This window comes from Haemaphysalis longicornis, unplaced genomic scaffold (assembly GCF_048455015.1).
Source record: "Haemaphysalis longicornis isolate Haplotype H1 unplaced genomic scaffold, Haemaphysalis longicornis Haplotype H1 scaffold_10, whole genome shotgun sequence".
Classification (NCBI taxonomy): Eukaryota; Metazoa; Arthropoda; class Arachnida; order Ixodida; family Ixodidae; genus Haemaphysalis; species Haemaphysalis longicornis.
Genome location: NW_027526204.1, coordinates 57,708,782 through 57,844,418, shown reverse-complemented (window position 1 = coordinate 57,844,418; position 135,637 = coordinate 57,708,782). Strand labels below are relative to the sequence as shown.

Below are 135,637 nucleotides of genomic sequence, written 5' to 3'. Positions count from 1 at the left end.
GGCTTGAGATGTGAGCCTCCATTAATTATTCTGCGGTGTTATGGACGCCAAGCTTGAGAAGTCGGTTTGTGGATGTGCTTGCTGGGAGTCCGATGGCTTGCTTGCAGGCTTTCCGGATTATCGTGTCTACTTTCTTGAGTTCTGCCACGGACACAAGAGCATACGGTATAGAGTAGGTGATCCGAGATATTATGAACGCTTGGACTAGTCGAAGCATGTCCGCCTCCCCCATACCTCGCATGTTGGAGGCAATGCGTCTGATCATGTGGGTTACTTGTTCTGTGATGTGTTTCAACTTGTTGATTAGAATGGAGGATGAGGGGTCTGCTTGAAATTTCATGCCAAGGATCTTGATGTGTTGAGAGGGGGTGATGGTATGGCCATGTGATGGTATTGCCCGCATCCCACCGTCCATACAAGACTGGGTCGAACAACTCCGCCAAGACGTCCAGGAACAGACCAAACAACTACAGACTACAACTACCACCCCCTGCATCGACGCTCGGCTTCTCAAGATGGATGTGAAATTCGAAAGACCCTGTGATAAGATATCAGCGCACGTTAAATATCACCATGTCCTCAAAATTACTCAAAGCCCTACAGTAAATCGCGGCTCAAGGCATAGATTGGCGGGCTAAACACCATGACCGATTCGTAAATAATAACTTCGCTCACGGCTTGAGAAGAGCTATTCCTGGTTATCTCTCAAGCCACCTAAGCACCTCCGCATCCGTGCGAGAAACGGAAACTGTGAAGTGGCGATTCTATGTGGAGTATCTACGTTCCTATTTTTTTGCAAAAACTCTTTCATTATCGTGCTGATAATAATGCAATGACCACTCATACACACGCAGAATCGATTAGACGTGAATTCGGCTTGAAAGCGTGTCGGAGAAGAGATAGAGTCGTTGCGACGGCTAAGGAATGGAACGCGCTAGCAGTTAACATTGTTAGCATTAATGATGCAGAAAGCTTTAAAAGCTCACAACCATTGTCGAACCGTAAGAAACGGCAACGAAGCTTCTGGGCGTACTGAATTTTTTTCTTGTGACAGACCCTACAATTTCTTTTATAACGGTTCCTACTGTTATCTTTCTAGTACGGCGTGTATATTTTTGGTTCTTTGGGCTTGACAGTGCTTTGTACCTCTAAAGTGGTATCTTTTACAACCGCGATATGATTGATTGATTGTAGGGTTTAACGCGCCGACGCAGCTGAGGCGATGAGGCGCGCCGTAGTGGAGGGCTCCGGATTAATTTTGACTACCTGGGGATCTTTAACGTGCGCCGAAATCTCGTACACACGGGCGTTTTTGCTTTTCGCCTCCATCAGAAAAGCGGCCGCCGCGGCCGGGAGTCGAACCCGCGACCTCGTGCTCAGCAGCGCAACGCCTTAGCCACTGAGCCACCGCGGCGGGTACAACCGCGATATGAATTCTTCCACCGTCCTGAAACAACCGTACCTGCTCAACTCCATTTCTTTCTTTTTTTCTCTCTTTTTGTTTAGTCCACGTCATCTATATCCTCCAATATCTCTAATTTTATTGGGTTGCACATCCTACTTTGCCTTTTCCAATCTTTCCTATACCCGCCCGTCACGTAATGTGCCTTTCGTTAAGGGCCGCGAGGAAACTAAAAGGAAATGAAGAAGTTTCAGTGTCATTACTGTGGCCATTTGGTTAAAAACAGAGTTAACGCAAATAAACAGAACAAAGAACGAATACAATGACAGGATATTGGGCTTATTATATTTTAAAGCGAATCTTCACATTGCTAGCGGTCCGTGCATTTTTCCTGTGCGCAAGCAAAAGCCTTGCGGCGAAGCAAACTTTCTATAATGATGAGCACGAAACCTTGTTCGAGCACGAAACCAAAAGTTTCCCAAAAATCAATTCCTGCGAATAGCCCGATAAGGTGACTCATTACTTCGCTTTTTATTTTCTAGCCAAAGTAATTATTTTACATTCAGAATTCTCGTCTTCTGTAAATACGAAGACATCCACGGAAAAAGTATGGCTGCAGCAAACGGCTGTAACCCTTGTTTTACCAAACGTTTCCCAAGAATACCATATGACAATTGATCGCTAAGGCAACCCTAATATTTCGCGTAGCTCTGTTTACGTGGCATCCTTAGTTCATATAAAGCTATAAGAGCTAGAGAAGTTCCGCCTACTGCCAACACAAGGACATTTAAGGCAGGTGCTGTGGATACAGAAAACGGCCGTTACCCTTGCTAAGCAACATAATCCCCCAGCATAGTCAGTAAAAATTTGTACTGAGAAAACTCTCCATTACGGCAAGTTTTATTCACTAGTTTAAATTGATTGTTGGCCGAGAAGTTGCAAACGTCAAACAATTTCAGTATCAATATGCTGTCATCTATGGAGGCGACACGGACCGCCCAATATTTGTTATATAATATGAATCCCAATTCATCATTCGTTTTTACACCGCACCATGACTAAATGGAATCGCCTTGCCGAATTAAGGGTGGCAAGTTAGTCAAAGCTGCCTTCCGTGAGCATTTTCTCATTATTCATAGGACTGGCGTTTCAGAAGGCCTGTTTAGGTGTAAAACGACGTATATTTTTTAGTCTTTTTGAGATAGTTTAATGCGTGCATTCAATGCTGTGTGATCGTTTGTTGTGAAATCCTTTCCCACTCCCTTTTGTAGCGTCCTCAGTGACCTTGAAGTTATTCGAAAATAAACAAATAATAAAGAAAATAAATTAATTTTCATTCGTACCAAAATGTTTCAGTACTGAGAAAGCTAGAACATATACCATAGCCAAATTAATAAAAAAAACATGTGTGTTTTCTACGGCGACTTGCGTGCTTAGTATTTTATCCAGCTTCGCTAGAAATATACCTTCCCAAAGCGAAATGGACCTTACTTTACAAGAATATACAATGTTGGCAGATATGTGCAAACTGGTCGGCTCATTTACAAAAACTGAGTGTTTTGCTCCAACTGAGCTCTTTTGTAGTGTCAGTATTGCTAAATATAAGTATAACGTTTTTCAGAGAATATTAAGAAAACTACTGAATGCATGGTATTTATGTCAGCGCCAATCAACACCCATTATAATATTCCTGAAATAAATCTGTGGATAAGCTCTAATGACAGGATAAGGGTTACGTTCAACGAAAGTAAAAAAATCTTAGCGGCAACAAATTTCATCCTAATGGTTCAGTAATACAAAAATAGCAGTGGATATGCTAGGCTGTGCCGGGATATACGTAGCGTGAGGTAAAGTTTACCTGGTCATTCTTAGTCTTCCTGGTTGTCTAGCATTAGCTTGATTATCTTGCGTACTGCTGCTTCAATTGTGATACACGCAAGGTATATGCATTATGTGACACATGCATATTCATCAAGCAGTTCCGGCGCAGCGTCACCAATCGCCCCACAGCTAAGCTTGTTTCAAAAGCGCACGCCGGTGCTGCTGCGACGCATGAGCCATCAGATCCACAAACGGACACCCCTCGCGTTGTCATCAAGTGGACCGGGGTGCAACGGGCGGAATGGAGGTCGGCGTAGACGCTGGGCACATGGGGTGTGTGAGAGAAGTCAGGCAGCTAGCAACGTTCTGTGCGCTGTGTGAGGTCACTGCTCCTCGCACATGCGCAGCATGGCTCTCCAGGAGCCATGCGAAACTGCTTAACCTCAGCAAGCGTAGCTCACGCTACAGAACTACTCGTCTTAGTAGAGAGGACATGAAAACAATTCACAGGTGCATTTCAATGCGATAATACCTACAGCCATCACGGTTAAATTCCCGCTTCGTGGTTACGACGGCTGTCAAAGGATGATATCGGGCACAGTACCCTCATATATTATAGTGGCCTCTTGAAGACGCTTGGTCTTGGCGTTACCATCTAGTTATTTTCGTTTGGTTTTAGTATGCCCAAAGTGAAGTGATCAAACAACGAGAAAAATTTTATTTTCTTATGACGCTTATTTTGACGCTCCTCTCCGTTTTCTTTCTACCGACGCCAGTGCGGGCTACTGCGGCGGTGTCCGCCACTCGAGCCCGGCCGTGGCCGATACTTCTGTATTCGGGACACCGCCATTGCGAAATACATAATGGCCAGCAAAATCTCTGGTTTCACTCTTTGTAGAGCCACGTGTGTGAATTCAAGTGACGTCGCATGGGCAATTGTTGTGGGTGTCGTTTACAGCTTTGATCTCCAACCACCTTCACAGCGTGGATTGGAGATACTTTTTCGTCTAGGTGCTAGCACAAGCCCATATTGTGATAACTGCGCGTCGCCCGAAACCGTCGAGGACCTGCTGTTAGAACGCTCCGCGTACACACAACCAGGGTGCCGTCTTCAGCTGAAAATACGGCGCCTAATGCCGGGACCAGTAAACTTGAACGTACTTCTTGTCCCATGGGCCTCTCCATCTGCTCAACGTAAAACCCTGGCGGCATCACTTTATTACCTGGACGACACTGGCGTCACTGAAATGACTGAAAATTTTGATTAGGGTCTTCAGACTGTTTCATTGCACTACTAAAAAAATTGAACATTCTAAATTGGTCTTGTTTTACTTCTGTACTTTCTTCCTCTTTTTTCTGCCTTGCTATCTTTATAGCGGTTTCTTTCCTCAAGTCCCTTTTCCCCAACAAATGGCATGTCGACGGCGAAATTCCGGAAAACATCTTTCTTTTCAAATAAGGAGCTTTCTCTATCTTCCCTCTCTTTTCTTTTTTGCTGGTTTCAACATATTTTGGGATAAAAACAGTAATCAATGGTCCTGAAGCAGTCGTTTTTGTATGGGAATCTCGTCTGTTTGATATTTTTACTGGAATTCACACCTTCAGAAGTACATAACCATGGGCGTCGGCAAAGGGTGCAAAAGGGGCACCCCTCGTCTTACCTTTTCCTTAGCCCCGCATCTGCATTCTTGCTTACATGTTTTAACGCTTAAACTGGTGATCAGAAACTTCCCGTAATGTACACAGCAACCCCAACATCAAGAAAAGTTTGGGGGAGGGAGCGCGTCTGCTGGGGTTTCTTCAACGGGAACGCAAAATGGCACTGTAAAACCAGCCACGCTTTGACGTATTTACCACGCAATTTCTGCCCGTGGCATTTTCACTGAAAAACCGAAGTTGTTTGTTTAGACAATTTCGGCACCTACCTTGTTCATCCCCGCATCAGCTATGCCTCGGTGATTTCTTAACAACCCCTCTTGCCTTACGGCAGGTGCTGAGCCACTCAAGGACCGTCTCAAATGTATTCAAAAGGCTGGCTTCGGTGCGTTTGATTCTGCGAAACATTCGGGACGGAAGCTGCTGCTTAGAGCCGGTACGGATATTGACTTTTCCGCACAGCTTTGCTAAACTGCAAGGCCATGACTGCAAGGAACCAGGGTTTTGTTAACATTATAATTCTTTCCGACTCCGCAGGCTGCCGAGATGCACGCTCTTCGTTTTGCAACTCTGGCGAGAGCCTTTCGGTGCGATGTGAAAAGCATTTGCTGATGATGATCATCATCATCATCATCATCATCTTGTCAACGCTCACTGCAGAGCGAATGCCCCTCCCATAGATCTCCAATTGTCCCTGTCCTGCGCTACCTCCGACCAATTGATCCAGCAAACTTCTTGATCTCATCTGCCCATCTAACTTTCTTCTGCTCCCAGCCACCCTTGCCTTCTCTATAGGGATCCACTCTGTTACCCTTAATGACCAACGGTTGCCTTGCCTTCGCATTACGTGCCCTTCCCACTCCCAATTCTTCTTAATTTCGACTAATAGGTTCTTAACACGCGCTTGTTCCCTTACCTCCACCGCTCTCTTCTTGTCCCGTAATGTTTCACCTTTTATCTTCCGTTGCGTTGCTCGCTGAGTCGTCCTCAACTTAATTTGAACGCTTTCAGTGAGCCTTCACGTTTTTGCCCCGCCTCCGCCCCCAGTTGAGTACCGGTAAGATACAGCTGTCATACACTTTCTACTAGACAATGATAGGCTGACATTCATTATCTGAGAATGTCTTCCGAATGCGCTCCACCCCACTCTTATCCTTCTGGTTATTTCTTCCTCCTGGTGACGTTTGCCGGTATTCAACCGTGAAATTTTCTGAAAGCCACGCTTGAGACTCCTTTGGCCCCACTTGTCAGCTCTCCCTACGACTTTTCCTTCGTTAGTGAACTGCCTAATTCGCTGCGTCGCCTAAAGTCTTGTTTGCAGCTCCTGTTCGAAAGGCGAAGAACTTATGTCCCCTATTTTTTCTCTGCTGCTGCGCTATAGCGACCGGTGATATCTTTCAGGGTTCCTGGATGCGCCACCCTCTTTGCAGCGGGCGCGCATTCATTTGTTTAGACTAACGCACCGAGGCGGTCATGTTATTTTCAGCTTCAGTGTGAACCTCGTCTTCAGCATTCCTTAATCAGCGGGATGCATCAGTTAGGACACGAATAAGCGCGTATTCACGTGACCTTAAGGAACCAGAAAAGTCGCCCTATGGGAAAAGGTTACGCGTGGCTCTTGTGTTGGCAACCCGCTCGAATAATAAAGACACCCTGCAACACATTTTTCAACATTTTCTAAATACTAAATGCCTGCAGATAGTAGTCAACCAACACATTGAGTACTTAGATTACGGGGTTGGAAAGTGCCAAGCCCGAAGGAACTGCTTTAGAAACTTGCTAAAAGAGATATTTGTCTCTTGCTCAGGCTGGAAAATTTAGAGCTCCGGAATTACATCATAACAATGGTGTAGCGGCTATTGGCAGGAATTCTTTCAGTTGCAGCAAAGGACGAATTCAATACCTAATTTCAAAAGAAAGCCACAAAACCAAAGAAGAAGGACAGGCGTATCGGCTGCGACGAGCAGACCACGCAGTGCGGCTCCGTACTAGCGGTAACTATAGCCAGAACAGAGTAGTAGTAGTAGTAGTAACTTTATTCGAGCTCGAGGCGTTTTCAGACGCCAGACGGAGCGGTTCCCAGGTCGCGGGAACCGTATTGGGCCAGCAGCTCCTGGCCCCTGGCCGTCAGCGCGAGCTGGGTCGGCAGGGCGGGGCTGGACCGCAAGGTCTCCTATAGCTCGTGGAGTGGGGTAGGGGGGGTGGAGGGAGGGTGGGGGGGTATAGGGGACTTGAGTTTAGTACACTCCGCCAGTATGTCTGCGAGCGTGCCGCTGTTTGTTTTACAGAATGGGCAGCGGTCCCCCTCGCGTTCAGGGTAAAATGTATGCAACAGGACGGGGTGGGCTAGTGACTCCGCCTGGATGCGCCTGAGTATTGTCTGTTGCTCCCTGGTCAGGCTGCGGTGTGGCTCGGGGAGGGTACGCCGCTCGTCTTTGTATTCGTTCGTAATTTCTTTATGTGTGAGTGCCGGAGCTGGGGCTTCCGTGTCCTGCCCTGCCCAGAGGGTCATTGCTCGGGCGTGGTAGTCAGCGATGACGTTGCCGGCTACCTTTGTATGGGTAGGCACCCATGTGAGCTCTATGGCTCGGCCCGGTGCCCTCTCTTTCGATAGTATTGTGGCTGCCTCTGAAGAGATTACCCCTTTCTGAAACCGCTGTAGGCTCTCTTTGAGTGAGTGACCACCACCCCGACGCCCGGTTTTACGAGCGCCAGGGCTGTGGCCACTTCCTCCGCTGTCGTGGGCTCCTTAGTCTTTACCGCCGCGCTGTTGATGAGTCGTTCTGCATGGGTGAACACCACCGCTGCGCGATTGCTTCCTTTCACAAGAGAGGCGTCTACGTAGAGCACTCCATTTTCTTGTTGTAGTTGCTGGGACACTGCTTTGGCTCGAGCCTGCCTCCTACCGTCGTCCTTGCCCGGGGCCATGTTCCGGGGTAGGGGCTTGGTCTTTAAGGTCCTCGTCCATTCTGTTGGTATGGTGGTCTTGATTGTTGCCTGTTCTTTGCGCCATCCTATCTTGTCCAGCACCGCGCAGCCGGGAATTGTCTGGCTCAGACGGAGACGCTGGGTGGATAGGTGGGCCTCGATGAGCTTGTCAACCGTGTTATGTACGCCAATGGCTTGTAAGCGCTGGGTGGACGAGTATACCGGTAAGCCGAGGGCCTGCTTAGTGGCCTTTCGGATGATGGTGTCGAGTGTAGTCTTCTACAACATGCTGCTACTGCGTTCCTGCCTGCCGGTCTGGCTACAGAGCAGCGGCGGCCGCGCCCGATACCCTCCGATCGGCCGTGGCGCCCCTCGCGGTAGCCTTTGTCCCCGTACGAAGCGTGGCCGGGAGTTTCATGACCAGAGAAGCATTGAAGGACTCTGCTATAGCTTCCGCAGTGCGTCCAGACGCGGAAACAGTGAAAGGGTTTATTTAAAGGGACAGACAACCGATTTTTGTCGCGTATATGTTCTCTAGCTCATATGAAAGCCAGCGTTTCGTATAGCCCGGTAACCACAAGCAATTTCTAAACAAATTGGCGAAAATAATTTTAATTTGGCAGCAAACTTTCTGAAATCGGAAGGGTGGCGGTTCGTAGTGGTGAAACTTGACACTACAATATGTGTCCCTGTCATGTGACCTGCAAACCTAGCAGCTACTGTAACTGCTGAAACGTTTATTTACGTATTGAAAACCTTTTAACACAAGTATTTGTACACGGTTAAATTGTATATGTATTTTCAAACATTATTTTGAAAATTTGAAAGACACACCGCCCACCATCGCTGGGTTGCTCTCAGTGTGGCTAACTGAGCCTCCTTGCCCAGAATCACGGCAGCGGTCAGTAAACAGACCCAGTGAAGGAGATTGAACGATTCTGCCTGAGTCAGGGGTGTTTGTTCTGGCAAAATATTTGATTGCAGTTTCCAAGACAGCTAAAAAAAAAAGCGCCGCGCCCGGGGAGAATCGAACTTCCCACCTCCACAACGTGAAGCCAGATTCTACCTATCGTCTATCCCAACAGATGGCGCGTTCACGCACAATAGACCCTTGCATTAAAAAACACAAAGGCACAGGAAAGTCTGCGATTCAAACGTTTTTAGCTGGAGACAAGTTTTTAAATATCGTTTTTCATTTCGCATACATACAAAAGTATGTTTCCGTGCTACTCTATGTCATGGTTGCCAACATTAGTTTTGGGAGGGACACATACGGCTCCTAGATCTAAAAATTTGTATTTAAAACGTTCTAGGCAGTTATCAGCAAAACCTTTTCTCATCAAGGGGCTTTAAGTGCTGTCCTTTCATTTGGGATAGAGAATATATACACGAAAGAAATCGGTTGTCCGTCCCTTTAAAGTGTTGCAGATTTTATTTGAGATAATAGAGAGTTTAATATTCCATATTTTCTGTCTGCTTTGTTCGTACCGTGTTCTTCCGGACCCGACTTGGAACTTGCGCTTTCGATCTGGCAGGGTTGAATTGTTCAACGGGCCGACCCTCGCCATCCCCCGCATTTGTTACGGAGGGTGGTGCCCTCGCCATGCTCGCGCGCGCAGGCGCAGTCGGGTCCCGGCAATCATGGTACAAACAAAACAGACGGAATGATAAAACGGTCTAATGAACTGCTACTCAATGTCCGCCTGGTTTTCTGCGCCACGATTACTGACCTCCAGGAAGGCGTTCTTTGGGCTACAAGCTTCGTGACCCGGTAAAAACTGAAGACGTGGAAATATCTCGAGGTCCATCACCGAACCAGCGGCTTGGTAGAGGAACAGATAAAAGAGGCATGAATCGAGGATTTGGAGAAACAAGCAGAAATTTCCAAATAGATTGGCGGAAGTTTTTTAATTTGGCATACAACTTTTTGAAATTAAGAGGTGGACAACACCGTATGTATACGAAAGCTCCATCGGTTTCAATGCGTTATATGAAAACTGCATAAAGCAATTGTGAAGGCTGTGTTTTATTATTGTTTTAGCTTCTTCAACGCATGACATCGTGCTGAAAAACAAACGGACAGGGACAGAGGGAAGCGACGGGCACAAGCGCTAACTTGCAACCGTGCTTTTTTGAAAAAATTCGCGAATATCAACACTGACGCGGGACATTATCGTAAACAAACAAAGATAGAAAAGAATGGAGCAGAAGTCATCATAAAATTTGCACACAAAATTAGTCGCCCAACCATGTGACGAAAACAAAAGGCAACCCGAGGCATTGACTAAGGTAGGACTCACCCCCTTTTTGATAGCGAATCTCCCTATCAGACAAGGCCACGGACGGTGCAGACACGCAACGATCTCCCAGCGCGCTGTTTCGGCCGCCTCAATCAGTTTCCTTGTCCTAGGGTTGGCATGTCCAGCAATGAGGGTGTACAACCGCAATCGCGGCATTGAATGGGGCATTCATTGGGGCATTCATGGGACAAGAAAAAAAGTGGCAGAGACATCTACGTTTGTTTCCTATGATATAGGTTGCGATAGCGATACTGCGACTTCCAAGGAGTGTTTTCGTACGCAGTTGCTGCATTTCCAATCTATGTTTAACTAGCAATAAAGGTCATCGAAGAGGGAAACAGTAGCAACGAGGGTTTTGAATCGCCGTGTGCCAGGAAAGACAGAGGCTCTCTGCACATCAGCGAATTAAAAGGTGAGCGGGAAAGGTTGCCGATGCGAGGTTTTGGTCGGTTTGAGTGACAGGGCGTCAGTGTCAGTGTTTCAAAATGTTTTTTTGTAATTTTTAGGCTGGGCTGAGCAATTTTGCTGTTTTTAGAATAGAGAGCAAAAGAGAAATGAAGACAGGGATGGAGAAAGAGAGCGACAGAGAGAGCGAAGGACTTTGTTCAGGAAGAAATAGATTTGGTTTACGGAAACGGGGTAAAGAGATCGCACAGAGCTGCAGGGTGTAACCTGAAGACTTGGGCACCAGATTCAGCAGCTGCTTCCCTCGCCCTCTCACATGGAATGCAGATGGTCAAAGCTGCTTATATCTCGAAGTAGCAGAATATGTTATATTTGAGTTGTTCTCCCGTTACAAATGAGGCCGATGCTCTGCTTCACGTTTTGTGCAGCACTCCCTGTCTCTGTGTAGAAGCCTCCACTATGTGCGCCTTTCGAGCAGGCCTCCCTGTCGGTGACTCACGCTTGCAGCCGACGTACGCAAACATGACGCTAAATGTCGGGAAGTTCGGATCGCTGGCGCCTCGCTACCCCCTTCATGCAAGCTTGGGTGGCGGCCGACGCAACACGCAGAGAGTTGTGTGAAAGACGCGGAAGCCGTTTAGGAGACCTTTCTCCCCTGCCTGGGACTCAGCTTGCGCCGCTACTACCGACCGCTCACGCACTCTGGAGAGAGTGTTGTGTATGCCTGTGCCGTTCGGGTCGTGTGCACAATCTAGACGGAAGGCTTGTTTGGCCGTTAGCCCTTTGGGTATAAATAAGACCCCCCCCCCCTCAAGCGCTGTAGTTCATTCCTTTTGGAGCAGTGAATCAATGCTATCACTCTGCTCGAGTCCTGTACTGTAACCTCGCCCGTCGGGGTATTGCTCTTGTCTGGCTTCGGCTCATCTCTCGCCATGAAGTAAACAAGTTAAGTTTACCTTCGGCTTCTGGTCTTCTTCGAGGCAGCACATTGTCTGGCGGCTCGCTTCACCACCCTATCACACGCATGACGGAGGCGACGGCGCTAGGCTTGGGTACGCCCCTGACACTACCCTTGGCCATGGCTAGGTTGCCTGCAATAGAGTGGATCTTTCCCCAATTTCAGCACAGCTTTATGTTAATGTATGAAGTTTCTACTAAACTCCTTAACGCATTAACAAAGTGACCTGGTTGCAGTCGAAGTCAGCACACGTCGCGACGTCTTTCTGTGTCCGTGTTTTATTTCATGCTGTAGCATCTTTTACCTTAACGCACACAGATTTGCACGCACTTGTGTTGGTTTTTCGTCGAAAGATTTTCTGATCCTTCGCCATTGCGACCTCGTCGTAGGAAGGGGGAGAGATAATTTTCTTAGGCATAGGGTGGGGACTCGTTCTCATAAATGTTTGAGGAGGGCAGTGTGGTAGTCGTGGTCACAAGGAGCGTGGCATGTAAGTTCGTGTGCCTCTTGGTCAGTGCGCCGTTCTCTTCCATACGATTGTGTCCGAGTTTCCAGGTTAGGTTGTTAACTTCTTGCATTGTGGATGGGAATATGTACCAAAGCGCTTAGGTATTCTGCCTGCAGAAAACAGTAAAGAAAACAGACCTTCGTGATTCTATTATGATGTGGCGCTTCCATTTGATACTTCCGCTTTTCGGATTGCCGAGAGGGTGGCTCCATCTTCCACTTCTTTATTCCTGTATGATGAAGGGTCATGCAGTCACAAGTATTTCCAGAGCAGCAAATAACGACAATTCAGCCTCGGGCTTTCGTGCATCCCGGAGTCGGTGTTTGCTAGGGCTTCATGAGTTTGGAACTTTCCCCGAATGAGCGTGATCCCCCCGTATCGCCTGTTCCTGTATACAATAAAATCCATAGTTTTCATACAGAAGAGTTTTTAACGCGTAGTTGCTGGATCGGTGTCCGGTCTATCATGGCGTGCGGTAGCTTATTTTTGAACGGGGGTGCGTCTCTTCTACACGATGCCCCCACCCCCAGATTTTGTTTTTCCATCCTCTGTCTTTGTGCTCGGAGAGAAGTTTCTCCGATTTCTCTAAATGCGCGAGGAAAACACAAGTTGAGGACATATTCATCATCCTTATCACTAACACCCTAATTAATAGGTTGTAGGCTTTCACGCACCGACACAACGCAGGCGATGAGGCGCGCAGTAGTGGAGTGATCCGGAATAAATTTGACCACCTGGGGATCTTTTACGTGCGCCTAAACATCGCACACACGAGCGTTTTTGCTTTTCGCCTCCATCAAAAAAGCGGCCGCCGGGGCCGGAAATCTAACCGTCGTCCTCGTGCTCAGCAGCACGATTCCTTGGTCACTGAGCCACCACTGCACGTATCACTAGTCATTCTATTTAGGACGACTACAGGTTGAGGCCAGCTCCCATTGACCTTCCCCTGCTCCTGTCCTGCGGTTCCCGAGTCCATTCTTTGGTTCGAATATTGTTATGTTATCCCTCCATCAAATAATGGCCCGCCCCTTCTTCGAGACCAGTCTATGCATGTCCATTCTGTTTCCCTGATGCTCCAGCCGTTGTTTGCTCGCCTTACGTTCAAAATTGCGAAGTTCAGGACTGCTTTACATCCTGTTCTGGTGATAGTGCTTCTATCACTCTCTTTTGTATGGGTAAATTTGTGGTACCATAGGGTCTACAATATACAGCTCATGATCACAGCTGCTTGAGTCTTATCGTTTCTTCTGTTTTATTATTTTGTCTTAGTTGGGCATTTTGTTTCTGGACTAAAGATTGGTTAAGGAGTGTTTATTGGTTAAAGACTTTTTGGCACCACGAATTGTATTTTTACGTCTTGCCAAACCGAGCTTGCAGCGGAGGCAGAACCGTCGGAATATTGCAAGGTATTTTGAAAACTTATGGGATTAGATTCTACATAGTGGGATTTATTTTAGTTCGTTTCTGCTGATAATATACGCCTCCCTCGATTTCTGAGGGACTGGCATTAATCCTTTTCCCCGTGTTTTAGTTAGGTCACTCTGTGTTGGTGCTGGCATAAGTTTCGATGGAAAACACACCGCAGTGGCTCCGTGGATGAGGGGTTGCGCTGCTGAGCCCTAGGTCGCGGGTTCGATTCTCGGCCGTGGCGCCAGTCTTTGCAGAAACACCATTGTGTCGAAACTTCAGCGCACGCTAAAGGCCCCTAGGAGTTCTAAATTATTCCGGTAACTTCCACTGTTGCGCGCGTCATATCCTATATGAGGCTTGGGTGGATGAATCACCCAGAAGACTCTATTTTTTATCTTTTGGTGGAAACAGGCTATGGTGTGATGACGTAAGTTGCCGGCACAGCTCGCGATCGTGTCTGTTGAGCATGCTACAATCGACTCGCCATAAAACAAACTTTACCGCGAAAGTTCGGCACCCGCTAAAAACCCGTGTCCTTTCTTTTGTATCCACCGTTGTATCATTGGCCTCCTTTCCAAACTTGGATTGCCGTTGCGCCACATTACAATTCGGCGGAGCCCTCGAATCTTGCTGCCTCAGTCGTAGCTTCCGGGTGGCAGCGGTGACGTATTTCCGTGGACGCCCAATGAGCACAGCTGATAGGGGACGGCTGAGAGCCCCGAGGGAATAAAAAAATAAGCCAAATAACGCTATCGCGCTAATAAGTTAGGCGGCCGATATAGCACGCCTGGGGGATCGTAAGTGTCCGCACGGTCTGTGGCCTTGTCCGATAAGCAGACTGGCTATCTAAAAAAAGGGGGAAGGGGGGGCGTCCCACCTTAGTCACTGCCTCGTGCTGCCTTTTGTTGACGTCACATCGCTTTTTGAATAATTTTGTGTGCAACTATAATGATGCCTTCTGCTCTGTCCTTTTCTATCGTTGTTTGTTTACGATACTGCCCCACGTCAGTGTTTAATTCGCGCATTTTTCTGTTTTCAATAAAGCTCAGTTGGAAGTTAGCGCTTGTGCCCGTCGCCTCCCTCTGTCCCTCTCAGTTGTTGGGCTGCCCGACGTCATGGATTACGCGACTAACTAGCCGAAACCAAACTCTGCTAAACCCTGTACGAAGCGTTTAATACCTCTTTTCATTTAACGTACTGTCCACAGTATCTTGTCGCGCGGCGCGCAGTGTCCTGGTTGCCAGAATTAGTTTTGGTAGCGTTGGTGAGGCTCGTACATCTACAAATCCGCTTTCAAACATTCCAGGACCCTAACAGAAAAGCTGTTTCGGGAGGGAGAAATTGATTCATGCCCTTTCATTTGGGACAAAAAGCAGATACTTTGCAAAAGTGGGTTACCTGTCATTTGGGACCAAGAAGCATATACAGTGGAACTTCGATTTAACGAAGTCCTCGGACCCGCGAACTGCTCCGTTAAATCGGGAACGTCATAAAATTCACAGAACGCAAATGTCGTTCGATAGAACGCGAAATTTATTGCCTCGAGAAAAAGCTTGTGATTTACGCCTGCGTGTGGTTCTTCAGCAGCCGGAACACACATTTCTCGTAGCTGGCCAGTGAAGCCAAACCAACCTCGGCATCCTCGCGTGATCCAGCAAGCCCCCTCAGGAGGTCGACGACGTCCATCACCTGGCTAGGTGCGGGTACGGGAGCTTCGACAGTATCGTGATTGTTCGCATGTTCAACCTCCTCTTGTGAGTCTGAAACAAGCTGCACTATCTCCTCGCCGTCGAGCACTTCTTTTGTGTGCGTGTCCGCATCTGCATCGGCGTTCACGAAATCGTCGACATTCTGATCAGGGGCCACCTCGTTGTGATGGAATACAGGCTCCTAACAATCACCAGCGTTACGAATGGGAGAAGAATTACACTCGACACCGGAACAGGAAAAAACTAAGACGGCACACTTTATCAGGTCGGGTAAAGGGGAAACACGCGGAGATGGAAGCCGAAGGGAAAAAAATGAACAAGGCCGCTAACTAATACGGAAAACAAAACTGCCCTAAAAACATGAGTTGGTTCTAACAAAGTCAGGTTGGAAAAACGTGAACAGTCTCACAGGTTGTCCGAGCTTCTCGTGAGGGTGCAGGGTGCCTGAAGTTTGGCTAAAGCTTCGTTGGTGCGCTGGCGGAACATTCTGGAACATTTTCGGGTGGAGGGGCGTTGGTCCGTGCTGTCGTTTCCTTGGCCTTTGTCTTCTAGGCCATCGCAGGGGAACCACGGTCGCGCACCCGGTGGTGGAACAGCGGCGTCTGGTGGGCAGGCTGCCTCCTTTCTTTTTCACGACCACCGCAGGGCAAGGTGGGAACCCCCGTCTTTCATCCAGCCGGAATCCTCTTTCCCTTTCTTCGTCTTTTCCCTGGCGCGTAGATCCACAATAGTGATTGGCCGTCTTCTTTAACGAAATTGCCTTCAAAAACAGAATTTTGCTGGCACTTTATCGCATGTCTCTCACTTTGGAAGGTTGTTGGCGAAGACACACACTTTCACTCATCGCCCCCTCACTACTCCACCAGCAAAAGCGCACATGTGGAGAGGGAAACGAGCGGATGTTCACACACTCCCTAAGAAATCACAACCTTATTGTCTTTGTGCCTAGTGCACTGCACTGTAAATTAGTGTTCTGACAATAGTAGTGGGAATTCGTGCAGAAGAGCGGCTCCTACATCGTTATCGAATGCGTCAGACCGCAAGACAACACTGTCACACAAATAGACGTGAAATTGACGAGCAAAAGGAAAACGGTTTGTCAAGGAAAGCGGTGTCGATTGTAATTTGAGGAACACTGAAGGGTATTGCAAAACGTATGACAAGGTTGTAAGAAGAACAAGTCCTGCAACACGGTGTTTGAGAAGAAGAAAGACAAGACTGTCTCACCCATTATATTTATTTTCCTCTCTCTCGCTCTCTCTCACAGACTCACGCAGGCACGCCCGCGCACACACCCACATGCACATACACAGACGGAGCCTGCGTTTGCGTTTGGCTTCCTGCAATGTCGTGAAATTATTTTATATCACTGATTTTGACGGAATAACATGCAGCGAACTTGCAGCAATCACCGTCTTCAACTATCAGTTTGAGACTCGCGGCTATGGTCACGTGTCGGCGTGGGAGCTTTCACTACAGCATTACAAATAGGAGAAAGGCCAATCGTCTGGGCGCAGAAACCGCCTCTCACCGTTTTCTTCAACGAACGGCACGTCCTCAGGATCTTGAGGCAAGCTCACTGGTTGCTCAGGCGGGTTCTCAGGCGAGCTGTCAGGCTGGTCAGGCCATACCATTCCGTTTGGCGCAACCGTTGACGAACGCAATCCAGCGTTAGTGCCTTTCACCGCGTCCGACGGTGAAGGAATTGTCGCGTCCGCGATCAGAGATGCAACAACCTGGAAATAACCGTAGGTGCAAACGGCTAACTTTTATAAAGACTGCACACGTGTGGATTTTTTCTATCATCGACCCAGCTTACCTCTTTCTGGCGGTAGAAGGATAGAAGGAGATAGAAGGCAAGACAGCCGGCTTCAGACGCGTCCTTAGTCGAGCACACTTCAGCTGCTCATGCTCCCCAACATTGAAGACATGGAGAAAATCTTCGTTCTTGAAATACGCGGAACAAGACATGCTGTCCTGAGTGTAGTCCAATTTGTGCTTTTCATCGCAGCAACCCACAGCTTCTTCGGCTTTTCACATGTTGGAAATGCGGGAAAGCTAATTACGTATTTCGCGTAGCTGCCCTTGCACAGGAAAGGCACGCACGTCGTTGGCATTGCGTGATGACTTGTCTGTTTGCGTAAGAAGCACCGTTCCACCGTTACGCTGATTACTCCGGCACGGCTACCATGACAGCTGCTGAGGAAACGACGAGCGAACAGCCAGTCTGCTGGTTCTGACATCCCACCGGTAATTCAATGCAGTACGGTGACTAGTTGGGGCGACACTCCGCTATTTGCTGTGGGAGGTGTTTGTGCGTGCTTTCAAGTGGTTTTATTAAAAATACTGCGCAATTATACAGTTCAAATAGGTCGAATCAGACTTTTGGGGTCTCTTCTACACATTGGAACAGAATTTAACGCAGCTGAATTTTTGTAGCAGTTGGCCTTCGACTGACCTAAAGAAATGGTGAACATGGCCAGGGCTCTCCATGCGGCACGTAGCTAGGTGACTGTGCATGCCGTTTTGAGGCGGAATTGTCACTTGCCTGTAGTAAATTACGCTTCATCACAGATATTGCTAAATTGGTTAGTCATGGTACCTATAGATTAGTTAGTCTTCGGTAATAATGAATAAGCATGCCAAAAACATTCTCTTCAGCTTAGTAGGCGGAACCATAGAAGTAAAAGAATAAACCTACTTTGGACAGATGGTTAGTGCTGACCCCGACCACGAGAGAGAAATCCGGCGCAGCATAGGTATGGGTTGGGGAACACTCGGCAAGCACTCCCAAATAATAACAATAGCTACCTCTGTTACTAAAAAAAATCTACAACCATTGCATAATTCAGCTTGTGATATACGGGGCTGAAACGGGAAAGCAAACTTAGGTTTGCTCAACGGGCCATGGAACGGATAATATTAGGAATAAGACTCAGGGACAAGAAACAGGCTACCAGGATCCGAGAAGAAGCTAGAGTAGAAGATATCATAATTCAACTAACGAAAAAGAAACGGGCTTGGGCTGGCCGCGTACTGAGACGAACCGACAACCGGTCGACAATTAGTGAGACAGAGCACATTCCAAGACATGGTTCAAAAGACGGGGAAGGCCATTAATCCGATGGAGGGATGAAATAAAGAAATTCGAGGGTAAACTGTGGACTCGAGCAGCGCAGGACTGGAGGGGTTGGAGGTCAGTGGGAGAGTCCTTCGTCCTGCAATGGGCCTGAGTAGGCTGATGATGATGATGATGACGGATATTGCTCTCGCACCATCCAGTCTATACGTTAGATGCTGGCTAGAGGCTGTAGAAGCATAACTACATGACCAGTTTAAGAAATGTTCCGGCGCTTTATTGCTTATCAGACAGGAGCAGGTTCAATAAGCAAGAACAGAGCCCAGCTTTTGCATGCTAAACGGTATCTGGCGTAGCAGCGCATCCTTTTCCCTCCTAGCGAGGTTTCACACAGAAGCTCGCTGTGGAACTGAATAGCTTGCAGGTAAATCCTGGGCAGCAGAATATTAGGCACTGTAAGGAACACAGAAAACCTGATTTCAAGACCGCCAACTAGCACCTGCATGATCAACCACCATTATAAACATAATCACTAGGGCAAACTGTGATCGAAGAAGTCCTATCTGCGCTAAGAACGCATAAAATACAGATTTTCGCGGGCAGCTAAAGCTTCAAAATGGGCTGTTTCAAACACACGCATTACCGTTCCAGCGAAAAAATTCCGCGTGCAAGGCGAGCAAAATTCAAGGAGTAGACTTGTAATAACTTGAAATGCACTAAGGTGGCTATCTGGGCGTGTTGGTTTAACATGATTAGGAGAAGACAGCGCGGTTTACACACGGACACAGGGATGAGTACTTGACACACACGATCCCTGTGCTTTATGCACCGCGGGTGTTCTTGCGTTATGGCGAGATTCCGCTCCTTGGTACGTACAAGGCGGAAATTTAGTCCGCGTCCCTGGCGCCATCTACTGCTTTGCTTGGAACAGTCTTTCTATTCTTATGTGCAATTTCTTACTGAAAATAATAACGCTTTTATGCAACTGCACAACTGCACCAGTAGCATGGGGCTTGGAATCGTGTTTGTATGAAATGAAGGCGGATAACGAATACATGAGAAGATTTTTATTATGTTCTTAATCAGTTTCCTCATGATCGGTGATCATAATCCTCAAGTGGGCAAAATTAATCCGCAGCCCTCCAATACGGCGCTTCCCGGAGGTGCCGGAGCGTGGTGAGCCACCACCCCAAAGTGCAGGGATGAATTACTTTAAATAAATACTCAATAAACTGGAGTGCGCAGAGCTGTCCCGGCATCCCAGTTAGTGTCGTCATCCTGAGGTCCTGCACTTTTTCCGGCCTATGGGAGCATGTCTTTTTACGGATCTCTTTCACTTCAAAAAAAAACTTAACGTACTTTGCAGAAATGTGTTTGAATTCGATACTATTTTTCTTCGTTGGCGTTCTTTACTACTGGCCTGCATTTCTGCGTTCATTCAAAGAACTGTATTTATTACAATTCGGATTCTCTCTACGCACATGCTAAAAAAAGGGATGGAAAGCACGCCATCTAGCGGTTGGTCACGGCTTAACGCAGCGCGTGTTTTTATTCTCACCGGTCGTCCTCTGCAGCCAGCAACTTCTGCAGCCATTTGAGCTAGAATGAGAATGGCAATGACCAATTGGAATCTGAAAACCTGTTTCAAAGTTCACATTAGTTATACGATTTAGACCGCAGATTTTATCAGTGATAAGGTTCTTCAAAACTTGCAATGAACGTGGAACCCAAATAATTTCGGCTGCATTGTGACAACAAAACCACGAGATTATGTCCCATGATATGCAATGGGTCTTTTCGTTTACTGGTCAGCCCGGTATAAGGCGTTCAAAATACGTTTTTACTTTGGCTATTTTAAACACGAAGTCCAGATTAATTAGCCTGATCTTGAGTAATACTCCCCTCCAGCGTAACCACTTTAGTTCAGGTTCACTCATTATTACTTTACTCCAGTCAACGAATATAATTTGTCGGTAATAAATCTGTCACTCATATTAACTGCATGCCCAATATTTTGATTTGCAAAAAACTTTTTTGGCACTGTTACAACGCGCGTCAGTCAAAGCTCGCCACTATAATAACAAAACTGCACCGGTCCGCTTTGATTTAAAAATGGGCGTTATGTTGAAATGTTTGAAGGAACTGATATGCTGGAGCATCCCAACATTTACTTTACGTTACTTTGCTGAACTTAAAAAAAACACGCTCCGGAGTTCTTTATGAGACGTTTTCTCCCAGTTACCAAATGTTACCTTCCAGCTATGTCCATTTCTTAATAAGTGTCTTTATTGTAGTCAATACATCCACACTCTTTCAAGACAGCCGACATAATTCGAGCCTTTTGGCAATGGGAAAGAATTGGCACGGCATTAGAATAGTTTTTTAGAACATTAACCTGCTGTCCATTCAATAACTTTATTCCAGGCAATCCTGCTACAAATAGAATTTATCACCTTGGGAGCGCTGTTATGTGAAACATTCCCGTCGTAATTTGGTGACATTTTTGTTATCCTGCAATTTTTGTCCCTGGCTGTCTGCCGAGCTAAAATAAACCAACTAGTATTAAAAGATAATGGGCTTACTGACAATACGATAATAAACAATAAATATGATACAATTGTTCACTAAGCTTTCGAAAGCTCTCGAACGAACTCTGGGGAGCGTTTTAATCCTTGGACCGCCACAAAATAAATTGCTGACTATATTGTACTCTCAAAATGCAAAATTTGTACACAGCGAGAGCTGCAGTCTTTTCGGTCCCGACTCATGTCTGCTGCGTCTTAGAAATTGATCGCGAGATCAGCGAACGCTCCTCAGTGCGCGCTACTGTGCCGCGCCGAGCATGTTGTTGCAAATCGTATATGAAACTTCCGCGAAAATGTCACGTGGTGCAGATCAGCCCCGCTTCGAAGAGGACACCGAAGGACGATGCACGTGCCTCACGCAGCGCGTGCAGGGCTTCTGTGGCGTGGCTTCGGCATACTGCCCTCCCCCTCACACTTTTGCCACACTTTCCTCCTCCGTTTTTCTTCTGTCTTCGGTGCCGCCTTCGTTCACTCGGTTACGAGGCCGGCAACGCCATCAAACCCCGGTAGCTGACGGTTAAGTGCTGCGCCCTAAAACACCAACGCAACGACCAGAATGTGGTGCTGTCACAGCTTTCTTGGATAATACACAACAGTCCTACGGCTGCAAGCTGAAGGTGCGTCTCACGTGTAACATCAAAACAGGGAATGTCTTCCTCCAAGTTTGCGGCGGTGGTGCCGAAACCTGGAGATTACTTGTGAATGCCAAGGCAACCCAAAGCCACACCGGACCTTTTTCAAATTCTCTGGGCTTGCTTTCGCATCGCATATCAATATGGCATCTCTTCCAAGGAAAACCTCTTAAAATGTAGCCGCAGCCTCCTTTCCACAGACATGCATCATAAAACTCACTCTCTTTCATCGGTATTGTAACCTAAGCAAGTCATCGATGTTGAATACAGAAAGAAAATTCAAAAATGTTTTGAAATAAAAGCATCCCAAGCAATGCAGTACCAAGCTGAAAATCCCCATGTTGGATTCCGGAATCTGTAAGCAGAAAAATATTTCGTTACAGTTCATCTGCAACTTTATTAATAAGTAAAAATAACTATTACATATGTGTTCACAATACATAATTTACTTTTTAGCAACCACATTTTGCGACAGAAAAATGCCTATTTTTTTTTAGATAAGCTTTGGCTATACCGTGCAGAAAAATTGGGGACAGATTCACAGCAAAACTTTCCATCAGAGAATTTTACGATGCATATCCGTTTAAAGCCGTAAAAGCTAAATGACAGCTCGTTGGGCGAAGTTTTCTTATAAAGTGTAAAACGCCACGTTTTTTTCTCTGTTTCGATATTTAACGATACTTGAAAGACTAAGAATACAGCATGTCTGGCTGGCGCCAAATCTTTGAACACAATTTTCTGCACCCTAAGTTTATTACTATGCCGCACAGCTATAGTAGTTTCAAATAATACACAGAGGTGGGCATTAAAACCTCTTTTGAGGAACTACAAATAAAATATACTGGGAGCTCACCGCAGGGCCGGATGCCTCGTACAAGATGTGTATGTTGAACGAAGGAGTGCCAACGAATTATACTCAGAGGTGTCCACGGGACAGATATAAAGGAGATGGAGCCAATCACAGGCGCAGATCGTCATCACGTGGCTTCAGGCAGTTAGCCTGATTTTTCTATCCAATCACAGATACCGTCGCAAGTATTTTGTTTACCATGAGTTGAACGCTCAAAAAGAAAGCGTACTATCTCGTCGCCGCAGGCTATAATTGCCTTCTGGGAGCCTGCAGAACAAAAGCAATATCTGTGTCACTTTAGTACGCGTTTTAGTGAGCGTAGCAGTGCAAGAAAAGCCTCCGTGACGGAACAAATCTTGTTTTCGTTTTATTCTGCGAAATTCCTCGTTTGACATAAAACACGTGCCAACTGCGACAAAAAGCTCAGCGAAAAAAAAATTAACACAAAATATCGAATAGGCTTCGTTATCACGGCTTCAAGGACAGACTACACTTGGGCAGCTAGGTTCAGCTGGACGAATGAGCCGTGTTCATAGGAAGTGCCCACCGGTCTTCCTAGTTGTGAACGCCAGTGCACCAATTCCACTTTCTTTACCGCAGTCTTCCCCCCTCACGAGCTCTTGCATACTCCTCATCTTTTCTGCTAATGCAACCATCATGCCCACTTATTTACCTTTACCTGGACACGCCCTATGACCTGTCGCTGGGCTCACATCTTTCGCACTACTGTGCGTTCGTTCGCGCTGGTCGGAACGCGAACGTAGATACTTTGTAAGCCCCATACGGGTGCTGGAAAGGGCGCTGCAGTTAGCTCTACATATTGTCTTATGTCCCTTCCAGACAGAACTCTAGAGCGCTTAGCCCGTGCTGTGAGTTCTTCGGGACGATATTTTAGTACAACTGAAAGAGTTATTTTGAAAAACGTGTTTTATTCTCACTATTCCCCATGCCGATTAGGTGAAGACACACTGTTGTATCAACAGGGCCATACTGCACGCGGTAATATAATGTTGGATCTGCTTAACAAGCCCGTAAGCTAATACAAAGTCAATACAAAGTGGGCGACAATCAACAGTTTCACCACTGGAAAGGAAACAACGCAGATTAAAAACCTGTGTGAAGTCATGAAGTCTTTCACGAATCGGCCACCATTGGAGGTGTGATACTTCCATGAAGTCATCAAATACTGGTTTGAAAGGGATAAAAAAGACTGCAGTGTATTGACTCGCAAGGCTACGCCCATAAAAGGCCAGGTGAGCACCTAACTAAATGAACAAACGTATTCTCGCTGGAAGACTTAATGCCGCTCGGTGGTAATTACTTTTTTTGTCGTTGTAAGTGCCAAGGACGCGGTTTCGATTTTCGGCTGCAGCGGCTACTCTTCTGGTGGAGGCGAGAAACGAAAAAGCCCGTTTGTTCGAAATTTCGGCGCACGTTATCGATCCCCAAGTGGCCAAAATAATCTTGAGCCCTCAACTAAAGCACGCCTCATTGCCTGTGTAGCGTCGGCACATTGAACCTACTGATAAATCAATGAAATCAATCATTGTAAGTGGGTGCACACACTACCTTTGCCACCTTTCCACTTGCGGTGTAGAAGCGTGTGATTCACTCACTAGACACTCGGGGTACGCGTGGACACCCCAGAAGTAGTGGGAATAATTTGGTGGGGCAGGGTATGGCTGCAAGTGATGTAACATTACCCCACCCCCGAATTGTGCTGCATCAAAGAACCTCAAAGCATCTGCTCTGTACTCCTTTCTGCGTGCTTTATTCCACGTATTCATCCAAAAGAGCCAATTTCAAAAGGTCAAATTTATTTTCGTACACATCTAGGATTTTCTCATTTCTTAGCCACTTACGACACGCAGTAATGGCTGTACTTTCGTAGATACATACTTCAAGTGGTATGCCACAGTTCTCTCACAGGGGTCACGAAGACGACATGCAAGTTTGATTAATTGAAAACAGTGCTTTATCCGCATATCGATGCACCAATTTTACTGCGGACTTCAGTAAATATTTCAGAAATCAGGGGAAACACCTTCAACATTCGCAACAGCGCAGCCTAAACTGTGATAATTTTTCTATAACATCTGAGAATGTTGTTGGTGAGGTTGGCGGCCACCGACCAGAGACACCTCCGAGGAACATGACTGGCCGAGTGTAGTGAGGAATCCAGTTAACTTTCATCGTATCACTTTAACACTAACGGGCAGTTAACTCGCTGATGACTATGTTTTTAGTTCTGGCCGATATGATGTCCCTGCTGCCAATATTACGTCAGTATGGCGCGAAATTGGAGTTTTTGGAAATGTTGAAGCTTTTGTATAATTGTTACCTTTTCGATTAAAAAACGTATTTCGTCGCTCGAATTTAGCGCCGTGGGTTACCAAAAGATATTTCTTTGCTTTGAAAGTTAACAATACGGTATTTTGTCTTCATGGCCCCTTCAAGTTATCGGCGTTTTCTGAAATAGCGGGGAACTTTTTATTGTTTGTTCCCTACTCTATTCGCCTTTTATAACCATGCAAATGGAATTCCGAGGCGGAACCGCCGGGATGACTTAGCCTAGAGCACCCAATATACAAATTCGTATGCTGAAATCTTCCTTGGAAAGTCATCATAATGGAAAAGGCATTGTTAAATAGCGGCTGCTGTAGGTCTTATCTCAATGAAAAACACGACATGCGGATTTTTTAAACAATTTGTTTTTAAATAACCTTTGTACCATAAACCAAAACCCGAAAACGCATCAAGGGCCACGAATCAACCACGTCACCATCAATGGAGCAACAGATATTTCATCCCACAACATCCATGGCAGAAAATCGAGTGTAAACGTTTTCTAATACCCTGTAAATTCCTATAACGCTCACTACCCCCAAACTAATGGAGCCAAAACGCACTACGACCATGTTTCTTTAGTATTTATTTGGCGCTTTTTGCCCGAGTTTACCTCGCGCCATCGACATTCAACCATCATCATCATCATATTTAGAAGTGGTCACAAAACCGTGCAATCGCTTTCTTGTGTTGGGGCAACGAGTTTCGTGTTTTAAGTAAAGTAACAAAGCGTGCAGCGGTGATCACTTTGAAGGAAAAACCTAAGCTTAAGAAATAAAACATCCATGTCCACTTTATTTGACAAATCGTTTATATTTCTTTTTAAAATTTTTGAAACACAAGAGCGAAGGCGTGAGTTTTAAAACAGTGCCTTCTTGAGCACACTAATTAAAAAACGTCAGTTATTTTTTCTTCGTCACGTACGGGAATGACTAGGCGTTATATTCTGGTATAAATGCAAATCGCGCAGCTTTTACACAAAATCTAGAACAACAACTGTGCACATGCCCTCTCCATAGCCTGTTTTGCGTGCCCAAAATGGAATCAGAAGATGTGAAAGCTGCGTCTAGGGCACTGACACGGCTCTGTTCTGGCCAATGCAGCAACGAAAGCAACCAACAGGTAGTGTGCTTGCCCCGCAACTTTGGTTTCGGAAGCAACCTGTTCGTAATACCAAACAAACCACCTAAAAAACTCCAAATTAGCTGCTTCGCTGGGTGTTACAGAGTACAATGCAAGAATATTGCTGCTGGCTTGTTCAAAATAAGCCAGCAACCGTGTAAGAATTGAACTGGGCAGGTTTGTCTGTCTCATAGATGGTGCAAGTTGATTACCTGTAAATACTCTTTAGTTTGGAGAAAGCACTAATATAAATAAAACACTTAAACTCGCCAAATACTCGTACTCAGTCTTTGAAAAGCGTAGTTGTTATTCGAATGGTTTATTTGAACTCCTTCATATAATTTTATTACAAATTTTGTTTCCACAATAAAAAGAGCTCAGAAGTTTCTTCGAAGCGTTGCTATGCGTCTCATCACATTGTTTCTTTACGCTAATCGAGCATGGAATGGGGATTTATTTTTGTCAATGTCAGGAGGTTAGAATTCATGCTTTCGCTGTCTGGAACCGGCGCACGTGCAAACGCAAGGTACGCGAATAATCTCTATTTGTCAGGAGTGTATCAGGAAGGCACTCCAGACTCGCAGAAAAAAAGGCAAGTTATCTTTACAACTACTTTACCTGTCACATAGCATTTCAAAAATGTGTCACTTGATGCACTGCGCATCTGGTGCCGGAACACAGAGTTGAGCCGCAATGACATTGAAGCGACAGTCACAGCTCAACCGTCATGTCCTATACCTTGAGGTAGATCGTTAAATAGTATGCACGCCAAAATACCACAGATCATTGGTTGTGTCCTCCGAGCTGCCATTAAGGGCGTTTGACGTAATCGAAGAATTCATCGGCTACTCATGCACGCTTAGCTGGTTTGCAATCGAAAGACAAGCTATTAAAAGACTTGTTTACAATTACAGTGCGAGGACGCCTCCTTCTCTCCCTTGGTTACCTCGTCTCTAGGCGCCAATTACCTCGACTGACCGCACTTCACACGACAGCTTTTGCAGCAACAGCTCTCTGTCTCTGGCTCGCCTCTTTCTACCCTTATCCTGTCGAATACATTTTTCTCGCAGGATGCTCAAGGCTTTGTTCGCCCTCTGGCACGGGACATACTTAGAGAAATGATAGGGCACTGGGGTCCCGATCTGGAGACCCCCCCGTACAAATTCGACACGAGCTCCAAATTCTTCTTGTCTCTTCATATTGGCCTCAATTTTAGTACCGTTTGGTTGACGACGACTGTCACTTCCCACCTTTTATGAGACGTGAGCGTTTTGGAAAATCTTTATTTCGCAATAAGGAAGATTTGTAACGTAGAAACAGGGTTTGTTTATTGTGTCCAGTATGCTAGCCAGTATTCTAGCGACGATATTCCACGGCTCATGTAAGGTTAACAGTTATACGTATCACAAGAAACCCCGAACTACAGCTATATGCAGTGCGAGCGGCCGAATAGAATTGAGCGAGTTTTCCAAATGGATCAGCAAAAGCACGACCACTAATATCCGGGAATTTGAGGCTGCAACAGGTCAAACAACATGGAAACGTGCAGGAAGTTTGACAACGACCAGGATGAAACTCGCTATTTGCCAAAACATTGCATGTATTCAGGGACGCGAATGGCCCCATAATAAGCAATATTGATGATATATTAAAAATACGAAAAGAATTCTATGCGAAATTGTGCGTTTGTAACCCTGACGAAGGAAAATATTTCTTAATTACTGAGATCGGGCATGTTCAGCCTGGCCGTCGTTTTTCTGAGGCGTAGGGGCACCTAGGGGGGCGCCTAGGGGGGGCGGGACAACGGCCTCAGCGCAGATTGAAAGATTTAATGGGCCATCAAGAAGAAATACAAGCTTATTTCATTAAAAAGACTCTTTTGTCCCGTTCACAACAATATCACTTGTTCTCCGAACTTTAGAAAATAAGATTTATTACAGAAAGTATGTGAAGCAGCCGCGCGCCTCTCAAGCCACTTCCCAAAAAGACTTCTATGACGTGACAGAATCTTGTTTGTGCGATTGGCAGCCATCGAGCTGAGTGAAGGAAACTGAGTGAAGAACTGAAGCCTAGGTCTGTTCAGTTAAAAAAGTAAGCATCTAAGGCGTGTGGAAGGGGTGCAGGAAGCGGTCACGCGCCCTACCGAGTTCGCCCGGTTGCACAGAGGTTTCCTGGGTTGGGTACTACTTTTTCTTTTTTTTCTAATTTATTTGTGATTATTACATTTATCTAACATGACTATTTTTAATAACCCTTCTTTTTTACTCGTTTTTTGTTTCTTGCATACTTAAGCGTCATAAGGGGCAGGAGGTGTGTACATAAATAACAAAAACGGTTTTTGTAAACCGAAAGTTTTCTTAGTGTCACCGAAGGCGTCCTCTAAAAAAATCTAATGCATTTCCCCATAGCCTGGTTGGTCGACCAAAAATCTGATCTCTCAACATGCGGCGCGTGCCCGAAACCGTGTTTCCATTGTGTCTCAACGGTTACTTCAACATCGCGAAAAGAAACGGTTCTAGATAGGGCAGTAAATGAAGAAGGAGTACCATAATACACATTTATCTTATAAAGCACGTTTTTTATACACTTATTGTTCGTAGATGCGTCTGGTTAGTGCGCCAAAATTCATCACATCCGTTCGTCCTTCGCTTGCGATTTGAGTCTTCGAAGGTTCGACAATCAATTTGACGCACTTTCAGCGAAGGTTGGGCGCACTTTCTTGCGATTGTTTTGATGCTCTTTTGACGCAATTTGGTGTCAGAAAGCTTCCGCGCTTCTCTCAACTTTTTCTGGAAGGAGTTGTAATGTCATACGTTATCAAGGGAGCCGAATGATCGGCTCCACATGGGTGAAACTTAACATAGCGACTGTAGACGGCGGGCGTGTAGTGACGTTCTCTTTGCACATTTAAAAGTGCCGAAGCAGGGAGGACAGACGCCACACGGGGCTTCGGCGAAGGGAAGACTATCTACATACTTAAGTGGCAATTACCCCAACCCAAAAATGAACACCAAGATACCCTCTCGTGGATAGCCTGGAATTTGGAGCAAGACCTTTGAAGAGATCGGATCTTTCAAACTTTACGGTCAGGAGATCGCCACACCAGAACTACCGCCGTGTGGTGTGTTTTTTAACCCGGCCAGGAAAGAGAGGCAAGGTTTTTGACCAGCCCCCACTGAAAGGCTTTTTTCCTGCATTCCTTCTCAAACATGCAACATTTTTAATCAATTGATTCCAACCTGCGCTCGCACAACTGTTACTGGTAATTTCGATAAAGTCCGCCTTTTGTCGAACCCCTCCCTGGGTCTGGAATTTCACGGTGGTAAATTTTTTTTCTCACTGACTCGTTCACCGCCAAACCATCTTCCATTTTCGTTCTTCTCCGCTTAAAATTGTTGTAGGCACTCCGTGGTGTTCTTAAGCAGTTTTTTCTTGATTTTTTGTTTCTTTCTCTGTTTATTTTTTTTACGGCGGCTATACGTAGGTGGTACCGGCCTGCCCGTATGCCTCTTTACTCACTGTCCTCATAGATGAGGCGGCAATGGCAGTCAGAGCAATCGATAAGGGCAAGGCTGAAAGAGACGACAAAACCAGGGTGTCGAACCGGAACCGGAACCGAACCGAAAACCGGAACCGAACCCGAATTTTTGCCCGGAACCGGAACTGAACCGGAACCGTATTTTTTCCGCCATTTTGGAACTGAACCCGAACCGGAACGAATCGAAGGAACCGTTCCGAACCGGTTCCGGAGCTTCAAAAATGTGATTTCTAGTTTTCCAGTTCGGTACCCTACCTTGCGTCTGAAGATATTTTGCCACTCCCCAGACAGAACCATGAAATATTTTGCGTAGTCTGCAGTTCCCAAGGCCCATCATGTTCTCTTCTAATTATTTCCCTCAATTTAATGTAAAGTTGTCCGTATATACTATCAGTTTGCGTTAGGCACTGCCCATCTCTCCCAATTATCTTTTACGTTTAGAATAACTTAAGTTATAACGCATATTACGAGGCAACATATCATGGAATATTCTTCATGGTTTCTCTACATGGTGTTTAAAATCGCGTAAAGTTTTTAATGTCTTGTTAATTCGCATGCATCCCTGTCCGCTTGTGAAGGCCTTCAGGGACACCATCAACAATACATCCATATCTTCCACTTATAGTTTGAATGGGCAGTTATATACAAACAGCACTGAGACACAGACACTCGCAGTTCTCAAAATTTACGTAACTTTTTCTTGTATACAGTGCCGTTGTGTCTTTCGGTTACTGCTCTAAGAGAACATCAGATTTAAAAAAATGGGGAATCCTAATTTCCACTTTTAAAATATATTTGATAGCATTTTTATGTTATCTAGAATCTGCTTAACCTTAAACTTAAGAGGTGAATGGATTGAAGTCGATTAGTGCGGGTTAGCGGGTAGACACGCCACACCCCCTCGCCACATCGCCTCTCCACACCCCCTGTTTCCTGGACCACGTGTGGCTTTCGTCACGAAGTGGATCCTTTAAAAGAACGCTCCGTCCACCTCAGCATCACTTGGCAGCGGAGGCAGCGAACAGAACGGTCGCCTGATAGTCGCCTTCCTATTTCACAGGTTTGAATATTCTGCAGTAATCTTTGTTCGCTTACTCAGTCACTTTTTCTGTTGCCTCTGGTGCCAACCACCCAGTGTCATTGCTATTGTGTGCCCTTGTATAATCCCGCATTGCTTTTATCATGAAAACTGACATTGCTGACCTAAGACACGAGATCGCTGATCTTAAGCGTGAATTTCGAAAAGAAGTAAGGGAAATGCAGAAAAGCTACGAGGAAATTAAAAAAGAATATGAAACCACTAGGAAAGAAAATGTGGAAATGCAAAAAAGCTGCGAAGTCTTCAACAAAAACTACGAGGAAATGAAAGAAGAATGTGAAACTACAAGACAAGAAAACGAAGCTTTGAAAGTTTCAAGTTTGACGTTGTCATGATAACGGAAACCTGGTATATGAGTGACACAGAAGTGTTGCGCCTTTCGGGATTCAACACGTTCTTTCTAAATAGGTCCCACCGCGAGGTGGGGGTGTGTTACAGCTCGTGTCTACACAGCTTTGTTGTAGTAAAATGAACAAATTTTCGACAGTTACGACAGATTATGAAGCTTTAACGGTGCAATGTAAAAATGCTATTTTTGTTGTTGTGTACCGCCCCCCTCATGGAAAACTCGAAAATTGTTTCGCATTTTTAGAAGACCTTCTCAATTTTGTTTCGTCTTATGGTTTACAAATAACTATTGGTGGGGACTTTAGCATTAACATATTACAGGAAAGCGCACATTCGCGTAATCTAGAGCTCCTTTTCGGTTATTTCGGCTGCATGAACGTGATCAAAGAACCGACTCGTATCGGCCGTCTTTCCCAAAGTCTTATTGATGTATTTATAACCAGTGATACAAGTAGCAGTACCATGTCCGGTGTGACTGGTGTACATATAGGTGACCATTTACCTATATATATGTTCTCAATGCACACAGAAATACTAAGATGTAAGCAATGCCGCGAATCTTTCGCTTTTCACGATATTAATCAGAATTCCTTGACTACTTTTCGTCAGAAAATTACCTCTATTTGGTGGAACCCTTTACTTCTGTGCAACAACTGCAGATGATGCCTACGATACTTTTCTAGAATCATATAAAGATGCATATAAAAAGTCTTTTCCTCTTAAGATGGTCAAGAAAAATAAGAATATAAGGAAACCATGGATTACAGACGAATGTCTGAATGTGATCCGTAAAAAAGATTTATTGTACCATAAGTTTGTAAAAACAAAGAACAGGGACAATTTTGTAGCCTTTAAAAAATACCGAAACTTTGTGACAAAGTTCTTACGCTATACTAAAAAAATGTACTTCGAACATGTGTTTTCTGAGGCTTCCTCCCGGCGGGATGTCATGTGGCGGGAATTGAATAAACTTTTGCACCCACTACCCCCCGTAACGACGACTTTGAATTGACAGTAGATAATAAACCACTCAAGGGTCAAGAACTGGGAACCAAGTTTAATCACTATTTAACGAATCTTATGCAATGCTCCCACAATGAAAGCGCTATGAGCTTCCTAAAGGATTCTAACCCCCACAGAGCCTTTTTTTCTCCGGTAACGCCTCAGAAAATATGGTCGATTTTCTTGTCACTAAAAAATAGCAAAGCCATAGACATCGATAGGCTTCAGATTCGGCCTATTAAGCTTGTACTGGACCTTCTTGCATCGCCGCTTAGCCATACAAATAACTTATGCCTTACTACTGGTGTTTTTCCAAAAAAGATGTATCAAGCTAAGGTCACGCTACTGTTTAAATCCGGGGACCAAATCAATTTTTTCCAATTATAGACCGGTTTCTGTGCTTCCAGTTATTTTAAAAGGCTAGAAAAAGTAATCGCGAAACACCTTGTGTCCTTCTGTGAGAAACACTCTATTATATCATCAAAACAGTTCGGTTTTCGTCAACATATGCCAACGAATTAGCTTTACTAACGCAAAAAGAATGAATAATACAGGGATTTGAAGAAAAGAAGGTAATATAGACTTTTTCGAAGGATTTGATAGAATTAGTCATTTAACATTGCTTTAAAAATTACAACATTATGGATTCCGGGGGCTTTACTCTTTTGCAAACTTATTTGAGTAACCGGCAACAGGTCGTAGCAATAAAGGAACGCAACTCTTCTTCACAAGAAGTAAGGGCTGGAGTTCCGCAAGGCAGTCTTCTAGGGCCAATCCTGGTCAATATTTATATGAATGATATCAAAGAAATTACTGACATTGCACATTTTATTATTTATGCAGATGATACCAACATTTTCTTTCAATCGTGTGATACTACTCAGCTTTTGCATTTAGCAAATATAACCCTCCAAAAGCTTCACAAATGGACTAAAGCATACTCGTTAAAAATAAATACTAAGAAAACTAAAGCGGTGTTATTTTTACCAGCTCAAAGATCTGTTGACAGAAACCTCAGCTTATACATCGGATGTGAAAAGATTTGTATACTCAGTGAAATAAAAACATTAGGCATTGTTTTTTAAGAACATTTAAAATGGAATGCCCATATCTATCACGTCTGCACTAATTTATCTCGAGCGTGTGGGGTGCTTTGTAGGTAACGGCCTGTGGTTACATGAAATATTAAACTTATTCTTTATCATGCTATATTCACAGCTCACATCAATTACTGCAGCCTCGCATGGTTAACCAGTTCCACAATAAATATAAAAAGGCTGCATTTATTTCAGAAAAAGGCCATTCGACATATCGCAACTGTACCATATGACTCTCACACCAACGAACTATTTCTGCAGTATAATTTGCTTCCTGTCCAATGTATCTACAACTTTAATCTTCTAACAAAGTATAAAAATAGCTTGCAACACAACGGTGCAGCATATCTAAGTCTATGTAGTTTAAGAAAACCGTTGGACGTACCGTACGAAATTAGGGGAAGGAGTACATGGTTCGTGCCGTTTTCAAGAATGAATTATGGCAATGAATGGTTGCAATCCCGAACTGCCCGCCTTTTAAATAACCTAGCCGAGAGTGGCATAGCTATAAATACAATTTCTAAGTGAGACTTAAGGAAACGTTTACTGCTGAACATAGAACATTTCTAACCGACAATCTATTAAGCGTTGTCTATCGTGGCAACCTTGGTTTAGCCAAAATTACTTGGAATATTTTTCAAGCGTTTTATTGGCATTGTCTTCATTCCCTGCAAACTTTAGCATCTAAAAAGTACCGCACATTGATTTTTTCCAAATATTGTGTGTATTTATTTATGTGGATACTTGTGTAGTGCAGATTTTGATGAGTGTATGCATACCTGTATATAACATGACTTTTTCTTCAAGTTTTGTCTTTTGCTTTTTTTGTGTCTACACAGGTTCCGTACATATCCAATATTTATCTTTTTATGTACCTGTGTACCCTGTTTTGTTTAGTGACCATTATATGTATGTATGTACCTACGGGTGCCTATATGCGTGTATGCATATCATTTAATAAGTATCTTTTACAAACTTTGAGCTATAGTGCGTTTTAATGCTTTCTTTTATGTTTGTATGTAATATCGACATGTTAAGGCGAGATTATTTTCTTAGGATTATTTCCTGTGCGTATGCTTTAAACTCCTGTTTCTGCTCTGCCACGCCAACCGTAAGGTGCAGACACCTCGTCAAGCTGCAGTTTTGCAGCTTTTTGTGTTTGTCCTCGCATTTCTATGTACGAAATGCTCAATAAAGTTGAAGTTGAAGTTGAAATTAGTTAGGTGAGTGAATGAGCTAATGTGAATTATTGGGACTGGTGTGTTGATTAATTTTGATTAAAAGAATTAGCGGGTCAGTTAAGGTGGATTCGACGGTCGGACCAAACATGATATCTTTGGGGTCCTTGGCATTTGGAAATTTTGCAGCGTTCTCCTTCTCGACCAATCAGGAAATTTTGTCACGCACAAAGTAGCCGCAAAGTTATGTGAAGACCGCCTGAATGCTATAAAAGGTCTTTCTTTATGCCCGTATTGCGCTATTATGTTGTTGCTATATTAAAATTGACATCTCGGACTAAAGTTAATAACTAATTGCCTAATGCATATTGTATATTCATCAAACAGTTTTCAAAACGTGTGTATATATGAGGGGAGACAGTTGGAAAGAAACTAAACTGCAAGAAAAAAAGGGAGGGACGATCAACTGGTTTGATGCAGGAGCCGCCCGATAGCATTCTTCAGTACCTTCTTTTTGTGTTACCGTTCTGCAGCCTCCCACAGGTGTAGCATCTCAGCCGCCGAACACAGCCCCATCGAAGCTGAGGAAGCGGCGATAGCACATGCGCTTAGCCAAAGCGGCGTCAAAACTCTCATAACAGACCCTTAGCAGGCGTGGCCCAACTTTGCCAACTGTCGATTGCATGTTACAACACTTCCGATGTTCAATCAGAGACCACCAACCAGACCAGTCATGATTGTATGGGTGCCAGCTCATACCGGCATCCACGGCCAACAAGATCACCAACCTCGTGGTTCGAGATTTGACTCGCTTAGCCGGCGCTGATGATGCCCGGCCCGAGTGCATGCATCCTGCAGTCACAGACCAAGAAGTTACTCAGCACTCTGGCCTCTTCCATAGAACGTACTCCTCCCCGCACAAATCGCTACCGATTAACCAGGAAACATTACTCCGCACCCTGTGGGCATACACCTTCCCACACAACGCCAGACTTCACCTCTTTGACGGGACACAACTCTCTCCATTGCGTTGCTTCTGTGGAGAGCCTGGGAACCTCATACACATAGTAGGCGGCTGCGACTAGTGTGCCGTAGATCCATCCAACCTTCACGTTTCCATAGAGAATTGGGAGACAGCCATGGCCAGCTGCGGCCTGGAAGATCAGTTGTTCTTGATGGAAACGGCTGTCGATTCGGCCCCCTCGAATGAGGACGCCTCTCTTAAACATTGCCTCGATTGAATTAAACTTCAATTTCTCTCTCTCTCTCTCTCTACAAGTGATCATTACTGCTGCTTGTGACTTCACTTGGCTATCATCCTTCCTAGAGCCCAATCGCTGTCACCAGTCGCTGAAGGGCCATTAGCAAGTTCTTATCTCCAGTGGTTCCCTATCCAATGTCGTCCTATACCCGCCGCCCAATGAGTCTTTAGAGCCATTCTTTCTTTCTAACAGCTCTGTTAGAATATAAAAGGTGAGCAGTAGAAAATTTTTCTAAATGCCACCTGCCACGCTTGGCAGTAGGCGCCACATACTCGTCACACTACCATAGAAAACATTTTGCGGGTACAGTTAAAGGAGCTCTTCAACACCTTAGATAAACTCGCCGCGGTGGCTCAGTGGCTAAGGCGTAGCGCTGATGAGCACACAGACGCGGTTTAGTTTCCCTGTCGCGGCGGCCGCTTTTCTGATGGAAGCGAAAAGCGAAAACGTCCGTGTGTCCGAAATTTCGTCGCACGTAAAGATCCCCAGGTGGTCAAAATTATTCCGGAGCCCTCCACTATGGCGCGCCTTGTCGTCGGCGTTGCGACGGCGCGTTAAACCCAACAGTAAATAAATAAATAAATATAACTAGGTAAATAAATAAATAAATAAATAAATAAATAAAAAGCAGTAAATAAATAAATAAACACTTTCGAAAACGCTTTCAATCTTCTTCGCATCTGAAAGCACTGCGAAAACTATAGTTATTGCCAGCACAAAGCAACAGTGCGTGATTTGCTCGTCGCTGCGGATACACCTTCCGTTTCTGCTTCGCTTTTGTGCCTTTTTTTAGATTGCCATCAAATGCGTTCTATTCTGCAACTTAAGGAAAGCCGGCAAACAGCCGCTACACCGCTGTAATGACGTCATTCAGCGGTCGAAGAACGCGAAGACCGGGAAGGAGAGAAAAATATTTTTGAGCAAGTTTCTATTTATCTGACGAGGAGAGAACAGTAATTTTTGGCTGAGGCACATTGCGACCCCATAGTGTAATGCGTTGGTTGACTACTTTCTGCAAGCACTCAAGATTTAGACAAAAGTTGAAAACGTGTTGCAGGGTCGCTTTAGTTTGGCGAAGACAAAAGATTTGGACAAAGAAACCTTCATTATGAATTTGTTGTTATGCCGATTTGATAAGGAAACGAAAAACGAGCACAAAAAATTAACAGAAAAAAACACGCCTGCTTTTTTTTTCTTCGAACCCATTTGAACCCGTTTGAACCGGTTCTAACGGGTTCGAACCGGTTCGAACCGGAACGGAATGGTGCTCTGGAACTGAACCCGAACCGAACCCGAAAGGCTTGAACCCGAACCCGAACCGAACCCGAAAAAATTCCGGTTCGACACCCTGGACAAAACTACCGCTTCTGGATTATTTCTTGTTGGAAATACTGTTTTAACAAAGCCATCTAAGCAAACCAAGACATGTGTATAGCTTCGCTGTAAAAATCACAAAATTGAGCCATCCGTGCACTGCGCCTTTCACCTCCCAAGAAGTACACAATTTGCGAAGTTTAGTCCCTTAATTGTATAATGTTGTAAAATTACACCCTTGCCGAAGAAAAGCAAAAGCTTTCAAACAAAAAATAACGAAAGACATCTGGCTACTCAAGGCCAAATCTGTCTATACGAAACTCAGAATAAATACAAGCGGAGTAAGAATGATACGTAATATTGTCAATTCTCTGAATTCCCGCACATTTTCGCATAAAGCATATCTCAGCCATGGGGTGGGGTGGAGTGCATTGGGTTGGCATTCTCAGATAATGAATGGCTACCCACCTTTGTACCTGACGAACAAAGTGTATGACAGCTGCGTCTTACCGGTACTCGCCTACGGGGCAGAAACTTGGAGGCTCACTAAGATGGTTAAACTTAAATTGTGGACGACTCAGCGAGCAATGGAACGGAAGATGATAGGTGTAACATTAGGGGCAATGAGAGGGCGGTATGGGTCAGGGAACAAACGCGTGTTCAGGAGATATTAGAAGAAATTAAGAAGAAACGGACATGGGCAGGGCATGTAATGTGAAGGCAAGATAACTGTTGGTCATTAAAGGCAACAGAGTTGATCCCTAGAGAAGGCAAGCGTGGCAGGGGGTCACAGAATGTTAGATGGGCAGATGAGATCAAGAAGTTTGCGGGGATCAAATGGTCGCAAATACCGCAGGACCGGGATAATTGAAGAATAATAGGAAAGGCCTTTGCCCAGCAGTGGGCGTAGATAGGCTGGTGATGATGATATCTCCCCCACTTTCCTCTGGTTGTTTAAAGACAAGAGGCCAACGTGAACTGAAACGAAGTTGCAGCCATAAAAACAGCGACGGCCGTTGTGTCCATCACATTCAATACGAATGAACTTGCGATGAACATTTTTGATTGAGGCACTGTGAGAAACAGGCAAACTTTTCCATATGGCTCAGCAAACCACAAAAGGGCTAATGCTATTGTGCAATAGACATAGTGGGCTCATTGGTGGTTACGAAATTTTAAGTGTTAGACGTGAAGATCTCTTCCTGTCTAACAAAAAATGGAAGTGCATGGTTAGCAACGTAGGACCCCTCTAAACGGAAGGCAATTTTTGGGTGCACTGTGACACCAAGGTCCTGTTCAAGGCATTCGAGTTATATCTTCGAACGCCTGAACGTCATACCCTGTGAGAACAGGTGCACAGCAGCCAAGTGAAAATATTGCTATAAGGAAGCTGTGGCGTGTGCTAGTCTGCTAGCTGTCGTAATTCGCCCCGTAGGAGCATAAACAAAAGTGAAGGAAGAGACGGATGCATGATGTAGCAGAGAAACAGAAGGTCTAACTAATTCCCACCAAAGAACAAAAAAAATGGATGAAGGAAGAGCGCCAAATACAATTCAGCAGCAAAACAGCTGTTAATAAGTGTCGCAAGCTGTCTGTCTTCAAAGCACGTAAGCAGACCTGAGTGCGCCCAGAAAATTTATTTAGCTTTTCTTTCAATTCAAACTGCCTCAATACTGTTTCGTGGTTACTGAAAGGAAATTAAAATGATAAACCCTCATCAGGATCTTGTCATTTTACAATGACCCTCTAGTGACAGCAAATAAAATGACGGTGTTTTCGATGCGAATGGCATTGCGTTTGACCTAGATACTTCCGGAATCTCACCCGCAGGGCAGAATTCCGCTCCCAAAAATGAGAGGACGTTTGGTTGTCAAAATAGCGTCAAGTTTTGAAACAATCCTGGCATACCTCTATGACACAGAGAACGCAGTGATGATTAGGTGGCCCTGAGCGCACTTGCTTTGGGCCCAGAAAGTGATAATAATGAGCCTGAACTGTGTGCACAAAGCAAATTTGCGACATTGTCATGAACGAAACCAACGACACTAGAAATAGTTTCATTTTAAGCAAAAACAATTGTTACAAAAAGCGGATTTTCGCGACAACTCTGTAACAGGATATCCATTGCTGAACTGTTCTGATATTACTTTGTGTACTTCTGCTCAAAGATGCCGTTGTCATTAGTTAGTACAGTTGTCCATATATTGCACATATAAAACGCAGTGTCTAGAGTGCCGTCCGACGGCACTCTAGCTGATCGCTGCAGGCATGGCTAGAGTGCCGTCCGATGACATTGGAATATTTAACCCTAGGATAGCACTGGACAAAGCGTCTGTCGTTGTAGAGTAGGGGATCCGTTTTAGCGTCTTGATCTGAAGGATGGTGGTTCGAGACTCGGTTTTTTTTTCATTTTTGATTGAACTGTATTTTTTATGCCTTAGGTTCGTTTTCGTGTTTGAAATGATTTCTTTGGGTCCGTTACATTATCTTATGGCATGTTTAGGTTACGTTACCCAGCTTTACGTTATCTTGAACGATGTAGTGCCAGACGGGGCAATTTTGTCATAAAAGGCCGGTGGACATCGATATAGTGGAGTGTTTATAATATTGTCGGAAGGCACTCTAGACACGGCCAATATAAAAATCTACCGTATAAGTTTCGCGACGTTCTTGTGAACAAGCCAGTGACAGTTTTTAAACACCGCACTCTCTTTCTCCAAGAGAACCACTATGAGGCGCCTAAACAATTTGTGCGTTAGCACACCAGGAGTGCTCTCATTCGAGCAACGCTTAGACAGTACGCTTTAACTTTACATAATCCCCGCTCTCTGATTTGTGGCTCAGTGGCTAAGGCGCTGTGCTGAGCCTGAGGGCAAGGGTTCGGTCCCGTTTGCGGTAGCACCTTTTCAGATGAACGTGAGAGAGCGAATACACTTTCTTTATTGAGAAAAAAAATTAAAATGGAGTCTTCAGGGTGGTTTACCTAGTCCAGATGCCTTGAGCTCGGGCCGCGTCCACAACCCTCTCGACCAGCTGACGCTGATCCTCGAGGGTAGAGCTGGCCAAGGCTGTCTCCCAAAGCTCATGGGTGGGATAGGGATTGGGGTGGGGAAGCAGGGCTTGGTCGCAGCCTGCTACAATATGATAGTGTCCCGGGGGCCTCGCAGGAGCGGCACTGCGGGAGAAAACAGGTAGGGGCCAAAATATGACTTCTGCTGGTGTGGGGGACAGTGTTTGTTGGAAGGCCACGTAGGAGTCGCTCCAGATCTCTGGGCAGTTGTTTGTGCGCTGGGGGTAATGCTGCCGCTCTAGTCGGTAGTGTTGCGTGATTTCTCGGCACGTGACCATCGGGGGCATGCGCTTAGGCTCATTTCCGGCAACGGCGGCTCGGCGGGATAGCTATCGAGCCAGGAGATGGGCGGTATCGTTGCCCGGAACGTTGAGATGAGCGGGGGCCCAGATGATCTTGATGGAACGGATTGGGGGGCGTTGTGGAAGAATCTTGAGGGTTGTGTGGTGAATTCTTCCGTTGGTGAAATTTCGGCACGCCTGCTGCGAGTCGGTGGTGATGACAGTAGCTGTGGTTTGACTCACGGCAATGGCAATGGCCGCTTCCTCGGCTTGCAATGGGTTGTGGTGTGGTATAGCGAGACTGGTGTGGTGTTGTTTCTTTATGACTACAACAGCGGTCGTGGCCTGAATCCCGGAGTGTGTGGCAGCATCCGTGTAGGCAGTGTCGGATTCGTTTTCGTATCGCCTCGAAATGGCTCTCGCTATGGCCTCTCGTTTCGCCGCGCGGTGCTCAGGGTGCATGTTGCGCGGTAGAGGGGGAACAATGAGGCATTGACGGATTGTGTGTGGGATGCTTCTTAGGTCAGGGGGTGAATGTTGAAGTGGGACTGAAAGTTCCAGGCGGGAGAGAATGGCTCATCCAGCTTCTGTGGCTCCAAGTCGCACTCTTTGGCTTGAGAGGTGGGCCTCGATTAATTCTGCGGTGTTATGGATGCCAAGCTTGAGAAGTCGGTCTGTGGAGGTGCTTGCTGAGAGTCCAATGGCTTGCTTGTAGGCTTTCCGAATTATTGTGTTTACTTTCTTGAGTTCTGCCACGGACAGAAGGGCATACGGTATAGAGTAGGTGATCCGGGATATTATGAACGCTTGGACTAGTCGAAGCGTGTCCGCCTCCCCCATACCTCGCGTTTTGGAGTCAATGCGTCTGATCATGTGGGTTACTTGTTCTGTGGTGTGTTTCAACTTGTTGATTAGAATGGAGGATGAGCGGCCTGTTTTAAATGCCATGCCAATGATCTTGATGTGTTGAGAGGGGGTGATGGTGTGGCCATCCGATGGCATGGCCCGCACCCCGCCGTCCATACAAGACTGGATCGCACAACGCCGCCAAGACGTGCAGGAACACACCAAACAAATACAGACCACAACTACCACCCCGTGCATCGACGCTCGGCTTCTCCAGATGGATGTTAAATTCGAAAGACCCTGTGATGAGATATCAGCGCACGTTAAACATCACCACCTTGTCAAAATTAGTCAAAGCCGTACAGTACATCGCGGCTCAAGTTATAGTTTGGCGGGCTAAACACCATGACTGATTCATAAATCATAACGGCGCTAACGGCTAGAGAAGAGCTATTCCTGGTTATCTCTCATGCCACCTAAGCACAATCTATATCCGTGTGAGAAACGGAAACTGTGAAGTGCAGATTTTATGTGGAGCATGTACGTTTGAAATTTTTGTAAAAACTCTTTCATTATCGTTCTGATAATAATAAAATGACTACTCATACACACGCAGAATCGATTAGACCTGAATTCCGCTTGAAAACGTGTCGGAGAAGAGAAAGAATCGTTGCGGCAGCTAAGAAATAGAATGCACTACCAATTACCATTGTTAGCATTTATGATGCCGAAAGCTTTAAAAGATCACAACCATCGTCGAACCGTAAGAAATGGCAAGGAAGCTTCTGGGCGTACTCAATTTTTTTCTTGTGACAGACCCTACAATTTTTCTATAACGGTTCCTACTGTTATCTTTCTTGTACGACGTGTATACTTTCGGTTCTTTGTGATTGAAAATGCGTTGTACCTCTAAAGTGGTATCTTTTACAACCGCAAAATGATTCTTCCACCGTCCTGAAACAACCGTACCTGCTAACTCCATTTCTTTCTTTTTTTTTCTCGTTTTGTTTAGTCCACTTCATATAAATCTTCCAATATATCTTGTTTTATTGGGTTGCACATCCTACTTTACCTTTTGCGATCTTTCCTATACCCGCCCCTCACGTAATGTGCCTTTCATTCGGGGCCTTGAAGAAAATAAAAGGAAATGAAGAAGTTTTGGGGTCATTTGGTTAAAACAGTGTTAACGCAAATAAACAGAACAAGGAAGGAACGCAATGACAGAAAATTCGGCTTTATATATTTTAGAGCGAATCTTCACATTGCTAGCGGTCCGTGCAATTTTTCTCTGCGCAAGCAAATGCCTTGCGGCGAAGCAAACTTTATATAATGATTAGCTGAGGTTTTTAGGTTTTTAGGTTACCTATACTTAAAAAGCGTGGACACGCAGTGGTAAAGGAAGACTAGAAGGCTAACGATTAAATACGGAAAGAACAGTGGAGAATCTAAAACAGCCAAGGTAGCGAAAAAAGAGGCAAGAAAGATTGATACAAATAAATGGAGGGAAAAAAATGGAAGCTAGAACGTCGTTAGAGATGTACAAGGCCGAGAAATTGAACATCAGGAAGGAAAATTTCTACGATAATTCCCAGGGCAGTGCTTTGCTTTTTGAGGCTAGAGCAGGTTGCCTGCGAAGTAAACGCTTTGTGGGGAAGTATTCACAAAATGATGGGGTATACGTGGTGTGCGGAAAAGAAAAAGAAACTATGCGGCACATTGTGTTAGGATGTGAGGGTATCCATCCAAAGCTACATGAAGGAAATATTCGGCTTCCTGAAGCGCTAGGATTTAAGGCTATCACAGAGGAAGTTAACTTCAAGGATGTCGAGGGGACGAAAATAAGACTAGAATGCTGGTGGACGAAAAGCAGAGAGGGGAATATTGCCTAAGACAGTTACCACCTGTAACGGAACAAAAAAGTATTTTGTACCTAATAAGCTTTTTGTGCCTGCCCTAAGCAGCGCTAGTCTTAAACCAAGAGTGTAAAACATAGGTATAGTAGTCCTTTTTGGTAAGATGACATGTCATCACCCTGATACAAAGGGCAAAACCAATAGAAATCATCATCAATCATCATCAGCACGAAACCTTGTCCGAGCACGAAACCAAAACTTTCGCAAAAATCAATTCCTGCGAATAGCCCGATAAGGTGACTTATTACTTCGCGTTTTATTTTCTAGCCAAAGTAATTATTTTACATTCAGAGCTTTCGTCTGCTGTAAATACAGGGACATCAACGGAAAAAGTGTGGCTACAGCAAATGGGTGTAACTCTTGTTTTACCAAACTTTTCCCAAGAATACCACAGGACAATTGATCGCTAAGGCAGCACTAATATTTCGCGTAGCTCTGTTTACGTGGCATCCTTAGTTCATATAAAGCTATAAGAGCTAGAGAAGTTCCGCCTACTGTCAACACAAGGACATTTAAGGCAGGTGCTGTGGATACAGAAAACGGCCGTTACCCTTGCTAAACAACATAATCCCCCAGCATAATCAGTAAAACTTTGTACTGAGAAAACTCTCCATTACGGCATGTTTTATTCACTAGTTTAAATTGATTGTTGGCCGAGAAGTTGCAAACGTCAAAAAATTTCAGTATCAATATGCTGTCATCTATGGAGGCGACACGGACCGCCCAATATTTGTTATATAATATGAATCCCAATTCATCATTCGTTTTTACATCGCACCATGACTAAACGGAATCGCCTTGCCGAATTAAGGATGGCAAGTTAGTCAAAGCTGCCTTCCGTGAGCATTTTCTCATTATTCATAGGACTGGCGTTTCAGAAGGCTTGCTTACTTGCTTGCTTGCTTGCTTAGTCTTTTTGAGATAGTTTTATGCCTGCATTCAATGCTGTGTGATGTTTTGTTGTGAATTATTTCCCACTACCCTCTGTAGCGTCCTCAGTGACCTTGAAGTTATTTGAAAATAAACAAAAAATAAACAAAATAAATAAATTTACATTCCTAGCAAAATGTTTCTGTACTGAGAAAGCTATAGCATATACCATAGCCAAATTAATAAAAACATGTTTACTTTCTACGGCAACTTGCGTGATAAGTATTTCATCCAGCTTCGCTAGAAATATACCTTCCCAAAGTGAAATGGACCTTACTTTACAAGAATATACAATGGTGGCAGATATGGGCAAACTGTCGACTCATTTAGAAAAACTGGGTGTTTTACTCCAACTGGGCTCTTATATAGTGTCAGTATTGCTAAATATAAGGAGAACGTTTTTCAGAGAATGTTAAAAAAAGACTGAATGCATGTTATTTATGTCAGCGCCAATCAACTACCATAATATTATTCCTGAAATAAATCAGTGTGGATAAGCTGTAATGACAGAATAAAGGTTACGTTCAACGAAAAGGAAAAAAATCTTAGCGGAAACAAATTTCATCCTAGTGGTTCAGTAATAAGAAAATAGCAGTGTCTTAGCTCGGCTGTGCCAGGATATACGTAGCGTGAGCTAAAGTTCACCTGGTAATTCTTAGCCTTCCTGGTTGTCTAGCATTAGCTTGCTTATCATGCTTACATCTGCTTCAATTGTGATACACGCACGGTATATACATTTTGTGACAAATGCATATTCATCAAGCGGCTCCGGCGCAGCGTCACCAATCGCCCCACGGCTAAGCTTGTTCTAAAAGCGCACGCCGGTGCTGCTGCGACGCATGAGCCATCAGATCCACAAACGGACACCCCTCGCGTTGTCATCAAGTGGACCGGGGTGCAACGTGCGGAACGGAGGTCGGCGTAGACGCTGGGCACATGGGGTGTGTGAGAGAAGTCAGGCAGCGAGCAACGTTCTCTGCGCCGTGTGAGGTCACTGCTCCTCGCACATGCGCAGCACGGCTCTCCAGGAGCCATGCGAAACTGCTTAACCTCGGCAAGCGTAGCTCACGCTACAGAACTACTCGTCTTAGTAGAGAGGACATGAAAACCATTCACAGGTGCATCTAAATGCGATAAGACCTACAGCCATCACGGTTAAATTGCCGCTTCGTGGTTACGACGGCTGTCAAAGGATGATATCGGGCACAGTACCCTCATATATTATAGTGGCCTCTTGAAGACGCTTGGTCTTGGCGTTACCATCTAGTTATTTTCGTTTGGTTTTAGTATGCCCAAAATGAAGTGATCAAACAACGAGAAAAATGCGCTCCAGATGATTTAAAACAATATGAAACGGATTCTGGCCACTCAAAAAAGTTCTTTTTCGACTTTTTTGCACAAAATATTTTCTGGCTTGATGAAATTAGTAAAGTTATTGCCGTCTTCAAAGAATAAAATTTATACAAAGGAGTTTGCCTAGAATGAATTTTGCCTAGTATTAAAGTCATCGAGATGGTATTTACATTGAAATCTTAGCTATTCACCAACTTTACATTCTTCAACATGGTCAAGTTGGGTTTCGGTGTGTGGTTTTCTCCTGTTAAAATTTGCGGTTCGCACATTTGTAAGGTGTTATTTCGTCCTGTATATTATTGCAAAATAGCTTTAAAATGTAATTCGCCTCTCATACAATTTAACAATGTTCTCTTCTATAAACTCCATTTTTATGGTTTCACTGAACTAGCTCAACTTTTCTGAATAAGTGTCGTACTAACAGTGTTTGGGATGGAGATATGTATTGTGAGACAAAAATATTTAATCGAATCTAGTTGAAAGCTCAATTGTCATTTTTTACTTTTGAATATTTAAAATAACAAATTTACTTACTTAATCAGTCCATCACATTGCATTCCACTTACTGAAAACACAACAGTTTCATCCGCTCATCAACATGCCTGTTCCTGCATTTATCAATGATAGTCTCATGCACTAACAAAAAGGTATTGCGCCGATCAACCAATACTTCAATCTCTGAATCTCATTCTGTGATTTTAGGTTGACTCAGAAGCGCATATTCACTGTTCCCGCCATTACGATTTATTCACACACCATCAACTCTTTTGTCAGAGTCCTTTTTACAAGAGTTCCCGTGCTATAATACGAAATATTAGGGCCACATTGATCAAATTACAAGGAACGACGGCTTTTGGCATTCGAACCCCTACAAAATCGCGCCCATTTTATCGCGTCAAGCACATCGCAGTGTTTTTTTTTTGTTTCGTGCAAAGTCCAATCGCTAATGTATATTTTGCAAGCGTAAACACTTAAGATTGCCGTATATAGCCATATAGGACATTTGTGTTTTGGTCGACTGGTTCAATATGAACAGTATTTTTGTTAACACATCAAAAACAAGGTATTATGTTTTCATAGCCCGGATAAAGTCCCAGCGCCGACTTACTCTGTTTTTCTCCATGGCACTCAATGATTCGGTAGTTCGTGCTCTGATCTTGATCTTGTACACAATGTTCTTTTGATCTTTGACGAGACATTATCTTGGAGTTTGAAAATTGAAGAGGTGGCTAAACGGTTGCGTTTGATTTGTATATATTTGTATTCTCTATGGTTGTGCTGTGACGTTTCCGTTAAAAAAATGGTGTACAAATATCTGGGTGAGTCTATTATCAAATATGGTGGGACTGTTTATGGTTTTGATTCCCCTTACAAATTAAACGTTATAAACCGAATATTGAATAAAATTGCCGTTAACCTTGCGTATGGTACGCGATACCATGATTACGATCTTCAATCAATTATACCTTCCTTTGACATGCTGTCTGTGTACCAGCAGTGTATTTTTGATGTAATATTGAAAAATTATTTTGATGATTCATTCAAAGTAGTAAACATTAAAGTAAAGCCGCTACGTTATACTGAACGATTCGTCCTACCTCGTGTGCTCACCAATTTCGGTACAAGCAGTCGCCGCTTCTATATTCCATTTTATTTTAATAAGCTTCACTTTAACCCCAATATCCCTAACTTCACCACAGTGAAACGCTTGCTTCGACTGTGGTTGAGCACAGACGCATAAAGTTTCCCATTCTTCCACATTGTGTGTTACTCAGTTTGTAATCCTTACTGTGTTTGAACACCAAGCTCGGCATTCTTTTTATGTAATGATTGTTGTATTTTTTTCTTTCTTGTGATCGAAGCTTCCTTAATCGAAGTGTTTTCTAGAATGTCTTGTATGTTCCCACACTTGTGTTCGTATTTATGGAGCTTGTTTTTATTTGTTGAAAATCTAGGACTTGGTTCTAAATTGCTATATGTATATTTATTATGTTCAATCACAAACTGTGATTCGCTGGGCTGCCCAGCCACGTACACAAGCGAAACCCACACGCTTATGCGGGCTGGATCATGTATTTGCATATGTAGAGTGAATAAATTATTGTTATTATATTATTAGTATCAACATGTTCAAAATCACCCGCTTTAAATTATTACTGGAGCTCGTTCTGTTCTAACGCTTTTGTTTTACTGTTGCACGATCGCGCATCTTCTCCAAACAATCTTTTTATTAAAATAAAGACAGTAATGCTAAGTGCAGGTAATATATTTATTTAGGCATTGTGGAAAGCACACTATACAATACAACATTGCGGCACGGTTACCAGACCACAAAAGTGATGTAACCCTTACGGGCCGCCGTCTTTGTGGACAGATGACATATTAGTTCTCACCAAGGCTCCAGAATCAAACGTTGCCCAAATGTTGGAGGAGAGTTTTCGATGCTGAGAGTCATCTGTCGAAAGAGGCGCGCTCCCATCAGCGACAGAAACCTCCCAAAATACCCTTGCGTCTGTTACAAGCTCTGAGGTTGCAATGCGCACCATGTTTTGCATACAAATATTTGTTTTTGTGTGTAAATGCGTTTCCGCATTGTCGATGGACAATGACAGCTCTTGAAGGAACACAGGATTTAAGAGCTGTCATTGTCCGTTCCGTCCCAGGTCTCGATTCCGATCAGGCCGGACTCGTCGCGCTACATTTGGTTTGATCAAAATTTCCCAGCATAACACACGGACACGCACCACATCGACCAGAGCAACACGCTATTTCTTCCGTGCAACGAGAAAACCTCCAGTGACCAGTGGACCACTGGAATTCACTATCACAGGTTGTTTGTTCTCTGATCCTCATTGACGTGAGTAATGGAGTGAGGATAGCGATCGTTATGCTGCTCCTCGCGCAAGATAATGCCGCTCCTCCTCATGACATAGCTTGGTGGGCTATCTCCCGTCACAATTATAGGAAGAGAATCCGGGATTATACTGACATCATAATTCGGCACCTCTCAACAGACAATGTCGCACACAGACGCCTCTACATTCAGTGTTCTTTAAAAAACATCCCCCTCGCGAGGGGCACGATCAAATGCAGAGCATTTCCGCGGGGGGGCGAGCCCGCAAGTCGTATGGATTACGTATTGGTTGTTGTTGTAATTGTTGTCTTCCAGCGTAGACATTGTCGATGAAGTCGCTGGTGAAACGTGAAACGTGCCGTGAACCCCCTGCCGCGGCTATGACGCAACGTGGAGCGGCTATGACGCAACGTGGCGCGGCTATGACGCAACACAATCCACTTTAATCCAATCCAATCCAAATCCAAACCAATTCAATCCAAGCCAAGCCAAGCCAATACAAGCCAATCCAATCGAATCCAATCCAATGCCCCTCGCGAGAGAGTGTTATAGCGCCAAAATCGCGCCACCACACGAACGCGTGATGTTGACGTCACGATCACGCCACAGATGTTAGCGACCGGAGCACGCGCGAACGACATATGTGGTTTAAGCGCGAACCGACCGCGGCGAGAGAGCGCGATGCGAGCGCCCCCACCTGTTCTTGCGCGCGAACCGACTGTTGATCAGCGCGAACCCAACGCAGCGAGAGAGGGTGTTGCGCACGTCCCCACCTGTTGTGCGCCCGAACCGAACGCGGCGAGAGAGGGCGTTGCGAGCGGAGAGAAGGCGAGGAGGACGCGGGGGAGAGGGCGCACCTGTGGCCGACGGTTGAATGAGTCACGGATATAAGGCGTGTTCGTAACCTTCCATTCTGTGTCGGCTTTGTGGTGCAGTGGGTAGAGTACCATGTGCCTTGCGTTCCGCCCGCAGAGTCGTTGGTTCGTAACCTGGCGCTGGTAAGCATTATTTTTTTATATAGTGTAGAGGGAGCGATGCCAACTACGGACGCCAACGCGGGTGACATCGTGAGTTACTGAAATGCTCTGCATTTAATAAAGACAGTAATGCTAAGTGCAGGTAATATATTTATTTAGGCATTGTGGAAAGCACACTATACAATACAACATTGCTGCACGGTTTTGTTTCTAAGAACAGGCTTAATGGTTGTGATTGCTAAGCTTACTACGCTACTATACATAGTATCGTAACCTTCCTGGGTTCAACCAGTTTTCATGAACCTCTGAGGCCCATTTTTGCCTTAAGCTGTTCTTTTTACCTTTCCTCCTCCTTTATGTCTTGCCCAACTGGTTTACAAAAACAGATCGCCTTTATAAACCAGTAAATTAAAGAAGATCATCATTTTTGCACAGTAAACTTTCCAGTGGGATAACGACATCTGCTACTAAAAACGTTGGCACAGGTTCTCCGCACTCTTTTTGGTAAGTTTTAGTTCTTTTGTTTAGGCTGCACGTGCTTCCCGTCCCGCGCTGTGTTTATTGTTTGGTACCATTTGAGCTATGCTGACAACTTAAATTCGGCAACTAATTATTTGGCTTTTCTTTTTGTCACGGTATCTCGCTGGTAGTCCATGGGGCAGTGAATGTGTCTTCATGGTACTGCTCGGCAAAGCCGATGTCACCAGCCTACTGCGCTACAGTCTCCCTCTCCTCCAGAAGCTTCCTCGCACAAACAGCAAGCAGCTGCATGCGGCAAGAAACTGCCTCCGCAGTGCCTCGAGCCCTTAGACGCAATTCGGCTCCAGGAAACTTCCCGAATACATGTGCGAAATCAGCTCCCCTCGAAAACCCATATTTTACCACGTATGGTAGAAAATTCCATCTCCAGTTTCGGGCATACACGAAAGACAACTACATATTTTTCCTTTGCTTTCGAGCCATTCAAAGCAATGTCATTTAATTTCCCGCTCTGGACCGATTTGACCCTACGCATGAAATTCAGCATACCCAGAATTCAAATGGAAAGGAGCATGGCTCAAAGCGGACTCCTTCAGTTAACTCTTGACGTTGACCATACTCGACCGCAAACCACATCTTTACAGGCGGCGTATGTTTAGGTGCCGTCATAAGTAATTAGAACGAGGATTTGTGAATATCCGGAAACATGTGTCTTACAGGCTTTATTATAGCTATTACCGGTTTACGGGAAGCTTTTTTCTATTATGTACCAGGAATCACACCTCGACGACAAGTGCAAAGCGTGCCGCCGGGAGACGGCCACATTCGAGTACATGCTATGGGACTACTCCGAACATCTAAGCGAAGCTAACTCAGGACGTATACCGCCGTAGCTTGAGGGAGCAACGGCGAGTGACCACCAAGAAACGCAACTCCAGGCCGTCCACAGGTAATCGAGGCGCTGGCTATGCAGGGACCTAGCGACCCAGTGACGACAAGCGAGGATCCTATCAGAGCACCTGCCAAGGCGACGACGTAGGCCACGTCTGAATCGCGTGAGCACTCTTTACCGCAGGCACAATAAATGTTTCTCCAATCCAATCCAATATTAGGGCGGACCCTTTCGAGCCATCAACGATGCAGCCATGCAGTTTCCGGAAGAAGAAATTCCTGTAAATATACGACACCGTGTTTTATTACTTTTGAAGGCACCTGTGCACCTGCGTTCTATTCTTCCGAAATTTTCTTACCCTCCACTGACCTAACGTTCACCCTTCGCCTCGAGCGGGCAACATCATCTATGGCAGCCAAGTTTCAAGCCGTGGAGGAAGCTATGCGCAACATTTTACGCCTGACGGTGAGGAAATCCACCATTTTCTCGAATTCAGAGGCAGCTCCGCAAAGCCCGCAACACAGCGATTGCTTCGCCTTTAACCAACATGCCTATCGAAAGATCACATACGTGCACCACCTTAAAGGACAGGGGATAACAAATAACGCTTCAGTGGCTTTCTGGCCACTCTGATGTTTTGGGGATGTAGAAGGCGGAAAAGTTTCCAAGAAGTTTCCTCAAAATGCGTAATGCGCAGAAGATTTTCTTGTGACCACAACCAGGATGACGGCATTTGTTCTAACGGAACCGAACCGACTCCGGTCTTTTCCAGAGTACCATCATGGCTTTCTACGCCACATAGACCCTTTGCTCAAGATCAAACTACCAGAGTTTCTTCGGGGCTGACTGAAGACGCTATACCGCAGAATACTTCTGAACGCAGCGCTCACGAAGTCATATGTTTCAAAGCAACGCTTTTTACTTCTACCGCCAAATGGTTCTTTTGTGGCATGCGGGACAAGAAACTACTCACGCGGCTGCCGAGGGAAGGGCGGTTTTAACTGACGGAGCACAGTGTAGATGCCGCGGCGAATATACCCAGCGTTCTCCGCGCGCGCACTCCGGCGGGCGCATCGGTGCCACCCGGCTTTCTCGTATGCTTTAGCCACGGTTGTTTTGGGCCTATTTAGGGGCAGCTTCGCGTCCAGTGCGCGCTTTCTTCGCACGGCTTGATTAAATTGTTCGACAGCGCCTCCTGGGTAACCCGGACACGAGGGAATAAAGTGGTCGTATGGCAAAGATACGTCTGCGGGAATCTAAGACCAAGGGACAATCACCTTCATGCAGACAAGGGCGACAGTGGATATTGCTAGTTTTAATGGCGATTATGAGAAGGATGAAGCAGCTGGAGCGAGCCACCGGCGTGATGACCGGCACCGATGATGATGATGATGTCATCATTGCAGCAGCGATGATGATACGAAAGTTTCTACATCTTCCCCCGGACACTAGGAAGATCGGTCAGTTCATCTCCAGTAGTCCGAGGCGCTGCACTTTTTGGCTTATGATCGGTCCATTCGGAAACCCACGGAGTGCTTAGGAACCAAATTTGTTTTCGCGGCCTATCCTTGCGAACCGGAGTCCAAAACACGCGTGGATCCATATCACCGTTGTCGACCACAATTGATCCTGTTTATACCTGTCGGATGCCTTTTGAAGGTTATTGTTTTGAAATAGAAGTTGTTGGGAGTGTACCCTTTTCTGCCTCGACCAAATTTCCTGACTCAATTCCGTTTCGCGTTTTCCACAATTTTGTCAGTCTCTTAGGTGCCGATCCGCCTGTAGGGTAACAGAGGTGGTCGAGCCTTTCCTCAAAAACTGGAACGTTGTCTGGAAGGTCTGGATTCCTCCTCCAGGGAACGGTAAACATGTGCCGGGCATCATGGTTCGAGATGGGTTCATCATGTGCAGACGTCACGGAGTCCTATAGACGAGTCGGAGCGTGGTCATTGGTTTCAATACACTCTGTCTTGAAAATTTGTTCAAGAAGTGGGATCATGTGACTGCTGGGTGCACGTATGAAATGCTACGATGCTTGAGAAACTAACTCTAGTTGAAGGTTCATGTCCTTGTCCCTGCACTGTTCATCCAAGTCGCGTCTCGACTGCTTTTAGTCAGGTCCTAAACTTTGAATATTGCCAGTCACAACCTCATAATAAAAGTCTGATCCAACTAGCACGGCGATGTCGTTTTGGTCGACGTGCTCGCGCTCGATACTTCTAGTGTCGATGCTCTTCTATCGCAAAGCTGCAACCACAGTTTCGTGTGGAAACGGAATCAACTGGTTTGAAATCCATTTCATTTGAAGCGCTTCCATTGTTATTACTGTAAAGCTGGTTTGAGGCTATGCAAGTGTAGTCGCACTCTATTGAAAATTTTCCTGACTTCTTTTCCAGCAGATACTCCTGCGGTGAGGGTTTCTTTTCCGGCGAATTGGCAACCCAGCTTCTTGGATAAGTCAGTCGTGATAAAGCTAAGTTGACGGCCTCCGTCGAGAAGAATTCTGCCATTTAACTTTCTCGCCACTCCTGACATGGTGGTTGTCAGCGTTGGGAGGAGCACAACAGACCTCTCGTGTCTGGTCATCAGCTGAGTTGGCGTCACGGTGACGCCTTCGCTAACTTCTTTTCTTTGGTGTTCGTTACCCATCGAAGAAGCATGCCACCGCAAACAGTGTTGGCAGCCGATCTTTCTCTTTCATTTCCTAGCAAGGTGTCCTTGCATCAAACAACGAAAGCAGCGTCCCTCTCTAGAAAGACGCGCCTTCTTCTCTTGTAAAGTTATCAATTCAGAGAAGCAAGACACTGCGCCGTGCGTGGAAGAACAAAACAGGCATTTTTCCGTTCCAGATGTTGTACTGTGCAGGGGTGCTACGCACGGAAGTTGGGGCCATGTATGTTGCTGCTGCGAATTGGTATCTCCTAACTTGAAGTTCAACGTAATCGGTGTCATTGCCTACCAGCATTCAAGTTGTTGCTCCAAGAAAGTCATGAGCTGCTGAAAGCTCTTCTCGTGTACGTCAATTTGTTTCGATGAATCATCATTCGTGGGGTCGCCATGGCCAAATTTGACCACTGATGATATCTAAGCACAAGATCTTTAGGTAGTGTCCAGATCAGAATCTCTCGAAGCATGGAGCAGTATGTACTAAGGCTCATCCCAAGGGCCTTTAGGCTTCTGCAATGAACTTGAACGCGGTCATACAGGTTTCGCTATCTCTCTGCGTCTAAATTCGATGAGGTTTAAATTCGATGAGGGCTTGCATGTGATCTTGCACAAGGAGCGCCTGATCTCCGAACCGTTGTTTCAATAGCGCTAGCGCGTCCTTGTAGCATTCCTCTGTCGGAGGCATTCCCGATATTGCGGAAGGAACTTTTTCAGTTAAAACGTTCATTTAGTACTGGAATTTCTCCGTACGTCGAAATTGGGGGTTCGTGTGAATCATACTCTCAAACTGGTTCCAGCATTGGAGCCATTTTCGTCTATCTCCATCGAATTTAGTTAGTTGAATGGTTGGTAGCTTCGCTCGCGTGGCTACAGTCCCGGAAAGCGGTGAGCTTGACTGAGGTGTAATACCAGCCTCACCGCTCGGATGGTCTAGGGACCCAAAGCGAAGCTCCGCCATAATTTGGACGATTCTGTCGTTGAAGGCTGCTTCTTCGGATGTCTCCGCTAGAACGAGGTCGTCGGTTTTGTCCGGATAAATAGCCTCGCCCAGATTTTGGATCTGTCGAAACAGAAATTCGATTCGCTCCAGAGAAATAGCCATATCAATCTGTGTGTTAAGGTTTCTAGTGCGGAGGCTTTCTTCGACGTTCCGAACCATACCATCCAGTTTCTCCCGCAATCTGTTTCATCGCCGTAGCTTCCTTTCAGTGGAGGTCATCGTGGGTCCCAAGAGTCTGGTCCGCCGGAGCAGGAGGTGTAGCGGTCCTGCTGCTCGTCGTCTCCTACGTCAATTACCAGGTTGCGGCACCAATTGTGGGAATCTAAGACCAAGGGACAATGACCTACATGCAAAGAGGGGCGACAGTGGAGATCGCTACCTATAATGGCGTTTATGAGAAGGATGAATCATCTCGAGCGATACACCCGCGTGATGATCGGCACCGATGATGATGGTTTCATCGCTGCAGCAGCTATGATGACACGAAAGTTTCTACAACGTCAAAGGTTGGTTTGCAAGGCACGAAAACAAAATGTAGAGACCACATACAGACATCTGGCCGCTAACCAAACACTACCTTTTGTGCAGCGCTTACAAAGAATGGGACTCCATTTTCTAAATCAGTGAAAACCAATTCGGTTGTCTTTTATCAGGTATTACGAAAGGCGAAAGGAGCAACTAGTTCTGATAAATATTGATTATGAGAGTTTTCTCAGCTTTCTCGCAATTCTCAAACATGCTAAACTAACTAGTTTAAATATGTATAAATGGGAATCACTAAGCTCCCAAGCCGAATTGTTTCAATGTCCACGCTTGTAACGCGCGGTGATTTAGCCCCGAGCTAGAACATCAGGATGGCTAGGTTTTTACATGTTTCATTTATAAATAGTTTCCTTTATAAAGAAAATGCAACTCAGTCATCAAACGCCAAAATGGGTACTTTCAGGAAATAAAAATTACCAGTAAACCCTAACTGAAGACAAAAAAAAAACACAGAAGCGCTGCTTTTTATACGCAATCAATTCAGCGATCTTTAGTCAGTGTCAATCATTTAGCGGCTAAGAAAAATTTAGTATTACAGCCACTGTTTTTCTGATAATGGACGTTACTAGCGAGGTAATACAGAAAGATTCCTGAACTTTCCTTTCGTTCGACAAGCTGTGAACATTCGTGATGCCAAGTCAGCCTGTTCAGCACTAGCCACCAGGTCATTTTTTAGCTCCACTTAATGGAGGGCAGAAATGTCTTCCATTTTGTGGGAGTATTCTTTCACTGCTGAAAACAAAAATTAATAACTCCCGACATTGAGATTGACAACTCCATGAAGCAATTTTCACTCCCCGAGACCGCTGTGCACAAGGTAACCATTATTAGAAGGCTATCAATGATGAGCATATGAAAGCAGAGTGGACAAAAATAAACAATTAAATATAAAATAAAATATAATTAAGGACAACTGCCTAAAAAAAAAGAACACAATCAATCGCAGTTCAAAAAATCTGGAAAAATTTATAATGAACCCTAGCAAGACTTTCTAAGGACATTGCGGCTGTTGCATATTGAATGTATCATATGACACAGCTGTGGCTATGGGGGCCCCATTAAAGGTTTCCTCAGGAATCGAATTGAGGGGGGGGGGTGTCTCAGTGGTTGGGTGGTTGGGGAGGGGGGAGTCTATTTTTAAATTTAATTTCGTTATAAAATTTGCTTTAGGTTGTATCACTTGTTTCCAATATTGAATAGCATGTTTTTGTATTCAAAAACATTCTCCATTTATAGTTTCGGGCCTGGAACCACATCCCTTCCTTTTTCTTTACACCTGACGTCCACTGCAGCTAAAGCTTTCTATGAGGCTTCTTCATAATTTGAGAGAAATTTGGTCCCTGGTCGGAAGTAAAGACCCTTAGAAAAAAGCAGACAGGTTCGTATTTTCTCTTTCTGTCTCACTTTAGATGGTGACAGGCCATTTTTCTCCTCCTTTTATTAGGGCGTTTAATACAAAATTGACATGAGTAAAATTTAGAGATTCAACAGGGGGGGGGGGGGGGGGCGGCCAAAAAAAGTAGGAGAGGTCTGCACTCGCCCTAGTGGGTGTGTAGGGAAATGACTTGGCCCAACTACTACTTTTTTTCTGGACTTCTGACAAATGGTTTAATATCGGACTAAAACAAATCTTTCGAGACCGCAGAAATTACAATAGAAGTAGAAAAAAAACCGAACTTTCCCTTGAATGAAATGAAAGGGATTACCATATAAACAGGAAAACGTGGGTGTTTTACTGAATGGTTGAACTCAAAACTGGTACAAAAAGTAGAAAGCAAGGACCCCTTGCACGCACGCACACACACACACACACACACACACACACACACACACACACACACACACACACACACACACACACACACAAACGCATTTATCCAACAAACAATTCTGCACAAAGACCAGGCATTCAAGAGCTCATCAGCACTTGGCCAAAGTAACACGAGGAAGAATTTTGCGTGTGCGCACATACCCACGTGCGAAGCTGACTATGTCACGTCTGAAACTGGCTGAAATCACATTACTTCACTGTGAAGTCACATTGCTACTGCACTATGAAAGGAAATTTTTTCAAGGGCACAATGATTGTAACTAAGAAATGAGAAGAATAGATTTGACGCACTGTTTGAGACGTGATTAACGTCAAGTGAACATACGTGACACTTGTATATGTATGCAAGCTGCAAGAAATAAAGTTGGCAAGCAATTTCGAATTTCAGCACTGCACAACTACATCATTTCCGTGATGAAATCAGCCCAGGCCACTTCTCAGCAGTGGAATTGGCTTTTGCAGCACCTACGTTCGAACAACAAAACAAGTGAACATGAAGCATCTCACTCCCACGTGCATGTCACAACAGCGAAAGGGGGCACATAGCTCCCAAATTGACTAAATACACCAATAATAAAGGTTCACCGTAGTGTGCTGTAAACACTGCACAGTAAATACCGCACACGGCCCACCATAACCAACTCAGAAACAACAAATAAATAACGGCTTATGTACTAAACATCGAATTACTCACGAGTGAAATTATCTACCGTCCTTCTTGAGTGTGCAGGCTGACCATATCCACCCTAAACAACCGCCTCAAGCGTGACATGATTACAGGCATCCCGCACACAGAACTTGGAAGGGGTGTTTGATGAAAGCTTTCTTTGGAAGGCTTGACATTTGGTTACATCTCATTTAGATAACAAACAAAGCCGAAAAAAACGAAAGAGAGGGGGTAAGGGAATGCAGGCGAAACGGCCACGTGACCTTTCCTATGTATACCGCAATATCCCATTATTTCTCAATTCGGCCTTTGTTAATTTGTACTTTCGGTTTATTCGGGCATGACGTTTGGTCCTGACGAAATTCGGCGTTGTTGTATGGCTGAAAACTATCTGTTCGTGCAGAATTGGGCGCAATTGGGTAAATTTGAACTGCCCGCCGAGATCAGGTAGGGAAACAGCAGCACATTCCACCGCGGCCACGGTTCAGCTAATTCGGATTCTCAGCAGAAAGCAACGGCACACCTAAAAAACGTTCAGATCGGAACGGGATACGAACGAGCTTGCGTGCATCTCAAAAGAACGAAAGAAATAAAAACCTCGTGGCCCTGGTATACAACCAAATGAAAGGCAGAATGCCGATTTGTGGCCATCAATCTAGCCAACAACGCTGGCGACAAAGGAGTCGTCTTTTTTTTCTTTTGTGTCGAACACTGTCCGGTCATTTTTCACATTGTGTGTGTGTGCGTAATATGCGCGCAATTGCTGACACTGAGATGGCTTCTCCCACACCAGTCAAGATGAAGTAGGAATGAGGACCTGGCATCGAAGGTGGAATAATTGAAGGTTCTGTAAGCAGAAGAATCGCGAAAAGAAGTCACGGAAAAGTTCAACATCAAGAGGCGCACTCTGAGCACATACGTAAAGAACCAAGACCAGACTGTGCAAGTATGACAGTGATTCGTATGGTAACAAGAGGGAAAGGACTCGAACAATTGGCGGTGAGCGCGAACACGGGCGGCGCTGCGGAGCACGCCTCCGTGACGTCAGCTTAGGGATTCTCGCATTTGTTGTCTGCTTCTCTCATGCTCGCTCTCCCTGCTGTTTCTTTGCGCTCCGTCATTGTCCGATGCTTGTCCGCACCAGAATTGGCGTGTGGGTAACTTTTTATCATAATCGTAGGCTTAAAGTGTGAGTTAGAGTATAGTTTTAGATACCGCTACGGAAGAAACATTGCCGGCGTCGCCCCCATCCTTGCGAAGCCAGTCCTGTGCGGAGCGCGACGAGTCGGAGCTAGGCGTCATCTTCTGTATTAAGCAATTTTTCAAAAAGGGAACAGTCAGCTGCAATAATAACCGACAACAGCGAAAATTAAAGATCAAAACAAATTCTAGGCCTTCAGGGCTATCGGCTTTGGCCGACGGCATTATGATTGCCGGTAATCATATGTAAGGTAAAACAGTTTTTGCGACCTTGCCGAACGCTCGAAAGTATCACATCACATTGTGTGACATCACTTTAATTTGTCATGGCATGAAAGTTTGCAGACATGCATTATAGCTGCAAAAAATATAGGTTGAGTTCCGAATAACACACTGTGTGTATAGACGCGAGCTGGTTTTGTACGAGGCTTCTAACCAGTAGGAGGTTTATTGCGCAAAACGAGTCACGTCTACGTTAAAGATACAATAACACTCTGTTTGTTCAGACCTGGATGGATATTTCGGTACATTTTCCACAGCCATATCCTCCCGATATTCGGATATGCGTTATAGGGAAACTGCACTCAAGAGGAGGAGTAAGGGCAGGAGGAGAAAACTTTATTTAACAATGAAATCGAGCTGGTTAGTGGACCGGGTCCGCAGTCCAGGACAAGAGAGTAAAAACAATTTTATTTAATTCATAGAATGTCATCCCGAGTAGAATAGGATTTGTTCTTTGCGCCTGGAATGGTTGGAAAACAATAAAGACCTGCCTAGAAATATTCATCGGTTTCGATTCTTGTGTTATTTGCAGGTATACTAATTATTGCGTTAGTTAGCGTGTATATAATGCCTTCAACACCGTAATCATGTCATCATTGTTCGGGTTGAGAGTCAGTTCATTATGATAACAATGGTTACGAAAGAAATTTGGGGCACAAAAGTCGCCTGCGAGTACTGTGGACAACGTTGGTTGGGGCGCGATCACGGTGGCGCAGCACAAACCTCCTCATTGTATTTCCATGTAAATAAACAAAGCACGCTGCGGATTTGCACATTCTTGCACGCAGCCGTAATGAAAGCCAATTTGTGAAGAAGGGAATGTATGCCATAAAACTTGAACAAAATATCCACAGTATCTTTGTGGGACTCCCAGACATCCCCAAATCTCCTAATAAGACGTTTGGGATGGTGCAGAAAAATTAATGCGTCGGGCACAAAAAAAGAACAAGAAACATTCATCTGATACAAGACAACAACAACAAAAGAAATAGAAGACAGGCATTTTATTTCTTGCTGTACGTGCGATGCGCGTGTAGGGGCCCGCGCTGCTTTGTACGTAGCATTAGACTGTTGAGTCTTCATAAGAGCATCTCAAAAATACTGCAGGGAAGCCTTCGCATTTTGAATACTTATCGAGGAGCTATGAGCACTGATCCTCGTGAATAAGCTAGAAAGGACGAGTTACAAACGATCTTCTGACCGATCCTTTGAAGAAAGTTGTTCTCTATCTCCTCGTGTGTTGCAAACTTGTAGGGGATAGAGCTTCAAATTATTCAGATGCGTCAGAAGCTGGCAAAATAACTGAGTCGCTAGAAATACGCTTTTTAATGCACTACAGCAACAAAGCGGGCGATTTCTAGCAGCACAGACACTGCTGCCCTCACAAGATGATAGTCGACTGGCGCCCCTGGCAAGTAAACACCTCCCTTCTCTTTCCCGCTCACCTCTCAGGCTGTTCCTCTTCGTCTTGTTCCTTCCAAGATAACGCGTTAGAGGTTCACTCAAGTCAATTTAAATTTACCTCGTTCCACTGCTCCAAGTCGGGTGCTTCGATACTAGCGCTGCCGTACGGCGGAGACGCGGGTGAGTCGAGGCACCCTACTGCAACGTTGCCCTACTCCCCGAACATTCCACGCGGAACGCGGAACATATCTAGTAGAATCTTTTGTTGATGTTGCCGTCAAATTTTTTCCCGAATTCTGCCAGATAGCAGGGGCAACAGCTGGCGACGGTTTCCTGCAGTTGATGTAGTATTTTGTTTGCTATCGCAGAAAGCAAGCATCTGTAAGTTTTTTTAAGAAAGGAACGCTGCAAATATTACTCATGTATTGATTTTCTGCCCTACATTTGCCTGTCGTTTCGTTCTTGTTCAACAATGTTGCCAATTATGAACATGAAAACCGGTTTTAGACGTTTAGATTTGGCTGTGAGTATATAAGACAATTGCGCAGCATCTGTTTCACTTTCGCTGGCTGGTTGAATCGAGTGACAGACAGACATACAGACAGACCAAAAATTTCCTGTTCAAGTAGCCCAAGAAAGGCTATCGTCTTTAATAACTTTATTGTTTCCCCAGGATGGGGCCAGGGGTGGGGTAGTATAAAAGTCCCTTCCGTCCCTTTTCGGCCACCAGTCAGGAGCCCCTGCTTCTTGGCGGCGGCCTTGGCCATCCGGACTGTCCAAGACTGAGGTTCGACGTCCGAGTTGAGCAGTATCGTCTCCCACTGCTCCCGTGTAGTTATCAATATCCTTGCTTTATCGGCAGTGATGATAGCAGGAGGTCAGCCCTTCCTGTGTAGTATTTACATCTGTCGCTGTGCAGTTCTGGATAATAGTGACTGTTCAGTACGGGGTTGGGGTGCATACCCGTCTGTAGTATTCTCCACGCAATTGATTGTTATTTATATGTTTTGTGCGCCTCTGGGTATTTTAGCCTCCCCAGTAGGTAATAATCTGTAATTTCTATGTAAGTGACCATGTGTCCGGCGCACGCGCGTTTTGTGTTTCTGACTCAAAACAATGTTTTCAACACCTATTATTGTATTTGCTATCGCAAAAATTAAGCAGCCTCGTATTTGTCAGAAAACAACACTCCAAATACCTCTTGTGTATTGATGTTTTCATTTAGATAAACCGAATGTTGTTTTTTTGCAGAATATTGGCAAGTATAAAGTGCGTTTCAAGATGTAGTGGTTTGAAGAAGTTGTGCCTATGCAGAGTTCTCGTACAAGTATTCGTTTTACTTTTTGGATGGTACGGCTATATCAAGAAATGAACGGGTAGAAAGACCGAACTTGTCGCGGTTAAGAACCCCGAGAAAGACTATCGTCTTTAAGAACAGCCGCAGTGGGCGCTCTCGCCGACGCATGTTTGAGCTAACATGCCTTGGTGCATTTGTTGTACAATATGCAGTACTGTCCTTGCTGTTGGGACTGTACGGACCAGTGAATATCAATCCGACAACGACGCCATCGTGACGGTCGTGACTAAGTGCCAATGACCATATAACTCACTTTGTCTTTCATATTCACAGGTCGGAGTGGCCTTCCATTTTCTCGCAATTTTGCTGCAATGAATGGGAGTGTGTGGATACATTCCCGTCCTGGCCGCAGCTTCGCATGTCATCGGCATCGGCGTCATCATCGAGGGGTCGTGACCCGCGTCGGGCAGCCCCAGCACCACCGCTACCAGCACTTGACGACGTCCCCCAGCCCCGTGTCCCCAGCCCGTGACTAGCCGGTCCAGAAGCGCCAAGACCTGATGACATGTGACCTGACCACGACGACGTGCCCCCAGCCCAGTAGTCCGACGTTGTTCCGGCTACCTTAGACGTTTCGTCGGTGCCTTGACAAGGTCGTGTTGCCGGAACAGACATCACCCCCGACATCATCATTCTATGTGGCGGCAAGGACTTCATTGTACATTGTCATCTCATCTTTCGTCCTCCCCACATCTACTACTACTACTCCGGCGTCGATCGGGATGGCCGCTTTCAACCGGGGGCCCATGTCACGAGAAGACCATGAAGTGGGTGACGCAGCGTAGCTCCCAGCCTCCGACGACGAAGAAGCTCTGTGGGTGCGCCCTGCCTGCGCCGGCTTTCTTGACCGCCATGTATATAAGTTGTAAATACATCGTTCGAATGTCTCATCGTTTATGTCGTCTTTCGTGTCACCACGTAACATCTTTGGTATGTGTGTGGCGCTTGCATCGGCAAGACCTGGCCCACCGCCATTATTAGCTGGAAACCCTCAGGGGAACAAGTATAATGTGTACAACCACCGCATCATTTTGGAACCATGTGGCAAGGCTAATTCTCTTCTCAGCGTCTGCGCACATTACCGTCGTTTCGGCGGAGGGCTGTCGCGGAACGGTACTTTTGAACACATTAGTCAGCTCTTGTGAAATTGTAGCATCAACGATTATGCACCGCATAGAAACAAACATTTTGCCAATATTTTTACTTACAATCACACTTTTCTTGAAAATATTGTACTTGGAAGCAGTGTGTATCTACCGCGTCCCCCCCCTCCCCCGACTTTAATCCGCTGAAGCCGGTTTACTTGGCGCCGCTGCGCCGCTCCTCCTAGCTGCCGCCGACTGTTCTTTCACAACTGTTTTTCCCCTCGCCTCCACACACGTTGCGCAATCGGCTTATAACGACGGTAGCGCCGTTATTAGCCGTTACAAGGTAACTCGCCCGCTTGCAACGCCTACGTAAGCACATAATTTATCTTCAGCGTACGATGCTTTCCGCGCGACATTTTCGCCCGTATATTCCACGCCTAAGCCTGTGCCCATCACCGGTTGCCGGCTTATGCGGGAAAGGGTTGAGTCTGGAAGAAGGGAGGCGTGCGCGCACAACTAGGCTTAATGCCGTTGCGAATGACACGCCGGTTGTGCTGCTGGGAGATTTAAACGTAGAAGTTGTCCTCCGTGGTCAAGCGGTTCCGGCCGGTGTGTTACAAAGACAGTGAGATGCATAGTACGCGGGAGGGAAACGGACAGTCACATGTTTGTCCGCTACAGCAAAGCTAAAGTCCTTCAGGATTTAAATTGCTATGGGACGGACGGATGTCGTTCGCTCGGAGGAAGAATAGCGAGAATAGAAAGAGCATATGGCGGAACAGAAGCAAGAACGGCAGCGAAAACAACGGAAAGCCGCTACCGCAGCTGTTTTTTTTATTTGCGATAGAATGCCCGTTGGCATAAAAGTAACTTATTTACAAATATACATGGGCACCCGTCTCTCGAAGGAAGCCGAGAAGGGAGCGGTGGTGGGATCTCCAGAGCCACCGCTGAAGGTCTGGGTGTCTTCCAGAATGGAGGCCTGTGTCTCGCCGGAAATTACAGCTCGTCGAGTAGCTGCGAATACCTTTTGGATGAACCGCAAGTTTCCGGCTTCCAACGCAGACGTGAGACAATATTTCTTGTTCAGATTGGAAAGCTTTCATAGCGACATTTTTGATGGTGCCTTTCACCTCTAAGCACGCGCAAAAAATCGATTGCCATTTTATGCAGGCACGGGTTGCGCGTGGAGGGAGCGGGTGCACGCTCAGCTATTGGTTTCATGTCCTGACTGATGATATGTTCGTTGTGCTGTCGGGGGGATTATTCGTGTAGGTCAACCGCCCAAACCTAACTTTCCGCTGTCCTCAGTGGTCGAGAGGATTGGGTTGGTGTGTTACACCGAATGTAAGATACATACAACGCGGGAGGAAAACAGGCCGCCGCATGTTTGTCCGCTAAAACAAAGCTCGCGTCCGTTCACGTTTCACGGGGGTAATTGGCGAAAGTATGCCGAATCGCAAATTACAAGCAAACGTGCGTTATTTTGTAACTCCGTGGATTGCGTCCAGATTTGCAGGTCATCTTTCAGAAAAACGAATGGCGCTTATGAGCATTACAATTTTAGAGAAAAATGTTGCGGAGTTTAGTTATCAGTAGCGTGCGACCGATTGAGATTTTATAAGTTTCTATGCACTCCCCGCAACTCCGTTGCTATGGCTGGAAGTCGCAACGCACGATGTCGTTGGCTTTCTATAGACACTCGCGGCAATTTTTGCCTGCGCTGCTGGTGTGTTTAATTTTCAATACAGAAATTCACTCAGTCTTGTGTTCTTTTCCATGGACATTTTTTAAAATCTGTTCTTACAAAGAGACAAATAAATTCATACGTAGTGTACCCCAGATGGGCTAAACTTAAAACTACCAGTGCAAGCACCGGCGGCGCCGTTCCTAAACCAGTCCTATCAGAACACCATGCTTTAGTGTTCGCGCTTTAACAAGGCACGCGGTTACACCCACGTTTGCACGTTGAAGCCTAATGCGTTGCCAGTAATTTTCTTTGCAGGTGTCGCATTCACACAATACCCTATAGATTTTATCTTCCCAATTCATGCAATCAGCGCGATAACCAAGAGCATGGCTATTATCTCCAGACATATTTTGGACCCGATCTTCATGTCGCTTGTTTATTTCAGCATAACGCAGTGAGAAACACGTGGCATAAACAATGTGCATGACACGGCTGGGGCGTCCACGTAACGGAATATAAAATGATATATGTTCTCTATCATCATGTTACGCGTTTCAATACGAATACAAGATTTGTGATTGCACTTCCCATGGACAAGTGCTGCGTGCCTGAGATTTTTATGATTTAGTAAAATTCATCTCCGATATAGGGAATCACCGAATTTTTTCGCAGCATATAAACCTTGGTGGCAATGTCATGAAATGCAGCCGTTGACTTTAGCACTACTCGGAGTGGTACAGAGCCCCATACCATAAGGTTCAGTTGTATTTATCTTGGGTTACTTTTTAGGGTTGATCAATCTGCGCGCGCCATTTACTCAAGTCGATGTCAGGAAGCTCCTCGCACGTCACGGTGTCGGCCCTGAAAAATATATTTAGGAAAGAGGATGATTACGGGAAATAAGGAAGGTCTTTCGCAGGTAATAAGCTGCAAAAAAGGCTGTCGATTTATTTTTGGCGCATTGAGAATCCTCTGACAAAAACGTTGGGATTTATTTCCCTGCCATTTACAGCACCAATGCGGTTATAGCACAGTATTTCAACATGCAGTCTCGCCTAAACGCATCGCATATTTAGTTTTGTTTTTCTATAATTCAGGTTTAAAGGGGTGTACAGATTGTGAGAAAGCAAAACAAACCGCACTTACTGATTGTTGCCCTAAAATATATTTTGATGGTATGACTTCACATGTACAAGCGGATTTTTGTTTTCAGCCGCCACGATTTCGGAACTGCCAAAATTTATGCTCGATCGTCGGACTGCTCAACGACCGCAAGCACTGCACTGTTACGCTTGACCCGCGAAACGTAGATGTGCCTTCTGTAAGCAATATTGGTCACGTAAACTACGTCCAGTGGACCGAGCAGGCAAAGTAAGTATTCGCTCACTCGTTCTCAGGTCGAAGGAAGGCGTTCCGGCTGATCGGTGCCGCGTCGACGCCATGAACGTTTTCGCACAGCATCTTCGTCAACGTCGTCTGCCTGATCGTAGCCAGTTGCTCTGCGCCACGTGAAAAAAATAATGCTCAAAAAGTGTAGTTACGTCAACGTTTTCGTTCGGCTTTTAGGTGGCGTGAAGAGCTAAAAACTTTGCATTCGTTATCGCGAGGATTGAGTCGGTTGCCAAATGAACTTGAGTTCTGCTTCGAAATTATTCGGGTCGGACCAATTTATTACGATCCGATCCCATCGCACGTGAAATTTGCAGCTCTGTTTTACTTGTTTTGGGAAGCTGAACACACTAACTCCCATGCAGACATTTCTGTCTGCTTTGGAATGACGAAAATGAAGCTATAAGCCGAACACACTGCAGTTCGATTTGTTTATTAGGCATGAACTTTATGTTACTTACGAGTAGGCTAAACAAACAATGTAACGCACAGCACTCCCCAAAACGTCTTTTAAAACACAGCCGGCAAGGTTTTACTCGACCCTGACTGTTTTCTGACGCAAACATATTCCCGGTAAAAATAACACAAACCTGCACAAAAAGTAGACAGCTCTATCGACTCAAAAAAGCCCCCGACATCAAGGGTAGTTCCAGGGTAGTAAAGTCGCATTCCTGAGTTTTTCGCGAAGAGCAGTTTCAAAACGAACCCTTTTCATGTACCATTCTAGTAAAGATAAATTTAGATCATCGTGGTCCCCACTCAATAAAGAATCTTTAACAGATTATAAGCGCGTTCAGACACCTTGTATGATCAAAAAGTACTTATTTTTTGGATTTCGCGCATTGTACTGCTTATTTCGGAAAGGCATGCGGGATTCAACAAAACCTCGTTTGAGAATTTTTATTCGAAAACTGCCCCCCCCCCCCCGCCTCATCAAACGTGTCGCTTGAAAGTAGCGATTCAAAACTCAACTGTGTGCGTTCTGGTCGACCCAAATTGGATGATGACAGACTAGTTTAAACGGGTATATAACACAGTTAAGCTCATGGTTTGTGTGTCATGAACATTACTCAGGCTGCAACTGAGAATGAGAAATATTCCGCGCTGGGTTTTTAAAGAAATTCTGCTATGTAACCATTTTGTCCATACTGGCAGAAATTACGTAAGTTATCCCTGCACGTGATTTCATTTATTCAGTTTTTGTGGGCTGCATGACTGAAGATTCTATGTTTTTTGCCTGTTTGGAATGGAAGCGTTTGCTGCCGTTTTCAATCGACAAGTAAAACCAATGTCATGTGCGAAGCTATCCGGAGGCTTCGGGAATCACTGACGAGAAATATGTTGACATTAAGATAGGGACGAAGTTTTCATGTTCAGAAGTACATTTTTCTGCCGGAGATGGGGCGTAAAAAATAGGACATGTACTTCTCTCCACTCACGTAAAAACAAACGAGGTCGCATATTTCTTGCACATAAAAATAACAGGTGTATTGTTGACATTCTGATGCAGCGGTAAGAAACGGTAACCTCCCGGCACACGTAATAACTACTTGTTTTCAGAAACTGTCACGAAAGTGCTTTATTCCGTCGTTTTTCAACTGTGTAATAAAAATCGGCTTATACGGTTGTCTTCGTGGTAGGCAGTAAAAAGCCACCAATCCTTTGTTACGACTTTGCTGTTTTGCAAGTGCTTTTCTGCCACCATTCTATTCGTCGTAATTGATGGTCACCCGTAAACATTACGGCACTGCGTTTGATTGTAAAAATGTGTGCGTCGGTATGTCTTGTTACGAATTACGAATTAGGGATTTTACTTTAGGGATGCCTTACTACGGGCTTTATATTATAACCACACTAACACGGACGAGTAAACGGGTGTGTCTGCGTTATAGTATTTCTGCTTTTACTGTTCGAAATTTTATTTTGGGTTCAGGTCTGACCTCCTTTTTTCCATCTAAGGTTTTCTTAACAATATAGTGGAGGCGACTGAACATTTTTGCATGAAGTATGTACCCGCATTAAATCGTAAGAGTCTTTAAAGTAGAAAACAGAAAAAAATCTATCTTTACAAACCAAATATTTACAATTTTTCATTACAAACTTTTCAATTTACATACGGTAGAAAAATTTTATTACTTTAGAAACAACAAGAAAAATTAATGAAATTCAATAAACTGTTCTCAGTCAACTATTGCAACACTCGTGTTGCTTACCTAGGTTGTATTATTCAGATTACTCTTCAACGCAATTAGGGCCAGGCCGCTTCCTGCTTGAGAAATGGCTGGGAGGCACCTGAATCCGATAAAAAAATGTGTCTGCGTTGCTCAGTTAAATGTTCACGCTGAACAGACCGTTAGCCAGGTGTCAAATGATGTATATTTGCTACACCGACCACTACAAAAGCCAACAGTCGAAAACCAGCGCTTATAAAAAAATTGTGAAAACACGGACGAAACGCCGTCCTGGGAACGGAAGTTGCGCGGCTATGGTTAAATGCACTTGAGCTAATTAGGAAAACAAGAAGATTATTGAAAAATGACTTGCCGTCAGTGAAAGACCCTGACTGGTTGGCATGCTCGTAGTAGAACCTGTCGGCCAACTTGAAATACCGGAACTGACGGGCGACGCCACAGGCAAAAGTCGCGCCCAGCTGCGCCCCTTCAATCTTCGGCTCAGAAAGGGCGCCAGAGAAGTAGTCGATGTCCCGAACATCCCTGTTGAAAAGATATCCGAGATTAGGAATAGTAGCATCTATAGCTTATTCTGGCCAACACGAGCGTTTTCAAGGGTTCCAGATAACCTGCGCAAGCCTTCTTCTGCAAGAACGTCAATATAACGCGAGCATTACATAAGATAACATAACCGCTGCTACACAAAGCCTTAGAGTCACAATACAGATGAAACTAGATTTTACGAAACCCGATTTTAAGAATTTCCCGACTTAACGAACTAATTCGGATTCCCCCGCAGTCGCCCATAGGCTTAATACTTTTATCACCTCGAAATAACGACACAAACTTCGCCGCCAAACTCTATTTAACGAAGTATTCCGGGAAAATCCTAGAGAGCAACCCGGCCCTTGATTGTTTGGAGCTGTTTCCGGTATGCTGGCTTCTCCACTTCTACTTCTGAGGCTGCGTCGGGCTTCACAAGACTGCAACACGAGCAGGAATAGGCATCGCCCCGTTGTTGGGAAGAGCTTCGTTGGCCGCAGATCAGAACTTCGACGACTTCGTGAACGCCGACACAGACACAGGCTTTGACACAACCGAAGTTCTCGACGACGAGGAGATAGGGCAGCTTGTTTCTTGTGCACGAGAGAAGTGTGAAGATGCGAACGATCCGGATACTATTGTCGAAGCTCCCGTGCCCACACCAAGCCAGGTGATGGACGCCGTCGGCCTTCTGAGGCGGTATGTTGGGGCACATGAGGGTTCCGCGGGCGCTTTGACTTCACTGGCCAGCAACGGGAAGTGTGTGCTCCCGCTGCTTACAAAGCGCGCGTAGGCGAAAATCACGACTTTTGTCAGTTGGCAATTAATTTTTGTTCTCTCGATTTTGCGAAGTTCCCGATTTAACTAAATATTTCGCTGGTCCCGGTGACTTCGTTATATCGAGGTTCAACTGTATTTACGATGTCTAGGCAAAGTGGTAAACTCAAAGATGAAGAAAACCTAGTGCTGTTTTAGAACGGCGAGCTAATCTTCTGCGAAGTTTCTTAGTGTATTCCATACCTTCGCTCCACAAAGCTTGCAGACGAAAACGTAAAATAAGTGCCTTTCATATCCACAAAGCTTGGTACTCTAACTAACAAACATTTTACACCTTCAATACGCTTTTTTAGAGCAGTCAAGTTTGATCGGCATCCCTCCCAACATTGAGCTGTCTCCTAACTTTATTATTAGTCGCATTATGTTATGAATATTATGTGATAAAATTGGCGACTAAGTATACAGATACGACTTACTAATGTTATTAAAGGTATTGAGATTCATTTGAGGTCATTAGGTGTACAATCACTGCGTCAATCATCACTATTTCATCACAAATAAAGTCGTTTTGGTTTGCCGTTTGTTTTCATTAGAAAGATCAACTGAAATAGGACTCATTGTCCTGAGCATTACAATACGGCGTAGACCCACTCATGCCGTAACAAAGCATCAATGCTTGACGAAATGTTCTCTTGTAAAACTAATTTTCTGTCTGGAGAAAAACCATTCACGAAACATCTGCTAGACATGTTGAACTATTTGTAATGTACCCAGTAAGAGAAGCAGTGGCGCAAAGCGAGGTCCTCTAAGAGCTGTTAAACAGTATTGAACAAATGAATTGCGAAAACGAAAATATGAACCATAGCGCACAAACAGCGCAATTTCTTCTGTGCAAGTGAAATTGAGAGCCTCTAAGAGCTGTTAAACAGCCATGACCAAATGAATTGCGAAAACGAAAATATGGACCATAGCGCACAAATAGCGCAATTTCTCTCCGTGCAAGTGAAATTGTTGCATGGCTTTATTACAGTAACAAAGGTCGAAAAATTGTTTCTCCAAATGTATTGATTGATCATGGAATTTAACGTGCCGACACTACACAGGCGATCAGGCGTGCCGTAGTGGAGAGCTCCAGATTAATTTTGACCACCTGGGGATCTTTAACGTTCCTCGAAATCTCCAACACATAGGCGTTTTCGCTTTTCGCCTCCATCCGAAATGTGGCCGCCGCAGCCGGGAATCGAACCCGCGTCCTAGGGCTTTGCCGCACAACGCCCATAGCCACTGATCCACCGCGGCGGGTTCTTTCCAAATGTACCGCTAGCGAGTCATTATTTTTTCGCTATCCATAGCCTTCGATTTTGCGTGTTTTGGTGCATATTTTTGTGTTCTCATTTTATTTGTCTATGACTTAAGAAGAGAGCTCGCACAAAACATTTGTTGCTGAGGACGGGAAAAGAAATTCTCTAAATAATTTTATACATACAGTTTTTAAAGCAAAGCTTTCTAACCTCGCTGGTGGCGTCGTCCGTCCGAGTCAAACGCACTGCTGGAAAACGAACATTAAACACATTGCCGGATACCGATGATGGTGATAAAATAGGAGGCAAGAAAGCCGATTTTAAACACACTGCGCGAAAGTGAAGAAGAAGAAGAAGATGATGATGTTGATTAAATACGTTATTTAGGCAGGGTTGGACTCTAGCTTTGGATTTTGCGAGAGTTTAAATTAAGCGGATGTTGATTTGGACTTTCGTTGTTAAAGTTATTATAATGTTTTGCAGAGTGGATTTTGTACTTCGGCTTTTACGCAGGCTCCGTGGTAGAAAGCTCGCGTTTAAACAATCTTGCTCTTAAGCAAGAGGCTTTGATTTTTTAATGCGTACAAACTCATGTTTGTAGGAGTTACTATGCTAATGAAATCTTCAATGGTTAAACTTTCAGAGGAGCTAACGGTAACTATTCGTAGTCTGCGTATTGAACCTTCATATTCAACGCCTAACTTCAGCGAAAAAACACCATTAGACAATTTCGCTTTAACTTAAAAAGCACTAGCGGAATGTTGCTGGGTGAATCGTCGACGTGAAAGAGCCGAGTGGTTGCTAGACAACTTTAGCGTCAGCGCTAAATGCTAAGCAATGCTATGCTAGGCGTCACTGAAGCCCTGCTCAGCATTGTTACCCCCAAAAAGTTTGCGTCATTGCATTATATAGTGCAAACAGGGACACTTTAAACATTTTGTGCTTCTTGTCTCCTTTCGACGTAAGCTTTCTGTGACGGACCCGTTTATGTGATTACTGAAATCATTACAACGAAGGTTTCCGTACTCGTAGAGTTCCTCGTACAGCGCTGCTACCTCTTCGGGCATAACCTGCTTGAGATCTGCGAAGTCGGATATTGTGATGTTCCTGCAGTGTCGAACCCAGTCTACGTAGGGTCTCACGCCGTGGTCACGCCCCCTTTGCATGTCAATGGCAAATAGGTCGGCCCCTTGCGGAGTGGGTGGAATCCGGAACAGGAATCGCGTCACCGCGTGGTCTCCAAACCTGCGGAAGGTACCAAATATGTTCTAAAAGGTAATTCGTCATGTATCGCATTCCTTAGGCGATGCCAGCTCATAGTGACAATTAAACAAAAGTCAATTAGCTGGTTTCGTAACACGCTTATGATTTTATCAGAAAATATGCTTTATTTTGTTCGCTATATACGAGAACAGAAATCGCCCCAAAACCGGGTTTTTAAAAATGTACAGCCTCCCAAATTTTTAATAGCATAGCGGGAGCGACGACAGATCGGCATTTCAGCGCCTTATCACGGTGTTCAGCAGCGAAATATGCGAGAGTACGCGCACGCTCATAGAACTATCTGCTGTATGAGTGTCGTTGGCCTAAAGAAGAACTTCAAAGCCTAGGTCGGCTCGGAAAGTTTTAGAAACAAGAAATGATGGGGCGGCCGAACTTCGTAAAGGAAGGAAGGGAACATTGTGAGCGTAGAATGAAGGAATAATTTTTATTATAGTAACATTATTAGTATAGGAATAATAATAGGAACTTTTATTATAGGAAGGAAGGGAACATTGTGAGCGTAGTATTTATCATATTGTCATAGGAAACATTGTAAAATATTCTCACTATCCATAACGGCCTCAAAACCCCGCAGTACTTGAAGACGCAAATTTATTTCTGATTTACTGGGATATCTCGATATATCGTTTTAGCGGATACTTTTTCTCACCGTGCATTTATCTTTCTTAGCTGGTATCCCCCCCCCCCCCTCCCCCCAGTTATCTAGAACTTCGGAGAACCTGGGGTATCTCGAAATGTTGACAGAGAGCTCACAAGAAAAAGTCCGTTGCAGGCAGTTGACAAGGTATCAGTTCCAATGCTTAGCTACAACTACACGTCGAACGTTGTCGTGAATCGCAGATTTACGCGGAGTACGCGCTATACGCCCCGAGATCGAACAGAATCGGCCCCTGGCGGCGGCGGGACGAACCGCTCCTAGTGTGGATGGTGATTTCGCGTCGTCTGCTCTTTCACGTTGCGCGCGGTGCAAGACTCGTGCTGCAAATGATAAAACAACCAATATGTGCACTTGTTTGGCAGTAAGCAATGACATTGTTGCCTCTGCTTGCGCATTTCCTCTAGATACGTTATAATCAGCGGCCGTTGCGGGTTAATGCGCTGGTTTAATTCCACAAAACATCTTCGCCGTGGTGATAAGTGTTATACGTGTGAAACGTGTTATAAACATTGCTTCGACACATTGCACTTTTCTTATTGATGCGTGCAGTCGTCTGGCGTTTCTGGAAAGGTCAAAGGGTGCTTTTTGAAGGTGACATGGTGGCTATTTAAAGGACAAAAGTTTAATACACGAAACGGGTAAGAAGCGACAAGACCTGTGCATACCCGTGCGTTTGCCACACCCTTGTACAATTGCGTTGTGTCCTTATAGAAAGAAGGAACAAAAAAAAACAGTTACACTGCACACGACCCGTCCGCTATCGCCCATATATTACCTGGGACGTATTTTACACCCGCAAGCTCCTGTGTGATCGAATTCTTCCCGTACCTTTTAGAAAATAAATACAATTTTTGGACAGTCGTTGCTTATACTATGTTGATAATTTTACGGTATATTTTAAATACGTTTCTGTGGATGCGCAAGAGTATTTCGGGGTGATTTCTCCGTAAAATTAGCAGTAGTGTGTTTGCGCCTGTCCTGTTGGATTTGTTGTGTCATTTTCATGTATCCCATTTTTAAATCCCGACATGAACCACCTTGTCCAGAAATATGTTTCACTCAGCATAACCAAATGCCTAATATGGTCACATCTTAACCTTTTAAGGTGGTCTTAAGTTTAAAGAACGAGAAAAAAATCGCGTAATATAATGCACGTTGTTGGCGACATGTGTGGAGGGTGTTTGCCGTGACTCCCTGGATTTTTCTTTATTTTTCCCACACTGCTCGCTTTCAATACAATTTTGAAAAAGGCGACCCACAATTTCTGGACAATCTCGGGCCAAAAGGGAGCTTAATCAGTTTTCTATATACTGGCGTCTACTCGTTGAAGTACTGCTTCTTCATCGCTATGGAACGCGACGCCTAACGTATTTTTAATTGAAAAGTAATACTGATAACCAACGTTTGACTTTTCGCGTTACATGCGTTCTCTTCTCGCTGTGCTTGGAACGTTAGCAGAATACCCCTTGGCAGCCCCCCTCCCCCCCCACCCCCAAAAAAAAAAGAAATGCACAAAAAACTTTTATCCGTGCGTTTTTTAGCGAATCCTCACGAATTAAATGCCAAGACAGAAGCGAGCTTCAGTTTACAACACAAAGTAGTTACCGGGAACTCGTTGCGCTGTTTCGTATCTGCAACAAGGCAACTTCATTTGCCATCTTTATGGTTCGCATGCAAGACAGTATGCAAGAATGCAAGCACATCTCGCTGGTATAAGCACCTGTTAGATTTTAAACGGGATGCAAAGGGTCAACGGTGCACCCGTAACAGCAAATCTGTGCTCACATTGAGGTCTCAGACGCTTGGTTTACACACGGTAAACCTGCTTGTCACTTTGCAAGTATAGCTAAACATGAGGTGTTGATTCTACTGCGTGCGTTAGCAATTTAATTCGCAAGTTCACTTGCGACGAAAGCCTTAAATAAGTGATCCGACACCGTTATTCATCAAACCTGCCTTCAGAGCAGCTAAAATTTCATTTAACTGAAGCGGCGCGCAAAGAACCTGTTAGAACGGTTGCATTTATATCTCTGCGCTGATTAAAATTCAGTAATTTTATGGTTACTTTCGAACGCACAAAAAATATCGTAAGCTCCGAGAAAAATCTGTTGGGGCAGCGTTACCATTTCAGGGCATCCCACAAATGCAAGAATGCGTCATGCTACCAGTGAAAGCGATTGAAACTGCTGTCGTTAACTGAATTCCGGAGATCGAGGCTTCCTGATTTGTTTTAAATGCATAGCATTTTAGTAACTCACAATGTCACGCGGCGTTGGCGTGCGCTGTCGTAGTCCGCATGCGCGCCTTGTCGTAGTCCGCGTCCGCAGCCAGGAAGAAATAACAGTTTCCGGCGCCCGGTTTCGAACCCATGACGCCGCGGGCGGAACGCAAGGTGCCCGGCGCACAACCGACCGAGCCACGAAACCGACACAGATTTCGATGCACCGAACGCGCCTTATATCCTTCACTCATTTCTCGTTTGTTTCGAAAGCGCCACAAGTTGTCCCGCGCTTCCAAAAGATGGCGACACGGGTCCCGCGATCAAGAGATACGACTTGCCGGCGCACCCCCTCGGAAATGCTGTGCATTTGATCGTGCCCCTCGCGAGGGGGATGTCTTTTTGATTTGCGCGCGCCCTAATTATCGCCCTGCTTTTGTCGGGGAACGCACACTGCAAACACTGCAAAGGCGACGACCAATCACAAGCTGTGCTTATGTATTTATGGGAGTGTTTGCTTTCCGGAACTTGTATAATTGCCACATGTACGTGAAAGCGTCCTTCCGCGAGCGCGCACTTCGAGCACCGAGCCGAGCGCTTATCTAGAAACACGATCGGAGGTCAGAGTCAACTTGCAGACGCGCAAGAAGAACGCGGAGAGATTTTTGATTTGCGCGCGCCCTAATTATCGCCCTGCTTTTGTCGGGGAACGCATTTATTTATGATTTTATTAAAGGCTCAAAGCCATAGTCTGGAAAGATCGAGCTCGCTACGAGCCACGGCATACAAGTGAATTGTCATTATTGCGGCCGTTCTGAGAATCCCTGATGGGTCGCCGCTTTTTTTACCGCTAATTACCGCTTCTATGCTATACATTGCGCGTTGAGGAACCGAACTACAGCATACCACTCTTGTCTGCTCCTTTCGTGCGCTCATACGGCGCGAGAAAGGCACGAAGCACGCCCGCGCTGTGCGTTCTCCTGGGCCGCTCAGCGGAGCATCCACACTAGCAGCGCGGCGCTATCGCCACCTACATGTCGATCTCGCGGCGAATTCAAGGCCGATGTGTTTGTTGCCGGAAGGATGTCCGACGCCTACATGGTTGAGGCGGCTGTGGATGACGCAGCCGATCATGCGGACAACGGAGACTAACGTGGCTATCTGGGCGTGTTGTTTTAACATGATTAGGAGAAGACAGCGCGGTTTACACACGGACACAGGGAAGAGTACTTGACACACACGAGCGCTGAAACACACGAGCGCTGACACACACGAGCGCTCGTGTGTGTCAAGTACTGCTCGTGTGTGTCAAGTACTCTTCCCTGTGTCCGTGTGTAAACCGCGCTGTCTTCTCCTAATCAGACAACGGGGAGCCACGATAAGTGCGTACAGCGGCAGAACCAGGGAATACGCCGCGCCTGTTTCGCTAAAAGGTGTATTATAGCGGTGGGAGCCTATGATGAATGCGATGCATTCAGCAGCTCGAGAACGCCCTTTTGGGAGAAAATGCAAAGGCGAAACAGGCGAGCATCACGCAGTTCTTTCTCTCTCAATAACAAAAAAAATGTTTTTCATGCGAATTACTTTGCCTATATAGCAAAATTGTCCCCTGTGCAATGGAGCTTTTTTTTCAGCACTGCCTCTTATATCAATGACCTGGCCACAAATTTTCGGCTTTTCGCTTAATTCAAAATCCCGCTTATCTAGAAATTTGCAGTGGATTTTAGGACTTCGAGTTAACGAGGGATTGCTATTAAGCAAAGTAGGATAATAGACCGCTCTACTTGTTATTTAAAGCTAAACACATTCCACTCAATAGGCCGCCCGCGATAACTCAACCATTGGAAGACCAGGGAGGCGAGGAGACTGAGGCAAGGCTCTTTAGGCACGTGCACGAACATGTAAGATCGCCGTAAGTATTCACAGAAATACTCAAATGTTCCCTATCTCAATGGGCCCCGTAGAATACGACGCGAACTATCTTAATAAAATGACAACTTGTCCGGAGAGTTTATTAGAGGAAGCAGGATTTGTAGAAGTGGGTGGTACGCGTTAGAGGAGGGTACCTTAACCACTTCAGATTAGCTGAAGTAAGTTAGCTTCCTGAGTCCTGACAAGGCAAGCATACACTAATTCAAGAACCTCACTTACAAAGCTCGGTATCAAGGTTAGGTGTTTTGAGCGTGCAACTGCTCATGGGCCACGAAACCCACGAAACGAAGGGGTACAGAATTTCTTCATCACATGGTATCTTTATCAGAACTGTAGGAATCATTGCATCAATTCATAACGCAAAATGTATATCAATGCAGAAAAGGTTTTTCTTCATTTACCAGAAAATTCCTGCAATTGTTGCGACATAATCAAGAAATTTACTAAAGAGAACTCCAGGAAATGCAGCTTGACCCTTTTAAAACGAATACTGTGTAAAAGCTCTTGCATATGTTATTTTAAACGTGGTGCTTCCGGCTCCATTTCTACCTGTTGAAAGGTTTCATTGGCTGTTGAATAGATCCTCGAAGCACGCTGTCGAGAGGCCTGTAGCTGTCGTTTAATGGCCGAAAGTAGTCGTCCTTCAGTTCGATGGAGGTTAAGTTGGTGCCGTCTTCGTCCACCCTGATAGGAGAGAAAAAGCTTTGAAGGACATGGCCAAAAAGGGGTCAGATTTTAAACTCAATGCAGTGCATGTGAAGGCACGCTCGACTGTACTAAAATGTATTCAAGCCGTCACTGATTACCGGTAACCACAATTAAGCGCATTCATTAAATACTTGCGTAAATCAAATCGTTTCTTTTCCAGAACCAGTTAACAGGCTATAAGAACTTTTTAAAGCGTTGAAGCGGCTCTTAGTTATGAAAGAAAGCTTCAAGTTCGCCTCGCTAACCTTTACAGCTACCGTCTTTCACGGTATTTACGTTGGGTTTATCACAGTGACATTTGTTCCTAGCCAAGTAACGCAGATAGAAGTGGTGGCGCAGAATAAAGGCAACCAAGGCAACAAAACTGTGTCATCTCTCACCGAGGCTAAACCCAGAATCAGCAAAACTATGCTTTATGTGAGTGGTTAATAACAAGCCCTATTTGGAGCTGTCAAGGGCGACTTTTGAACTGTGTTGAGCTTTGTTTGCTATTTATCTGTAGCAAACCGTTTAATGAATTCGCGTCAAACAGTGTACTCTATTTACACGTTCGCCGGAGACTCATCTATGTAGCGGTTTTGCATCTGGCCCAAAATAATACCAGAAAAAAACGGAATAGCGCTGAGAAACGTAACGAATAGCGTAATTTCCTTCCTTGAAGCCGTGCATGTCGTGATTAAGCACTTGGCGGTACAATGCTCTGGTTAGCCTGGAAAAGCTCTCTACAGTGTAGCTCTTACCAGAGGAAGCCACGGATTCGGAATGGCAAAAGTTTTAGCGAGGGTCTTGGGACTCACCTTACAAAATTTTCATGACACCTTTCAGCACGGAAACGTTTGTCACGCCATGGCTAAGTATAATTTCACGCTCGTGTAATGGCAGTTACCGCTTCGAACTGTATGTGTGGGCTTGGCAAGACAACTTCTTATCTCTTGAAACTGATTTATACATCTCCGACAAGAACCGTTGCCGCGAACACGGCTTCACACTCATCAACGCTTTCCTCCAAGCTTTCTGGATAGTTGAAACTTAAAGGAGTACTGACACCAAATTTTGACGCCTAAAAAAATTATATAATTGGCTTAAGTAGTTTGTACAGATGCCTCACAGAAATTTTTGTAGCGATCCAAGGCCGGAATCACATCTAAAATCGATTTTGATTGTCCCGGCCGCGAGCTTCCACAAATCGGCAGCACTAGCGAAATCGCTTTCGGCGTGACGAAACATTTATATAGTCGTTTTCGGAACCGGAAACGATATCCTGCGCTGCTGTTGTCGGTGGTATTCGTTTGGGCAGGGGACGTGGGTGTACCTTTGTGAGCAATGCTTGTAAACTTTGCGCACTTTGCGTGTTCGACGTCTTTGATCTTCAGTTCGTGGCCGGTGCACGGTGTTCCCTTGCACTGGTGCCGAAAACTGCACGGTGCCGGCACCGCGGCGACGCGGCGGTGCGCGTCGCCGAGCTCGCCGAAGTTGTGCTATGGCAAGCTTGCGGAATGCGAAGTACTGCTCGCGGAAGCCTGTCCGAGCAAATCGACGACGACGCCAAGATGCATTATTTTCGCGCGAAGACATGCAGCGCTAAACGTGGACGGAGTTCGTGCGCGGCGGCGGCCGCAATGACTGTCGCCCAAGCCAGCGGGCTCGACGTTGCTCGGGTCAGCTTGGGTGTTGGGAACTTTAGGGTTAGTATCGTGGCGAATATTTTATCGCCGCTATCTGTACAACTGCGAATGACCATCCCTTACACAACTTTTCACCACACTATTATCCCCTTTTTCGCATGTGAAGCTTTATTTTGGCTATAATTTCCGTTTCAGCGATCGGTGACCAAAACATCTGCCGTGGCCTGTTTTGATTCTAGCGCGCAGGTGGCGCCATCTTTCGGCCGCTCGCCGCACCGCGGTGCCGGCAGTGCTGGGTCAGAGCCCGAACCTCCGCTGCCGGTCAGCGTAGGATTACCGTCGAGGCAAATATCTGAACGCCGGTTTTAAATTCAGCGCTGATAACAACCCCTAGCACAATTTTTCACCTCACTAACATCTACTTTGTCGCATGTGGAACTTCTTTTTCGCGATCAGATTGATTAGAAGAGTGGCGACAAGCTGTTGCTATCACGGTCTGCGCCGGTTCGCGCCGCAGTGATATTACAAAGCGGACGACGGCGAAGACGTCGCCGGCCTAATCGCTTGGCCAAATAAAGTTGTTCTGTCTGTGTGTCTGTCTGTCGGGTGGCAGCGACTCATCCGAGTCTGACGATTCAGACGACATGTCGACTGCGCGGGCGAGTGCGGACCATGTGCAATCGTAGCAGGCAATGCAGCAAACGTCAGTGTTGTAAGGGAAACCGTGACGTAAGATTCGCCGTCCTGCATTTGAACGGCCGTTTGGTGCGCGACGACCGAATTTGAAACTGATTGGAACAAGTGCGTAAAAATTCATTCTACGCTGGCCGCTGACTGCTTTTGGTTCGATTTTTGTAATCACTGGACCACTAGGTATTCCTTACAGCATAAAAACCGAGAGCGAGAAATTTAGTGTCATTACTCCTTTAAAACATACGCCTGTCGTTCTCTTTATTGTAGACTCTGGCGTTTTATTAAGGGGAATGCTCCCCATGCCTTCAGGGAAGCTTATTGTTCCACATTCTCATTGTTTATTGTACTGCGGTAAGTAGTACTTTCGGCGAGCACATTGCAATTGTGTTAGGTAGAAAGCCTGCGAAAATGGGTAAAGAAACAATGATAAAATACTGCGAATTTTTTTCCCGGAAAATTTTTTTCTTATTTTTTCTCAGAAATTCAAGTGGAAACAATGTTGCAAAGCGAGACATAATAAAGTTTTGAAGCTAAATGATTTGCTCACTTGGGATATCCACTTACTTGGGGGGCCTATTTCCAGCCTCCTGATTCTTTTTATTGCCCTGAAAGACCTGTGTTTGGCCTTTGCAACAAATTTTCTGCAGGGGCACCGTGATTAAAGCTAATTGATACGGTTAGAGATGGGCCCCCCAAAAAATATAAGCGCGAGGTTGTAATCAACAGCATTCCCCGAAAAAGTGCTCTTAACAATACCCTCCCATCTCCCACAAGAAGGCGAAAGTGTGCTCTTCTGTTCCAGGAGCAAGAACACACGCGGAAGCGCATTGTTATCCACGTTACCTGCAGAAAGCTGCGTAGGTTAGGCACTGCCGACGATGCTCCACACACGTGACGCACAAAAACTAGACAATTACGTTGTGCCCATTACGCTCGAAACGATCGCTGATGAGTTCTGGCAAAGGCGGTCGTTTGAAGCTCAATGGGCAAAATATAATTTTCTAGTTTTGGTGCGTCGCGTGTGTGGAGCATCGAAGGCAGTGCATAAGCTACGCAGCTTTCTGGAGATAACGTGAGTAACAATCCTCCCCCCCCCTCCCCCTGAAGAAATGGGAGGCGGCCCTGTTCAGCTTGGACGCTGAAGACCAGGTGCAGTTGGTGGACCGGACACCCAGAACAGCAGCCGCCGCAGAATCTCTTGACTGAGGGCTTCTCCCGCTTTCAAGCGTGCGCCTCCTCTCACTAGAAATAAATGTTTTACCACCGCCACAACCACCACCATTTGCAAACGACCGTTTACTCTACAAGATGTCATCTACGTTTGTACTTGCAATAAGGCAATCTTGAAAAATATAAAGGGAAAAACTTGTTGAACACGAAATGCAAAAGTCCGTCCTATCGGTATCACGATTTCAAACCGAAAATTGCGTTCGGCCAACAGACAACTAAAATTTCCATTGCACCTCCGGTTGGCACAGTTAGCCTGTAGCACAGACAGAACGCTGACCTCCAAAAATCGTGGTCCACGTTCGCGTGCGCGTATCGAAAGTGGGCGGCCGTGAACTCGTTGTGCAGTGTGCCGTCGAGATTCTCATCGTAGGTAGTGCGGCCCGTCGCCTTCACCCAGAGGTCATAGTCGTCCATGGCCTTCGGACCCAGCTGCCAAGGAAGCCACTCGGCGAAGGCGATGTGCTGGTAGCGGCCCTCCTGAATGCGCCTGCGTCCCAATACGCCGGTAGAGAAAGAGTGTTAAGTAACTAAGCCCCTTGACGGGAGCGCCGAAAAGGCAGACTTCAACGAACACAGTAAAACTGGTCGCCTCGTGCCCCACCTAAGCAGTGCTGCAGCCTTTCTGTCTAGCTATATTGCCAACTCTCACGCCGAGGTGTTGACTTCAGTACAAGGATTCGCACAGAATTCAACGTTGTGTTTATTGCAGTTTGCAAGTTTTACAATTGCAGAGTTTTGCCTCAGGCCAGTTCTCAGCACTGAAATAGTTGTTGGGGCGAAACCATTCATATGATGATAGTTTACCCATCAGAGCTTTTTCATTGCAAAGCACAAAGCGCTGTCGCATTGGACAGCGTGCAATCTCAGAAAAGTATGATTGGCCGGAGCCTATTTCTAAAGACTTCAGAAAACCGTTGCGTGTGGCCTGTATTCAATGTCCGCACGATAGGCGGCCGAATCAGCTGTATCCTGCCGACGCCGCACACTCCCCTTTCCCCCGCGCTTCTGACACCCCTGCTTCGCCGTGCCCTTTTCCACTGTAAAGCTGAACCGAGCGCAAATGCCGAACTCCAACTGCTCCAACACCTTTCGCGCCTATCGGCTGCTTCCGCGCCGTGTCCTCTTTGCAACCAAAACTTTGTTTGCGAACATTTCTGTGCTCACACGTCTCCGGGAACGCATGCGGGGCCGCAAACACCGGCTTGAGGTAACCAGCGTCGTAAGAACGCGCATCTATGCAACTAGGTGCCATCCAGTGAAGACGGATACATACAGTAGAACGGCTGCTCTTACGTTCCTCAGTGCTGCGTTTTCGAGGCTGCTACGTTGTTTTTGTCTAGTCCCGGCGCAGCTCACAAAATAGTCCCATGTATTAAAATCCTCACTGTTACGTCGTGGCTCACAGTACGTCCCCGGATCATTCGTTGCAATCTAATACTCCGAAGCCGCCCCCTCCATGCCCCGCCACATGCGCGGACCGTCATCTTGACGTTTGACAAGCCTTGGTCAGGCTTGGCTACGGAAGTGACTGCATGAAGCCGCGCGAGTGTGCGATTCGTCACCACTTGATGGACGTATGTTAGTCTATGCTATCACCATCATCACTGCGCTTACAACGGAAGTGCCTGTTTGCCATGAAGCACCACCGCAAGAATAGCACGCTCTCTCATCGTCACCGTGCGCTTCAAGCTTTGAGAACACCGTTGAACCTGCAACCGCGAACTTTGTCGCGCCTTGATGGCGTTGGGAAAACGGGAGGCGCTTTCCCTTCAGGAAAAGCTTGACGTACTAAACTCAGTAGACAAGCAGCCAACGCGGAAGAGTGCCGACATCGCTACGGACCCTGCATTGCCACCCGTGGTGTTTTCCAGCAATCGCGAAAAGCGGAAACCCTAGATTCTCGAATTTTCTTATGGTTCGAAAGCCAAAGTATCAGAAATACATGGTTGCGAGTCAAAGCTACACACTTTTCATTCATTTTCGAAGGTTTCCTCACTGCTGCGTTTTCCTGGTTGTTACGTTTTGTATGCCCGGTCCGGTAAAAAAATGTATGAACGGGATACCACTGTAGTTACGGTCTTGATGACCCAACCATCTCAGGGTATGCATGCGTATTTAGAGTCACTCGATCTTCAAATTGTGCACCCCTCAACGCAACTAGCTCTTCATGAGCGCGATTCTGGCGATGAATTAACTCGGTCGACATCGGCTATAGAAGAATTCGTTCGGCGTTTATTTGGCGTACCTCAATAAGGCATTGATTGATTGATTGATTGATTGATTGATTGATTGATTGATTGATTGATTGATTGATTGATTGATTGATTGATTGATTGATTGATTGATTGATTGATTGATTGATTGATTGATTGATTGATTGATTGATTGCGGGGTTTACTTAACGCAGCTACGCTACACAGGTGATGATACTCGGGGTAGTGGAGGGCTCCGGATTCATTTTGACCACCGAGGTTTCTTCAACGTGCGCCAAAATTTCGCACACGCAGGCGTCTTCGCTTTTCGCCTCCATCAGAAGCCTACATAAAATGAGGTGGCTCTGATATGTCATTTCTTGAGTTTCAGCTGCACTTTTTATGGCGTTCTGTCGTTAGGACCCCAGGTGATGTATTCTGGATTTTACTTTCTTCATTTTCTATCATTAGAGATGTTTTGAATCACAGAGAGGCCCTTTGCATAGCCCTACTAGTTCATTATGTTAAGGACCACAGCAGCTGAAAGTATCACTCGATAGAAGCTAATACATTTTTTGCAGCTGTAACATAACTGAAAGAAATTATTTGACTGTTCTAGCACCCTCTGCTGCGTCACAGGTCTAACCACCTCCATGGTCAATTGCTTTGCAACCACTGGATACTGAGGGCCGTGGGTTAATTGGAGTATTCATGGGAGGTTGTGGCCATTACTACACCAGGGTGGCCAATTCTGCCCTGGTGAGGGATTGCGTTGCCGGCAATGGTCCACCGGGATCAGGCCGCGCCCAAGAAAAAAGCAAAATGAATGAGACTCAATTGGAAATACTGGTTGGTTGAAACACGCATGCTAATAAATAACCACCAAAAATCACGTGACCGGTCTTTATCACCCATTTATAAAGGTCTTTCTGGGTTTATGGCATGTCAAGGTGAATATACGCAGACAGAGCAACAAGTGGCAAACTTAGAAGATGCTTGTTTAAGTTTAAATAGGCAAGAAAAATAATAAATTAGTTCCTCTCAGCATAAACGTTGTCCAGTGCAGATCCCTGATCCGCCAAGGAGGCTGTGGCACCCTCCTTTGACTAGTTTGAGTGCCAACCTGGCGTTGCTACCGAAAGAAGTCAAAAGGGAGCGCGGAAGCTCCTGAAAACGCGTACAAAAACACTTGATTGAATTTTCATGAATTTGGCGTAATTGATGCGGAAAATACGGTTTTTTAACTTGATATTATGGTTTACTTGGTTGCGGCCTAGCAACGCCACTCTCTGAGGCAACGGCGCAGTGCAAAGGTGACCATGAAAAATTTTGCACGTCAATAATGAATGTCTGTCTAGCGCAATTCGATTGACGTCGGCTTCGTAACGCAAGGCATCCAGGTTTGATCCTGACGAGGGGCAGCGGTGATCTTTTCAGAGACTCTGCTTGGGTGCGTGAGGCTGCGTGATTGCGGTGGCTAGAAACTGAGACCCCGGACGAGATACGACAACAAGCCTGACCCTTCAAATGTTCCGCACTCAGAAATATAGGAAGTCAAAACCCACTCTGTGCCGCACTCTGCACAAGTAGTGAAGTGGTTTTTAAGGTCTTGTTTTTTCCTCGCCTTTTAATGCAAGTTTCCTTTGGTTGTTGCGTCTACCTCTGACAATGTACACTGACTCCAAAAGACATTTCATGGTTCTATAAAGGAACCTATCTCGTGAGTTCTCCTCATTGGATATGTACATGTTTTTTTTCTGAATTAGTCGGGGTGAGTTGGCATCATTTCGTCTCTTTCTTCTTTCCTCACTATTGAGTGAGCGTTATAACCACAAAGGTCACTGGCTATGGCTTTTTCTCTGCTATTCTAGAGTACGAGCCCAGTAAAAGGACAGAAAGCTACCAATGCTCTTGCACCAGTACTGTTCCCGTGCATCCAGAAGCCAATTTGTCAAGCTGCCACAAAATATTTTATATTCGAAACCTACCACTCACAGAGACACCTGCTTTTATAGTATTTAACATAAACACGGTTTTTGCTGCTGGAAGTCGAATGCGTTAATTGTGTGGGGCAGCCAATTCTCTATCCAAAACACTACCATGAAGAGTGCACTGCTGCCAACAAAAAAAATCTTTTACGTTTACGTCTTTCAGAGAGAGGCTCTGCGTCAGACCATAAGTAATATTAAAAAAAAATTATATAACGGGAGCACAGAAGTAGCACGTGGAATGTTCACTTGTTAAATGGTCAACACAGAAGGCGCAAAGGAATATTTTCTTCCGCGGGAAGTAAGGAGTACAGCTGCCTTCTGAAATACAGGCATTAGTGCACCTAACGGTGACGCGCGTCAAAAAGCTGCGGCAGAAAGGAGCGTTTCAGAAAAACAACAAAGTACCACCAATTTAAATCAAAACGTAAACATGTGCCCAGGGTTACAGTGTTATTCACTTCACGACTTCACCGCCCACAAAATTTTAATTCTGTTATATTTCTGTTGACAGTTTTAGATGCGACTGCATCTCATTCACTCGCCTTGTCCCTCCATACGGCGTTGTCCGTCCACAGCCCTCCCCCTACACTACAAAACAAATAATAGTTAGCGGCGCCCGGTTTCGATCCCACGATTCTGTGGGCGGAACACGAGGTACATGGTGCTCTTCCCACTGCGCCACAAAACCGAGACAGAATAGAATGCTACCAACGCGCCTTATATCCTTGACTAATTCAAACTACGTCGTCAAGATGCTACTGATACAACGCATGATGGGGCAATGATTAACACTTGCAATAAAAGAAAAGAAGCTCCCACTTACGGCGACAATGATGGAGTAAAGGTCGTTGCGACAGCGAGGCCCCAAGCATATCACTTATTGAGATTGACCAAGATTGGCCAATAAAACATAATAATCATACGCGTTCCCGACACGTTTCACGCGATTTCAGAATCAATCCAACGGAAACACCAAGTGAACCCCACGATGCGTCGCATCTACACAGGGTACCCCTCGCGGGGAGGTGGGCGCAATTTTTCCTTCCTTATTTGCCTACGAAAGCGAAATGAGGTTGTGTTCGACGACACAAATTTTCCGCCAACTTTTCGAGACCAAAATTTACTGCGGCGTAATCTTCAGAAACCAAGGTTCTTACTTGGTGACTTGGAAGAGCATCTCGTCGTTCCAGTGAGGGTTGATGCAAGCCAGCTTTTTCGCTATGCGGTTGTGCTCTCTTACCCAAAGCGTTGTCAGGGCAAGCATGCCTTTCTGCTGATTGACGCGGATGTCACCTTGAGAAAGAAACACATAAAAATATGTATATGGTGTGAGTCTTGTTTTTTTCGGTCACCACACTGCTTATACAAAAGGCGTGCGTTCCGCTTCGTGGATCGTTCTCAGACTTATCTCGCGCTTGTTCAACCAACAGATAGCGTAAAGTTTATAAAAGTGCGAATGCTACTTTTACTGCTTACTGTACAATCGCTTCCGCTGTTTTATTTGTTTCAAACGAAAAACAATTTCCAATATCATTTTTGTCTAACGTATACAAACCTGCCATAACGTCTAGCAGCAAAAAAACGCTACACCTGGAAGTATATTTCGTACAGAATGTGTGTGTACAAGCATTTCTCAATAGAAAATTTCGAAATCTAATTGCAGTCAGAACGGTCTAAGAATATTAGTAACACCGTAGCGCAAACACCTATTGAAGTGCTTAGTGACAATAAAGCAAGGCACGGACTTTATTATGCAGTAAAAATTCTGGGTACTTTAACCCCTTGGAAATACCTGTCGCAGGCCATCGTTGTAAATAAAACATCGCTTCGTCAAGCGCCGGCTGCAAGGTTTGGTTATTTCATTTTCACTAGTTCACAGGCTTTCCAGCCTTCTTCGGGCAAGGGCTCTTCTAATGGGCGTCGCCGAAATATTGTTTGAAAATTGAAAAGCAAAAATAGCCACGCACGACTCCCACGCGTTTACACATTTACACCCTTAAAGGTCAGAATACTGGTATTATCTGGGGTTTTAAATCTAAGCCCCTGCTTCTTCTAAAATACAGCTAATAACTAGAACTGATCTACATTGCGTACGGTTCTATTGTTTCCCATTACGCAGGTAGTAAAATGATTATTACATTACAGTTGCTTTCGTTTCGGTGAGTTGATTTACGTTTTTTATGGTCGCCTGAGCCTTGTGGAAAACAAAGTAAATAAGAGCACAGGCGATACTTTACACGTCAATGAAGGAGTCAGCACTGAATCCCGTCTTCTTGCAAAGTGCGCTAGAAATTTTTATAATCGTACCTGCATACTGTTTCTTCGGTTACATCTACACCTCAAGCACAGCACATATGTACTTGAACTTTTAATTTGAATTATTCTTGCACGTACGTGTTCTCTGCCGTGACTCGATGTACTCAAGCGCAGCTCTACTCTTGTTGAAAAGACCCATTTTTACACATCTTTGATTTGAGTGATTGTGGAGTTTAGCCCGCCGACGCTACAAACGCGATGAGGCGCGCCATAGTGGAGTGCTCCGGAATAAATTTGACCGCCTGGGGATCTTTAACGTGCGTCGAAATATCGAACACAAGAGCGTGTTAGCTTTTCCCCATTAGAAAAGCGGATGCCGCGGCAGGGTATGGAACCCGCGCCCTTGGGCTCCGCAGCACAGCGCCATAACCACTGAGCCACCGCGGTGGTTTCTGCGATGCCTTTGACGTTAGGCATACCAAGTATTAGAGAAAATATTTGAACGCAAAAATCCTTGTTTTCAGATTAAATCTTGACAGTAGTAGTTATGCGACTTTCCTTGAATCCAGCTTATTGGGTGCCCGAATATCCTTAAATGTGTTAAACAGAACCTGCTTGGTTCCTACACAAAACCTTTTTGTTTGGCTTATTTACAAGAATGATTGCTGTATTCTCCTAAAAGCGTTTCAAAAGTCAGATCGGGATGATATTTATTCTTAGAACGTCGCTTTCCTTTGTCTCGTAGGCGGTAATTCCTGTATTCGGATTTGGCACAACATATTAATTCTCTAAATACATCTATTTAACGGTATTCCGTGGATTTATCACCGTGAAAATAAAAGAAGACCGTTTGGCAGTATCTCTGCAACCAGCATCAAAGGAACATCGCCCCGCTTGTGACCGCGTAGCATCGTAAGTACGCCGCAGGCTGTCAGAATACGTTTAATACTTGACTGGACGACCAATTGCGAAGGCAGGCAACTTCACCTGGTGCAACGCATACGTAATCTTTAAGGAAAAGGAAAGAGTGGAGTTACCTGCCCGTGCACAAAGTGCATCCTCTTCGGGGAGGCTGCAGCTGTCTGCATAAGGCAGCAGGCTGTTCGGCAGGTACTCGAGGCCCCCAATTTCTTGGCTCAGCAACAAACCTGTGTTCAAGAAAGAAACTCTTTTTTGAAGCCCTTAGTTATTTCCGCAGCTAATTTCTCATGAAGTTTTCTTAACGTCTTCCCGCGGATTTTTATTAAAATGCGGACAAGTTGGTGCAAACAGCTTCTCTAGGAGTCTATAAGCCACCGGGTAGTGTCGACCATGAATATTGCTTTGGCAAGCACCCGACTTGTCGTGCGACTAAATATAGGTCGCCCCGTGTAAACTTAGTCAAGCAAAGCTGTATTGAAATGCCTCATAACTGGTGCGTGGACTTATTTCCACCTTTCCCGTGTCCTGCAGTGATAGAAGCAATGAAATCAGCATTATACTAGCGTAACTTAACATTTCGACTGCACAATCTCGGAGCTAGGCATGCGTACTATGGCAAAACTATGACAGCCATGCGGGATATGAAGTTTTAACATGGTCACATTTGAAATCTAACGCACGTGGTTGAGAATAAAAGATTGAAATTGGGAACGGAAGGAAGTGCCATATCCTTAATTGAAGTTATTGTTATTAAATTGAGAAACGCAGCGCATTTTTGTGAACATGTCAGCAGTGCACTTCTGAAACATACGTTATAAGATTGCCGGCAGGTATGGCTAAGGTAAGAAACAAAATTTCAAATAAACGACTTTATTTGCTATTGTATGCCACATTGCGGTAGCTGCGGCGCTTTTAATAAGATCCTATTCTGTTATTATAAGCGCCTTGATTACTTGTGAAAAATAAGCTGTACTAAGTTTAACAATGCCTTCTTGGCGGACGGAAATAAAAAGGTACTTTACTGTGAAGTTTGGTATCTAAGCCCGGGAACGTTCATATTAGGAAATAAAATAGCACAGACACCGGCTGAAAGTAACGAATTAGACATGGCAGTTTCGAGGTTAAACACCCGCTGACTCCGTTCGGAGGCTGCCATCCTTGTGGCTACAAAATGTGTCGGGGTGTCACTACTGTACGTATTTAGTTCTTAAATATGAAGAGAAAAATTCCGCGTCGGAATTTAACATCCCATGCGTGTTAGTCTGCCCCGACAATCCACCGAAATAACAAATTATGCATCCTTGTGGTCTTCTTAGGGAAACCAAACTTCACTATGCTAGTGCGATTGGGGCCAATCTGGATAACGAAACCTTACGATATTAGGATTCGTATCAGAAAAATATTCCAATATTACAAACGATAAATTAAGTGCTCTTCCTTCTCTCGGATAGCGCGGTTTGCGAGTGCATGTCTAATTTTTTTTTATTTCTCCCCCCCGGGCGGGGGAAACACCATGAGCGCCTGAAGCTCCCTAGAATAAGTTTATTTATTCGCTCACCTCCAAACTATGCCTCACAACGTTTACGTGGAGGCAATGTACCACAGAGTGCTCCGAAAGCACACGCCACGAGTATCGAAAATAATGGGTTAACAACAATTCAACGACAAGTAATTAATTATATGTTCTCCCGAAACCGAAGACAATATAGACTCAAAAGCCATGTGTTAACAGCACTTCAACAACAAGCACACATTCATTCGAATTCCCACAAATAAATCATGCATTGTTGCATCTAATAATTACCATCTTTGAATTTCCGCATTGCTCTAGAAACGTCATCGTTAGGTCCGTACACCAAAGAAAGGTCGGCGTAAGAAGTTTGTTGGTTCATCTGGTCGACTGCACCTGCGCCCAAAAAATTGACACGTATCACTGAAGAAAGGCAATGCTAACATGTGAGTGTTGGCGAGTTCAAAGCACGTTTAAATCTACATTGAACATTGTGCTGTTGCAAGCCACAGACGGAAATACGCTCTTCGAAGTGAGTTAACTTCTAATACACGCACTTTTCATGCGCGGTATCTCGCTAACACTGTCTGGACACTATAACTGTGCGTGCAGTTTCGGTTTAACATTATCAATATTTTTGTGCTTAGCCCCCGCTAGAGCTGCACCACTGCTATTAGGCGTGCCGTGGCGAATACCTGTAGATTAATCACATCCCCTGGTGATCTCGAATGTGCACCGAAATCTCTGAGCACTATTGTTTATATTTCTCCCCTCCATCACAAAACCAGTCGCCACGGCTCAGTTTGCACCCCCGTTCTTGGGATAAGTAGCACAATGCTTTCCAAGAGGGCCAGTGCTGCGCGCGTCAGCAAATGCTGTGAGTGCGAACCACATGATACTGAACGATGAAAAAGTAAATTTACGTAGCGCATCCTTATAATCACCATTTCGCCGCATTGCCTGAGGGATGCAGCAATAACCACTTAGCAACGATAAGTAATCACTATAAACTTTCCCACAAACGAAGTTGGTAAAAGATGTGCAAGGGAATTTGAAAGAAGCGAATTATTTCGCTATTGGCCGATGATGTGACTCTGAGAACCGAGGGTTGAAGGGTTTTTTAATTGATTGATTGTAGGGTTTAACGCGCCGACGCAACGCAGGCGATGAGGCGCGCCGTAGTGGAGGGCTCCGGATGAATTGTGACCACCTGGGGATCTTTAACGTGCGCCGAAATCTCGTACACAACGGGCGTTTTTGCTTTTCGCCTCCATCAGAAAAGCGGCCGCCGCGGTCGGGAATCGAACCCGCGACCGAAGGGTTTTTTAATACATCCCAAAAAGTAGTTGTTCTTAGGGGCACCCTGCGCATACTTTGTCTAAACGCGGCCATGGAACAACGTGGTAGCAACACCAGAAACGTTTTTTTCCAATTTTGTTGGTGGGACAGCGCCGGCAGGCAACGGTTACACCCCTCGTTACTTTTCCATCTGTCGCGTTAAGCTACCCGACGGGGTCAGAGCTTTCCGTATAAGCACCGTCACTAGACGCAGCAGAGCGGAAAAATCAAACATTGTCAATTTCTCTGCTTGACCTTACTGATAAAAACGACTTTGGCGCTGCCGTTGTAAAGTTTCATGAGGGCGCAGAATAAGTGCGAAGAAAGGCATCAGCGCATGATCGCAACAGTCTAGAGAGGGTGCAAATGACCTTTTCCGATGTCAGATTCAACGATGTATACCGATTGAAAAAAGCTTCCTTTTTAGAACACACAACGCTCTATAAGCACACCACAATGACCTTGAAGAGATAATACTATCTTGGTTCATTTGAAGGTTAACATTGTCCACCAAAAATTTCAATTTTAGGAAAAACATAGAATTATTAATTATTTCAAAACACATGAAGCTGGGGTCATGCTCGCCTCTTGTTTTTTCCGGTCATTTCGACTTTGCAGGGACATTTTTGTGCAAATATTGGACGCAGACTGGAGGCGCCAACAAGAAACAGGACTAGAGAATTTTAAAGGTTCTTTTTTTGCGTTTTATTGCACCACTTAGACGATAACATAGTTTACACACAGATTTATTGTTAGGTGTATTTTTCTACTGCTGACTGTGTAGCGCGAACGTTGGAAGATGAGTAATACAATAGAAGCCCGATGATACGATTCTGGGTGATACGAATTTCGGGATGATACGAATTTCTGAAAAGTCCCGACAAAATTGCATTGCTTGCAATGGGAAAAATTTCGGCTGTTACGAACGGACCTGCGCGGCCCGGCGGATGATACGAACGAGCCGGCGAGGCGCCCGACTGCCGAACCAGCAAGTGACGGCTCTCTCTCCCCATTTGTCACTCTTCTTTCTCCTGAAACGGCCGGGCTGTTGTTTTCTGCTCGCGAAAATGCGCCCCGCACGCCCCATTCGCACCGCGAAACCTCTCGCACGCTGCGCGCGCCGCGGCCGGCGGCGGCAACATGGCGGTGGCTTCGGCCGCTTGAGCGACTGCTTCTAGCCGCTCTTTAAAATGCCGCTCAAGGCAGACACGAAGTTTCTTGTGCAGTAAAGGATCTGATAACGTTGGCGAAAACGGTACTATAAAACACCATCCGCGCCGCTAGTGAAAGCGCCCATAAAATATCTGCCGGAGTGCTAAGCCTAAACATCTCGGGCGGAGCCAGTGGGCTTGTCTCGAGCGTTTCGCAAGTCGTCAGCGTCTTTTTCTGACCGAGGTAGGAGATACTGCGGGCGCAAAATCGTCAATGCGGCCTTGAAAATACAGCGCGCGCAAAGCCCAGGCGTGCGAATCGCGTGCAAAAACGCACCATGCGGTTCACGCTTGACTGTTGCGGCGTGTATCGAGCTTGGACACCGGGAGTGAGGAGACAAGCGCGAAGCTAGGCGAAGCGTTACGCGCTCCAGAAAGGACTGATTCGTGACGTGGGGGTTTAAAAAAAGCAGAAAAAATCATGGATTTGTTCACGCGAAAGTAAAAAAAGAAATAAACGAAAACTTTTTTCAGCGCTCAAGTTTTTGGTCTGTGTTGGTTCATACGAATTTCGCAAATGATACGAATATTTTTCGCGGTCCCGCTAGATTCGTATCATTGAGATTCTACTGTATTTGTTATACGTTTCGTCAATAGGGATGCAACAGCTCCGCCTATTACGCCATTTTCATACATTTCATATTGTTTAGTTCAGCTGCGCCAAAACCATAAAATTCGTTTAAATCGCGCCACGCTGCAAAAATTCCTTAATAGGTGCAAAATTTGTTCATTTTGCGAACTTTGGCGGGAAGTAAAGGACGCGTTGGCAACATGTTTGAGGTTCAACATCTTCCAATCCACTAGCGCCGACAGCGCTTTATATACGCAGTCCATAGCCTATGTCACCTACGCCATCTATTCCTCCTCTAGTTCACTGGCAAAGAGACGATGAAGGGACTTTAGTTCACTGTACCTATGCCGAAACTAAAGTCGCTTTAAGGCATATAAAGGGACTCCAGCGCCGAGAAGTGCTTGGCCTGCCACAGGTATATCCGAGGAAAACCATTCGCCATTGGATGTCGTTATTGTACTGTGTGGTGGAGCGCGATTGCATGAAATGTCGCTAATACGTGCCATTTTGAATATACTAACTCCTGAAATGCAGACTGGTCGACTAATTATTTTGATATCGGAGTGGGTGAGGTGACCCCAGATTAAACATGCGAAAAGGGCAAAGGCGTATTAGCGGCCAACTACGAGCGCACCTCCGACAACCCAATCTCGATAAACATCTTTAGCTATCTGCTCGGAAGAGCGTGTGACATAGCGCTGTTGACACCGATGCAATAAACTGCTGCACGCGTTTAATAGGCCACAACCCAAAGCGGTGTTCGCTGCTGCCTCCTCGGGCGTGACTGCCGGAGTGCACCGCGGAGGCACGGAGTGCGTGTCACTTGCAGTAACGAAAGTAGCTCGACGTATCCGTGCACACGGTCGCGAGCAGAGCGGTTGCAGATTATTCCACGGCAAATGCACTGGTCCGGCACATACAGCAAGAGCCCGTGCGCTGACCATGTGAGCTTGGTGGGCGATGTGCTGCACAAAACTAACGAACGGTTGGAAGCCTTGAGCACACACTTCAGTAGCTTGGCGAACTATAAAAACTTCGAAGGCAAAGTATTGATGTAATACCAATGACCTCTGCATAAGTAATTTATCTGCTGCTACTTACTTCTGGTGGCATTGAAGAACAGTTTGTCGTATTTGCTTTGACTGATTGTAAAGTTTAACGCGCCGACGCAACGCAGGCGATGAGGCGCCCCGTAGTGGAGGGCTCCGGATTAATTTTGACCGCCTGGGGATCTTTAACGTGCGCCAAAATCTCGTACACACGGACGTTTTTGCTTTTTGCCTCCATCAGAAAAACGGCCGCCGCGGCCGGGAATCAAACCCACGACCTCGTGCTCAGTAGCGCAAGCAGCCATGAGCCACCGCGGCGGGTTTGTCGCATTTGCTTTTAGTGTAGCCAGATGCTGCTTACGTGCAAGTTATTTGCAATACAGATAGGTCAGGACTGGCCATTTATGAGGGAACTTGGGAGTACAAATAACATATCCTTTGCATGTTTTAAACCATTCTCTGTCTTTTTTTCCTTTGCTTGATCCTTGATCCTGCAGACACTAAGTATTTAGATGAACATCACTCGTAGGTTGGCACAAATACACCATGCCTTGCAGCTTACTGCAGGATTCGTGGGCAACTTTTGCAGGACCTTGTCCACTGAACCTAAGGCATGTGTGCACTGGCGTTAAATTGTTTGCACTTCTCTAATAAACTGCTCCAAATTTAGAATTTGGTGCTCCCAAACGAGGGTATCATCTACCGTACTCTGCTCCAAATTTAGAATTTCCTCCTCCAGAACCAAGATTTTGCTGCTTTGAAAATTGCTCCCAATCCTGTTCGGGCTGTTGCACCCCTCTAGGTTGCCCTAACAGGGCTCAGTAAGTTGGAAATTTTTTTATTTTGGCAAGTAAACAAGGTTGCATAGTGCATCTACGGTCTCCTTAGGTTGTTAATGTGGGCGCAAGGGTAATGCGACTTTTTGCAGGAATTCCGCTAAACCTGCCGTTAGCCAACTGGCGAGAGCTTAATCTAATGCGTTAGTATATATTGAGTTTCCATGAAATTATTATTCCTCGATTATGTTACTTACTCATGACGTGGTTGGTTTTAGTCGAGGCTGTCTCTGAGATACGAAGCGAAGAATACTGTACGGGTGGTTTGAGATAACCAGCCGGGAGATAAATCTTTTTGAGTCTAAATCTTTTTGAATGGTTCCGTTTTTTTCACCATGTCTTCAGTTACTCCTGGAGCTTCGCAAACTAAGCCGGTCAATTCAGCGCTCTTTCTTCTCCTCACCCTGCCAAGGTACAAATATGAATAGAACTTTACACCGCTTTCGTTATCTTATTAATGTTTGTCCCAGTGTGTCGAACCGAAAAAATACCGGTTCGGTTACGGTTCGGGTTCAGGGAGAATTCATTTCTTTCTGGCTTAGTCCCGGTAAGTCTAAATCACGTACCGAACTGGTTCATAGTGTTAAGTTATCACCTCCGAGTAAAAAACAATTTCGTAGTTTGAAACGAAACTAAAAAGAAAATACAACCAAACGTTCAAAGTTTTGCTGTTTCTCAATAACCGTGGCGACATTTACAAGCAATCGTTGAAAAATTGGACGATATATAAGGCATATAAATGAATTACTGACAATCTATGAGCTACTTTCTTGCCCAAACGTCATGTTGTCCTGGGGACTACATAAAGGCAACGCCAAGATATATGACGATGGGATATATTTTCTGCACTTTCCTATTTTGCGGACATCAAACTGCTCGCTATGAGATCGCCCCTCACGATAACCGTCGAACCATAAAGATATGCCTTCGTACTGGCGACTTTAAATACCAGCCTCTAGTACCAGCTTTTAATACCATCGGTGTAGCATAGAAGCCACATAAATGTTAGCAATGAATTCGATTATTTGGTCACCTAGAACAATTTGTTGACTGACATTTTCGCTAGGGTGTAAGTAACATTTAAGTTAAAAATAAGCTTTGGTTAACGCACAATAATTTCATTATGGCTCTTTTTACTGGAATACGGTTTGCGATAGCTACTACGGAACTCTGCGTCGCAAAGAACACGACATTGCTCCACCTGACCGACTGCTATCGTTGTTGTCCGCTACATTGCGAAATATTATAACATATTACGCCATCGCAAATTGAAAGGGTAATTGATGAGTGTAGTATCAGATAGAACGTTTTTGGGGAAGACGCTCCTAAATTCGTCGGCAGCCATGCACCCCCTCCGGAACGAGTAGCAGTAACAGCAGAGTAGCGAGTCGGGCAGTCAGTAAAAGTGCGCCCCTGAAAACAAGTCAGAGCTGAAAACTGCAGAACAAGTTGAAAAGTCGAGTGCTGGGCGAATGGGCGATTGTGGGTACGGCCTGCCTTTCATGCATGAGTTGTCTGTTTTAGAGCTTTTTTTTTCTTCCATGACGAAATGCATAGTGCCTGCAAGGTCGAGGGAGGCAGTTTTTTTTTTTTAAACGGAATAATTGTGCAGCGTACGTTAGCACTTTTCCCTGCAGTTTCAAATATTGTTTCTATCTGTTAAAAACGCAAACTTGTCTGCCGTACCATCCTGCGAAACTAACAATTATGCCAGAAACCATGGAATTCGCTTCCTTTGCATTCATGACAGGTTTGGTTGTGAAAGATCGGACAAAGAAATTGATGTGTACTTAGCAATATCCACTTTGTGGTGTTTTGCTTATTCAATTTGCTTATATTGCGTATTATTATTTAAAATAACGTGTAGGGCTTTTATTTTAGTATCTCGAAACATAGACGTTCTCTTTTTTCTCCTACATAAGAAAAACGGCCGTCATGTTGAACCCTCATGTTTGCGGTCAGCGGCAAACGGTTAAGCCATTGAGCAAACCCTGTCGGTAAAACTTGTCAATTGTCTACACTTTCCTGGTGTGCGACCTTTTGAAACAAATTATGTAGTGGGAAACATTACACACTTGGGCTGCGGGCCTTCGCTGTTGCGTAGTGGAGCACTCTCGCAGCCTTATTGCTCCTATAAAGTCGCAGTGAGGGAAGGGCAAAGTCGTTTTATACCACCTGAAAGCTGCCGAGAATGGTATTTTCTTTGGTGAACCTTGCCCTATACTCGCGGTAGCAGCCCCAATATAACATTGCTACATTGATGCGCATTTCTTTTCTCTGTTGAGTCCACAAGGGGAGCGTTGGTAATGTTTTCATTGGTCCGGAGGGAAAAGTGCATGATAGAGTACGAAGTTGATGGTGCCGGAAATGAAAAGGCCTGAATGGCATCAACTGCACAGTAACAACAGCAGATGGTCGAACCGTTTTGCCGTGAACCGGTGACCGTTATCTATTTTTTTCGGTTCTGTTTCGCTTAGGGTTCAGCATGCTCAAAAAAAAACATTTTGGGTTCGGGTTGCGAGGGACAGAGTTGCGGCAAAAACAATGGCTCGTCCCGCTTTTCAGTTCTCGGTTTCACTTCGGGTTAGACGCCCTGGTTTGTCCTTATTTTACAAGTCACATGTTACCTTGCATTCACTTTGTTCTGTCGCAAGCAGATTTTCGTTTTTGTTAGGCCCTCGTTTCTGGTTATAGTTGCATGATAGATGCTAAGTCCTTGGCGCGAAGGTTACCTTTGCTGCTTGATGAACCTATTACTACCCCTCCTCGAATTTCAGTCGATCTTTTATGACTGGCTCTTTTATACTCTTGAGCTTTTAAAACGTTTTAAGTTTTCTAAAACATACAGCTATTTTTTAGGTTGGCTTCCTCCTACCTGCTATTGCCGACTCAAGAATTAGCGTGCTGAGGTTATATTCTAGTACGTGCACGCCATTGTCTTCTTGAGTAGCGACTGTAAATTTGCCCACAAGCTCTTTGTTCAAACATCGGTGCCCTGTCCCTGTAGACAAAGAGTTTGATTGCCGTTGTATTACTGCTTTTTACCTTGCCCTGTCGAGGTCTAGCCCGATTCTCCTGCTTCTAATGCAGTAGTCAGGGCTCTCATTCTTCCCTTGTAGCTCAAAAACCTGTACAATACCTGAAGGGACACTTATAATGAACCACTTCTATTAAATAGTACCATTTGTTTGGCACTTTTTTCCTTTGTTGGCCTCCCACCAGTAAACTAATCCAATCTTCGTCATCAAGCGTAATCAGTATGTAGTTTTCTATTTTAGTTTCATCTCCAAAACTTATGAACACCCGCGTTCTCTTCCTTTATTTGCGCAATAACGTGTGCAACATTTTTCTTTGTTTTAAACTTGTACTTCAACTAGTTACTCAGATTATACTAGACCAAGAAAAAACCTTGAAAATGAGTAGGGCTTGAAAACACGGTGGGGCAGGTTGTGGCGTTGGGACGATTAGGTAAGGCTTGTCGGCATCCAGAAAGAAGGCGACGAATGCACGTACTGTCTGCTCCTACTCCTGTCGCGTGCTGTCAATAGCTCCAAACCACTCCCGTTACTGTAGGGGTCTTAGTGGCCAGAGGAGTAGAGGTCTCATTGGCCTCCAAGATACTGACAATGAACCACGTCCAGATATGTTGAACTGTCGCACAGTGTACCAAGCGTGGTGCGCTTCTATTGATCAGGTTTATTTGGTATAATGTGTGGTGTAAGTGTAGAGTGCCCGACCTGCGCCTGGAATACGATAACTGGATTCTAGTGCGATAAGCTTTGACGTTTTTTACCGCCAATCCAAATAATCTAATACATACGTTTCTCTGAACAACTGTTTCAAGGTTTCTTACTGCACGGTCACCTATCTCCTTCTCTCGCTTATTGCGCTGAAGAATACAATCACTATTATTTAGCGGCCCTTTACCTTACTGTATGCTGCTTCGGCTTCGTTGCTGGTGCCTATGACAACCGTTTTTCACAGCTAAACGTTGGTCTGTATGTGTGCAACTTTTGATCCTATCTTCGATTTACTTTGATCACATTGGTGGCGAAACATTATAAAGCCGGCAGAATTGCCCCAAGTTCCGTTTATGTTTTGAACATCAAGAATCTTACCACAAACTTTTTTTCTTTCCTATTGCCATCGATAACAGAAAAAAATGTCAACAGCTCGTCAACTTAGTCCTTATTTTTGATAACTTCGCTTGCACATAAAAATCTAAGTATCTTAAGTCCTTCAAAGAAGGAGCGTTGCTACAATTACCATTCCAAACAAGCCGCAAAGACATACAACTGCTCTCTCAATATCAGTCCCCGAAGTAACACGTGGCTGCACTGCTTGGCGCAGAGACTGCCTGAGCGCATGGGCACAATTATGCGAGTGTAGGTACTGTACCTTGAGAGCACTGAGAGCAAGGGACTGTCCGACTGAATCCAAGCAGGGTGACGTTGTACTGCGGGTAGAAATCATCGTTCTCCGGCACATGAATTGGTAAGCAATTATCTCCTTGACGACATGTGGGGTTCGGCCCAGGTCCTGCATAATCAGAAATACTCAGACGCACACGTTATCCACCATAACGTCAACATAACGTATACTACACTTCTTCCGCCTGACTAATGTTTCTTTATAAAGACATCTTTTGCGTGAGTTATTTTCTTGCTTTTTCTGGAACCTAGAAAACAAGCAGCTTTGAGCTCTGATAATTGTTCATACGACTCTTGTGGCATGGAAGTAGAAACATTTTGCTTGAAAAATAAAAACCGGCGTTTCGTGCGGAAGTAGATTTACGCAGAGCAGGACAAGTGGACGGAGTTGGGGAAACAGTGCACATTTGTCAAACTCTCTGACTTAATAAATTTGCACAAGGCACCCTGGTGCGCTACATACCGAGACTTTGCATTCACAATAAAACAAGAGCCCCTTGGGCGCCATGCCTCCAAAGAGAAAAACTGCCTTAAATGTCTGGTGCCTTGGTGCTTTGGAATTTTTGAAGATTTATCTCGTTATATTTTTCTTCTGCACTGTGACACCTCGATCAGACGACCGAATATCTGGCCCAGAGGCTATCAAAGTGCATTGTTTGGTACGTATTACCGGGGTTTGAGTACTTCCGCACGTCCGGCGGTTGCCGTAGACTACATTTATTTACAGAATTTGTAAAAGTTCTCAGGAAACTAAGGATGAAGGAAACCGGTAAGTACATGGTCACATGCATTCGTGACGGTTCTATGCACAATGCAACATGGGCCCTACTTGATTGAGGGAGCTGAACAAAAATTACGGTCGTCTTTTTTTCACAAGGAGGTAACTTAAAAACGAACGGCGAGCTTGAGACAAAGAAGAAGGTCCGTCTGTTTCCTCCTACTCGGTCCTCCTGCAACCATAAACGAGGACGAGTGATGTAGATGTCCGTACAGCTAGAGCGGTAAAGCTGCAAATCTCTCCCTCGGGCTCACTTTCAAAGCGCACCCTCTGCGATCGCTTTGCACCAGGGAATTACCGTAACAGCCGCCGCTCTTATGGCCACGGGAAAAAATGCTTTTCAGTGCAAAACACACGAGCGGAGCCTACAAACGATTGCCGCTAGTAAACGAGAGCGCCGTGTTGCTGCGAACCCGTCGATAATTTAGCAAGCGACGCTTTCGTTTGGCCCAGATGGATATGCATAGGCGTGGCTTGAACGTTTCCTGCAGAAAAACAACTCTCGAAAATTGTGTTTGTTTGAAATAAATAGCCCCTACCCAAAATTGCGAGAACAAAATATAAACGTTTCTGTAACATTATTACGAGCATCTCTTAGTGGCGTTCCCCACAAAGATTATTTCAGAATAATAATATTTAGCGGCAATTTATTTACAGCTTTCGCTGATATTTTTTATCAAAAAGTCTCAACACTACTCAAAACACGACCAAAGGCGGCAGAACGCCGCGTATAATTGCTGCCTGTGTCGACCAGGGGGAAATAAAGCTTGTGAATATGTGTTTTAACAAATACGAGGCTGCATTCGTAAACTTTGCAAAATTACATATTTATTAGACGCGGAGCATCTCTTGCTCGGGGGGATGTCACTTCTCCGTGCCCCGTCCGCAGCACCTCTGATTATGATTGTGGCAGGATGCCCCTAGGTATTGGCCAACCAAAACATCCATCACAAGATAGCTTCGCGTTCAACCACCGTCGTCATCTTCCCGTAGGGGAACCGCTGAAGAAGAATAAGGAGAAGAAGATAAAGCTGCGGAGAGGAGGGCGTGTACTTTGTTCTCAGCCGGTGCACCAACGTTAACAACCTTTACCTCACCAATGCTGACGGAGACTACCGATTCTACCACATAGACAACATCGCCGGAACATGATAGACGAGTTTGGGCGCCTCGACAACCACCGCCTACTCACTGTCACACAACACCACTTGCGTGCCTTTGCCACAGATGTGGACCCGGTCGTGGAATTCCCTCTGGCGCTACTAAACACCAGATCACTCAACATAACGGCCTACACAATGGCACCACACGGAACCCCATGATGCCTCGCATCCTCATCAGGGTTCCCCACGGGAAGATGGTGTAAGTTTTTTTTACTCAGAAACTCCGATACAGACTGCACATTTTGAAATTAGCCCTGTTATACTACATTTACATGAGAAAAAAATAAGACCAGGCTACATTTTGCCAAATTGGTTGAAGAAATAGTCTGTACAATGCTCACCAAGATCGGTCTCCAGGGACGGCAGCTTAACACCGGTCAGCAGTGATACGTCATGCGTGATAAACTGGCCGAACATCACCGCCATATTTGTAAAGCGTGGATCAACACTCCTGTTTTGATAGTGCACTGTCGTTGAAACAAGCCGGGTACTGGGTAGTGGTTTCCCAGTCACGGAAACACGAGGAGCTGAAACACCTGCACCCGGTCCCACAGAAACAAAAGCACATATCAAGCTGCTTGAAATAAAGCCATCGGGTTTTTTTTTGCCTACTCTATTCTTACTTGACTTCACTGCCTTTCTGTCCTGCACTATTGTTGCTACCTTGCACCAAAAGAGTATATCTCATCTCTCCTGTCCACACTCTTCATATAAAGACAAGGATGATCTTGTGGCTCGCAACGATGGCGATGCAGGTCGCGTTAAGGTAATGTGCTCCGATGCTGTGTCGTCAAATTCGCTGCAGTGTATCAGCGCTGGTAACAATGCTTTAGATGGTGGCTACTGGTTTTTGTCGCATTATATATTGCACCCACTGCGTTTGTGCCAACCATGAAATTACTCCTTTCCATAATTCTGTTTTTACGAAAAAGTCCAGATAACAAATTCTTATGCAATATTTCTATCCGTAGCTCCAGTATACAGCACTGTTTTCAGGTGCAAAGAACACATTCTGACAACCGTAATAAAAAACTTAATACAAAAGCTTCTCGCGTTCACCCATCTATGCAAAACGCACAAAGTTAGGTTTTTAAATATAAAAGGAGGGCAAAATTTAAAGTACTCTCCACATTGTGCATTGCGGAGGGCCAAGTCATTCCTTCTGAAAATGAAGGGCAATACAAAAACAGGCACGGCTCGCTTCCCCCTGGTTTCATTTATGGCGTTCGTTTGTTACTTTTTTTTTTCAAGAGAAGATCCCATAGTCCATTTTACTGGTATAGAATGGGCCTGACTGCAATTGTGTGACGAGTGCACAGTGACTCCAACATGGTTGTCAAGCTACTCACAATCGCTGTACGCCGGAGGAAGCTCTCTTCTCAGGCACGAGTTAACCCTTCCCCAGTGTGGGTGAGCGAGGTTGTTGCAGCTGCCGTCCAACTCTCGGAAGGGCTTTTTTGGGTCGCACTTGGGTGGAACGTGGCACGCCAGGGAGGCATTAATGAGTCGAAGAGGGTAGCCGAGTGTTTCTGATGCTGGGTTGTCTCCTTCGCTGATAAACGAGGCGCAGCATGGATGAGAATATTAGCAACAAAACAGTAAAAGTTCCCACCAAGCAATGTAAGAAGGAATCGTTGTTTATACAAAAACATCCCGAATGAGGGTCGTAAATTCGCTGGTGAATTTACCTTAATTAGCATGGGAAAGAAACACGCAAACCAGACGTAGAGTAACTAACAAAGGTTCGTTTGCCTACTACACAAAACATTCTTAAAACACCAAAACCAGTTATTATTGTCACAGAATTTATCTTCCACCTTTCAAATTATTTAGTGTGCGCGTGCTGTGGTATTGGTAATCACTTTATAATGAACGATACTGACGTCCCGCTGCCTCTAAGGGAAGCTCGAGCTTTGCAGTATTCAGGGCATAGGAATTCCTCTTCGGTACCGCGTCACAAAAGAGAAAACAGTCGTCGAAGTCTCAGTATACGACTTGACAAAAGCTGACCTGAAGAAAACTGAACAAATGTGGTTCTTGGGGCTCGTAGAATTCCGGGTTACAAATAGTGATTTTACAGTTGGCGAGAGAGGGAAAAAATCAATTTTTTTTCAAGACCATTTTTTACGCTGTGCGCTAATCTTAATTTTTTTGAAGCGCGTCTTAGTTTCTTCGCACACGGCGAGAGCTGCAATCTTTACTTCTCATTCAAGAGGGTTTGGTGATGATTAGAATAGTGGTGGCTAGAGTATTTTTCATGGGATCAGTATAATAACAAACGATATCCCGTCTCCGTCAAAAATGTCAATAATGTCTCCGTCAACAGCAATTTCGGTTCATCGGTTTTCGGTCATGACTGATATGCCTTTTTTCATTGCAGGCAATGTTGTGAATCTGTTTCTGTCCAAAAAGAATAAGATGATGCGTGAGTGGCAGTGCGAAATGCCCTTAGTCCATCTCTACGGCTAGCTGCCGCCCTGCATTTTCTTCCGAAAACGTGGCCTATTTGACTGTGGGTTGGAATGAGGATACTTGGTATACCGCTGTATTCTAGCAAGCCGAAATGGTGTGTACATACTATTATCTTCACTGGGGTGAGTGCATTTAGATAGACATGTGCTAAGGTGCATGATCTGTGGTGAACTATAGAAAAGGATGCTTGCTCTTTTTGTAGCAGTAGCCCCGGAACGGCTTCATCTCAAGGGCGTTTTTGTAAGCGGCTATCCCAAACGGTGGCGATGGAGAAATACTCCGTCTCCTGTTTGACGGCCTCACAGACGTACGGAGACCGGTGTGGTGCTCGGAGAATGCACACTCGTGAAAAACGGCATGTTCAATGGTTTCCTTTGCACCATAGGTGACATGGCCTTTAGTGAATGCTCTCCATGTCGTTACTAGCTTTTCGGTATGGGAATCTGGCTAAGCTTGAGCACCTACTTATGCAGAGGCGTAGGCATCAGCATCTACCGCTGAGTTATCGACAAAAAGAGATAGCAATAGCCTGCTTTAAAGGCTTTTGAAGGTAAGTTGCGGTTGATATGCTCACAGAGACGGACACAGAAAAAACGTGCACTTTCTAGGGAAGACGGCGCATGCGCGGTCTTCTCGTGAAAGTGGACGTTTTTTTCTCTTTTGCCTGTCTCAGTGAGCATACCAAGCTCAACTTACTTTGAGAAACATGTTACTCAGACTAGCCCGACATCAAGTTTTACTTCTCTAAGGCACAATTGTGCTTATTTTATTTTTTGGCGTTAAATTAAAAGGTCTGTTTCGAATTTACTCAGCATCAATGCACCCAAATTACATGCCACTTCCGATCCGTGAGCAGCAAAGAAGGACTGGAGATTGTCCTAACGTGAAGGTCTTTTGAGCGGCAAAAAGACTGCAGAATATTTAAGGCGTAAAATTTCTGAGCATCGGCAAAAACAACAAAACTGACATTCAGTCACAGCAACCTTCAGTTAAAGGTTCGAGCGCCACGCTTTTGCCATGCTGTACCCAGGGACGCGCAAAACGGCGGCGCATAAACTTGAACTCCATAAGAATTGCGCGCGAGCACTTGCACCTAGGCGCATAACTACGCCAATGCTTTTCGTATCCGCCTTGAAAGTGGCAGCCGCTGCCAGGAATAGCCCCTACAAATACGTTATTAGCGTGGTGACGTCACAGTCTCTAACTGCCGCACCGCATCCATTTTTGTATGGAGGATTCACCAACCATGTCGCGTGCTTTACACGCTTCATTTCATAATAAAGCAGGTACGCATAGTTTTATTCCGGTTTTCCATCAGCTACCACATACCTTATAATAGCAGCCACCCTTGGAATACGTATTTAATTTACGCAGCTTCGCGAGCACCCTGAATGTAAAGCATAATTACAAAGGATACTTTTGTGCAGCACAATTTGCTACCATCTGACTTCGGCAGTTTGAGGTGTGCTGGTTAATAATGTTCACTGAACCATGCAGATATCAATCAAGGGAAGCTACCCGCGCATTCATGGGTGTTGGTAACACCTTGGGCGCAACTAAAACGTGGTTAGCTCTCCTGGGAGGGCAACTTCAGTTTTCCTTATAGATCACACGAATCTGCAGTGAAAGAATCTATGTGATCTCTTGATCTATCCTGTGACTGAAGGGAAGAAACGTAACGCAAGGCCAAAGAACCTGCTTTACAAATGATATGCCACTTGCAGCTTCTGAATCATAATTTCTAGAACGGTGCCCAGGCTGGTCCGCAAGCATACCGGTATTCAGAGACACGTAGACTTACCTTGGCGCCTGAAGTGGGCCAGTATCCACGCGAGCGAACGGACACAAGGACGACGACGGAGTAGGCCCTACGCAACACAACAATAAAAAGGCACAAGCTCTTATGTTGCATCGCAGTTGCTTCCCGAGTTTCAATCGAGAGCAACAAAATCGAACCGCCAGTTATGGATTTCGAAGTGATCAGGTGGGACCTTTTTGAAGTTCTGTTAGTTGTAGTTTCGTGAAGTGTAATTTCATTGAAATGAAGGAGGAAACCAAAGCACAAAAGACTGTGACTTTAGAGCTCGCCCATCTACATGCAATTTGCAAGCGTGCAATCACTCAAGAAACGTGTGGATGTCACAGCCACAGCTCATGAGAAAAACATAGAAAGGTAAAGGCAAGCGAAAAACTTCATTAGGCAGCCTAAGGCGGCCCAGCGTCGTCAGCAGTACCCTGAAGACGCCTGCGACAACTGAAGTTCCATGCTTAGGTCAACTTGCGCTCCACAAAAAAAATGTTCCCAAAGAATTTCGCCATCCACCTGCCTCACACTCGATCAATCGTTCACTCGCTCCGCACTACATCCTGTTCTCCCAAACAAATACTGTGCTTCTTCGGCCTCACCTTGGACACGTCCGCTACTAGCGGCTGATGCAGTCATTTCCAAAGCACAGAGCACAGCGATCGAAACCAAGGGCGCACCAATACTTGCATTTGAAGCGAGGACTACATTTACAACGAAAGTACCCCGACATATATATTCCCTCGGAAATCCAGCAGATAACTTCCATAATCTGACTGGCTGGCTACCTGAACTGACTGCATACCCCGCAGTGTCATAAACTCAAGCAAAGTTGTATGATGGGCACAGATGCCACAACCACCACCCTTATAAATCTGAACTTCTTCGGTGTTTAGAGGCGCACGATATCACCGCTCCTATAATTTAGGAGCCAAGACAACTACCACATTCGTAACCCTCAAGAGTGTTTTAGGGCACAGCCCTTTGGCGGCCGTCTCTTGGCTAAGCCGCCTCGTCGTCGTAACCGAGAGAACGATGGCAAGACCAAATAGTGAAAGAAAGCAAAGGGGGAGAGTGTCGCAAAATTGTGAGGGGATGGTGGGTCACCGTGGCGGCACAAGCTCTCTCCGACAGTATGCGTTGGGAGAGAGCTCCAGTATGCTGTGACCGCACGAGACGCTCATTGCGCGACGCTGGCAGGTCACTGGCAAGAGGAAGGTCGCTGTCCTTTCCTGAGACGTACTTCGCGCCGCCGATGCAGAGTGTCATCATCGCTGCTGTCGAGAGAACCCACGAGTGTGTGCTGCCTCAGCGCACTGCTGCTGCGCCCAAGTACGCGTATGATGACGATAAATTGAATAACAAAATCTGGAATTCGATTACTTTAATAGCACTTGAAAGGGTCCGAATAAATCGCGATATCAAGCGCGCTACCACTAGAATACGCTTTCTATGCTTTTTTTGTGTACACGCGAATTCTCATTTCATTCAAGGAACCACTGGTATATCTTTTTGCGTGTGACGGAGCCTGTATTATGCATTTGGCGCTGAATACTATGGAGCAGCTATGGGCGGGTTGCGTCAAATGTTCCCAGCTTACGAGCTCGTAGCATCCACAGCACTTTGACGCACGAGGAAACAGCAAAAACTCTAGACCTTATTGCCTTCACAACTATATTGAGCGCCCCTTTAAGGGAGATGCAAGAAATTTTAGTAGTGTCAATAGTGTGCTTTACCGTTGTGTAATTTCACGCGGGCATCTTAATAAATCGATGACGATTATCGCCAGCGATAATCGTCACCAAGAAAAATGCGTGTGTGGCAAGTTTGTATTGGTTCTTACTTCTTACCTACGCAGGAAGCGTTTCGAAATAACAATTGACTTTACTTCACGTCTTATAACAAACGTTTTATGTCCATCACGGCGTCATGGAAGTCACTGAGTCACCAAGTAGCGGACAGAGTTAATCACGAAGTAAATGATGTAAAATACGTTGGCTACGTGTATGCAAAGGAACACCTCTTGCATGACGTTAGGTTAGGACAAGTGCGGCATCCTACAGCGGAAAAAGACCTTTGGCTGTGCATTACGTGAACAATTCTTCCTACAGTGGGTAGAGAAAAAAATGCCACTGCATCAACAAGCACGTCAACAGTTTGGTAGGTGGGAGAATAGTGCAGGACATCAGTTGACATACCACATTCCTGCTGAAAGTATTGTACTGACCAGGCAGGTGTGCGCGCACATGTCAGGCTTCTAAACTACCACGCAACTGTACCGGCGCTATGTGGCGGGTGCATTTATCAGTGCAGCCACTACATCTACACTCCCTTCTAAGACAGGCCATGTGTAATACATTGTACTAACAACCAGGTGGTCATGACATGTTTGGGACGTGGTACATATTTTGTGCAGCAATGATAACTGGACCAGTGCTGAGTTCACGACCCTCAGTGCTAGGCTCACTTCGTATCATTAAAGTTATATGTCTCTCTCAGACTGTCGCAGAAAAAATAGGTTATCACAATGCGAACTAGACAGGTGCACGAAACAGGTTACTAACCCAAACATTTTGCTTGCAATATTTTTATCACTTTTGGGCTGGCGCTGTTCATCCTGCTTTCGTATGAAGGAAATAAAAAAGTGCAGTTGTTTTGGAGCCCTCACCCCGGGAAGTATACATTTTATAACTCCCATATCGCGCTGTTTATATAGTTTTTATTGCTGTAGGAATTACTGTTGGCTACCAGGCCACACGTGTCCTATATGCCATTAATTTATGACATCTACCAGCTAGCGCACAGGAAACAGGCATTGGTCATTGTTCTCTAGCAGCTGTAGTGTCTGCGCACGCTCTGTGGCTTGATTAATGACCCCTGTCTAGATAACCTCCCTTACATGTGGCCAGCTGTGGTATTCTGAGCACCCAGTCATTCTGTAAAACGTCAATGCTTGCACTTCATACCTGTAATCTTCACGTTATTTTCTGCCATCCTCTTGGGAACTTTCTTTCTTGAACAGCTAATGCTGTTCAAGAAAGTGCTAGTGTTTCTTATTACGATATCTGTAATACAGGGTGCTATAAAGTGTTGCAATAAATGTTATTGCTCAGCTTTGTTTTCATTCTTCCAACCGATAACACTACGAACCCCGGTAAAAAAAGTGAATACCAAAGTTGTCAGCGAAGTGACACGCAAACAGACAACGTCACACAAAAGACGAAAACGGTTCCACAGAATTGGCGTGTTCCGTGTCCACAAATTTCATGTCAGCTAACAAATATAAAAAGTGAGGACCATGCGGCATTTTGTGGTAAGCAGAACTCGCGAGAAACATGGAGTAGGCATTACCGGCATCAAAAGTTTCGGTTTTTCGAGCAAACGGAAACCAAGCCAATAGGTGTTTAGCCTTGTGCACCAAGTCGCAGCGTTTAAAACTGGTACCATTTTGCATCATTTTGTCCTGTAAAACTCATATGTACACTAGATTGCCTGAGGATTAGGAATAAATAACAACATTAATCTTGAAAATGTTCTTACGAAATTAGTGACCATAGAGCGTAAAAGGTTTTACTATTTCCGTATACGTATATGTAACAAAAAACAGCAAATTAGTGCAAGCCAAAGTTTAGGTGAGGAGCTATTCTCTTTTTTAGAGTGATTGTTTTTCGCAGCATTCATCACAGTCTACTATACGCCTAAATAACTGGGTCCACCGGAAAGCCTACAATGAATGGAACAATTTTGTGTATAGAGGTGTTTGAAACATTACCTGTGGTTTCAGGCCACAAATTATCCCAATGCAATTAGGCGCGTCAAAGTTAATGATTTAGCACGAATTTAGAGGTGCTGCAAAATTTTGAATTCCGCGAGCGTCACGTACGCGAATGCACTTTTGTTTTTCGCCTGCCCAAATAAACTCCTTGCCAAGAAGAAATCAATCCGCTAATCTTTTCACTTGCACTGCACGACCGAAAACCGCAATGATGAGGCCCCTCCCGTGTCTTCAAACCAAGGAAGGAAATTAAAGAACAAATCTGTTTACCCAACCCGTTATACTAAATAGGCGAATCAAATTGCGACTAGGACCACTAATACTCCGAAAACGTTATATATGCAAGGTTTCGTTATATTCTGTTTTGGAAAGTTTGAGAGTACCGACAGGCATCAAGTAACCTCGTACAGCAATATACATGCCTAATGAATTGTGATGTGTTAAAACATGTGCTTGCTAACATCCCGCTGATCACTTCAGTTTAATAAAAAAGGCTGGATTGCAGTGTACTTATTTACATGCTCTTTGGGAGAAAGTTATCAAATATTCACCCTAAAACAAATGCCTGAAGAAGATTGCCTACCGGTCTCAGGCATGCCCAATGACGTATTTTTCTCATTACGATATTATGGATTTCTCACCTTCATTTTCACGGGCGTCCCTTACTTCTTCTGACTGGGGTGCTTTCCATGGATTCCGCCAAGCACACGCGACCCCGCCAAAAGAAAGGAGGGCCAAAGCAGGGAGAATCCCGAACCTGTGAAGGCATAAATCAGTCGGCGCTTACTCTGGAGGTTTCCAGGATTAAGAGAAAGCTCACAGAATATCAGCCGAAGAGCTATCCCGTAGAGAAATAGCTGTTTGTGCAGGGCTTTTAGAGTGTCCCGTATTCGGTCTAGTACGTATTTCAATGTCACTGTACAATGGGCAAAGAAATTTCAGCATGGGCAGATGCATGTTTTTTTAGAGTGGTTTTAGCTTTGGGGCTGAGGAGAAAAGAAATGTATTATAAAGGAAATGGCGGAGTCATGCTTCGCCCCACTGCATGTACGTGTGGACAGATGCGTGCGTGTGGGAGCACCAAAATAAGCTTGTGGCTTTGCTTTTACCGCTCCTGCCCTAATTTACCAGTTATGGTAACTACTTTTCTGGCCTTCTCCCCTTTGAAGCGATCGTGAAGCTTGCATAAAAAAATCCGCAGCTTGAACTAGTGGTGCAAAGCTGGAGAAACAGCAGACATGATGGCCCCGTTCCCTTCGCCGGAGCCCGGCTGTTGCACGTCATGGATTTCCGAACTTGTCGCTGAAAGTTCTCCATGTCTGGCAGATCCGGATCGTTTTGTCCGCAGGCCTTCACATTTCTCCCAACGTGGACCGCGTTAGCACTCGCTAGACCCCGGAGCAACCGGCTTCGCAAACTGGGCGTCTGTACACCGAACTCGGGCGCAAAGGCAGGTGAACTGGCAAGGAAAACAGAAAGCAAGCGATGACGCCATGAATGCTGGGCAGAGTGTTTTCGAATGTTGAGCTGGCTGACCCCGGGTGCTCCTTACGAGGCGCACGCTCACGTCCACTGGATATTTTCCCAGCAGAGCTGTATACCACTACCCCTCAACAATTTTATCTCCGTGGGCGAAGACGCCAAGGCACACAGGCCTCAGAGGCCGAGCGCCTGCATCAGTATAAGCAGGCATGCAGCACAGAGCTCAGAATTTGTTCAGGGAAACCACAAAAGAAGTATCGAAACCGCAGTCCGGATGATAGGGCACCTGTATATAATGGGGCCCCCACCATGTGTTCTCGGTAATAATTATGTTTGCAGATTATTCTTTAAGGCTAGTCAGGACTAGTGTCACAAAATGTAGAAGTTCTTGCCAAAGACGACCGCATGCATCAGGCTAGGTAAAACCCATCGCGTGAAAGGTGCCGTGAACCCCCTACAGCGGCTATGACGCAATGTGGCGCGGCTATGACGCAACACAATCCAACACAATCCACTTTAATCCAATCCAATCCAATTCTAGCCAAGCCAATCCAATGCCCCTCGCGACAGAGTGTTCGCTATCAGAGAGGAGAGAGGGTGAGCGGCCGAGAGCGCAGCTCGCATGGCGAGGAGAATGGGGGAGGGGTGTGGACGGACAACAACAACGCCGTATGGAGGGACAAGGCGAGTGGATGAGATGCAGTCGCATCTAAAACCCAACATTTGCCGCCAGAGAAGCCGAGTGTAGTGTCAGTAGATAAGGTATTAGTACTGCCACTGAGGCACGTAGGTGAACGACAGCAGCCATTTTGGTGTTTATTAGTGTTGCGAGATTGCCGCATTTGCAGCCTAACGGTTAACTTTGAGCGGGTCGTTTGAAAAACAACACTACCGAAGATGCAGAAAAACGGCATCTTTGGACACATTTCTGTTTCTGAAATGCTGTTACACGTGTTTTCGGAACGACGTCAGTCCCGCGCAGCCGAAGAACAGGAAGGACAGGCTAAGCCTCACAGCGTTGACCGAGTACAACGCGTAAACAAGAAAATGGCGGCGCCGATTAACCGTCACTGTGTAAACAAATGTCACGTATAGCGAATTGACCAGTGACCATGGTGGCGGCACGAAATAGAAGAAAAGAGTGCTAATACTCCGTATGCTTATTTAGGGAGACTAGCTGAGCGCAAGCGACAAGCCCGCCGAGACGACGAGAAACGTTTTATACCATCCTCCATCAGCAAGTGCAACTTTTCTGGAGTTTCAATTTCGCAGGGCAGGATGGCGATCAAGTTTTAGATGCCAAGGATCTCATGCTCGGGACTGTGTCCCTCCCTCCTTTGCTGTTGTCCACCGTCCGCAATCTACTGCGCATGTGCGTCTCTTCAGCCCCGTCAGCGCTCGGCCTGACGTCAGCGCAGTACACAATAAAAAGAAATAGGCGGCGCCCGGTTTCATTCCCACGACTCTCTGGCCGCAACGGGAGGTACGTGGCGCTCCTCCCACTGCGCTACAAACCGAGACGGGAGCATGTGCTACGAACGCGCCTTATGTCTTTCACTCATTCAAACTACGTCAAGAAGCTACTGATACAACGAAGGCACGCGAAGCTGAACGTCAACGGAAACGACGAACTGAAAATTTTAGAGGAGGATGTTGAATTTTCTTCCCGTGGGAAAGCTGTGGCGGGAAGCGCCACGCGCCTTGTAGCTCAACCAGAGAAGAGGACGAAGAGGGCGGGCAGCGGGGTAGGAGCGTGAGCACGCAATAAAGAAAGACGAGAACCAGGAGGTTTTCGATCAGGTAACGCGGCTGTCGGTCTCTTCGCTGTCTCTACATTTCTCTACATTTCTCTGTCTCTACATGGGGGCTCCACTACGTTGCCATTCATACTCCGATAAATGAAACAACATAACGGCAACACAATGGAACCTACACGGAACCCCCATGATGCTTAGCATCCTCCTCATGATTCCCCACGGGAAGATGGTGTAATTTTTTTCTTGGGCTTTTATTCAGGTTACTAACGACACATGGCGGAGTTAAAAGCTCCGCCGTGCAGCGGAAGTAAAATTTAGTAGTTTTAACAGCAGAGGTATTCAACAGCTCAGCAGTTAAAACTACCAATTATAACTCGCTGTCACCGAAGACCTGTGGTGTGGTCATTTCAATTTCATCTTCAGAAGATGTGCCATGGTCTGTAACTTAGAACTTGTGTGCTCTAACATGTGTGCGCCCTGCATACTTCGATATTCGGGGAATTACACAAACGAGGAAACTGATCTCGAAACACACACACACACACACCTCATTGTACGCACGCCGAAGCACAGACGCAGCTGACAAAACTATGCAAAAACTCCTCAATAAGAAATTATTATCCGCGGTGTCTGCGCCCAAGATGGGCGCGGTGTCTGCGCTCATAGCGTGACTGCGTGCTTCATATTAATATATTTGGCATTCAAGAAGGCAGTCCACCAACACGCCTGGACCCGTTTCTCTGCGGGCAGGCTTGCACCGGATGCGCCGTCATTGCGCGTTTGAGAATATTAGCGGTTTCCACATTTGCGTGATCTCTTGAAGAGGCTTGGCTTTGATTCGACATTTCAGTAAATATTATGTCGAATTTGTATTACCCCTATCTTACTATTCTGACACACTTTGGCTGCAGTCTGGTGCGAAGTCACAATAAAACTTCCCTTAAAGGTTCCGAAATATGATTGGATTTCACCTAATACAAAAGTGTCATAAATACCAATACCTTATGAAAGGCGATTTTTTCGGGGGCTAGAACGTTGTGCTTCCCAAAAGAGCCACAAACGTCCACAAGCGATAAGAGAATGAACAGATAATTTTTTTTATGTTCCCAATAGCAGGTAACAGCTGTTCTGGCAGATACTTTGAGAGACAGCCTGAATTCATTCCACATTGGGCTACAATAAGGACATTTTGATGTAACAACGATTATTATCAGCTCCTGGCGTTTGGTGAGCCTATTTTTTTAAATCTAGGAGTAGCGCACAGAGGAAACAACTGTCACGTCAATTTCCAAGGTAACAACAAACACCTGTGATTTTGAAACCTTTGATACAGAAGCATTTACCCTGAAAACATTTTCAGCTTGCATTAGATCTTTTCTTGACGGCTCTCTGAAATAAAGTAAACCATCTTAGAAAACATTATTTTGAATCCACAAATTTGCGCCATTAGTAGTTTATAAAAAACGTCAGTAATAATTCTAGCGTTGTGAAGTCATATTAGTCATATGTATATCAAGACGTCCTATCAGCTTCAAACAACGTGTTTATAATTTAGAAGTCATGTAACTTAATAGCCGCAAGACGACCCTCCCTTACGTAAACTAAAGCCGACTATTTCATACTGTGTTAGTGTTACCTTTGTCACTATTGCCTGACGCAGCTTCTGTAATGACTTAATAGAGGACGAATTCCACCAAGTCAATGCAACGGTCCTACGTTTTTATGACTTACAATGAGGATTTACTTGAATTTCGGTGTCTTGACAAATCGTACACTAAAGCATGGTACATTTTATTCAGATATTCACACCACTAAAAATACTGCGAAAATATAAAATTTCCTCTGCCCGTTTTGTAACGTGTCCTAAAACCTCAACATTTACAACAGATTAAAGATTTCTGGGACACCTCATTACGGTATGCAATATAGCATGCATATGTTAATTTTGCATTTTCGACACCTTATGGTATCAAAAATGCAAAATTGTTGCGCCTGAATTCGGAAACGGATAAGCTCGAATTGTGTGCGCTACCATGTTCCATAGCTTCTTTTGACCTAGACGATCCGGGAGCCACCACCGTCACACCGCACCGATAGAATGTGTGCCTACACTGGCGCCTGCGATGTGATGCGCAGGTGTCCTCTCTTAAGTATCCTCGGCAAGTTACCTTTGTAAATTTTTCGGCCTTTCTTGGTGAATATAAATGACAGGCCTTGCATATTGCCATTATTAATCCTATTCTTTTGCTGTTAGGCCCAGTGCTACTTCTGAATTACCATTATAATCTTTCTCCCATAGTACCCAATGTGTGTCTTTTATACTAAATTTCATCTGGAAGATAAACACCCATCGAATAGATTCGCTTTATTCAGGTAGAATCAATCGGCTGCGGTGATATGGAGACTAAGTGACGTCTAGCCTTACGTTCGAGCGTGGTTTGAATCAAAACTAGTGCAAAGCTCACCCAATTTGTTTTAAACTGAAATATTTTATTTGTTTATGAGGGTTTTGTGGAAGGTATAGCACCGCTTCAACCAAATTAAGTGATTTATTTTTCCCTTGTGCCACCTGCCGTTTCTTGTGCCGTCCTCCGGTTATTTTGGATACGATCGCTTGGTCATTGTGTGTGCAATTAACGACCGATGTTCGACCAACATAGCCATAACACTCCTGTTACATGGACACTTCAACGGCCGTTAAGGACTAGGGAAAATGTCTTTAACGGCCATTAGACGGCGTTACACGGCAGTGCGAATGCCATTAGAAACTTAACGGCGAGTGGTTACAATGGGGGTCGCCGGTCTCTGATCTGGTGCGGTTACCGTCCGTTCCGTTTGCAAATAGACAAGATGGCTGCTTCCAGCAACGAAGTGTTGCAGTCATGCGCACTGCTGCAAAAACGCTTCGTGTGGACACCGTCGCTGAGGCATTTGCTAAATAACTTGCGGCGGGACAGTGGTGCTGCGCTTAGTACAAGCGACTAATCGTGAAATGGGACGCTCCACCACGTCGAAACCACGACAAACGCCGTCTTTTGCAACGCCATGAATCGTATTTGACCGACTAAACTATGTTCTCCATCACTGTTACTAAAATTGTGGCGAATGGCGAATAGTCAAAGAAATACGCTGTGCAGCATATAGCGCACAAAACAACCAGAGAATGACAATTTTGAGTTGGCGAGGTAAAATTTCGAAGTCACTTCGTATATCACAAAGATAGAACTGAACGTGGGAAGTCCCGTGTGAGCACAGCCACCACCGTTCAGTTATCATGGTCGTTACGGCATTCAACTGCGGTGTGCCTTACGGCCGTTGGAAAGTCGCGAGTAACGGGAGAATAATGATTTGTTATTTTATAATGCAACTAACCTAATCCTTTCGCAGGAGCTATTGAGCGATAAGCATGGGTGGGGAGAGGGGCGATGGTCTGTTCACTTCGGTGTGATTTCTGCTTTCAACACTATCCCTACACATGTACCATTCAGCTCCGTCTTAATGGCGACTGCAGAATCATACTCCATAAAACCTGCAGGCGCGCACGCTGAAAAAAACCGTTTAAGGTTGATAAACTACCCACCGCGGTGGCCCAGTGGCTAAGGCGTTGTACTGCTGAGGCCAAAGATGCGGGTCCGATCCGGTATGCGGTTGATGCATTTCAGATGAAGGTGAAAACCGATAACGTGCGCGTGTCAACATCTTCGCGCTTGTTAAAGACCTCCAGGTGACCAAAATTAATCCGGAGCCCACCACTACGGTGCGCATAATATCTCAGGTGTAGCGCCGGGGCGTTATACAGCCAAACTCAATAAATATTGATCGACTGTCTCTGGCTACAAAAACTTTGCTCACCTTGGTAACAGCCTCTTGTGATCCATAGTGAACTGTGTGCTGCTAGACACCGTAGACTCCCTGGTAGAACTGCAGACCTTGCTTCGCTCGCGTTGTCACCTGTGAAATAAATCACAGTCATCCTCCTCAAGTTCTTTTTTTGGAATTTGGGATCAAATTCTAAGTAGACTTTTGTTGGGGAGCAGGATAAAAAATATCAGTACAGATACTGGATTCTTCAAAGAGTAGAAGAGGCAAACACCGAAATTTACTCAAAAATATTTTCTTCGCTTGGCCTTTTGCTGAGCACACGGTGCTAGATCAATGGCTTTTCATACTGTATTGAAGCTAGCGCATTAGATGTTCAACACTGTGCACCCTTGTCTCTTAAATGGTGCTTTACAGCTTCACACGTGTTCCCCTTCCTCTGACCCTCATGCGGCACAGGTGCCGGCAAACCTATCCCGAAGCACACATGGATTGCAGCTTACAGAATCTTGTGCAATTACTTTGTGACGAAAGCATGTGTACCTATCAGAAGCAGCTGTAGTACAACCCGTCACTAAAGTTCAGCTCGGAAGGTCGCTCGTGTGCGCAAAAAATTAAAATAAAGAGAAAAAATAATATAATTTGTGTGAGCTTGCTTAGCAAAGTACACTGAAGGAGGGGCTGACCGTAAGCGCCAAATGCAGCTTTTAATATTTTGCAAGTTTTGTTTTAGTCATTGTGTTTAGTTATGGTGAAAATGTTCAAGCACCACAGTGCGAGTTCCTATATTACTTAATTCGCAAGTGAGTCTGGCAGCCGCTTTTGTGTGTGGAGGAATGAACATCATTGTTGTACAATTAAAAGCAGAATATAAAAACTCGGCTTTGTTCTGAGTACAAATGCGACACAATACCTATGATGCTGCAGTCAAAAACTTGGACATATGAGAGTGGCAGCGAACGACAGCATTTGATATGGTGAGAACGTAATAGTGAGGCCGTTTATATATTTCCCGATCGATTCCATCGAAAGATATTGAATAAACGTTGAGGTTCATAGGCGTGCGCAGGGTTCTCGATGAGGGGGAGGGCGAAGTCTCACCTGAGCGCCCCCCACCCCTCGGGAACTCCCGACCTCCTCCCACTGAAGGCCTAACGGTCAGAACGCAGTGGCAAGAGGAGGAATTGTTGTAAAATTTTTATTTAAGTGAAATGTAATTGCAACACATACAAAATATTATTGGGCAGAAGTTTTTACTTTCATGTGTAACATCTGCAAAGGGAGCAGGTCGCAGGACGTATGCGTCATCGATTTCACAACGCGCTGCCGAAAGAACTTCCATTCTCCCTAAAGCACAGAAACATATGACATGTGCACATCTGTCTTTTGTAAACTGCAACGTGGTTCCCGTGCGTACCGCTCAAACGCTAGCTTTTGAAATTCTGAATAATTTAAGAAGGTAATATTTTTTGTTCTGGAACTCTTTTTTACGCGGCTATTTTGCTCAGTACGAGGCACGTTATTTGCGAAGAAAAGTAGGAGGAGGACAAGCTCCGCAGTAGCTGCAAATATGAAAATTAAGTGGTAACGTGTTCCTCACAGCGACCTGCTATCGGTCCCCGCACTTCCGGGCTGAAAGTAAACAGTTTTCGGAAGGCAACGTGAGGTTCCTTCGGCTGCCATGATGGCGAAAACACGCGTGGCCCTACGGGCCAGGTTCGATTGAGTTAAGGCATGGGGCAAATTTGGCGCCCCCCTCCAGATTATTAGGGGGGACTCGACAAGGATTTTTTTAATGCTCGTAGAGTTCCTTTTGATTAAGGAAACAAACAAAGAATAGAAAACAAAGCATTTCTTGATATATTTGGAACAACCAGAAACAGCAAGCATTGAAACCATAGCCTACTTTGTAAACTGGACCGTTTATATACCATACTCCCGCAGAGCCCACGTCACTATAGTTGGGTTGCTGTGCACAAATGGTGCCGTTTATATCCAGAAGGTGGCAGCACCTGTCTGTGTTTTCATAGTGGAGCTCATAGCCTCTCCTTGGGTGATATTTTTTGTCACCCGTATGCACAATAAACATGGCTGCAAGACGAAACGTAGAGAGCAAGAAAAAAGTTATTAAAGACGTCCTGGCGGTTCTTTAAGAATTCTCGAAATTTTTGACACAGCTTTTTTTCTAATTTTTCTAAACTTTCACGATGCAGTTAACAAGCACATCCACTAGTTTAATTATGGGTTCGCAAAGTACGCAAGTAAAATAATATGGCTACACGCCTTCATGAAGCATAGAAGCTGCTCAAAAGAGTTTTCTCCCCGTCTGACCATTGTTTGTGCGCTCCAATGACTTTACTCGAGCTGTATTGCGGCTACTGGCTGGCTTTCCAGTAGCTGCAGCAATGGGCTCGCTCGACAGACACGTTACTAGCAAACCGCAACGAAATCAAACGAGAAACTTGAAGACGTATCGACTGCGACGAGCAAATCACGTAGTGCCGCGCGTTTCAGCCAATAACATTTCGCATTGCTATACCTTCGCATTGGTTGCAGGCAAAAAAAAAAGTGAAAGCATTTATCTACAGCGTTACAGGGTCGCAATAATGCTTTTGTGTGAATGTTCTGAATTTTTATTGTGTTTTGGCTGCCCCTTCAACGAAATTGGTGGCCTATACAGAATTACATTGACGCCGTATGAAAGGTTGAAACTGTACATGTATTTATTTTTTGTGCATGTATGTTGCTCAATTTATCGTACATCATCCTTACGTGCGTCTTGAGCATCGGCTTTGCTTACATAGTTAAGCTTTTGTATCGCTTCAGAAACCTGGAACCCAACATTTGTCGCATGCCTCATGCGAGCAAAATCTGCCCACCATTCCGAGCAAGAGACGCGGGAACACATGCTCTAGCGCAAGCGCCACTTTGACTTGACGTTACCCCGAACAACTACGGGCACAGTGTTGAGACCGCAACGCACCATGGCCAACGCCACCGCCGGCTTGGCTTCGCTTCACACCCTCTGCGCAAAGGCCCTTTCGTGATGATGATGATTGTTGGTGTTTATTGGCGCAAGGCCAACGAGGGCAAAGAGCGCCAGGGAAGAAGTTATTTAATGAAGAGAAATGATTACCACAAAACGGTAGGTATAAAAACGTGCAAACCGAACATAGTAAAATCAATTAAAGTGATGGCTGGTGATGGCTGGTGTACAAGGCCAGATTTGATTTTGCGTGATAGAAAATGAAATGAAGTTGAAAAACTTAACGTCTGACAAATACTTAAACACACGTTTCACGGAAACCATGGCATCGTCACCCAAGAGGCTCTTTCGTTCTGTGTTGTTGTGAACCTATGTGTTTGATACCAACGACGATGACTGCAACGTAGCCCTTCTCATAATAACGAAATAAAGAAAGCAAAGTGAGGAATGAACGGGAACAGTGGCGCACGTGCTGCTAAAAGTCAAAGGCCCTTCCGGGAAATCGCATAGTCGCCTGAAACATGAACCTTTCAAAGCGACGCCACCAACGCGTGCACAGCCAGCCCCGGTCACGGCGACACGATGAGACGGCAAGATGCAGCTCATGTAGCAAAAAGAAGAAAAAAAAACACTGATGTGGCTGAACAAGCAACTCGGCACCTGGCACTGCTTCTGGCGGCTGCTTCTTTCAAAGACGTTTGCAAGCTAGCTTTTAGCAAACAAGGAAATTGACGCGAATAGCCGCGCACGTGCTCCTCCATGTCAAAGATGCTTTCAGAATCACCAGCAACACAAAACTTTCAAGGCGACGCGGTCATCTTCAGTGTCAAGCAGCTCGGCACCTCGCAAAACAGTCGCGGTGGCGGGCATTTGTCGTGAGAATAATTCTTTCAAGGATTGATGTGGCGATGTGACAATGATGTGACGACAATCGATGTGATGGCAATCGATGTGACGGCAATCGATGTGACGTGAAGCATGAATTCCTGCAGAATCTTCTGTGGCTGCGTGGCAGTGCTTACTACTTTGTAAATACTGTAAATACACCAGTTCTAACTTGGTCTAACTTGATTTATCTCGGTGGATGTGCAACGACGATCTCGCGAGGTGACTTGAGGCACACAGCCGAATCCAGCGTCGTCAGTGCACAATGGCGAGAAATGCTTCAGAACTGCTTCCACCCTCCATGGCACCGCCTGGCACCTATCCCAAGATCCTGGAACTATCTGTATATCCGGCAACGTCAACATAAACTTCAAGCTAATCACGTGCGAGCGTGTGAGCAGCCAAAAATGGCGAAACCACGAGCTCTGGTTAGCAAATGTTATTTTTATTTCCAATGAAACTGCCGCCTGCGCAACTGTTTGCTGATCGTTTGGTTGGTACCTGAAGCGTAAGAGAAAAGCGAGGATGCTTAGCAAAAGTGCGTGTGTAGTGTAGAACAATTATTTTTTTCCGTCTTCAGTTTTTCTTCTTCCAAGACATCTGTTCTAAAAACCTTCAAGAATGACGACTCCAGCCGGGAAACCACGGAGAAAAAGCTGATCAGTCTATTGGAAAGCACTTAAGAAATCGCGTCGCCACCAAGCAACATCTTTCCGATTTTATCTCGATGATCACGGGAGCCCTACTTGGCATACACAAAGGGTGTGATTTCTCTTCGCACCAAATTCGACTTGCACAATGTCATACTCAGACAAGATCCCGGAAGTACTGAAAGAAAATACCTGTGGCGCCCTTTATTTGCTGCTCTTTAAGGAATACTGGAGGAGCATCGGAGTCATTTCGTAATACATACTGGCGTTTCAAAGAAGCTAAATGATGTCGTATCGTACATGATATCACTAGGCTTCCTAACTGCGTGGAGGCATCGTTTAGCAAGGATTCGCCATCGCATTCCCAAGACAGTTATTCGCCCGAAGAAGTGGTATAAATAGTACGACCAGAGCTGGAACACACGCGTCCTGTCGTTGTCACTTTTCCAATGGGCACTGCTACCCTTAAGGTATACAAAGTACTGTTGGAGCATGGAGATTGCAGTTTCGATTCCTCGTGCTCCATCAGCCGCCGCAACACCGAGGAACTTTTGAAAACCATTGCACTCCGGTTCCACAACGGCTCTTCGGGATATCTCAGTTTCACGGGCGGCCTCATCTGCCATTTTTTAACTGCTGTACAAGCCCTTGACCCTCCCGACCCTTTTAGATTCTATTACTAACAACGTAGAGGACCACAGTCCTTTCTTTCCAGCCCGGTGTAGTCGTCAAGATAGCACGAATTGCCGCAAGGCCACAGAAAAACCCACTGACCGCACAAAGCCATCATGATCCCGGGGCATGGAGGAAAGAAAAGCTTAAGAGAGGCCCTGACGTCACACCCAGCGCAGCCGGAAACGCCATTTCTGTAAGTCGAATGGCGGACCATTGGCCCTCATGCCATTGGCGGACTCTTTTTGCCTCTCTCTCTCGGTGCACCTTCTCCGCCTCCTCCGTCCTGTATCGCCTCTCTTGTCGTCTGCATCTGCCCGCGCCGAGCCGGCGGAAATCAGCTGATAGGCAGGTAGTAGAAGGCCGTTTTGCAGCGCGTGACCGTGAACCTAAACGCGCGGTTACACTGTTACACGTCTTCAGTGTGGCCGCAGCAGGTTTGCGAAGCGGCTCGCTCTAACAATGCAGCAATGCTCGGTGCCAGGCTGCAAGTCGCGATCGGTACCCAAGGAATTGGGCGTCACTTTCCACCGGTTAGTGCATCATTCCGCTGACAAGTATTGCTGTACATTGGTGTGCATTCATCCTTTGTTTGCAATCGCCGCCGTTTATAGGTTCCCAAGCGATGGAGAACGCCGCAAACAGTGGGCGAACGCCGTGCGGCTACCGGACTGGATCCGAAAGTGCCCAAGTTTGCGTTGCAGTTTCACTGGCAATCCCAGAGATGACTAGTCAATTAAACGGCCGTTCTATATATATAGGTAAGCAGTACTTCATGCAGATTTCACGCAAAAAAATTGTGGAATGTTTTTACCGTTGTTCGCGTGCCTTCGATAGAATTTTTTGCGAAGGAGGAGGAGGAGGAGCAGGAGGAGGAGGCAAAACGTTTTATTGAGTAAAAAAAGAATGAGAGGGTGGGTGGCGTCAATAAACTTTTTTTCGCCAAGTTTTAACTTGTCTCAGTGTCAATAAATTCAAGGTGATATCAGTTGAAAACGTTCATACACTAACCTCGCAGTATGAAGCGTTGAAAAGCGAAATCCAGAGCGAGACCACAAAAAGATCCAGATTCCAGATCCAGCACTCTTCCAGTCAACAGGTGGACACCTACTAAGGTAATAGGACGATGGAATTATATCAACTGGGAATCTACCTTGTAACAGAAAGCACTGCCGCGCATTGCCGGCCTAGCAAACTATATATTGCAGCGGCGACAACCAAAAAATTCCCCCGCATTTCCCCGAGGGGGAGAATGTGAAAGTGCGAATGCACGGTTGTCGGGCCGCTTGCGGCGCTTGCGCTCGGCCCCCGCAGCCCAACGCCTCGCCGCCTTCTCTTCCATCTCTTCCATCGGGTTTGTAGTATCACGTGTACACCACGCAGTTATCAAGCCGCTATAACGCCGCTGAGTCGCCAACGCACGCCGCTGACGACGTAGTTTGAATGCGTTAAAGATATAAGACGCGTCTAACACTGATATCACCGTCGCGTCCGTGACTTGGTCGGTAGCGCGTCGCGCTGCGGCCCGCAAAGTCCTCGGATCGAAACCTGGCGCCGGATGCTGTTTTTTCTTTAAAGAGCACTGCGGACGCCGCCGCCGACGCCGGCGGTGGATGGTTTGGGGTCGCTTATAAAGAGCATTCGCTCTTAAAAATTGAGTTGCGAATCGTTCGGTTGCAAGTCGCCTACGTACTGCACACCGTGTATCACTTCCCGAAAATCTACCAGACGGGTGTCCGCGCGTACGACGGGACGGCGCGTTCACGATATCTGCACTTCAATAGGCGCGTCGTGATCGCGACCGGAGCAATAGCTTGACGCGGTACAAGGTGCACTTGCAAGTAGAAATTAAATGACATATTCACATCGGCGCAGCTGTCGCAACTCGCAGCATCCTTTTCGAGTTCCGCAAGACCACAGCGCAGCAAAGCGAAGCAGCAATCTTCGCAATCGGACGACAAGGCAGGCGCTGCCTTTCCTCCATGACTGGCGAACGGCGGGCGGGCTGTTGCTAGGACGCCGTTGCTAACGCGACTTCCAATGGCCGCCGAAAACACGTGACTTCCTCCACACTTTTGCCAATGCGCGGGGATAGCTGGGGGCCTCTCCTAAGCTTTTTTTTCCTCCATGTCCCGGGGTGAGCCTCATTTCACACACGATTTCTATGACACCCCCTCGCGCTCCTGTCACGTGATCATAAAGGTCGTGACGTCAAGACCAAACGTCACGTGACAAAGATCGTTTCGTCATTTTGTTGTTTAACCCAAAACAAATCGTGCCGTTCGCGTTTTCTCTACGTTGGCGTCGGCGTTTGTCGGTTCGGTGCTATCCGCGATTGGTGTCAAGGGCGGTTATTTAAAACAAGTGCAGCGTCGATCTGCAAACGTTTCTGTCAGGTAAATAAGCGAGCGAGAGTGAGGGAGAGCTATTTTCCCCTTGTTTCCGTCGTTTCGTGGTTTCGGGCGTCGCGTTCGTGCCTGGCGGTCGATCGTTCCGAGTGCGCGGCTGGCCTTGCGCGCCGGGAAGCTGACGCCCACATGTAGTAGTTATTAACCTTACCTTACCTGTTCTTGCTTCTAGCTCAGAGTACTGGAACAACGAGAAATTTCGCAGCTACTTTGAAGCGGTGTGGCTAAGTGTGAAGGAGCTGTGGGTAAAGTTTCACAGGCTTGAATTTGACGTTGTTCTAACGACAAATAACGGCATTGAAGCCCAAAACAGGGTGCTCAAGGCCCACTATGTCAAAAGTGCGAGTGGAAAGTGGTCACTGACGTCTCGGATTGCAGCCGTTGTTCGTGGCTACCTTTCGGACAACGAGAAAAGGTTCCACGAGTCGACGATGAGGCAGTCGTCACTGTACAGACAGTAGAGAGTTTTAGTACAGCGGAAAGCACCACTTTAGCGCGCCCATTGCGTTAGTGGGCACGTTAACTGTCGTGTAACGAGGCGTATCCGTTTGCCATTGCGGCGCGCAATCGTTAACGCCTGAAACAATTTTTGTGGAGGCTTTGTGCAAAGCCCGTGAGTTTTAATTGCACAGTGGTGCAGTGTCCTGGTATCTGTACAACAAAGTGCGCGTGGTCTTGTATTCTTTGATTTCCATATTACTCCACATTAGATTGTTTACCTGTGTATATATTAGTTTGTCTTTCAGTATGTTATTTGAATTTGAATGTTTGTACACCGACACGTACCTGAGGCCTGCTCTCAAATAAATTGGTGTCTGCTTAACTATCCTGTATCCCAGATCTGTAGCATTGCTGAGAGCAATTAAGTGGCTTATAAGCTACATCGTAGACAGACATAATGAATGCTTCACACTGTTAAGGCAGAATTACAGGTACAAACAAGAAGTCGGTCACATAAACAATAAACTACCTACCTGCGAGATATTGCTTTTATTGCACTTTCGTGCATAAAAATATTGTTTTTTCTTTTGTTTCAAGTGTACTTATTGAATTCTAATTTTACTTTCGCAGTTAATGGCCTTTTTGTACATTTGCTGATTTTGTATTATATATTTTGTTTTACATACCTGTGACATAGTATTTATGCCAATGGGCATACTATCGCAATAAAAAAAATTTGGGGTATGCTTGCTGTCATTCTAACTCTGCCTGATTAATGTGAAGTGATGTACAGCAGCGGCAACGAAACATCCCAACTGTATGCGCCATAATGCAAGCATAATGTTTGGTACAAAGTTTGTTTACAGCAAAGCATTTTCAGCTGCAGCTGACACACACAAAAAAATGTAAAGTTCCTTTCAGGCCTTGGTAACTGTTGTGACTAACAATAGTTCAGTAGAAGTGTGGCAGTTTCACAATTAATTTGTAAAATTGGTTGCGAACTCAGTATTCCAACACTGAAACTATGCAAGTCATTACGTTAGCTTTGTTTCAGTGGATTCAGCATCTAAAGGTCCAACGAGACGAGAGGTCCAATAGTGGATATTCCGTCTCGGTGGTCATTCAGGCTCGATTAGACTTTCCGTCTCAGAGGATCTTTCGTCTCGTTAGACATTGAGGCTCTTACTATTAAATGAATGTCTGGAGCACTCTGAAGTAACCTTGAATGCCCTCTACCGCAATATAGTTGTGGGACCTTCTGCATTTTCACATGCAAAAGCTTTTACACGATAATTTGAAGTGAAATGTACGCCTGGCACCTCTGATTTACGTCATAAAATTTGAGTGCGCCTGCAACGCTATTGACGAAAGCAAGCTTGGCCGCGAGTACGTTGCTGAGGGTGCCGAAATATGACTCCAGTTTTTTCATTCGGACCTGTTTTATTATTCGGGCAAACCATCAGGGTTTTTCTCGTCGTTTTGTTGGAGTGCACTAGTATCAGTAAAAAAAATAATTTTCCCGACCTTCGTGCCATGGCAGGCACACGAGCGCTAAGCAAACAGTCAGATGTTCGTGCATCCAAAAAAGGAGGGTGCCACGACAGTCGCCTGACACTCACCGTGTACGCCCGTGAGTGTCCGTCAACTGCTGGCAGCCCGTAAGAAGCGGTCGATGCGGATGAGCGGTTGTATATTCTCAGTTCGGTCTCATCAAGGCGTCGGTTTGATGTGTCATATTTGTCATCCAGGATTTCACATATTAATGAGTTATTGAGATAAAACATCCTACTTAAATATCTTCCCTTCTGATATTTCGTCTAAATTTCGTGCCCACTTATAAAAACGACGTTATTGTGCTTCACGCTGTCACAAGAGCAAGCCCATATACAAACTTCAAGCCTTGGAATTATCATAGTATTCACTTTTCAAAAACCGTCTTCTTTTCATCAATTCCCTTTCCTCATCTGTACGCAGCAGTAGAAATTTGACGATGCCCTCAGCAGCATAGACTCAGCACCAGGACATGTGTTACATCGATAAATGGAACACTTCCTGAGCGTATGAAATGAAAATACGCTCAGGAAATGAAAATTTCCTGAGCGTATCGCTGCTCTGTTCGCGCTCAAACTTCACACGGAGGTCGCATTTTGTGGTCTATTTTGTTTGGCACTGGGAACAACAACAGTAGATACCTGTTTATTCTGCAAATACATAATATCGGTCTTTGACTATGGCAAAATGGCGGCCATTATGGACGGGCAAGCTGATCTTGGATCGGTGGGGCCACCTGGGATATGCAAAATGAAATGAGCGATGACAATTCACGGTGGGAAGGAGCCGAACGAGGTAGCAGAGAATCAAAAAACCTCTTTTGTCAAAAAACGGGATCAAAAAACCCCTTAGGATGGCCAAAAATAATTACATAGCAGCTAGTACAAATCATAATACTGTACTCCTGCGGTTCATTGTTGTCGATACCGGTTACCTGGTTTCAGATAAGCTGTCGTCTTCTGTGCCAGGTTACCCTACTTTCCGAAATAAGGCTTACAATTCTTTGTTCACGTTTGTTGCTTTGTTCTCGTTTTACTTCTATTACTATTCTGTGCGTAAGTGTCTGTGCTTGTGACAAGGTGCCACGAGATCATTCACAGCATACGAAAAGGCATATCCTGTTCACCTGCAGTGATCGATATTATGGCGTCATGTCACAAGTACAGAATGTTCGCCGTTCGGCTGGCTTGAGAGACAGGTAAGGTGTGCCGTACATAATGTGCCTTATGAGAAAAGCTGAAGTCGGATGATGTCTGGTTCCTTCACTCCTGCCCGTTTGTGCTTGGTGCGGTGGATGAATTTGGTTAGCTGAGTCATGGTGCGTTGAAGTTGGAGCCTGATCCGTCCTGTGGGATGGTGAGCACGAGTAGGCTCAAAGGCCAATTGCACTCAAGATTTCAACCCCCTGAAAATGTTATTTCCGCATAGTCGGCCTAAAAAGACTGCATGCATGCATAGGCAAAAAAGGACTAAAAGTTGGTCTTCTTTGGGACTACTTGACTTTGCCCCAATCATTACGCCCTTTAGGAACTAAATGTGAGCGGACAAACGGTTAATCTGCCACCGGGTTGTTCAGTTGCCATACTCCCCAGGGATGGACAACTATACTTCAAACAAAGGAATGAACAAGAGAGAGCGCCAAGAGATGCTGCTCGAATGCAATTATTGATTTTAATAGCGGGTCAGATGATTTTGTGTGCACGTTAATTCTAGTAAACCATGAGCGCTTGACCCGTCGTCCTTCTTTACCGTCGTTGTCCAAGTCGCACTGTATTTTTTTAATCATTAAGGAGTGCTCCAGCTAAATCGAGAAGATGGCCCATACGTTGCTAAAAGAATCAATTGAGCAGAAATTCGTTTTTCTGGCCGAAATTTTGTGATTTCCGTTCCAGTCTTCACACGCCATTAATCATATGATGGTACCCTGTGCCGCAAACAAACAAATTAGCCTTATAGATTTCCATAATCACAATCACACTTTCTTGTTTGTTTTGTGGTGGAACTATTTTTAGGAGGTTGACGAAAGCCATCCGGTACGGCACATTCATGTGCAACGCTTTATATTGACGCAAAGGTGAGGCCCGCACACGACTACCTGCACAGTCGCAACGCTCATTTTATTAACGTAGCGTAACATTTGGCACAACACGCTTGAACCTACCGCTATCGGCTTAATCTTCACAACAAATGCATGTCTTGAATAAAACAGTGGGCCTTAGTATTGTTGGACCATTCGTCTCGTTGGACAATCAGGCCAAAAGCGGTTTTTATGTAGCTTGAAATAAAATTCAAGAGAACACAGAGCAGAATGCACATTTGGTGGACACTTCAATGCCCACAGGAGGATATATATTAAAAGGCGGGGGTAAGTGCGAAAGGGTTTAAGCGGAGGTTGTTCAGAGAACATGCCTGATTTACAGCATCCCTAAAACGGCACTTGTAAAGTGGCCTTTTATAGTCCAGTATAATTGCTGGCTTTTTGTAAATGTGAAATTCGAACCTGTTATTAGGTACAGAACCTACTTTTTGTCGTTCCTAAAGCTAAGTTACGACGTCCTAGTAAATTGGCAGAAGTCTAGCCTTCATGCTGGAATAGAATAAGTGCATGGACGAGGGATAATGAAAACAAGCGTCCTGCTGTCACCATGGTCTCCGTACCCTTTCTTTCACCACCACCGCTGCCATCTTTCGTCCCCGCAACGCGCAGCATGTTACGCGGGTAACAGCTCCGTTGGGCGAAACAACCTCGGGCGCTAACCGAACGCCAAAGCGATCGTAACTGACCAGCACAACCGCGCGATGCTTGCAGCGGCTGCCTGCAACAATCGCTGCCCATGCAAGCATCGCACTTCACCGCCGAGTGCGCCGACATGAAGAGCGACAGCACAAAGTAATCGGTACATAGGACACAACACACCCTCCACATCTCATTTGCGCATTTACCGCAAAATCCGAATGTGGTAAGTACGTCGAGCTCTACGCTCCGATGCACACAATCGAACCTCACTCTATTCGCCACATCACAGCACGGCGTTTGTTCGTGTGGTGATCTCTGGCACGTTGTTGCATGTCATTGCTGGTGGCAACGTGACTTGTAGGATAAGTACTGCAGAACTAGTGGTGGCAAACTTCGTCCTCGATTTTTCACGAGATGGATCGGTGTCGTCATTGTCACCGTTTCGTCGACGAGGGCTCAGCACGCCGGCTACACCCGTGAGCTCCCAGCACAGCACACAACGCGAAGTCTAGCGTTTGCAGATCGACGCTGCACTTGGTTTAAATAACCGGCCTTGACAACGTAACACGCGGATAGCACTGACCTTTAGAGGAAGAAAATGGGGCGTCAAACAAACGCCGACGCCAACGAAGAACAGGTAAGGTAAGGTTAATAACTACTACATGTGGGCGTCAGCTTCCCGGCGCGCAAGGCCAGCCGCGCACTCGGAACGATCGACCGCCAGGCACGAACGCGACGCCCGAAACCACGAAACGACGGAAACAAGGGGAAAATAGCTCTCCCTCACTCTCGCTCGCTTATTTACCTGACAGAAACGTTTGCAGATCGACGCTGCACTTGTTTTAAATAACCGCCCTTGACACCAAACGCGGATAGCACCGAACCGACAAACGCCGACGCCAACGTAGAGAAAACGCGCACGGCACGATTTGTTTTGGGTTAAACAACAAAGTGACGAAACGATCTTTGTCACGTGACGTTTGGTCTTGACGTCACGACCTTTATGATCACGTGACAGGAGCGCGAGGGGGTGTCATAGAAATCGTGTGTGAAAAGAGGCTCACCCATGATCCCGTGGTCCTCGCCACTAGCCTCCCCACTCTCCCTGTTTCTCCCCTATACTTTACCATGGGCTCTTCTTTGTAAAACCGACGCAGTGCAACCCATATATCCCATTCTGCATTGACCCACTCAACCAAAATTACTCTGTAGAATTCCGGGTCTCTCCATAGGGTCTCGTTTTAACTATTTGCCGTGTACGTGTTCTGGCGTTGATCGACACCGACGGGCATACTTCTGTATTGGGCGTTGATTTCGCCAGAACTCCGTCCCGCTACTGCGTATGGCGCGTAGCGGATTGGGGTACCGTATTTTTCTTGGCATGCGCACCTCTCTGGTTAGCTACGGAGATCAGCTTGTCCAATTTATTTCACAGCACAGTCTACGAGCGAAGCAGCTTCTGGGAGCAAGTCTTGTCCAAGAATTACATCTTGCAGCGCTGCTTGCTGCACACAATCTCTGGCCTCGACTTGCTTTAGGAAACTTGTTCTCTCGTCGACTGTTCTACGGGTTAATAATTTTCTCTTATATCACTGACATAGTGCAATTCCACCTTCACTTGAACAAATTTGCCTCTGTGCTTTGAAATTTGTCACGACATGTTCCTTCCGCTACGGCTGTTCTGGATCGTCTCCGCTCTTTCGTAGTCACTGACGCTAACCTGTTGCGCGCAAAAGCCCTTCTGTATTCCGTATCGTAATAAACAATCATATCATCCCTCCACTTCTGCATCCCCCTTCCTAGCAAGTTGTCTCCGAAGGAATACCCTTGGCGACCCGGTTTTTTGTCTGCTAATGCCAATATCTTAGCTTACCAACTGATCGGCCATAAGATGTTTCTTCCCAGCACAATACAAATGCGATAATTTCGCCACAATAATTGGTGTTGATGTAACTCAACCAAGAGTTGACAAGCTTCAGCAACTTTCGAGCTAATATCGTGACATACTTTACTTCGATTATCCCTTCCTTAGTGAAAGTAGATTGGTAAATATCTTATCAATACGAAAGACGCAAGCCCTACCCGCTGACGGTCATACCAAGTTTCTGCCGCTGAATGCCAGAACATTAAAAACAGCTAGACAAGATCATTTAAAAAGATGTCATAAAACATCCCATGGTAACGACTTTCGTCCTCATTGAAAATCAACGCCATGCAAACAACGCCCAATAACCTGTCAGGCAACGCTCCAAAACCTGTGCCGACTATCGCCATTTGATTGACGTCACAAAAAATACCAGTACCCCTTATCCCGCATAAACAAAGGAAACGACAGCCCTTGCAGATCCAAACATTTTTCATTCATTGCGTTGCATGCAGGCTTCTAAATATGTTATACAGTACACTGCGCCAAAACCTTCTCACTACGATGGGACCGAATTCAGTCCTACCGTTCGTTCTTTGCAGCGCATTGTAAGCATTCCAACGCATGACGACTCGAAGCTTCACGAATTAATGTGGTTAACGTGTACTAACCTAGGATGTTTCTCTTCTTTTCGTTATATTGCCGCGAACCATGCATTGGGTTTGTTTATTTATGTTTTGTTTTTACTGCCCGGCTGTATTATCTGTGTGCCAAGCGAAGCGCATGTTCCATTCTTTGTTTTACGCCGCACGGGTTATCTCATTCGGATAAAGAGAGCGTTTCGCCCTAACGTCTACTGGCCTGGAATAATCTTCTTCGATCTACAATATTCTGGATGTAAATGGACGGTTCGAGAAAACACTCGCGCCGAAAGATAAAAGCCTGCAGAGCAGACGCCACGGTATTCATTCGACTCACCGACGCTCGCGGACGCAATTTGTTGAATGCTGCTTCGCCGCCTGTGTACTTTTTGAGTTTTTAGGTTAGCACAAGTTCGCTCCAATAAACGTGCCTTTCCTTCAAGACGATTGCCTCATCTTTGGCTTCGTGGCAATATTTACTACTCACTTTGCTCACCTTTCTGTAATCCTCTCTTATATGTGTATAATACCTTCAGTTAGGATTCCCTCCAATCACCAACCACGCCCACATTAGCGGCACCCGTGGCGTACGACCCCCACCGAAATGCACCAAAGGAGGGCACAGATTTTCTGTTCTAGCTGTCTTCTTTAAGAGACGTTCGCAGATTTCTGGGGCTACGCTCTAGTTTCGTCACTTTATACAAAGTTTTGTCGCACACTGGACGCAACGAAGCAAGCTTCTGCAGACGACGATGTCCTTTCGGGGGGCCCACAGCCACCGCATTGTTTTGGGCAAGGTTAAACCGCTTTATATGCACCAAATCTAAGGCCATGTGGATGCATCCGTGTATACTATCGGCGTCAAATTAAAACGCTAACGCGAAAACATGAACCAGAACGTGCAAAATTGAAAAATGCTGTTCGTAGAGTTCATATATGGCACGCTATTGGTATATTTGGAAATCCACTTTTCCCAACTTTGTTTTTGTAACTAAGCCACGCGGCATTTTGGCTTGCATAGAAAGAAATCGCGCTATTTGTGCGTTCAGGTACATATTTTCGTGTTCCCGTTTCCCTTGACGCCGATAATACATAGGTGTATAGTGAAGCTATCAGGATGGCTCTGGCGCTCCTCCGACGCACGCCAGCATGGCCATGATCGCGCAATGCCTTACGCAAGCCGTCTCCTAACTGAAGCAGAGTGAAACTTTTGTGTTCATAAAAGCGAAGGCCCGGTTCTGATTTCGCCTACCATGAAGTTTCTAACGTATCTTTGTGCACTTTTCTTTTTTAATGCCACACACCCCTGTGCCCTTTTCTCGCTCTTATCTCTTATCTACCCAAAAAGGAGGTTCTTCTGCGCAGCTCTCCGGCTGCAAATGTTTATTTTTCTATTGTAAGATAAGAAAGTCTTCAAGGATGCATCAGGATGCCCACCTTTCCTTGCCTGCCCAGTGACACCACTAATTACAACCAGCATAACGAACACATATCTTCACTCTCCGACCTGCTTCAAATTGTTGACGGACAACGTCGGGATGTGTGGGTGCGGCTTGTCATTGACGCCCTAAGCTCAGCCCGACCGGACACTTCACTCCTAATCTTTCTGCTCAAGAGCCCCTCTCTCCCTATTTTCTTCTCTTTCTCTTTCCTTCCTACTCTCTTCCCTCCTCCAATCTTTAAATCGCCTCTCATATGCCGCGCGGCAAAAACTCGAAATTAAAAAAAAAATCTTCGTCCGGACAGTTCGTTGCTTCGTCCGAAAAATCAAATGTTCGTGACCGCGCTTTTTTTTTCAAGAAATTCGTTACCTGTCTGACACCGCGCCTCTTAAAACTTACGTTAACATCATTTCGATATAGTACAGAACACGGCGTATGAAACTAAATGTTAACAAACGTGAGCTCTAAGCGTTTGTGAGTAATTGACGGTACCGATGCTCCGACTCTTTACCTCGATTCCATTTCTTTACAGGTCGCTGCTTATAAATATCTCGGAGGTTACAATACCAATGGCGTCCTCTTGCAAACGCTTGCAAAAACATTTCTAACAGTGCCAATCAGACACTTGCACTCTTTCTCGGAGCTTAATCGCGCCACCCACGTTGTAAAACTAATGTTGTATAAAACAGTCATATGAACCAGAATTAAATTTAACTCGACGTCAGGGACCCCGGTAGTATTACGCTTACCTCAACACGAGAATGATTACAAAACCGGGCTACTGCATCCAGACTACCAAGTTATACACATCTGGCCAGTATTACAGATTTTACGAACAGTTATATTTCGATGCTGTGTTTATAAGTGTATTTTTTCAAGGTTGTGCACATTTTTCACAATTTACCAGAAAACAAGTACTTAACAATCGCTTTTTCAAACTCCACTTATGTATCTTGATTGATTGATTGACTGATTGATTGATTGATTGGTTGATTGGTTGATTGATTGGTTGATTGATTGGTTGATTGATTGGTTGATTGATTGGTTGATTGGTTGATTGATTGATTGGTTGATTGGTTGATTGATTGATTGATTGATTGATTGATTGATTGATTGATTGATTGATTGATTGATTGATTGATTGATTGATTGATTGATTGTAGGGTGTAACGCGCCCACGCAACGCAGGCGATGAGGCGCGCCGTAGTGGAGGGCTCCGGAATAATTTTGACCACCTGGGGATCTTTAACGTGCGCCGAAATCTCGTACACACGGGCGTTTTTGCTTTTCGCCTCCATCAGAAAAGCGGCCGCCGCGGCCGGGAATCGAACCCGCGTCCTCGTGCTCAGCAGCTCAACGCCTTAACCACTCAGCCACCGCGGCGTATGTGATGTATATCCTCGTGTCGACCACTGCTTCAAGGTTTCCATGCCATTAGGCAGGTTTAAACTGTATCAGGACTCTTTTGTTCTTCAAAACAGCATGCAGTGGAACAGCCTTCTCGCTCGTTTGAGCGCATTACCCAGCCTGCCACCTTCAAGTCACCTGTGTAGGAGTATGTTACTTCATTACAAAAATTTAGACCGGCTTTATGTTTTTACGTCGTTTCTTTTTTATTATCCTACTCCTATCTATACCGACTAAACGGCATTGACGCTAAATAAATAAATTAAATCACATCATCTTATCAATAAAAAGGTCGCGCTTCTTTACATTTTCATCAAATAAACGCGGATTTATTCAATTCAACCAAATACACTATTCTTTAAATACCTACATAGGATGTCCCACATATACATGTAATTTGCTAGTGTTCAGCCACTGTATACAAGCATTCGCAGTGGCCACTGTTGTGTTTTAAAGCAGCAACAGTAATAGAAACAGCAGGAATTATGCTTTTCTGCCGCACCACGGGTTCCATAACAATCCTCATGAACCACAAGAAACGCTGGTTCATGTGTATGCGGGTTGAGTGGAGGGAAGAGTGGTAGTGAATGCATGTGCGTTGCCTAGCTCTCTAAGCAGAATGGTACCCGACTATGCACGCTGCAACACCCTACACCACAACACTTAATTATAGGGATTGTCTCATGTAAAAACATTAAACAAGCGCATTATATAAAAAAGAACACAAAATTTCATGAGTTTCATTAGTTGTACAAAAGAAATGTGACATAATCTCCTGAAACAAACGGCTGGTTAAATTATAAGTCATAAATAACGACGGGATTCACAATAGGTTTTAAAATACGAAGTATGTATGATTCTTGGCGACGAGACTTACGTCTACGGAAAGCCAGGAAGGAGTGTTGTGAGCGACCACGACATCGATCTTTCTTCAACCTTGTAGGGACACAGTTACTACGCATGGTGCGCGTTGTCATGACAATGCAGTGAACTCACGACGAACACAGATACGGACGTCGGCCCCTATGTGTCATAAGCTCTGCACGGTTTCGTACGAAAAACATAGAGCGGACAAGGAACACGTGTGGCGCGTACCAAACCCGGAACATACGTACAACGGCCCCCTCTGGTATGAAGACTGCTCTCACGTGTGCGAAGGGGGGATTCGGACGGAACCGCCCGGTGGCAGGGGATGGCAGACGACTGCAACTACGACCCCCGGCCTGCTTGGATGAACAAGCACATGTGCTGAGCGCGCAAGGTGCAGCTTGGGACAATGGACTCGTACATCGCCGTTAGTGTTAAGAAAAGCGCCGTATTATTTCCGGCACAATCGGTGCAGCCCGTTATTGACCGTCGCGTTCCTCGCATGGCTCTTCTGTTACATGCTGATACTTCTACGCGTGTCCTTTTGTTTTATTGTCCGGAATGAACCGGTGATTTCTGCTCCTTGCGTGTCGGCGTCATTTCGTAGGGCGAGGTCAGGCTCGCGAATCCTACGCTCATTTAAAGGGTTCCTTCAAGCTTTCCGTTGCGATGACAGCATTTCTCGAAAAAAGAATACCTTCAGCTTTCTGTAAATCTGCACTGCTAACACAGAAAAGAGATGTTCCTTCTTTAAGCTGTTGAAATTTATTTTGCCACAAAATGCCCTTCCACGTCTACGAATAAAAAACACAGTATTTTGCGCACTGTCGATGGCGGGAATGACATGAACTTTTGCTTTGTGAACTTGTGAACTTGTGACATGAGCGTACCACAATGGATGCACGGAGTCGTTTTTTTACCCGCTCAGAAGGTTCACAGCATCGACGTGGTACGGTTTCTTGGAGTGTATTTTTGTGTATGACGGTACCAACCCTTGGCGGCTCGAATTTAATGAGATTGGCATTATAGGGTAAGCAACCCCACCTGAATACGGGATATCTACCGCTGTTTTGCCACTTACAGAGAGAAGCGGGAATAACAGGACCACGTTTAATCGAGACACTCACTCCCCCACGTCCAGAAACTCCCCTCCCTCTATCTCCCCCTCCACTAATAACCACTGTCAAGGCACGGATTCTAATTAAGCCTAACAAAAACGTATCCGAACAACATATTTGTGTGCGAACGACGCTTCCCGAGAGTGCAGGGAAGGAGGTGGCGAGGAGAGTGGATACAGTGCCCAGATGGTATGCTTTTATGTGAAAACG

The 135,637-nt window shown here is 45.4% G+C and overlaps 1 protein-coding gene across 2 annotated transcripts; it reads right to left on the bottom strand.

Annotated features, from left to right (window-relative positions):
- Window positions 1–63,107: 63,107 nt before the first annotated feature.
- Window positions 63,108–134,689, bottom strand: LOC144158602 (peroxidase-like). 2 transcript variants are annotated; one of them, XM_077689599.1, is made up of 16 exons: window positions 134,591–134,689; window positions 115,792–115,890; window positions 109,342–109,457; window positions 104,923–104,989; window positions 101,999–102,201; window positions 100,991–101,185; window positions 98,677–98,817; window positions 89,568–89,669; window positions 87,880–87,990; window positions 85,744–85,879; window positions 80,681–80,890; window positions 76,697–76,831; window positions 71,082–71,300; window positions 67,808–67,977; window positions 65,262–65,373; window positions 63,108–64,735 (listed from the first exon to the last, which is right to left on the bottom strand). In XM_077689599.1, exons 2-16 carry the CDS (start codon window positions 115,815–115,817, stop codon window positions 64,660–64,662), a joined length of 2,019 nt encoding a protein of 672 aa, XP_077545725.1. In that variant the 5' UTR covers window positions 115,818–115,890; window positions 134,591–134,689; the 3' UTR covers window positions 63,108–64,659. The 2 variants fall into 2 exon arrangements, with proteins under 2 accessions (XP_077545725.1, XP_077545726.1); XM_077689600.1 differs by lacking the exon at window positions 134,591–134,689 and adding an exon at window positions 134,320–134,446.
- Window positions 134,690–135,637: the final 948 nt, after the last annotated feature.

Coding starts and splice junctions, on each gene's coding strand:
- LOC144158602 (XM_077689599.1), bottom strand. CDS start 115,817: ATGGATCACAAGAGGCTGTTACCAAG. Junction 98,818..100,990: donor GTCCCTGGAGACCGATCTTG/GTGAGCATTGTA, acceptor CTGATTATGCAG/GACCTGGGCCGAACCCCACA. Junction 87,991..89,567: donor AATGCGGAAATTCAAAGATG/GTAATTATTAGA, acceptor TCTTGAACACAG/GTTTGTTGCTGAGCCAAGAA.